We start from the raw sequence: 144179 nt of genomic DNA on the forward strand, positions 1-144179 counted from the left end.
TTTTAATTGGTTGATATACTCCTTATAGAAATTGTGGTTACCATCTATTTTCATTGATATCAACCTATTATTTTATATTATTTCTAATCAATAAATGAGTTGAAGACTTGTAATGATGTGTTCTATCTTAGCTTTTGAAGTAGATGATTGAATGTCAAAATATGTTGAACTAAAGTTTATAGTTGGATCTCAAAGGTGTTGATATAAAGTTTAGGGTTGGATGTCACAATATATTTCAATCTAAATTTCATGTTGGATGTCAAATGTATATATATTAAGATGTTATAAATTGGAAGATAAGGTTTGCAGGTATTTTTTAAGGTACGAAAGGTGTCACACATTTGTGGAAGAATGTATCATATTTATCTACATCTGAACATATAATTCATCATTTGGAGATAAGATGGAGGAAGGTGTGAAGTATGTAAGTGTCTCTCCTAATATCACAAGTGATAAGGGAAAATTTTCAAGGGTTGTCAGTGTAAAGTTGGTACTATCACATGATGGAATGGATCAGAAGGATTGGGATATTTGTGCACATTGTCTATATATTTTGTGTCAACATGTTTGTGTTGAGAGTCGTTGTCGTTGCACCAAAAGACCAACCTATCAATTCCCGATGCAATCACTAGACTTATAGTTACCATGGGAGGTGGTTAAGCAATGTCACAAACACACTGATTTTGCTGCATAAAGACCAAGGCCGCACACCTTGCAAAAATCCCCCCTCAACACAAGTAAATTTTGAACCCATGAACCAGCTCTGATACCATTTATTCGGAGTAGTATTCGTTGCACCAAAATATCAAGTTCTCAATACTTGATACAACCAATAGACTTATAGAATCCATTGAGGTGGTTAAGCCATGTTGCAAACACATCGCTTTTGTTGCACAAAGACTAAAGGCACACACCTTGCAAGAGATTGATGTTTCCATGTGCAACAAAAATATGGATTTACTTGTTATATCAAAAGGTTGTATTATCTGATTTTGACGTGATGTTGTTTCGTATATATTTTCTTTCTCTAGCTTAATTGAGTGTGGTTGTATGAAATGAGGGTATGGAAATATTTTTGAAATCCATATAATACTTGTATGTGGTCGATATATTGGTTTTAGGTCTTTCTAGTACCAATTTTTGTTTAGAGTGAATCTATGATAGCATATGTGTTTGCCTAGTTGATTTGAAATAATTGTGTCATTAGTTTGAATTTTTTTTCTAGCATGGAGATGTGTGGTAGGATAAAGTAGGTCCTATTTATATCAGATTTGGGGATGCAATTATTTTCCTTTCTCCATTGATATTTTTGGGAAACCTTTTGGATGTTATACATTTCATATCAATACATTCCATCTTGGTTGACTTCGACAAAGCACGTTGTTGCCTAGGGAGGATATAGTTGGAAGATCAAATAATTTGAAAGTAGTGTGATATTGTGTGGTGTGCTAATCAAATGATTAATCCATATGCAAGGTAGTTAATCAAAGGTAACTACATTCAAATAAGCCCAAAAGTGTGTTCAAGGTGGTGAGTCAAGAGTAGTTGATATTGACAAGTAAAGTTATTACATTGGATTATTATTAGCCATTCATTCTACTTTTAAATTGTAGACTCCTTTTGTAAATGTTGTAATTATTATGGTGTATTCAACTTGCTTTGGTTGTAGCCATAAAAATTTGTATGAAGTAGATGCAACTTCCTTTGGGTTGTAGCTCATTAAACCTTATGTAATCCTATATTTATTTGTGAGGATGGTGTAATTGGATACTATGTCACCCCACACCCTCTCGATATTCTGATGTGTCTAAATGCAATAGGATATTTGAAATATAAGAAGGGTCCATTATATTTAGGATCAATAAAATTCCTCCTCTATATAATTTCAATCTTCTTACATCTATGACTTCCAAGATAATTAACAACTATATCTTTGTAAATATTAAAGATCCCTTCACACTTAAGATATTAGTGTTCATAACATGAAACTAAAACCTATATTGTCACATTATGAATAAACCTTTTAGGCTTAAATTTTCTTTCATCACCTATTCCCTTGCCAAAATAATGCAATGTATTATGAAATTTATCATTAAAATTCATATCTCAAATATATCATCTTAGGGAATGCAACCTCCCTTTTTTTAGGTGAATTTGGTTCTAATTATGAGAGTACCATATTTCTTCTAGATATAAGATTTATCAAGTTGGTGGTAGTTTCTCAAGGGAAATTATAACTCTATAAACCTAGATAATAATATAATTGTCATATACAATCTAGTTCCCCTAGTTGTGGTCAATATCTAATGATTCTTTTAATTATTTGTTGTTTATGAATTTAGAAAACACCTTAGATGATATTGTCATTTTCTATGTTAATATATCTAAAATATAAGTAACGAATAAGTCCTCAAAACTATAATAGTTTTAAAAAGGGTATTTTTATCAAGCTTGATAGTGTACATTTGAGTAGACCTCACCAATCTTTGTCATTCCTCATTTGGTTTAATTCTTATCCCTACAACATATTAATTCTCTTAAAAAACATAAAATAAGATGTAACATGGTAAGGTGTACATCTAAATGTATGATTTTATAATAGCTAATTGTATGTATTATAATTTTTGGCTTTATTTTGGCCTTGAATTTATTGGGCTCTTTCCTACATCATTTTAAGCCTATTTAGGTTGCATTTTAATTTAAATATTTATTAATAATCTTTTAGTTTAACTATCATTAGGTATTTAAATTGGGTGTAAATATAAAATCAGACACCACCACACTCATGGCTTCATTTTAAAGGTCATATTTTGGTGGACCAAGGTGCCTTCCAATTGTGTCCTATGAAGATTATTTGAATATAGTTAATGTAAGTGCATTTCCTTTATACTTTGAATTTTAGTCTTAATTTTTGTACTTGACCATTTTGTGTTTATCTAAAAATAAAAATTTCATTACAAACCTTATATAATGAATAAGTTCTACCATTCATAATATTAAATTACAATATAATTACTTTAAAGATTATCCAAGCATTTAAAATTTCTGTTTCCAACACATTTAGTACTTAGCTACATAAAGTTACATGAATGTAAGGGTTGATTTCAATTATTTTTTTTGATCATGTTCTAATTAATATAAGTAGGATAGGCCCATACCATTACATATCCACAAAGGGAGACCAAAAGTGCTCCAGGGATGCACAACTAGCAAAAACCTAGAAAGGCAAACAAATAGCTAGCATCTACACTAAAAGACCATTAAACAGAGAAGAGACCAAACAAATAAAAGACATAGAACAACCACCCATCATACACACAGAGAGATAGTCTACTACATGGGTGTTTCCTACCCATCATGGCATAAGCTAAGAACTTTATTAAAAAAACACTTTTCTACCTGACCTAATTCTAGAACTTAAGGATACCAATGAGGAATTAGAGGTGGATTTAGCCAAAGATGTTGTGGGGCTAGAGCTCATTGCCACAGACTCCATGTATTTTATTTTATTCACCATTTTATTTTCCATCTCATCCTAGATCATTTATAGGGAGGCATTTTTCTTAATAAGAACTTTCCTACAAGCAAGGTTGACCTCAATTTTCTTTCTAAGGGCCTCCTAGGTTTTCTTGACTTCTTCCAACTTGAGCTTGGTCCATGTCATCTTGATATTGGAGTCCAAATCATTGATATTTTTTACCACCTTAGCCCACTACCACATGATGCTAATAAGATCATTGGCATTTCTCCAAATTCCATCTTCATCCAAGATGTGATCCCAAGTGTTATCCCTAGCCTCGACTACAAAAGCTACCTCCAACCAATTAATATTTTTGATGGCCATATTCATCTATACAATGAACCATTTTAATAAGTCATCCTATCTTTATATTTCCTCATGCAGGTCCTTCATAGGTTTAGGTAGAATCAAGATAGAGATCAGAGGTTTGGTATAACATAGGAGAGAGGGTTTATAGGGGAAGAGTCAGGGTGAGAAATAGTTTTAGCAAAATACTAATCCAAATCCGTTGTATTTGAGAAGTTCAAATCATCCAAGGATGGAGACTTGAAGATAGAATTTTCAATAATATCCACATCCTAGTCCTCTCTTGTGGTGGAAATGTTCTTAAATTTGGTCATTCTAGCATAGTTTTTTATAGTGGGCATTTTAAAATCCAAATGAGACACTTCTCCAAAATTAGAGAGAGTAACAATAAGATATGCATATATACATTAGGATCATAGGTGGACCCAATCTTAAATAAAGGGACCTCACTAGAAGGGGATAAATTCAAGCATAAATCATATAGTCTATGAATGATAATGGCTTTAGAAATAAACTGAGACAAAGAGGAAACAATGCAGAAGGGGAAATTCATTCTTACCTTGTGGAAAAGATGATTTAACATGCAGAAGATGATCTATAGATGGAACCTCCATTTCCTTCCATCCAGGGTGAATTAATTCATGAAGAATAGAGCTACCTCCTTCCAAATTCCTGGTAGTTCCTCATTATAACCACTTTGGAACATAGAAACCACTTCGCAAGGTTTAAAGAATCAATCAAATTACTCTTTATAATTCCCTTTGGGATTTTTGGGAAAGGAAATACCATCAAGGGCTAGCCCAATAACCTTCACAATGATGTTTGAAAAAAAAAACAAAGGTGACTTTGCCAATCTTCATAGTATTATTAAATAGGCATGAAGAAACATGCTAGAGAGCTTAGGATTATGGGTAGTCACCCCCTCCACATAACTTGATGGTATGATGAAAGAATAAGTATCCAGTAGAATATTGAGAAGGAGGGCGAATCAGTATACTGAAAAACTAATACAAAGTTCCCAAACTTATATTTAATCACACAAAGTAAACTTATCAAAGTTAAGATCAATATTCACAAGAATACTTGACATCAACTGGTTTGACTGTTAAGACAACTTTAATAGTAAACAACTTCAAACTTTATGAACATCAACAATTCTTAATCACATCTTCAACATATTCATCTCTCAAATACTTCTACTTATCATTCCTTATCAGAAATTAATCTAATCAACAAATAAGACCACAACCACAAAAGCATTCACCACTTGACATAAATGTTTATATGTGGAAAAACCGAATAGGTAAAAAACATGGTGAGATGGGACTCACAAAGATAGCTATTTGAACTATTCTAAAGTTTGCCCTGTTAGGAGCCAAGTTTGTTAAAGCTTTACAATAAGTCATGTTAAGAACTAATTCCTTTTTAGGAATCGCCCGGTTAAGGGATTTACAAATATGCCTTGATGAAAAGTACAATACCCTATTACGAGTAACCTCATTGGAGGATTTAAGAATGCAAGTTAATGGACCACCTTGTTATAGGATTTAATGAGTAACCAAGCTTGTTAGAGCTTACACAGTTAAGGGATTTTACTTTTGCTATAATTTCTAGAAAACAACAGGTTTTGTTGATCTGTCTGAATACCACTATATTTTCTTTATCAGATCCTTTTAAGCTGCAATCTGCCTTTACTCAAAGTCAAAATCCATTCATTGGCTAGGCAACTACACACTCACAGGTTTCTGCCAATCTTGCCAACATTGCCAACATCTTTTACAAACAACTTCATCGATCTTAAATACAAAAACAATTAGGTCGGTAACACAACAAAAACCTAATTCTCATCATCAAGATTACAAACAAGTCGATACAATCTTGACCATTGGAAATCACAACAATCTCTTCACATTCTTCAAGAAAATTCCAACTACTCCATGATCACCACTTCATCAGACTATGTAACTCATCAAGTGTTATGCATTAGATGCAATCCACTTTGCTCCTTTCCTAGAAATCAAAAAAATGTGCCAAATCAATTTGCTCTTATCCTCATACAATTATCACATGTGTCTCCATCATTTTCGCTCACCAGATAATAAACCAACAAACTTGATCGTTTAGGGTTTATCAACAGGTAGGGTTTACTGGTTACAATACATAGAAAGGTTTAACCCTTTACACCAGTTTATCGTTTCAACTCACAAACTTAACATACCGATTTACAACATCTTCCACAAAGTTTAACACATCTGTTACAAGACAAAAGCAATAACAATAATAACATCAACAATATCATGAATGCCAGTATACTAGTACAATTAACATTGATGACAACATATCATTAATGCAATCTATATGCAAAATGCCAACAAACTAAAAATGCCAACATAAGTATCCAAATTTCCCTAAAGTGTTTTATTCTACAAATCCCCACTATTATTAAATTATGAGAATTCATTAAGTTTGTTTTGAATTAAACCACAAATCATATCCTTAAAAAAGGAAACAAGGTTAAGAAAGGGACAAGCTTGGGGAATATAGTGGTAGGCGGTACAAACAAATTTTAAATCCCATGGCCTTAACCAAAAAGTAGATGAAAAGGTGAGAAAAGTAATTACCAAAAAGGTAACATTGGTATTATTCATTATTAATAGAAAACTCCTTCAAAATCATGGCATAAACCTCTATCAAGATTTCATGCAAGTGAAACCAAATTTAAAAAATTATTGACATACATGCCTAACCCAACCAACTTATCTGCCACACAGTTGACTTCCCATTGCATGTGGAAAAAATTAACATCTCCAAGGGTAGGAAGAAAAGAATGAAACTTGAAGATGATTGAATTATATTTCTATTCTATTTTAGCCACCCCTTTAAGCATCACGATTGTAATGTGAGAATCACCTTTAATAATGATGCTTCTAAGACCCTTTTCCCTATCCACAATTACCTCGTGATACATTGTTTCCTTATTAACGATGCTTGAAGTTTGAAATCCTAAATTTTCCACATATGGAAGGATGAGGCATCCACACAAGTTTCCGATTACTCTGCCCCCTCTTGCCTGAATCAAGTTTCTATGAGAAGACTCATTGAAATTCATCTCTAGCCAATCAGTGTCCAAGGGGTCCCTTTTTTATGATAATGATATTACATTAAAATTTGAGGACTTGTCTAAGGAGCATTGTTAATTCAGTATTCAATTGATGATCTGGTCTCTAAACTTCTACGGATAAGATCTTTTTCATTAATCATATATATTGTTGAGCTTAAAACACCAATTGAGGGGTTAAATTAGGTAATCTTCTAACTAAAAAATGTATTTTCTTGAATTTTCATTTCTTGATATTTAAATATAACAATAGAGGAGGTTGTAGAAATTTAAAGTATAGAGTCATGGTCAATTCCAAATTTTGAACAAACAAATACACTAGGACTAGAGTGCTTAACACTCATGTTCAACACTTTTTGGAGTAGATTTTAATCACGCAACCCAATAGAATTTCCTAATTATAGATTTCCTTCATTTTCTCAATTTTAATACCCTCATGAGTATGGTGGCCAACACCCATGTTTGACACTTTAAGCCTGAATTTGTAGGTTTTTATTTCATTTTGTGCCCTATTTTTAGATATGTCCTATTTCATTTATTTAAACTCTATAATTTATTATTATTTTTATTATTTCATTTTGTTTAACCTAATTTGTTCATGCACACATCACAATGCTGATTTCATTCTAAAAATTGAACATAATTCAAGTTCTTAGCTCTTTGTTAATGACTATAATCAAGCATATTCATGTTCCAATTCTATACTAGATATATTTCTAATATTAATTTACATCAACGGGCCTATGATGTCATTTCCATACACATTAGTGACTTTACCTATACTTTCTAAAACAAAACATTACATCATGTATTCTCCATGTAGATTTCAACGACCATGGTTCCACACTCTCTTTTCTCTTCACTCGAAATGTATTTTCTCTTCACTCGAAATGTATCACCAATAATATTCTGACTTACATAAAGATCCAAAATCTCCCCATAAAATTTTCCCACACCCTCAAAGATTCATCAATTAAGGAAAACAAGTAGTGAAACACTACATATGGATACTTCACATGAAATCAAAGCAAGGAACAAAAATGTTCGCTCGAATGTTCCACCAGTGTGCCACATGTTTCCTTCTTATTTTAAGAGATGCTTCATCTTTCTCTAAACATTTGTGTCAAAAAAAGACTCATCGATATTTCATGGTAATTTAAGCCAAGTCAAAGTGGATTTCCTAAGAATAACCACCAAGATGGGGCATGTTTAAAACACATGTGGACACAACTATCTTACATAAAACTTGTTGGAATTGGTAGAAGGTGGCACTTGTCAATCAGATGGGGAATTAAAACAGCCTTGAGCACAAAAGGAAATGTAGGGATACCATTGGTCAGTGAAAGTAAAAATAAATCTGGACAAACCATGCAACCAAAGAAAGAACTAGGCACCAAAAATAGAAAAATAATCTCTAAGCCTAGACTATTTGGTTTTGAAATCACAAATCAATTTAGGTGGTTCTCATGTCATATGTTTGAAGAAAGGAGATAGTGCTAAGATAATTCATGTGGAAGTAGTTGCAACATCCATCAAGATGAGATTGACACATAATAGATATGCAGGAAAAACTTGAGCTATCAAAGATTTTCAGGTAAGTAAAAATAACTCTATGGAAGCCTATGGGATTTATGTACAAAAGGATCTAATTCTTCATATAAATTATTCAACACTTTGAATCCTTTGAACAATAATAAATGCATCTCTAAGAGTTTACTAATTTGCATATGTGATCATACCTTAACTTTTTTGTTCTTGATTAAGGCATGGCACTATGCCTTTTCTATTATTTTTCTTATTTTATGTAAGTTGGCTTTCTCTATATCATTGTGAAAAAGTAGTCACTATATTCTCAATTCAAATTTTTTATTTCTAGATGAATCTGTGAATTGTGTATCATGAGAAATTTCCCACTCTTCCATTTTTGTTAGGCCTATAATTATGCTATACTTTATACAAAAAAATTTAAGAATGGTTAGTTATTGTAAAAATCTTCAAGGATTTATTTGTTTCTACCAAGAATTGGTAGGTACTTCCCATAGGAGGATTTGCATTTTATGTCCAATGTCTATGTAACTTTGTGCATTTTGTTCTCCTCTCAATAATGAAGGGTTCTAGTGCAATGCGCTCATTCTATGGAATCAATATTTCCTTATGATTTTCAAACAAATATATTATAAATTACTGTAAAGGCTTTGCATTAAAACATGACCTCAGTCTAGTTGCTTTTCATGTTTTACCTCCTTCACTTTCCATTCCTTATAAATGAAGAACCAACTTCTAAAATCCTAGAGGTCATTTTGTATATTGTAAGCTAAGTCCTAGTCCCATGTATGTAAAACTTCCAAACTACCATTACTAAGGTATATTGTTTTAGGGATCAACACTCTTTTATAAAACACCCAGTGGGACCTATTGGGCTCTTCTCATTGAAGATTTTTTACATTTCTCAATTTTCTTCATAAAAATGTGTGTGATAAAAATTTGATGCTTCTAGATGGATGAAGATGATGATTATGACTCGAATAGCATGTATCTTATCTATAACATTAGATTGATCAGTTGTACCCATGGGGGGTATCCGTAACTTTATTATGAAAATTTATATTGAGCAAGAGTTTTTCTTCCTCTTTTCATGAAAATATAGAAATCTCATCCACATATGCACAATGATCTCATCATCCAAGCCATCATAACACCCAATATAATATTGAAGTAAACCTCATTGATGTTGATATCAAAGAGATAATTGTAGATTTCAAAGACCAAATGAGGTTAGTGCAAGTAGAAAAACAAAGATATAAATATATACTTTCTTATCACACGCATTTTTGGTGAATGGATCCAACATAATTGTAGAGTCATAAAATTGTGATCCTAGAAAATTTTGACCACATTAGGGACCTCACGCATGTGAGTTTGAATCCTCTAGCCTAATCAGAGAGCAAATATTGCTCAACCTTCAAAAACAACTTCTTCCTTGCCCTTTGCATCACCCCATCCACACTCTACCCTGGAGAAAGAGGTAAGATAGGGGCATGGAACCATTTTACCCCTTTGGACAGGGGCATGGCACACTTGTTATTCTAGGATAGGGGCATGACAACCCTACCCTTGCCCTATTTTGGGGCAGGACCCTTCCTAGGGTTGCATTGTTGATTGTGCATTAGGCAGTAAACTCCCTTGATGTCGGCCCATGATGAAAATAAAATCCACTAACATGTATTTAAGGGGAATTTGTCCTCTCATTTGCAGATGTGGGGATAGAGGTTCAATAAGGTGAAAACTTGGTGATCAAGAATTCAAGAACATTCAAGCATTCCAACATTCTTTTCGAGCATTGATCATTGTCAAGTCTCCCTTAAAGGCTAGGTGTTGCATTCAAGTCAGGGATTCAACCATTGGAGAGGATATTTATTCCAAGATACAATTCCACACAAATATTTCTATCACCATTTCTACTAAAACCTCCCTTGAGGTGATTTAAAATTCATCCTTTCATTTACATCTACTTGCAAGTACTTTCTTTCATTACTTGTTTAATTCCAAAACTAGGGTTTGACCTAAAGGCAAACCCCCGATGCCAACTAAAGGCAATTTAGGTTAATTTTCATGGAGATGGCAACCCCATATTGTGCCACCACTAGTTCGTCATCCATCCCAACAATATATTCATTTCAAATTAATCTTTGAGTCATCCTTGAAATTTCATCTTTTGATGTGCCTAGGTGAATGAAGGAGCCCATGAAGCAAGATATAATGTCAATATTTACCTACGATCAATCCTCATTGACTCAAAAATCCTCTCCTAATATCCACTTAATAACATTAAGAACTAGGTCATTTCCAATATTAATCAAGCATTCTAACCACAAGCTTGTGTTTATTCCTAGGAATGTTTGTTCTCCCTTACTTAAAATTAGCCTTATTTGGGTGTTCATCTCTACCTAGGCTTGTAAATTATGCAAATACTCTCTTCTAACTAGGATTGTTCTCTAACTTTGGAATAATTTAATTAATGGGGTGATTGCATTTTAATGGAAATTCCTACCCTTGCTGAACATGTGAACAACTACGTGTCTACACTTTAAGGTGATTGATCATGCCATAGAAAAACTTTTGAGGTACTAGAGTGGTATGGTTATACATTTCGTATTGAATAATTATTTAATTTTAAATGCCCCTCTATATGACAGTGAGGATTTATAAAGGTAACTTGGAATTTCAAGTTAAGTAAAATATTAATGTATTTATTTCTCCCATTTATTACCTAAGATTTCACTCAAGTTTATTAGATTTCTAATTTTCATGTCGATAATTATCACATTTCTTTGTTGTTGGTTGGTGCTGATTTTCATTAGGTCACTCATAATGACACATTTAACATTTTATTTATGTGAAATATTGTAGGGACATGCATCCTCTTTAAGTGAAAAATATAAAAGTTACCCTTGCTACCACTTTGGTTTCCAACCTGGTAGCATGGTTTTATTATTGGAAACATTAAGATAACAAAATAAGTGAGCAAAAGATCCAAGTACGCAAAGTACAAGTTAAATTATTATATACCCAAGTGATGAGGATAACCCTATTGGGGATATGGATTCATGGCTGATAACAGAGCTGTATTTATGAAAACCAAAGTGATATCCTTCTTGGAGCTATCGAAACCTCTCTAGCAGTAAAGCTCTATTTGGTTGTCTTTGACAAATAGCCCAATTTTGTAGCTTAATTTGGATGTGTCTTTTTCTCTATTTCACTTTACACAAAAGGGGTAAATAATGAAATAATGCACACATGAATGATTGGGCCCTACATTTGGTGGCTTGATTCTTTGTGGAATAGATTCCTAATGTAAAGAATCTTTACTTTTGGTAGATTACTTTGAATATTTTCTATATGTTAAATATTTTAATACATTATTTTTTAATTTATCTCCTAAAGGCAAGAATCTGTTGTATTAGTGCTTAATTAATTTTGAGTCACTCTATGAGAATTTGAGTATTATAGTATTCCTTATTGAGAATTTTTGACATTAGTTGTCAAATGTATGTCTTCTTATCTTAAGTCAGCTACCATTCATTCTATTGGCTTTTACAATACTAGTTTTTTCTACTTTAGTCATCCAATTCTAATCTTTAGGCATTCTTACATGAAGGTTTTTGAAGCATGCCACAATGAAGCATATGGTGGAACAAAATATATTGAATGCTTGAATATTGAATAGTTGAATGCCTGGAATGCTTGAATTTAATTGATTTTCCTCTAATTATCTTGGTTTCTAAAAATGAGGGAAGATATCTTTCTTATATACCTCTCCCAAGCATTTTGGGGTGTTAAACTTGAAGGAAGGCAATATAGGATTGCAACTCCTAGTCAAATAATCTAAACATTAGGTTGTTTGAATTTGGAACCAAACATTATTGAGTGGGATGCCTTGATTGTCCCTCTCCTAGGAGCCGGCCACCCAAGGTAACTTTCTCCTTCCAATGTAGTCCCAAAATGGGAGCTAAGGTCTAAAATGGAAAGGAGAAGCAAAAATTGAATGCAAATTTAGGCTACAATGAATGGGCATGAATGAAAGAGGCTATATATGCTAAAACTAGGCCTAACTAAGAGTTAAATTACATGGGGATATAACTTATGATGCTATACAATTAGCCCCAACTTCAGAGGGAGTATGATCCTACACACGTACTCATGATAAATTAGAAGAAAGAGAGATAGAGAGATAGGTATAGAAAATTCCACAAAGAGACCCCTAATGAATGATCTTAAATCATATAAGCATGTGCAAGGGCACACAAAAACTAAAAATTAATGGTAAAAAAAAGAAAAAGACACAAATGGGTTACTAAAGCAAAGTCTTCAAGTCAACTAGTCAAAGAGATATCAATAATAAAAATGCCTTAGCCACTAATACCACCATTATAATTCTATTGCAAGAGCACAAATGGTCACATGAAAAGAGAGAGTACAAACATCAAAGATGAGACAAGTGTCCATGGTTCAACCAACTAGCAAATTATGCTATGGGATTATGGAGGAGACACAAAGGAAACATTGATTCTATGGGGTGCCAAGATATGTTATGCTAGGTGATCCATGAAAGAGGAGGATGAGTGGAAACCCGTCTAGCAAGTAGTCTAAAATATTATGTTATGCTAGTCAACCCATCCAAATGATAACCAAGGAAAGAATTGTATCTAAAGAAATCTGCTAAAAATAGTGAAAAAGGATGACCAATGAAATTTATTATTATATGATCTTTGATTTTTTTGAAAATGATAAAAAAGAAAATTTATTTTGGTATCATACTTAATTCTCCAAAATATTCTCTTAGCCAAAGTCATACATTCATCATTAGGAGGTGAAACATACACTTGTCAGATTGGTAAAAGGGTATGTAAAGAAGGTAGAGGATTAGATCTTGAAGTTGAAGGAGCGTAACTTATGTTAGGTTAATTTTGAGTTGTACATCCTCAAACATCTCTACTGACTTGTGTAGGAGAATCAATGGACACTTTAATTCCTAGTTCTATTTTTCCAAGACCTTATCCATGATGTCCTAGACTCCTAGCTTAGAAGAAACATGGCATATGCTACTATTGTGAAACAAGGTGAAGAAAGCTTGAAATATGAACTGTAAATGAATATTATTGTGAACCTAAAACTTAGATGAACCCTTATAAAAGTTATTTGATAATTGAAACAAGAAAAAGAAAAATATTACATGTGAAACACTATATTTTTATGGAGAAACCCTTTCAGGAAAAGAATCAAATAAATATTGTAACATTAATACACTTCTCTTCTAGACCTCTATAAAATTTGGCAGCATTTTGTTATCCTCGAGAGTGAGAAATAATTGAATGAGTAACACTAGTTTAAGGCCCTCATTATAGAAATTTGTGATGAGAAATACAACCATGGTATAATCAAACAAAAGGATACAAAACCACCTAGAACGATTAACATGTATCTCCTTGAAATGATTCAGAAACACTCAAAATAGCTTTATATAGATGCTCCTATAGCTTCTATAAGGCATCTCTCACACATGGGAAACTATGTAAGGGTTCTATCATGAATATTATTATAGAATCAATAATGACTATCATAAATATCATATATGCTTTTACAAACCCTTACAAGTGTTCAACCACCTTAAAATAGAAGCTTCCAAAAGGACTCACCTAGCTATTTTGTCCTTTCCCCAAGGACAAATGGTAAAAGTAAATTTTTTTTTACATGGTCTCTTTCACAACCATTATTAAATGGTTTAACCTCTTATGTATAAATTATAAAATATATTAGGAAAATATTAAATTAATGGATTTACAAGGATGATCTCACCTAAATGCTAACATTCTCCCACTTGACATAATAAATTATAAATTATTCCATAGATATACAATATACAAATAAAGTACAATGATCAAGGCCCATGGGCTTCTTGAATCAAGAGAGATTATATATGGTCATTGGCCTTCTGGGAAAATCTGCAACATTATCCAAAGTGATAACTTTTTCAATCAAGAACTATCCACTCCTAACCATATCTCATACAAAGTTGTATTGAACATCAACATGTTTTGTATGAGCATGATACATGGGATTTTTGGCAAAACATATTGTACTCTAACTATCACATCCAATCCTCACTGGCCTACAATCAGAACCATTGCCATAACCAAGTATCTATAACCAAACTACCTACTTAGAGGAATGTATAGTATTCATATAATCTACTTCAGTGGTGGACAATAAAGTTATCATTTGTCATTTAATCATTTAGTTCATTGTACCTCCAAATAAAGTAAACACCTGGCGACTAGTTTACCTTTAATTGTGGAAGTCACTTGCCCAATATGCATCAATAAAATGTTGTATGTTTAATGACTTATCCATACCATTAGTTCCATGATAAACCAAATAGTATTTATAATTACCTCGCAAGTATCTCAACACCCTTTTAACAAAAGTACAATGTTATTTTCTAGCTTATAGATTTGCAGTTTAAATTTTTGCAAAAAAGTGTCACATATTTAATCTAACTTAACAAAATCTTTCTATGAAACCAATCACTACTGATTTCCACCCCAAGAATATATCTAGTAATGACCCAAACCTTCATATCAAGATTTTTAGAAACTTGTTTTTTTAACTCTTTAATCATTGTCTTACAAAATCAACTCCCTCTTTGGGAGTAGCCCTTAGTCACCAGTCTAGCCTTGTACCTTTCTAACCAGCTGTCTGCTCAAAATTTCTTCTTAAATACACACTTGCATCCAATGGGATTTTTTCCTTTAGAAAAAAAAATGGGATCTCAAGTGTCACAACTATCCAAATCTATCATCTCCTTTCGCATGGCCTACATCCAAGATTCAAGTTCCACAGAAGAGAGTGCTTCCCTATAAGATCTAGGTTCATCATCAGTACTTAATAAATAAAAATAACAATAAAATTTTGGTGAGCTATACTTGTCAAGCGGATTTTGTTTTCTTGTGGAAATTTTCAAAGGTTGGGTATGAGTTTCTTACTTATGTCCTTCGTCATTGTTTTTAACTTCTCCTCTTATTAAAAGTTATCCATAAATTTCACTTAAACTCTCTTCTTCTTCTTCTTCATCTCTTGTCCATATCTTTTTTCTTCCACACATGCATCTTCCTACTTAGTTTCATCATTTACTATCTCTAACTTTTCATTTGGTTGCTCTTAACTCGAGTCGGCTCTAAATTTCTTTAAAATCACATCCCTAGAAGATATCAGTGTATTGGTTAGAGTATTTCAAAGCTTGTAACCTTTTACATTCTCACCATATCCTAAAAATATGCATTTATGATTTTTTGGATCCAACTTAAATTGTTTCTCTTGAGGCACATGAACAAAATCATCACAACCAAAGACCCTTGAATGTAAAATTAAAGGCTTTTTACCGAACCATATATCATTAAGAGTTTATGAATGAGATTTTTAAAAGGAGATATATGAATTTAATAACAAGTAGGACCAATATATTCTACCCAAAAAGAATTATCTATCTTAGTACTACTTAACATGCTCCTAGTTCTTTCTATTAATATATGGTTCGTTCTTTTTGCTACCCCATTTTGTTGGGGAGTGTATAGTGTAGTCTTCTCCCTAATAATTCATGCATGTTTTCAAAAGTCATCAAACTATTTAGATAAATATTTACAACCATTGTCAGATCTTAATACTTTTATCTTATAATTATATTTATTTTTAACCAATGCCTTAAATTCCTTAAGCTTTATGAAAACTTCAGATTTGGAATGCATAGAATAAATATAAGTATATCTCAAGACATCACCAATTAAAGAAACATAATGTTGAGATCTATTCAAAGAGTCAAAATCCACTAGACCACATACATGTAAATAAATAATCTTTAAAAATGTATTATTTTTATCAACTCCTTTAGGAAATGAAGATCTATATTTTTTACTAGACTTATCAAATGTCACATGCATTCCATAATGACTAAACTTAGAAACTGAAAGTAAACTTCTTAGAAGATTTGGAATATAAAAAATATTATGAATAAAAATAATCCTCCCATGACTAAAACACAGTTTTGCCTTTCCTTTACCAATAATCTTCACTAAGGTATCATGCAAAAAAAAAAATATCCTTCAATATGTCCTTTATACTAAAAAATCTACTCCTTATAAGGAGTCATATGATAGGAATTACCTAAAGCAACAAGTCAAGTATCATTACTAATAGAGTTAGTTGAAATAAAAAAAGTATAGAAATGACCATCATCTGAGGACTTATTGATAGAAGTATTGGTGCCCCTTTCTCTTCTTTATACACTCCTTGTTCCCTCCTTTACCACAATTTCAACACTTGACTCTTCTCTTTCTAGAGGTCTTAGAATGGCCTTTGGACTTATCCTCCTATTATCCCATTTAGGAACTTTATACTCGGTCCTTCCTCAAACATGTAAGACATATTGAGAGCCAACATTCATGGTCCTTCTCCTCAAAACAAGGTTTTAGAGGACAAGGACTTCAAAATTTTGAACAAGGAATTTGAGTCCCTATAAGCCTCCTACATAAATTACTACAAAAAGTCTAGGAAATTATCATGATTCTCCTATGGATGATCTCCTTAGAATTTAAGACTATAAGGATCATCTCGCAAGATAAAAGTCTTTTTTTTCATATAAGGTTGCTTCTTCTTTAAACACTACTTTTTTGTCATATCATAAAATTAATCATCACACTACCAATGATTGTCTTGATTTTTAAAATGGAAAGAAAGGACTCATTGGTAGGGGTGTAGTCAAAATCATGGATGAAAATCCTTCCTCTTCTAACAACCCTTGTCCTATATCCCCAAATACCAAATCTACACCTATTGATGATAGAGAACAATTACCAATTATAATATTTTAGAGATTGAATTATGACAAGAGTATTGTTTTCCCTTCCTTTAAATCTACCAATAATCATACCGAAGGTAGTGAACACTACCTTTTTGAACATGGTGGTTCTCATTCTATTGGTATGTGTAAATTATTTAAAAAAATTATTCAAGAACAATATGATAGGGCCTCATATCTCTAACAACTTATCTTTCTCTCTTTCATGGTGAAATGGTAGCACCCTAATAATCCTTTCATCCTCCATGCTGCTCCTCACCCTATGACACAAGTAGTTAACTTTATTGGGGGTTGTTTTTCATAAGTGGTGATGCTTTTTCAATATAAAAAATCATGGGGCAGAAACATGGTTCATTCTTGCCTCTATCCGTGGGGGGAAAGAATCTTTTCTCATTTCTTTTCTTTATCTAAAGCTTCACTACTCCCTTTAGGGGTTACATTTTTCATGTTTTGGATATCATTTCTTGCATGGAATGGTATGTTCCTTACATGACTAATCTCTTCTTAGTGGAGTATGTCAAATTTCTTCTTAATTTCTCTCTTTCTTTCTTTGAAGATTACCTCGTTATCGGAGCTGCATTATATATATATATTAATGTCTTTTCTTGAATATAATATTCCTTCATGTGAATAAAATATGCATTTTCTTATGTCTAATCTCTGCTTAGAGGTTTGTCCTTACAATTAGGGAGCAATTACCTCTCTTTTATATCTTTCCTAAGAATCAACTTTTTCTTTTGTTGAGTGGTTTTTTTTTATGATTTGATGTTATTCCTTGTGTGAAATTGTTTGTTTTATCAAGGATGATCTATTATGTATGAGGTGTATGTCCTTGGCTACAACCTCTTTTTCACATTGAGTCAAAAGTGTGTCACCCTTCATCAAGAATCTCTTTTCACCTAGAAATTAGTGAAATATATGTATTATTGTTCTCCTTCCTTTCTTTTGGTAGAAGATGTTTTGTTTTTTTAAGAAAATCCTCTTGGAGGTAGATATCTTATTGGAAAATATCTCTTCACCTCAAAGAATCTCTTTACACCCATTGCAAAATATCTCTTTTCTAACTACCTTATCCTTTCTTATAAGAATATATCTCCTTGGTGTTTAAGCTAGGAACCCTTGTTTCTAGCTTCCTTAAGACATGAACATAGGATTATTTTGACATCCTAATGAGGGGGCACCCATATCACCCTCTGTGTACCATATTGTTCCATATCTTTGCATGTATTAAATAGGGTGTTCAAACTCATAAAAAAAGAAGACAAACTCTTATACGAGATGATTTGTGCTTGGAACTAGATGTAGCATTGATATATTCTTATATGGGGTGCACATATCTGAAACCTAATAAAACAAGCTCTTACATGGGATATCCTAAAAACCAAACATATTTGTGCCTTAAATGAGATTACACATTCTTGAAACCATAGAAAAAACACTCTTAAACGAGATGTTATCAAAGCCATATATTCACCCCTTGGCATTTCCATTTTTATTATATGTCTTAAATAGGTTGATGCATGCTCGAAAGAAGAGAAAAAAAACTCTTATATGGGGTTCTATATAGTTGAAACCAGACATAACTTGCACACACATACGAGGATGAGTGGAACTAGAAAAACATAACTAGACTATTCCTACTCTCCTCCCTAACATGGATCACCTAGAAAAACACATCTAGAGTGTGTATCCATGTCCTTTCTCATACTTCTCATGAATCACCTAGAAAAATACATATAGAGTGTGTATCCTTGCTTTCTCCCTCTTCTTCTCACGAGATCATAGCCTGGATATTTATAGTTTATGGATGATGTATAGTTTTTTTCTTTTACATGATCACTTGTGTTCTTAATATGGTATTTTTTGAGAATGATATTAGTAGTTCAAAAATTTTAATATCGGGGTCTCTTTGGCTACTTGACTTGAGGTCGTATTTTTAGCCTTTAGCTTTTGTGTTGTCAGTCTTTTGCATTTTGTCTTTGTTTTCCTTTGTTTGTCTTTGTTTTCACTTTTCCTTTTTTGTCTTGTTTTGTGTGCCCTTGCATGTATTTGAGTGAGTTAAGATCCTAAGATTATGGTCTTAGTTCTTCAAAATTAGTGGAATCTTATACTCCTTGTGATTATGCTACTTTCTTCAATCTCCTTCATCTCTCATTCATCTTATTTACTACAAGAATTTCCATAGGCTCGTTCTCTCATTAAAGTGGGGGATAAATGTACCATATTAAAATGGTACTGAGTCAATTTACACCTCATATTTGTGCCCCTACTTTAGCGTTTCTCATCCTCATCTCTTATCTGGGTCTGTTCAGTGCCTTAACTCTAGTTTTGATGCCTTATAAACCAACCAAATTACTCGCGAGAGGTCTATCCTCCTCTTTGGGCATTAGATTTAATCATTGATTAAGGAAAACCAGGGTGGTGTCACTCTGGTCCTAGGCCAAAGCATTGAACACCCTGGTCCCCCTTAATGGGGCCCAATTTTCAAGGAAGGGATGAGACCTATCTCACCAATGTAAAATGAATTTGGTCGCTCTATATGACCATTGGAGGTTATGTTAATTGGTAAATTGACCTAGGATGTCACATATAAATATATTTTTCAATTTAATTCAAACTTAACACAAATTCATTCAACCAATCAAGCATTGAAGCATCCATCATCAAACATTTTTAGATATCTTCAAGGTTGCATATTCATCATTTATTCATTATGGAGAATCATTACATTAATCATATACAAGAATGTGTGTGATTAGGGTTTTTCCATATTCATTATATTCCATACAACAAATGTGATTACATTCAAGAGGCAAAGCAACATTATTAATTATTGTAGATCTAAGGTATATCCATCCATTGTTTATTTCAGTATTTGCAATATTTCGTTCAAGGTTAATTCCTAAATCATGGTTTGACTTAGGCAAACCCCTATTCCCAACCTATTTACCCTTCTTTATACATGTAGGAAGAAGATACAGAGTTGTGATCTTCAAAAATAAATTTAGTTATAGTTACTAAGGGATCCCTCAATGGAGTGTCAAAAGTGTGGAGGATCAGAGCAACCACCATCCCAGTCCCAAAAAATCAAGTCTGCTTCTAGGAACAGGTCTGAATACTGTCATAACCCTTAGATCCAAGTTCATGGTTTGATTCAATGACTATAGCTCATTGTTTCTACTTATTTATCTTCATTTCAATGCATTTACACTGATTCCAACATATTCAATGATTCAATTCTACTCAAGGGAAAGATGAGGCAAATTCAAGACACCTAGAAAATTTGATTAGAATTTTGATGTACACGGTTTAGATCTATCAAATTTCTATATTTACGTAATGTAATGATTTATAAGATAAATTATTGGTTTTACTATATGTAGCAATAGAAACCCTAATTTTCTCCATCAAACAAATATATAAATGAACTAAGCCCTACAAAATTTTGGATAGTTATGAAAAAAATTATCATTAAGAAATTGAAACATTAAACACCATCCCTTAACTTCTACAACATTAGATATCAGAAATAAAGCCCACATTTATATAATGGATACCTTATATTAAAATACATTGTTAGACATCTAGGCATGTAAAAAAGTGTAATATTTACTTGCAGAACGATGACATAAAAATCCTTGATTATATCTTAATATGTTGTATTTATATCTCAAATATTATCCCATACATTCAAGGGTATAAGAGTAGTTGAATACCTTTTTAGATAATTTTTTAGTACAAAGTAAAAAGGGATAAATATTTATAAACTCATACTTGTGTGGAATTTTAAGTGAAATTCCTATACTTTTTTTTTCAATGACTCTCGCATGTCATGTATTATGTCCAAACTATTATATGCAATATCCCCATTCAAGTAACATTAACATAATTAGGCACTTATGTTACATCAATGAAAAAAACAAATATAATGTACATATGATTATTGTGGGCATGCATGTTAACATAATTTTATACTAAAAAATTTTATTTGTCCACCAAATAAAAACTAATATTACAGCAGATTTATTGATTGATCAAATAATATTTTTGTATTACTACAAAAAGATAAAATTTTGTACAACATCAAATGTACATATTGGTCAAATCGCCGTAGTCAATAAACTTTCGATATTATTCTTATCATAGAAATTGAACCTTTTACTATTCTTTTCTTCTATCTTCATTTTATAAATCACCATATTCATCTTCAGAGTAGTAGGTCTCCATTAAATAATATCTATTTTTAGACTATTATTTGTCATCTACTCTTTTGTTTCTATCATCTCTCCTATAATTATATATTCTCTTGTTATCATCATTTAGTATTTTATAGTTATCCTCCTTGAGACTGGATATAGAATTATAACTAGTTCTTTCACAATTAAAATATTTAAATGACTCATTCTTCTTGCAAAGTTTTCTTCTACCCCAATCATGTCATTGTCAATTCTTATTTCTTGTACATCTTCAATCTTCTTAGTAACTTTGAATGCTTCTTCCTTATTCTCATTGCACTACCCATAAAGTTGTGCAATTTCAAAAGCAAAGATAGATCCATAGTACCGATCTAAACTATATTGATACATATCATGACTCTCTTCAATGGAAACCTTTTTAGGCTTGTATCTTTTAGGCAATGTTCTCATCACTTTTTGAACAACTTTACTTTCTTCCATTTTTACACCAAAGCCTTTGATTGCATTGAGTATCTCATTCACTCAGTGCATGTAACTTTAAATGTTCTCATTCTCAAACATCCTTAGTGTCTCAAATTTGTACTATAGCTTTTAAAATTTTACTCAATTGGTCTTCTCATCTCATAAATATTGCTCAATTTTTGCCAAAATTTCTTTTCACTTTTGCATCCATTTATTTTTAAAAAATTTGAGTCACTCAAACTACTAAAAAGTATATTTCTTTCCTTTGAATTATTTTTATGATTCTTGACCTTATCCGAAGTAGTAGGACTACCATTCGGAATAGTATTATAACTAGACTAGATAATGTCTCATATTCCAAGCAGTAGAGAATTCAAATTATATTCTATCAGTGAGTTCTAAGCAGATTAGTTTGTATTATCAAACCTTGGCACCTTCAAATAGATGTGTTCCATCTTGGACCTATTTCAATAGGTTAATCTTATCTCATAGGAACCTTTCTTTAATACCAATTATTAAAGATACTACATGACTAAAGGGGGAGGTGAATCAATCCAGACCTTAAAACAACATAACCTTTTCAACTTAAAATAACAATTAACTTATCTCTACAATTATAAAACATAAAAGCACAAAGTAAAACACTCTAAAGAACAACATATTTTCATGGAAAACCCATGCAAGGAAAAAAAAATTGTGAGAAGCACACTCACAATATCAATAAATAATTACAAATTTCTAGGCTCAAGGATATGGAGTTCATTGCACTTGATTGGACTTGCAAAACTAAGGCATACAATCTCAAGAAAAAATACAAAGATGTACACAAGCTGCCTAAGGACTCACTATCTTTTCCCATGTATAGAGAATAATGAATTATAATGAATAAGATGTCATCATCATGAAATTATTCTTGAACCACTGTGTTAAGAAACCAATATCATGGGAAATACCTCTAACTTAATTGAATGTATTAGCATACTATCGAACTGAAGATACGATCATCAAATCTCATTATCAACTAAAATTTGCATTTCTACTACTTCCACATAATTTAAATCCAATTAAAAATAATCAACACTCTAAATCACACATATACACTTTCATTCACACAAGTGTTGGGAAAATGGTGTTGTACACCTTGCATAATAATGTTTCATTGTTGTATTATTTTATTATTGTGGTGGACATGATATTATTTTGTAATATCATATTGTATTATTTTACCCAGGAGCACCTAGATGGATGTGCAACATGTAGAGATTCACTTTGAATATTAATGTAACCAATTGATTAGTTTTATTGATACAATGCTATTATTATATTATATTTATTTGAAATTAGGGAGTTCAATTGTGATGAAGTACCCAATATTAAATGTGGCTCAAGGGTAGGTAGGAAAAATATTATATTTTTTATCACATGGTTTTGATGTAATAACACTTGGTGGTTTTGTGGGAGCTTATGTTTATTAAACCACCACAAGGGAAGTTGTATGGGTTATCTAGGTTAGCATCTATGAATGAGGTAGCATGGAATTGGATGTGTGGATTCATGCTTGGTCACATGGAGTGCTTGGTTATGGCTGTGTTTTTTAAGGCTTGCCATACTTGTATTGTAATGAATTCATTGTTGATAATACATTGTGGATGCTGCTTTTGCAGGTTGGGTTTTTCCCTCATGGGGGTTTTCCCAAGATATATCTTGTGTCATATTTTCATGGGTATGTTGTCTATTCTTTGCATGTGGATTCTATGTGTTTTTTTGGTTAAAATATAAATTGCGTTGTATGGAAATTTTCATAAAGTTGGCTGCAAGTTTCCTTACAAGTGGTATCAGAGCTCAGGTTTTTATGGTTGTTATTACCCTAGGTTGAATCTATGAATCCATGAAAGAATGAAAAAGATAAGGCAAGATATATGGTTTTGTAGGTTGTTATTGTTAATCTATGTTATTTGGGTTTGTTGTTATGATATCTTGTTTGTAGATTTGGGGTTGGAAGAATTTTAGTCAATCTAAGGCATCATTAAAAAATGATTTGAATTAGGCTTTTGTGTGTGAGCTTTCATAAATAACCGCGAGAGACAAAACAAACCTCATGGATGGATTTATCTTGGTCGAGAGAAGAAAAATGATATATAATTTATCCTATTTCGATGTCAAAGGCCTATGTTTAAATTTTTTTTAGGTGGTACAGTCATATCACATGCAATTTGGTCTCACAAAATAAAATTAATTTAGAAATCCCATCGAAATTTTTTTTAAAAAATCCTATCAAAAATCCAAAAATAAAAAATTGTAGAGTAGGGGATTTTTTTTGGAAAGGTTTGAATGGAAAATAATAATTCAAATATGGTTACTAAGGGCCAGAAACCACCACCCCCCAGGCCACCTTATGCCTTCGAACTGTACCACTCCATCGATATTGGCAGGCTGCACAGTGCCATAGAAGTTGTCAGCTCTGCCGATTGACATGCGGTCTTCGCTGGTGGTACCGGCCCAGCAAGGCTTGGCCCAGCAGTGACCGGGACTGACCGAGGGTCTCCTTCTCCCACTTAGTGCTTTAAATTCTTTAAAAATTAAAACAAAAAAAATTACTTTACTTCCACCATTATTTTTTAAATGAAAATTAGAAAAATCTGCCAAAGTTTTTTGATATTATTTTGAAAATTTTTGACATATAAAATGATTTATTATATGTCATATTTTATATGTCATGTGATGGAGATTGGAGGGGATCAAGTAAGAGGATGACCCTATTTGAAAAAAAAATAAATTATTTTGGCATATTGGGAGAATTTGTAAATTGATTTTTATGCAATATTGCTAAATTTATTTTGGAATCCATGCTTGCAAATATAGCCTAATTGGTTATTTTTTTCTACGAAGCATATCATGGCCATATAGTGTTGGTTTTTCGACTTCTTATAGTCGTTGAAAATGTCGTTCAATGTACTTCATAATTATGTGATTATTTTTTTTAGAGTTTACTATTTGGGTAATGAAATGTCAGCTAGAAGTGGTATTTACCTTTATGGTTTTGAGAGGTCATAACTTAAGCATATGGAGTCAGATTTTGGACTTGGAATAGTCAACAGAAAGCTCATGGAGAGCACTACACTTTGGTCTAGATTTAGAGAAATTTTGTGATGTTTTATTTGCTGATATTTTGATCTAAGTTGATTATGGGTTGTTTTAACTATGGTGACATTTTGAGTTTATGACATGCTACACATTGAAGATTTGGATTTGATGTCATTGTACACTCGATGTTATATCTTGATTTCTCTCATGATGACATGGTTATTAGTTTTTGTTTGAGTACGTATGTTGTATTGTTTGGTCTACAAGTTGTGCAGTGTTGTAGGCAATCTATACTTATAGGATTGCATTTATAATTTGGATATAGGTTGTCTATGCCAATAGACCTTTCATTATTGATGCATATTTAGATTTCTAGATTCGTTTAGTCATGTGGTTTGCTAATTTTGTTGTCATTTTTAGGAGGAGACATATGGTTACAAGGTACAGTCATGGTGGAGGACCTATGGTGTTAACTATATGATAATGACATGTTAGACACATTGTAAGTTAGATGCTTGTTTTGTCGAGGTGATCATGATGCCATGGTTGTTCCTTGTGTTTACGGACTTTAACATGACATGGTTGGATTTATTGGTGCTTTGATTGATGATGACTTGATTTGGATTCTTGATTGGCTATGGTGGTTTATCTACTTGTTTAAGGACTATGGTTTCTTTGAATTTTGGGGAGCTCATGATGTTCACTTTAAGTTATTTGATTCTTAGATGGCTTTGGTTGATTCTCATGCTAGAGGATAGTTTTATCATTATTTCATGGATATCTTGGATACACTTTTAGTGTGAGCTTTTGACTGTGATGATGTGGCAGTGTAGGAGTGGTTCCTGATTGTTTGTTGGTGGCTTTGCATCTTCTTGACTTAGATTCCTTTGTTTACTTCATGATTATTGAGACTTTCAATTGTATGTGTGTAGACCTGGATGATCTTCATTTAGAAGATGGTTATCATGATGCTATGGAGAGCTTGGTATCATGGTTCAATGGGAACTTGTAGAAGTGATGTGTATTCACCATTGGATGGTGGATGATCTTCTTAGTGTGCAAAAGTTTGGAGGATGCCTTAGATCCTATTACTATAGAAGGGTCTTTGACATTTGTGGGTACAGTAGTAGGAGATGGTCATCTTCATTATATTTGAGATTTTTTACATCTTAAGGGATCAAGTAGTCCTTGGTTGAGGTGTGGTTTATATTATTTCATTTGACATGTTATCCTTATTTGATACGATGTTTGATATTATGTCAGTGTACACTCTTGATTATAGATTAGAGTTTTTGCATGATATGTTTATTTGATATATTCATATGAAGCATGTCATATCTTTAGAGGATATGGTTAGATAATGTTGTCATGTGATGTTCCTAATTTTACAGTTGGAGCTTTGACATTGATCTTGGTAGTTCTTTTTGTTTTGGGTACATGATCATTTGTCTGATTACTTCATTATGGTGCTATGTTGCTTTTGGTGTTTGATATGGATTGATTGGTTATACATACTCATGGATACATGGAGACATAGGTGATTTTGGTATTCTCCTACTATTAGAGACATGTGTTGGGATTGTTGATGATTTAAGAAGAAGTTTGAGGAGCATTCACCTAGTATGGACTTGAGAGGAGATTGTTCTTAGATGAGTCATGATGACTTGGATGTCTTGGATGAGCATTTTTATTCCCACTCTTGGTCTAATCAGTGGTTTATTACTTGAGAGGTATTGCCCATTGTTATTTTTAGGTGCATTATATTTATTCTTATCTTTCATTGATATGGATCTTGAGATACATGGAGTTTGTTAGTTTTGGAGGGTCCATTTGAGAGATGTATGGCATTGGTTACCTCCTTGTGCATATGGTTTGATGTTATGATATCATTATGAGGATGTTAGAAGATGGTTTATTGGGCATATTCCCTTGGCATTGGGAATGGTATTAGTTTGATATTCTTGGTTATGAGAAGCTTACATCCAAGTTGATTACATGTTATATATGTTTGTTTGGTCCAAGGGACCGAATAATGTTTGGGTGTTATTATTCTTTTCATGTGGGGTTTTATGGAGGAGATCATACTTGACACAATTAGTATTTAGAGGTGTGTGTAAGAAATACTATGAGATTTGATTTGTGATGTTTCTCTCTTTGTTTTGATTATGTGCCTATATGTTTGTATTCACATTACATTGAGTGGACGTAGTTTGGAGCTATGTGTTCAATAGTTTCATGTTCATATGTTTTCATGTGGGGGATGACATAGAGATTCCTTTATCTTTTTCTTTTGTTGGTGTGGAGAACATAAGAGAATATTGGAGACATGGTGTGAGAGTAGTACTTGCAATTTATCGATTTACATGAGATTCCTATTGAGGTGGATGTTCTTGTTACTACATGGATACACTTATACGATATGTTGCTAGTTGATTGATTTCTTATATTGAAATAACCTATATAGTGACAGTTCCTTGATGTACATAAGTGGTAGGTATGGCACATGGGGCTTATGGTTGCATGTTATAGGTTGATGAGATGCTATTCACTTAGTTTGTATGCCTTGGAGGAATGTGTAGTTGATGTGTTAGCACTTTCTATGGGTGTTATTTAAGCTATGTAAACAAATAACTTTGCATTAGATACCTTTGGATTAGTGTTTGTGTTTTGGTATCAGTTGGTATAGGACTTATCATTTATTGTGACAGATTGTGTGACTTTCTCTTTGGATGGTCTTTTCATGTCCAGTGGCAGTGGCATGATGGAGGGTGTGGTCATTCATCTATGAGATGGTGATCACATTACTTTATGAAGCACATGGACCATTTATAATCCATGATAGTATATGTGCATGGAGAGATGACTCTCTCGTTCATGTGACATATTACTTCTTGGCCCTTATGGAATGTATATAAGTGGGTGAATGTTATGAAAATTTTGTTATACACCTTGCATAATAATGTTTGATTTTTGTATTATTTTATTATTGTGTCAGGTGGACATGGAATTATTTTATAATATCATATTATATTGTTGCACCTACCATCACCTATATGGACATGCAACATGTAGAGATTCCCTTGAAATATTCTTGTAACCACTTGATGAGTTGTATTGACACATTGTTATTATTGTATTGTATTTATTTAATATTAGGGAATGTAATTGTGATGAAGTACCCAAAATTAAATGTGGGTGAATGGTAGGTAGGAAAAATTTAATATTTTATTATCACATGGTTTCGGGCACATGGTTATGATGTAATACCACTTGGTGGTTTTGTGGGAGCTTATGTCTATAAAAGAATGACAAGGGTAGTTGTTTGGGTTAGCTAGGTTAGCATTTGTGAAGGAGGTATCATGGCATGGAATGTGTGGATTCATGCTTGGTCACATGGAGTTCCTGGTTATGGTAGAGTTTTTGAAGACTTTTCATAGTTGTATTGTAATGGATGCATTGTTGATAATACATAGTGGATGATTCTTTTTGAGGTTGGGTTTTTCCCTCATGAGATTTTTCAAGGATATATATTGGGTCACATTTTCATGGGTATGTTGTCTATTCTTTGCATGTGGATTCTATGTGTTGTTTTGGTTAAAATCTAAATTGGGTTATATGGAAATTATCTTAAACTTGGCTGCAAGTTTCCTTACAACAAGGATATACATTAAAACCCTCAATTGGTTGGGCACAGATAGAATATACATGAATTATATAAGGTCATGCACCTGATAAAAAGGACCCAAAAATATCATAGCACATCTTTCTAAGTCATTTCCAATGAACTGCACATTCTACAACTTGCTCCTAAGTCAAATCTAATGTAATATATAAAAACACAATGAGGCATGTTAATGAGTTAATCCAAAAATATCACCCTATGTAGAATAGTCAATGTGCATCTACACACACCACTGTGAGACCCTTATCAATATTATAATTCAACCTCCAATACATATTCGAACCCAAAGAGATTAATCCAAATAAGATAAATCATGTGAGTTAACTATAGACCAACACAACTAACAATGCCAAATATAGAACAACATAAGCTCACTTGTCCAATAAACCAACACTAGAAATATAAATTGGAATACTGCACCAACTATATGAATATATCCACCAAGATGCAATGCTTGAATCAATATAGCAAATAAATGAAAGAATTCTTTGGACTAGTCTTGATAAACAACCTCAGTATCAACAAATTGCAACAATTTTCATCATCTAAGCAATTGAGAACCTAGAATGCGATAGTTTAAACATCCATAGAATTTAGAAATTATATCCAAAACCATGGGCCAACAACATCAAGAATGTTTAAATACATCTACATAACCACATTCTTCCATAAAGACATTTAAATTGTCTTTCTTCAATATTGTAACTTTCACTACAAAAGGCTTTTGGAAACACTTGCTAGTTACACAATATCTCCATCAGATAATATAACAACATCTAAACACTTAGTTTTGGAGCATCTACAACATCGACACAACTAAACAACTACAACATTTTCATAGTGAAATTAATGACAAAATCAAATAGGTTGACATCAATGACAACAAGTTTGACATTGATGAGAATACAACCCAATTTTCCAATGCCTCGGTAAAATACACATTTTCACAGTTATGGTTGATAAGTATTAAGTTTTTGAAGCACATTTTTTCCAACTTAAATTGTGTCCAAGAAGTCCCATCTCCTCAAACAAGTTAAGTGAGATGAATGGCTGATTTGATCTAGAAGCAGCCAAGACAATGGAATGAAACTCATGATTTATTACAAACTACATATTTGACACAAATATTTTGTCCAACCTTTCTGCAATCTGGGAGAACCCATTTCTTTTGTTGTTTCAAGTAAACTTACCATTCATAGGAATACAATCATATACACCATTTTGGTTTAGGGATATTCTAATGTCTCCCATAAATATAGGAGGTATAATGCCTCTCAACATCTCAGATTCATACAGGACAAGATTGAAATCCCCCTAGGAGAGTTCGAACACTATTCAAGTGGTGAATACAAGGGCTTATGAAGTCCCATGGTTGATTTTTAAAAATGCTGCAATAGGGCCCATTCATGATTTTCATCTCCATCTTCTAGTGTGAACCCAAAGTATTTATGAATATCTCAAAGGTCAAAACCTCTCTATTCTCCTACAATAAGATAGGAAACCCAATCTATAATGGACACACAAGATATGGTTCTAAACCACACACAAGATTCGGTGACCAGGGTGAAATTGTAAAGAGTGAATCCTCAAGGAAGAAGAACCCTATTGAAGATATTTGTTTATAGCCATTTTGTTATCAAATATAAGAACTGATGCATTCAACGAAATGATATAAACCTCTAAAATTTCATCCTATTCTTGTATCATATTTTCTTAAAAATAGGAGATATCAACATTAGATTACCACACCTGAATGATGGTCACCCTCTGCTGCAATTCCATTTTTCTTGAGGGCATTTGAGAGTTGGAATGAGCCAAAAATAGGAGAGGTTAGGATTTATTTCTCCATACTATTTGACCACAAGGATCTCCATTAAGGTTTTTGTACTGAGCACCAAGATTGTTCCCACCACTCTCATTCTTTACGTGCTTGATACCTTTTTTTGTCATTATCAATAGATTCCATTTAGGAGATTGATTACCACATTGACCTCCTAGGGATATATGGTTGGGGGATGACTGCCAGCATGGTCTTGATGTAGAGCCAACAGCTCCTAGGGCCAGCGATTCATACCTCCACATGGGTTTTTTTTAATCAAACCTTTTTTGATGTCCTCGCTGATACCAAAGGTCCAGGACCAGTCCATGATTAGGTTGCCTATGTCTACCAGCAAATTTTCTTGGAGATAATGACATCATTTGAAAATTATTGATTGATCCTATGTTCTTATATCTTTCTTGTTAGACCACTAGAGCCATACTTCTCATTTAAAGTCATTTATTTATTTTAACTTGCTATTTGTGTAGGGAAAAAATGAGACTAAGTATGGAAACCCTAATCCCACTCTCATACACACTCATGGAATAAGAAAGAGGCTAGGTAGGTAATACATGTCGACTACCTCTTATGAGAAAGAGAGAGTCGTGGATTACCTCTTAGTTTTTTTATTCATTTTTTTATAAATGAGAGAGAGGAATAAAGAAAAATATGATCTAAACTAGAAAGCAAGTAGGAAAGAAAATTCTAATATGAGAATACAAATCAAAGAACAAATAATATATTACTAAAAAGTATAGGTCAAAAGGAAAAACTAGAGGTGCACCTATGTCTAAAATCTGAGCAGAAATGTCCAAGACCAGGGTGCCATGCCACTCTCTCGATTCTACAATTTTGGAGCTGCAACTGAGAGGAAGGATTATGAGATCTATGAGTTGCTGATTTGTCAAGTCCCGCTGACATGAGGTAGGACCAACATGTCATGCCCCTATCCTGGGTAGGACCGGGGTGCCATGCCCCTATTCCTGATAGGTTTCTACACTTTCTAAGGTTTGTGAGTGATGTAGATGCTTGTTTTAGACCTGTACACACTTCTAGATTCCTATTTTTGTACCTGCAATTGATAAGGAAGGTTCCAGGTGGCTATATAGGGTTTTGATGTAGTAAAACTTCCATTTTGGTGATTTCCACCTCCATGGATAGTCAATAATATACTGAAAATATTTGTATAAGAACCTTGTGTATATGTAAGATCGTAACAATGAAAGTAAAGAACCTAAAGAAACCCAAAAAAGTAATGCATAATTGCTTATAATTGACACAATAAATGTTGTAAATCCACAATGCAAAGTGATCTAAATCATCAAGATGAATCAAAATGAAGCTTATGCATAGATATGAAAACAACATGAAATCATACCCAACCCCAAGGGAGAGGTACAAGCCAATCGTCAGTTAGTGATCTCTTATTGTTCTTCTACATCTTCAAAATCCCCTAATAGATAAAATGATGCTTGATAAATGTATGATGGATAAATGTTGCATTTTGTTGAAGACTTCTAAGATCTACTCTTTTGCTGCAAAGAAGGATCAAATGCTCCCAAAAATACGTTCTTTGATCCGTATAAGAGTTCCCCTTCAAATAAATACAGAGATCTCTTATGTATGAAACCCTAGATCTTAATTTCATGTTTACACCGACTTAGGATTTGAATTTCCTACTGATCATTTGGGGTTAAGCATTATCACATCATAGGATTGCACTTCCAAAATTTTGTGTTAAAAACCACAGACTAATAATATGAAAAGGGGCACACTTAGGGTAAAGGTCTCAACTTTACAATGTGTGAAGTGATGAGACAAGACCTTAGATTTAATAAAAATTAATTAATTAAATTCTGAAAGGGGAATGAGAAATGCAAGATGAAAAAGACACTAAGGTGGGTTCTAACCTAAGTGTGAAATTGTACTGCCCTAGAAAGGGTGTACAATTTACGCTACTACATTTATCCCCCACTTTAGTGGTCATATGACACTACGTGCATATGCAAGCTAAACTACAAAAAAAGTAAACATCCTTTAAAAAAGGATATATCTATAAGTTGTTGTACGAAGACTCCAACGATACCTGCAATAAACAATTAGGAACCACACCCTAAAAAACCACATTTAAATTACAAAATCACCTAATTCTTACTAAGGAAGGTGATGAAATTCATGGGTAGCTATATGGCCCAGTGTTTTGACTTGCTTATTTGTGAGGTGAAAGAGGGTATCATGTTTTCCATGGCGAATTGTGATAAGATCATGATGATGCAAGTTCACAACAAGGCTTGATTACTCATCTAAGCATATTGTGGAACTAACATGGAGTGAGAAGGTGAACTCACAATTCCAATTCCATTGATGATATCAGAGTTAGATAATCCTAGCTCAAGATATGATAGATTGAAGAAAAATTGAAGAAATTAGGGATTTAACTTAAAAGCATAAATTCAAAAAGTGCATAATAGATAAATATGAAAGTGACACCTTCATTTTTCATTTTATAACTTTTTGTCACTATTCACTATAGAGGAGCCCACACACAAGGTATCATGCCTCGACGCTGACCTCCTACGTGGATGGAGATCATGCACCAATATGTACTTACTGACAAACCACTCAACAAGGTGTTTACTTTCCATTGACTGTATTTGACTTTGTCATGTTTTCATAGTTTTTATAAGTGATGATGTCATTTCCTAGTCTGGGTTGGGGCCCACCCTTTTGACACCTAGAGTTCCTAGGATTCCCTGGTCCTCCTAGGGTGCAATGGTCACAAGGGGTTGCCATGGTCCCAATAGGGCACCCTGGTCCATACATGGCACCTTGGTCCCTGTTCGAGGTGACCAATGACAACACTAGATTAGGCAATGAATGCTAGAATGATAGAATGATTAATTTTATTAGATGATGATAGATGATGGATTGATTACTGATGATAGATTTCTTTGTGCTTTGCACACTCGACTATACATCTGCGAGCATACTGCAGGTCTCACCTTTCGGAGCCTTTGGGAGAAAATCTTGGGACTAATAGCAAGGGAGAGGGATTTGCTACAAGAAGCAGGTTTGTGGGATGTGATGACCATGTCAACCATCTGATTCCATTCTCCTATGTTTATGGCACTGATGGAGTGGTGGGGTGCACATACCTCGACATTATCACTACCAATGGGGGAGATGACGATCACCCTAGAGGATGTATACCCATTAGAGGAGAGACTATTAGATATCGACCTGACCGCACAAAGGAGAATTGCAGGAGACAATAGGTATATACTATGGGGAGAGTGATACACAACAAGACGAGGGGTCACATTGCAATTAGCTGGCTCCTACACCCTACAAGCGAGGTTCCATTTGTGAGGTGACTCATGATAGCGACCCTTGCACTAGTTGTGTGCCCCGATGGGTGTTACAAACATATGCACAAAGGACTCATCTACACCATACGAGCCATGGAGAGACACATGAGGGTATACTCTTAGGGTTGGAGCATGCTTGCGCATCTCTATCATGACCATGGAGAGTATGTATTTCGATAGGGATGTAGCCTTATGATACTCACACTACTATGGGTGTGGATGTTTGAGCATATCACATGCACTAAACCTGGTGGAGCCCCCATAGAGATAGTCTTAGAGAAGCCTAGTGTATATGATTATCCTCTTACACGTGAGTGGTGATTCAATGATCTCTTATATTATAGATTGAGAATGGATAGATTGACAATTGTCAAGATCATATGGAGACCCTACCTGAAGCTATCCATGTGGGAAGGGTTACGCAGATAGATGTTTAGCATGCAAATAAATCATCTACTAGAGGGACGGTATAGCCACATAATCATTCCTTTCAACATCAATTGAGTTTGACAATAGTTTGGGTTTGAGTCATTCCTTGGCCCACATGTGATGATATTGACATCACAAATTCAGATGGGTTAGATCAAGGCATAGTGACATATTAAAGAGATAATTTCGGTGTGCACCAATGGTACATCACCTCATGATGAAGGACATACCCTGGAGCCATTTTACCAGTAGGATTCCCTAGAAGGAACCCCAAACAATGGAGATAGTCAGGTGACAAAGAGGGATCTAATGCATCCAAGGAGGATTCAGATGATTAGGGTGATAACACTAAGGAGCAGAAGGAAGGTAGAGATGGCGGCGATCTTGATACCAGAGAGGGAGATTAGGATGGAGATGATGTGTAGGATGAGGAGGAGGAGGAGGAAGAGGAGGAGGAGGAGGAGGAGGATAAAAATTTAGGTACAGTTCATCACTATGAAAAGGATACCAGAACCCGAGATCCACTGAGTCTCCCATGGTGGGTAGGGAGGGGTCCCATAAGCGGTCTTGATCTTGATTCTCATCGATCAACACTGATTTTACAAAGACTAGTACAAGTGAGGAGAGCCTAACAGGTCCCAGTCTCAAGCAATCATTGTCTATGATCATCATTGGCAAGAGGGAGATCCAAGTAATGTGCCTTGTTATTGATTAACAAATACCACCTACCTATTTCAAATTTGATGATATAGAATGCTACTGATGAAAAATTTATCTTGCAGCTAGCATTCAAGAGTATTGTTTTTTAATTTAGAATGCAGTGACAACCCTTATTGTGACTACAAATGTTCCAAGTTTCACACAGATACCGCACAGATCCTCAAGGAGTACAGGACAACACAAGGACCCTTTCTCCCATATTCGGACGGAGGTGGAGGTCCTATGAGATAGATTACGATAGACAAAGCATGACCTAGTGGTAGTACAGATAGAGACAGATTCATACCAATGGATCATGATGGAGGGAGACCATAGCAGCTCCTCGCGAAGTCGCGGTTTGTATCATGATACACCCTCATGAGGCCTGCTGCATGACTGGACCAAGAGGGGGCATCTAGCCACCATCCTCTTGGTACTAGTCCTAGCAATTGTAGATTATTTTGATGTATTTAATGTATATATGATGACACTCATGATTATGTTATTTGTAATTCTTTAAACAATGTACACATTTCTTATATTAGAAGTAACATACTGAGTAATGAGCATGTATATCTGTTCTAATTTCCATGTGATTGATTTCTCCATACTTCATGATTAAACTAATACATGTGTGATATCATTAATTAACTAAGTATTTAATCAAATGCTACTATGATGATGTAAAAGAGGAATGTATTAAGCATGAGAGCTATATGACTAATGTGATTAAACTAACTCTAATTAAACACCCATAATTCTACTTAACAAATAAGAAATTGTTTAACATGGTAGCACATATCAAAATGTAAATCCATTACAATTTACATAAAAAGAATCCAAGATAAAAAATATAGTAATGAAACATGCTTGTTAAGAATGAAGTAACGTAGACCAAACAATATAACATTATTTAATCTTACACACTTTAATGAAAACATGCTAACATATTACTCAATTTTGAATAAAAAGGCATAAAGAGAGAATGAAAAGAAGACTAGAAAGAGAGAGAAAGAGAGAGAGAGAGAGAGAGAGAGAGAGAGAGAGAGAGAGAGAGAGAAATAGAACCAGGCATAGTATCTATGAAGGTGCATGGCATTTATGAGATCCTTGAGAAGTGTACCTTCGACATTTACTATCATGTAAGCACCTGATCCATAGACCTCCATAACAATGTATGGTCCAATCCAATTGGGACTAAACTCTTTCCTTTCTCCTTAGGTAAGACATTCATATTGTGTCGATTCTCATAAGTTGAAAACCCTTATCATTGTAGCTTCGTTGAAAATTTTTATGATATAATTAAATATGCTCAAGGGCATTGATACAACATTCATTGAGCATCTCAAGTTGTTGAAATTTTGTTCTCTACAAGAATCATCATCCACTATACCCCTAAGAGAAAGCGTCAAAGAACAAATTTTTTACTCCAAAGGAATAATGGCATTAGCTCCATAAACATGATTATAAAGGATACAACCCATCACAACATATACACTCGTGTGATAAGCCCACAAAAAATAAGTTAATTGAGCATGTCAATCCTTACCATGCTTGTTGTAAGCACATAAATCTGTCCATTTTAATTAAATAAATATTTTCTATTTATTTGATTAAAAATCCACTAGGCATCAGTTAATTAAATTATTATTTAATTAAGTCCTCTTCAAACATTCTCCTATTAATAAAATAAATTATTCAATTTATTTTAATCAATTCATTAAACCAAATTCACAATCAATTAAATGAATAAATCCTATTTATTTAATTTAATCCCCTTTCCTCTTTTAAATAAATTAAATAAAACACTTATTTAAATCATTTAATCCCCCCACTTGCATTCTCCTAAAAATGCAACTTGCACCTATTTGTTGAAATAAATGAATTTTATTTTAATAAAAATCCTATTTTCCCTCACCCACCAAACTCACTTGCAATGCTAACCCCCTTTTAGATTCTTCTAACCCCTTCCTAATTAGCCTAATCCATCCCCTAATTATTGTCACATTCCTAAGAAACTTGGAGTCACTTCTCAAAGCCCTCAAAGTCTTTGAAAGGCATTTGAGGCTTTATGTGTTCAACAATTTAACCTCTAAAGTCTTCCAAACCACTAAAGGCTCTTACATGACCATTTATGGTTAAATCCACTTGCACCCATGGTTAGGGACTTTGACCCCTAACTCAATCCTCATGTAACTCATGTGTCTCCTCAAGCATTTATTGTTTTGACCATGGTTATCCTCACTAACTCTTGCACAAGAGTTTATCCATTGGATAAAAGAATTATTCTTTGAATAATGAATTGATTCACTCAACTCAACATTAACCTTACCTCCCAAGTTAACCCTTAGGTCATGTCAAGCATTTAATGCTTCTTCCTTCCCCTCTCAACCCATCTCATGTTGACATTTGTCATCCTGGGATTGTGTTTAAAGTCCTCACATGGATCATAAGCCATTCAATCTTGACCCCTATTGAGATTACTTAATCTCAACCCTCCATTGCTCCATTTTACCTATAAATAGAGCTCACTTTCCTCATTTTCAAATCCTCAAGCACTCTCAAGCATTTAGCATTCTTAGCCATAATCCTGAAAACTTGTATGCATTTACATTATAGTCATTTTTAGAGAGCATTTATTATAAATTAATCATATTCACTCTTTTGGTTTAAAATCAACACTAGCTAATTAGATAATTTCTTATTTTAGCTTTTGTTCACACTTGCATAGCATTAGATCAATCATTTTCAATCTTGAATCTCCATAAGGCATCCATAGTGCAAAAAGATGATGAGAGCTACACTAATTTGGATCTTGGAGAGGAGAGGAACAAGGGAGGAGGAGCTACAAGCATAGTAGAAGGAATTTGGAGATGTCTTATTGTATTTTCTTTTATTGTCAAATGCTTTATTATGTTTTTAGAAGTTCAGTGCAAAAGCATAGAAGGTTTTTCTCCCAAGATACTCACCATACATATTTCCTTGAGTAGAAACATAGCTTTTTGAAAGGTTACTTGTAGCTTGATAAAAGTGGTGACTCCCCCATCATAGTGATCATCTATTTGTTATGCTCATGCAAGACTTAGTATATCACATCCTTACCCACTAGGGTAGGATTCAGAAGGTATGTAGTACCAAAGTTGAAGAAATATCAAGATGTGGGCTGAAATTATCACAACTGGCCATTTGACCTTAGGGATAGAAAGTGTTTGAAGTGTCTTCATTTTGTGTCAAGACTAGTGATACCTACCTCACTATATTTTAAATGTCAGAGCATAGTGTAGTTAATGATTGTCTACCAATTTGACTATATGAGCACTAAACCACTTGAAGATGGAGTTATTGCAAATGCTAGTGTGGGAGAGAAGGGAAACAAAACATGCAAAAAAATAGTGTTTGAGCTGTAATGATAATAGAAAGGGGCAAGATTTGTCACGAAGAAGATGCTAGGTTTGTTATTATGAGGATCTGGTTATTACTAAGAAAGGTGGTAATATTACTGAGAAAGGGGGCTTATTACGACATGAACACTAGTATTTTTAACATGGAAACCCAACTGGGACAACTACGGTGGGAATAAGCACCCACAATATGTATTTTCACTCTTTTGAAATGCACCTAGTTAAAGGCCTAGACCAATTAAGAGCTTACAATATGCCCGATTAAGAGCAGACCATGTTAGGAGTCACCTGTTCAAGACATTTTTCCTCAGCCCTATTAGGAGCTCTACCCTATTAAGAGTAACCTTGTTAGAGGATTTCAAACTAAGTTAATGAGCCTCATGGTGAAGGGATTTACAATAATAGACCTGTTAGGATCTTCCTGGTTAAGGGATTTCAAACTACTATAACTGTTAGGGAACAATAGTGCAAATAATCTGATTACAAGACTTCCATTCTTGCTAGTATAGATCCTTTTCAGCACAACTATTCTACACACATGCAAACATTTCAAACTAGTTCAACAATACGTTCTTCTCAAACCACTGACAAAAAATCTCTTCTACAACTAGCCCTATATACACTTTCAAGTGAGGGTGGCTACAAACTCTAATTACATCAACACGATACAATGAATTTATATTTAGCATGACAAAACATTTCCAAAATATATTACATATCATTACAACAAATTTATAGATGATTTCCGCCATTGAATGATCACTGTACATCGATTTGAAAAGAAATTAAACCCTTGTTTCATTCTTCTAAGTACTTTGTTGTTTCCTAGGAAATTTGATCCTTGTGCATGCTCAAATACAATCTTTTCATTACACATGGATTATAACACATCATCACTAGGTTATGATAATGATAAGATCTACCACCAAACCTGAAGTCATTACTGGATAAAGATTTGATACCATAATTAATTCTTTTTCAAACAGTTCATAAAAATCAATTATAAATATGCTTTTCAGTTTACCAAACTTGATGTGATTTCAATCAAAGACTCATGCCAATGTTATGAACATATATTTTGAATCACAACCATCAATTCTAACTGCAATGTGTGATTCAACTTCTCTTTCTCTCTTCTGCTAGTTTACCAATTATTGATCTATACTCAATTTCATCCATTGGATCTGAATCATCTTCCTTGGATAATCTGGAACTAGTAACCATAGGGTTTCCAATTAGTTTAGAGTCTTCCATTCCAAAGGTTTTCAATACCTCCTTCACATATTTGGACTGGCTGATAAAGATTCCTCCTTTCATCTGTTAGACCTACAAACCAATGAAAAATTTGACTTCACGTATCAAAGAAATTTCAATTTTATTTTTTATTTCTTTTGCAAAAGTTACACTCATGTCATCATCTCCTCCAAATATTATATCATCCACAAATATTTCTGCAATCAATAACTTGTCTTCTTTTGTCTTCAAGTAAATGTTGCTATCCTCACTAGTTCTTTGAAATCCAATCTTTATCAGGTGTGAATGGAGTCTCTCATACCATGCCCTTAGAGATTTCTTTAATCTATATAAATATTTATGAAGTTTGCACACCATGTCCTTGTCTTCAGTCAATGCAAACCCATCTAGTTGTTTAATGTACACCTCTTCTTCTAGAATTATATTAAAAAATGCAGCCTTAACATCCATTTGGTATACCTTGAATCCTTTGAATGTTGTAAATAGAATTAGCATTTTGTTGGCAATTTGGCATTACGTTGTCATTAATGTCAACCAGTTTGGCAAGGTGACTAATATGATGGTAATAGACATGCGAGTGTGTAGGTGGAAGAAAGGCTACCGATAAGTGCAACTTGTGTCATCTATCTGTAAAGAAGGCTTACCGGTAAGGCATAAACAAGGATGAAGGTTGTTTGGGTGTTATAAAGTTACAACAATCAATGATTAGAATAGGAAGAATGGTTGATGGTCATACCCGTAATATACGCTAAACCGGTAGTCAACGTTGGACGACAAAGTATGTCAAACCGACATAAGAATCTAAGAAAACGTGGATGTCAACAAGCATGAGAGCTGTATTCCAGGTGGAGGTATTACATAGGTTAGTGGAGTGTGCATCGACACAATAATCTGTGAGCACGTCGGCTTTAGTGAGGAACCCACAAGTTACAAAGGATACCAGAATATTGTGGGTCGAGGAAGGCAAGCTGGAGAAGAAATCACACTGATCTTGAAAGAATATTTGTTCTTCGTGCCTGTTAGGTGAAGGAAACAATAAAGCCATTAATGGCGAGTGACAGAGAAAAGAAGAAAAGCGTGGTGCAAACTTCCAGATTTAGAAAATGTATGTTGAAATGTGAAGATTGGTTGGTGATTGATCATTGTCATAAAGATCATATCCTTGAAAAGAAGATCGAATCAAATGGGATTCAGATTGAGTTGGAAATGGAAAACCTAACATGGCAGTGTTTCAATGCATTCTTGGCTGGAATCCATGATTATATATACATTAGTTCAAAATAGAAGATGATGATGCTTAAGGAGAGGAATAAGAGAAAAGAGAGTTGGGGTGGGGATAAGGATTATTTTCCTTAGAATTTAATCTAAGAGAGTTGCAGAGTGAGTAAGCAAGTAAACCGGTGAGAGGGTTTAACCAGCAGTGATAGAGTACCGGTATAGCTGTAGAAGGTCTAACAGTTGAGAAAATCACTCAGGTGTGGTTGAGCAAGGCAACATCCAAGTGTGACATATTTAGTTGTGAGACTATAAAAGAGAGAGAGAATAGAGGCCAAGAATCAAAGAGATTCATCTCATAAACGGTAGTGTGATATCCTCCTGAGAAGAAGCCTATCAACCAACAATATCCTATTTTATGAAGAGTTGTAGAACTCATTTTAAACAAGAAGCTATAACTGTATCAAATTGTATTTCAATATACATCACCAAGTTGGAGCTTGGTGCAGGGGTTGGTGCTCCTTGGGTTGGTGTCCTAAATGTTTCTAATTTAGTGTTTTACTTGTGAGGCTGGATTGGAGTAGTAGTATCCACTAGCATTTATCACCGACGTTTTTCCCATATTGGGTTTTCCTTGTACATCTGGTGTTGTTGGTTGTATTTATGTGATTGTCCTTTTTGGTTTCCTCATTTTCTTTACTGGTTTAATTATTTAGTGCTTTAGATAATAACTGGTAGTCTGAAGTTCCCTTAAAAGTGGAAAAAGATTAGGAACCACTTATTCACCCCCTCTGAGTGGTACCTTGTGCTCAACACATTCTTACTCCTTCAAGTATAGAAACTGGTGCAAATGTTTCTCCATTATCCTCACCTTCTTCTTGTGCATATCCTTTGCAAACTATTCTAGCCTTGTTCCTAACCACTTCGGCATCTTCATTCAATTTGTTCCTGAATACCCACTTAGTACCAATCACATTTTTATCAACTGGTTTGGGAACAAGTGACCAAGTGTTGTTCTTCTCTATTTGACCAAGCTCTTGCTTCATAGTCTTTATCCAATCATTATCCTTGAGATCTTCAGTCACTATCTTAGGTTCAATTGTGAAAATCAGACAAACACTTTCTTTTATCTTTCTTCTTGTTTGTACTCCAACATTCATGTCTCCAATTATCTGATCAGCAGAGTGATTGAACCATACATATCTAGGTATAACTGATTTCAGTGTAGAAGCCTCTTCTTCTTCTTCTTCATCTTCTTCTTCTTATTCTTCCACTGGTTGAGCAACATCCTCCACATTGTTTTGCTCAACATCATTTTGAACTTCCAGTTCACTGATCACTAGCTTTTGTTCATCTACTGCATTAGACTTGTTGGTATCATCATATTTTTTAGAACACTCATATTTTATATCAACACGTTCCACAATGTTCTTGGTTCTTTTGTTAAAGCACTTGAATGCTTTCCTCTTACTTGAGTAACCAAGGAAAGTTCCTTCATCACTTTTGGGATCAAACTTTCCGGTATACCCATCTCTCTTTATGTAACACCTATTGCCAAAGACTTTGAAATGACTAACATTAGGAGTATGACCATACCATAATTTATAGGGAGTTTTGTCACTACCTTTCTTGACCAATATCAGATTCATTGTGCATAATGTAGTGTTGAATTCTTCTCTCCAAAATATTTTAGCTACATCCCCTTGTATCAACATTATTCTTTCTACTTCAACTATGGTCTAGTTCCTCCTTTATGCAATCCCGTTCTGTTGTGGTGTCCTTGGTGCAGATAGTTGTCTCTTGATTCCATTCTCATCATAGTATTTCACAAATTCAGTTGATGTGAATTCTCCACCCTGATTAGATCTTAGGCACTTTAGGCTCTTACTGATTTATTTCTCTACTAACGCTTTGAATGCCTTAAACTTTCTAAAATCATTAGACTTCTCCTCCAAGAATGTAACTGTTGTCACAAAGGATTGCACTCGTGATGCTAAGTGTGAAATGAAGTAATCCTGTGAAACATGGAAACACCTTTGAGCTTGTCGGTTGCTCAAAGTGAAGGCAAATCTCTGGGTTATGGCCTAGAGTCCCTTGAATCCCTCCTAAAAAACTAAATTATTGATGTGGAAAAGAGTGAAAAAGTAATCTAAAAATACTAAAATTTGCAACTAAACTACTAGGAGGTGATACACCAAAATTGTAATGGTAATCGCCTATAAAATCACAAAAATACGACATAACTTCGCCCTCACAAAATAATTATACTCTTCAACCACATAAACATTTCCCAAGAAGGCTAAGAAAATCATAATCCTGGAAGGAAAACCAGTTTCACTAAAAAATTAATAATTATCTCTTCTACACAACCAAAAACTTGTGATTATATGAAAAGTAGATACATGCAACATGAAAGAAACTGAAATTCAAAGGTTTATGGATCAAAACATAGTAAATTCCTATAAAATTTACAAAATGAACATGCATAATTACCAAGGGGAACTCATAAAATTATGTGATATCAAAGGAAATTTGTTATGTATAACTGAAAATAAACTAAAGTGCCGAGATACAATGCCTTTTTGCAAAAATATGTATGCAAAAAAAAAGAAACAGAGAGAAAAAAGGAGAGAGAAAATATATAGAACCAATTATGTACATCTCTTTCAAAAACCTTAATAATGAAAATCTGCATGAGAAAAAGCCTTGGGCGAATCTTCCCAAAATATCCTAAAAAACTCATGTGCAACCCTGCCAAAAATAGCCTCCAATGCTCAAAATAGAATCCCAACTGATGTTGCATGAAAAATACGACTTCTTCCTATAAATAGAATTGTTGCCACTGCTAAAAATAGCCCTGAGAAGCAAAGAACTCATCCTTTAAAAATCTGCATGCCAATCTCGCCAGATATAGACCATGAACTGAAAAACAAACCCCGTCAAATTCAAAGCTATATGATATGCAAAGTCAAAAATAGCTCATGAAAGCAAAAAGTAGTCCCTCTCTAAAAATAGAACTCACCGATGCCAAAAATAGTTGATAAACTGAAAACAACTCTTTCTCTGAAAACTGCATGATCATGTTGCCAAGAATAGCATCCCAGAGAAAAGCCAACTACCTATGAAAAAATTGCATGCTCTCTGCCAAATATAGTTTGAGAAAAGAAAACAAACCATGTTCTTAGTATTACTTTGCATGTATATGATAAGGTTGCTTTTTCTTTGTGTTTTCAATAATTTAATTTATCACTTATTAAAATAATTAATTGAATTGTTTTAATAAATATTAAATTAAATTACTAATTTCATGAAGATTAATTCCTTTTAATAATTTACCATAACTTTACTAAGATTTTTTAATAAAATAAATCTTAATAGGGTTATTTTAAAAATAAATAAGAAATTACAAAGAAAACATAAAAAGATTCTATCAAATATTGTCCCTTTCCATGAGGGTTCTAAACCTAGGACTTAGGTTTAATGACTTTATAGGTAGTTACCACAAATTAATTAAATACATGCATTTTATTTGTTCTTAAAAAAATAAAAATAAAAGAAAGACCATTAAAATAAATCTAGGGCATGGAGATAAGAAAAGTTCTTGAACCCTAAATTCAAAACATCCATTCTCATTTTGCTTTCTCTGCCACATCTCCGTCGGTGGCTACATGCATCAAGGGTTTGGAGCTAGGGTTTGAAGAGGAACTAAATTTTTGGAAGGTTCTTCTCAGCATCTGTTCGAACTGGGCTTATTAGCTGGCTGCATGGTATGTTTGGCTTTAACCTTTTCTCTCACGCAGATTTATTTTTTGGAAGAAGGCGCAGAGATATTGTTTTTTCTGTGGGTATACTCATGGTTTTCATACAAATCTGCTATCATTTCTTTTCAGCATAAATTTGATTACAGTTTTTTTTTAATGAAAAATATTTTCCAATTTTTGTATATATTTACAATTTTTGACTGAGATTAGTTGTCTTTGTATTTGCTTTGAAACTGCTATGTTGACCTTTGAAACGTTCTATTGCCTCCTTCAATAGATTGTTAGGATGGTGGATGTTGTAATAAATATTTATAAATGTTCTTATTTGCATTTGGTTACTAAAATAAGAACTTTCATTTTGAAGTTCAAAATTTTTATTGTCTTGGTCATTAGGCAGTGTATTTGGTGACTACATTAATATCCAGACTACAATCTAACCTTTAATCTTTACTACAAATAAGCTTTTAGTGAATGCATCTTTGACTGGAACTTTCATTTTGTTATGATTGTCATACTTGTAGGCTTCCTGATTAAGATGGTTGCCATCTAAACTTACTCTATTTTGATTCTTCACTATCATTCTTTGTATCAATGATGATTTCTTTCGAGGTGTTTGTAAATGTGGATGTTTGATGTACTGCTCATGAAAACTTTGTGACTGCATTTTTCTTGAATTGTTCTTTCATCCTAATACTATGAATGTGATTTTGATTACACTTCATAATATTTCAATGATGCAAACATGATCTTTTATTCTATGGGCAGCTTGGTATGGGGCATTGTTATGTTACAGAAATCCCCACATGCATTTTGTTACACTACTAGTGCTTTATACACTAATTTTGTTCTTGAAGTCTTATGTCTTCCCTAGATCTGCCAATTATGGTGCCATCATTATGCCTTCAATTTCTATAGTGGGTGTCATCTCTTATTATTGTACTAGTTGTATCGAGTAGAAAATTCGCTAATGAGAAGTATCAAACCCGTTAAAAGCTTTTAGATGACTATGTAGCTATGTCTTTGTGAGGAGTGTGCTTAGTTCATATAATTACTGCTTAATAGTTTGGTGACCTTTAGTCTGATATTTCTTTGACTGTAGACTTCTTGATATGTGCCCATTGTTAGTTCATATCACTGTCAAAATATAATATGTAAATGCCTAATTGAGCTCTATTTCTATTACTGCACTACAACCTCTATCCTAAAAATATGAGTGATATTTCTCATGTCCCAAAACTATCCTAAATCATGACAGTTATAAAGACTTATATCCTTACACAATGGCTTCTAGACAAATTATAGTTCTTGCCAAAATATTTTCACATATCCAATTGAAGACCGTCTTTCCAATGTAGTGCTTATGAAATGTCTGAGATCTAAGGTTAACTTCTTATTCTTAGTGACTATGTTTTCTGCAACTGTACATATGCCCTATCCCTTGCTGAAAACTGATCATGGTATTTTTGCTGCTCTCCTTACTATCATTGTTAAGTACTTATATCAGATTTTTTATTCTTTGTTGTGATTTATCTAGATACTGTAACCAACTACCTTGAGGATTCGCAAATACTATTTGATAGTGATTTGATCAAAATATATGTTGTACTTGCATGGTCCGTGTTGTGACTGAGAATTTTTCCTTATAGTTGCATGTATATACTTCATAGTTATTCTCTCACATAAGTATCATTGACTACTTTGAGTATGCAACCTTGAATATTACCATGTGATCTGATATTTTTCTTGACTATGAAGATGCTTTGCCAGTCTTTGAAAAGGGCTATAAAATGACTATCATATTACCATGATAAATATTGGGTTTCCTATAGGTCTGCAAACAATGACATTGATACTTTATACACTTTCCTATATTTATGATCTACCTGTGTCTAACCTACCTATACATTGTGAACTCATGTGCTTTTTTGAAGAGATGTACTATGTATACTCCTATGTCTTTGGAGAATAGATGATTATTCCTCAAATCTTACTATCTACATACATTCATTGCTATATGATGGTAACTTGGCAATATATTGTATCTCTGCCCTAGATGACCTAATTGTAATGCAATATTCTTTTGACTATAATCTTATAATAGGAAGACTATCTTTGTTAGTTTTCTCTGTTGTTGTTGAGCAAGACACTACTATATGTTGCATTGTGTGACCTGTGGAGGAATTTCTCATTGTCATGAACTATCAAAAATCTTAAGGCTACCACCATATACTATTACTGTCAATTTGATTCAAGGTGTCTATATTAAAGATAGTTTCTCTTATGGATGTTATCTTTCTCAGTGAGATGGAAGGTATTTGTACGAATCAAAAGAGGCGGGGGTTTTGTGTTTTTACATGATTGGTTATCCCAACTGGAGTATTCAGATTCAAAGATAACTTTCCTCAGTGTCCTACTTTATGAAACTGATATCTTTTGTTGTTTTGTGATAGTTGCTTGTGCTAAAGACCAAAAATTATCCCTCCTCATTGATTTGCATAGTCACCTTTTCCTTTTTTATTCATATGATGGCTCTAGTTAACTATTTTTATTGAAGGCAATAATGTTCATTGTATATGTCGCCACTGAATGGTAGTTTTATAATGTCATTGAGAGAGAGTATATAAGACTGTGAATATGATTGTACTTGATATTTGGTAGTTGATTAGTGTCACCTTGTGAATGATGACTTGTATGTTGAGCTCTACCGCTTCGGGAGCCCATTTTAACCCACATACAAAATATTTCTAAAATGAAAACCTACATCTGCACATGAAAAAAATAAGTTAGATAAAAACATGGTTCTCATTGATAACTCATGGCATCTTGTTTGCATTGATCTTCTTTGTTCTGAATCTAATATAGTAGTGTATGCATAGTAGGAGTACCTTTATGTATGCAAGAGTGAAAGGAATAACCCAGAGCTCTAACCAAATTGTTTTCCTCTTTGTTTTAGGTCATCTCATTGGGTGGATAGCGAGATGCTTGGATCAATGAAGATGACCTTAAGACCTTATGCAGAACTCATCACCCTATTAGGCAATGATGGGTTCTTTCTTTCCCTTCTTCCTACATTATCCTGTTCCTTTTGTATTTGTATTTCTATGATCAGTGTGATCTTTTCTCAGCTATTCCTACAGATTGTGTGGGATCTTGTAGATATTTTTTTCTTTATAAATAAAGATGTATTACATACAAATGTTTTATTCTTGTATATCTTTCTTAATTAAAACATTGCACATTGTAATGAGATACTTGTATGACATACATATTTATCTAACAAAGATGGCAAAAATTTTGGAAAAATTTTGTGTACCTTTTTTCTACAATACTTAAGACCTATAATAGGTCACCAAAATGTTAGGTGTGATAAAAAAATTTTAACATTTTTGGCAACGCCTCCAGGGTGTTTTCTTGCTAAACAGTAGTATGCATTAGCCTAGCATATCCTTTGGGCATTGAGTCAAATATGCCCTCTTCAAAATCTAAAACTGCATCTCAAAACATTAAACAAAACTAAAAATGAAACTTCAAAGGCTCTACATACAACTAAGCTGCACATTGTGCAACCTACTCTTATGGAAATGTAAAACAAAACTGAACTGAACTAAAAACTAAAAATGGCAATGTGCTGGAAGCACTTACTAAGCTAAGAACTTGATGAAAACTGAAAATAAACACTCAAAGCTAGAAAGCTAAAACTACAAAGTGCTGAACAACACTTATTCAAATCAAGCTACTATAACTCAACTTATGGTTTTGCCTGGCAAATTGCTGAAAACAAAACTGCAACTATCCTACTACGTACATATGCAAGTTGTTAGTACTCAATACCACAACTTGAGGTGAATACCATTGATAGGGATTGGCAACACCTCTCCATCCAACTTTGCAAGATGGAAAGCATTATTCTGTTTGCATTCTGGGATAAATACTGGTCATCCCACATGGAATCAAACTTAGAATGCCTACCAGGTGTGTTCTTTAACTCATCCCACTTGAAAACAAGATCACCTTAATTAAATATCCATGGTACAACTTTTCTATCAAAGGTTCTCTTCATTTTGGCATGATCAACCTCTAATTTCCTGTATGCTTCCTTCCAAGTTTCTTCTAACTCCATAAGATGAGCAAGCCTAATTTGCATTAGCATCTCTTCAAGTAATTCAAGCTATCTTAAATAATTTAAAGTTGGCAATTCAATTGAAATAGGTAACTTGACTTCTTTGTTATAAGTTAAAACATAAGGAGTTACATGTTGATATTTTTGGTGTAATCCTATCAGTCCAAAGGGTTAACTTTATCTTTTCTTGCTCAGTTCTCTGATTCTCAACAATAGTCTTCTTAATGATATTGATCAAGTTTTTCTTAGTTAATTCAACTTGTCCATTTCCCTAAGGGTAATAATTGGATGAAGTATTTAAATAGATATTATGCTTAACTAACCAATATGAAACTCTAAGACTAATAAAAGCTAAAGCATTATCAGAAATGATTGATTCTAGGGTACCAAGCCTAGAAACTAAATCTTGATAGAAATTTAGGATAGAATTTTCATTAGCTTCTTTCAATGGAATTGCTTCTATCCACTTTGTGAAATAATCGGTTGCTATAAGAATCCACTTGTGACCTGCACTAGAAGGTGGATTAATAGGTCCAATAAAATTAAGCCCCCACTTTGCAAAGGGTTACTCAACTTCAATTTGTTGCAAAGGCAAGGCCGCAAGCCTTTGTTTGCCTGGAAATAATGAACATTTTTCACATTTTCTCACCCATGAGTGAGCATCCTTAAATAAATCAGGCCAATAATAACCATCTCTCATAATCTTTAGAGCTATTATTCTTACTGTAAAGTGACCTCCTGTAGGTCCTTCATCAAATTCTTTCAGAACTCTTTCAACCTGATCTGGCTAAATGCATCTTAATAGAATATTACTATAGTTTTTTTTAACAAAATACCATCTATTAAAGCATAAGGAATAGCTTGTAGCCTGAAATACCTCCATTTAGACCTATCCAAACCTTCCAGACAGTCACCAGTTTGTAAATAATGGGCAATTTGTTGATTCCAAGTGGTTCGTACAGTTGGGGCAGTAGGTTTCTCTTCACTATTTAACATTGTTTCCACTTGTTGCTCCTCCTCTTTGTTGTTTTCAGAATTTCTAGCAAGCTTCTCACATAAACCTTTGCCTCTAACTATCTTGGTTACCTTGATTGAGATTTCATATTCCATTGCATTTGTCATTTAGGTCCTTGTTGAGCAAAAACTCCTTCACTATAGAATGAGAAACCATAAGCTGAATTTTATTGTTAGAGAGCATGTGCCTACATTTCATAAGGCTACTTATTACTTCTAACACATGCTTTTCTATAAATAAGTACCTAGTCTCATAATCATGCAAAATATGACTAAAGAAAACAATTGGCTGTTTTAAGCCTTCATTATTTTGTTGACATAACATTGTAGAAATAGTATCCCCACTCCAAAAAGCATATAGAATGTAATATTTCTTGAAAGTAGGATTAATAATAGTAGGAGCTACTACAATTTCCTCTTTAATTTCTTGAAAACTGCTCTTACCTTCCTTAGTCCACTCGAAAGGAATATTTTTCTTAAGCATGGTTGTAAATGGTTGCATCAATACTAAAATATTAGAAATAAAATTTTTGATAAAGATAATCCTACCTATGAAACTCTAGAGTCCCTTCTTATGTGTTGGTAATGGAAATGCAAGCATGGTTGCGATCGTCTCAAGGTCTATTGAAATCTCATACTTTGAAACAATATATCCTAGTAATTTGCCCTCATGAACAACAAATATGTTCTTCTTGGGATTCAATGAAACTCCATATTCCCTGCATCTCTCATATGCATGTCTGAGAAGGTCAAGATGTTCATTAGACTTTTTAGAAAAAAATGTTACATCATCTAGGTAAACTAAAACAAACTTGTTCATCAGGCCTTTAAATGCCATGTCCATTGCACGCTGAAGTGTTACCCCTACATTGGGCACTCCAAATGGCATTTTATTATAAGTCATTGTACCCCACTTGGTGGTAAATGTTGTTTTATACTAGTCTTCTTCTTTGAAAAAAAATTGGTTATATCTTGAATAACCATCAAGTTATGATAATCTCTCTGAACCTGATGCAACCTACAAAATTTACTCCATTAAGGGCAATGGGTAATGGTCTTTCAGGGATGCTTTGTTTAGGTCTCTAAAACCAGCACATAACCTAAGTTTACCACTCGTATTCCTAATAGGAACTAGGCTGGAAACCCAGGATGCATGTCTTATTGGAAATATGATATTTCCCTGAACGAGTTTATCTAATTCAATTTTCATAAGATGTTTTAGTTTTGGATTCAGAGGTCTTTGTTTCTGCCTTACTAGTTTTGAATTTTCAACCAACTCAATGGTATGCTGAGCTAAGTGAGGATCAAATCCTTTAAAATCTTCATAACTCCATGAAAAAATATCATTAAACTCTTGACAAAGAAGTACAAAAGCATGTTTTCCTTTAGGGGTACATACCTTGCCAATTTTCAGCAACTTGTCTTTGAAAATCTAAATTGATTCATAATGTTCTTCCATTAAGAACATGTTGCCTTGATCTTTTTTGACCTGATCATCAGTGTTAAAAATGTTCTCAAGGGTTACTAATCCTTTTGGTATCTTATTAGTCTTCAATTGAAGGAAGTGGTTATCATATTGCTGATTGAATTTATGTTGATTTCAAGCAAAAAACTTAGCCTCTTAAATAAAAAAATTTAAAATTTTCTCATGTGACTCAAAAAATTGCCAATTGACATTGTTATCTGGGACTGAAGGTCTGACAAAAATTTTCACATAATTATGTCTTTTAACATTTTGAAGATCTTTGGGGGTATCAAATTGAGCTCCTAAGGCAACAAGCCTATCTGTTTCTTTATTTTGACTTCTACGTATGGACAACAGATTAAATGCATCAAAATATTCAATTAAATCCAAAATTCTATGCTTGTACATCTTCAAAACCTCATATTTGGTGACATGGATATTTCTAACTTGGTTAACAACTAGTTCACTATCACCAAAAACTTGTAAATACTTAACGTTTTTATTCCTAGCGCATTGTAAGCCATATACTAATGATTCATACTCTATTGTATTATTTGTACAGCTAAAAGAAAATCTTAAAGAAGTGTAATATTTCATACCTTCAAGTGAAACAAGCATAACACCACCTCCAGAGCCATTTTTACCTCTTAAACCATCGAAATGGAGTTGCCAAACCTAATTTTTTGTTGTTTTGACTATTGGTCCAGTGAAATATCCTCTTTTTCAAGCTTAGGAATAAAAACATCCTCCTCATAAATCATATAAAAACCTAGACCTATTTAATCCATGCTGATGAAAGGATCTTCTTTAGTATTCTGGGCTGCCCACTCATCCATATTGACATCGGGTATGCCTTGAACAAGTGTATTTGGATCCTGAATGGGTGGTAACTCCTCATGGTCTCTCATATAAAGATATACATTTATAGGACTTGGGGTGTATGGTTCAATGTGGCAAGTGGCTTGATGTTCTGACTTAATGGTCACCTTAGTACCATATCGTGTTCTGAAAAACAAGAGTGACCAATTAGCAAAAAGGCATCCTCCTAATTTTTCTGTGAAATCTCTAGATAGGCAAATAGAAAAGTGTGGAGGTAAGTCAACTATGTATGTGTCCTAGGGTATTACAAAATTAGGACAAGCATGCAAGTTCAAACCAATATATTTGACCAATTCAACTGACTTAACTGATGTTCCATCTAACTATACAACTCCTCTAGAAATAGGCTCATAAATTTGACCAAGTTTATCTGCAAGGTCTTTGTGCATAATTGAACTATTGGCTCTTGAGTCTATTGGGTAGTTATGGACTAGATGGTTGTCAATTATCAATGTTACAAAAAATGGAGGAGGCTTTGGTGTTTGAATTGGCTAATTATTCTTAACTGGATATCATTAGATAATGCAACTCTGAGCTAATCTTTCTAAGGTTCATTAGTCAAGGAAAGATTATCTAATTCATCTCTCAGCAATTCCTTTTGTCCAGGAATTCACAATTCATCAATCATTATCATGGAAACAATGGTTTTATCCATAGATTCAACAATATTAAATGGAAACCACTAACCTTTTGTTGTACTTTTGGAACAACAGGGTCTGGCTGAGCTAGTTTTGACTAAAATTAAACTTTCTATTGTTCTTTAGGTGCTGCAGGCTATCCTCTTAGTAAAATCTGCACATTTTGGATAAGTAGAGGTATTGTAGTAACCTGGTGACCTAAAGAAGCTTGTTGTTTTCCTTTATCTGACTATTGTCAGGACTTATCTTGTTGTTGTCCATTATTTACAACTTATTATTGATGATTCGCATCTTGTTGTCTATTGTCAATAGCACTCTTTTTGGACCTTCTATTAGTTGCAATAGGTGAAGAAGGTGTATTTTGTTCTTGTGAGTGATTAACTCCACAAAATTCCTCACCCTGCCAATTCATCATAGCCACCTCAATACTTGCTTGTTCCTTAGTTGTACTTGTTTGCATTTTGAGATCTTTGGCATTTTGCATAGAGATTTCAGTAATGATATGTTGTCATTAATGTCAATTGAATTAGTAATGACATTCATGTTATTACTAATATTATTGTTTTTGATATTGGCTAGTAACTGGTAAGAAGAGCTTTGTGGAAGATGTTGTAAACTAGTATGTACAGTTTGTGATGTGAACAGGTGAACCAGTGTAAAGGGTTAAACCTTTCTATGAAATGTAACCGGTAAACCATATCCGTTGTTAAATCCTAACCGACCAAGTTTGATGGTTTAGTATCTGATAAGCAGTAATGATGGAGAAACGTTTGATCATTGTATAATGATATATTAAAAAAAAATTCGTGCATTTGTTTTTTGTCTAGGGAAGGAGCAAAGTGAATTGCATCAAATGCACAATATGTGATGAGTGACAAAGTCCGATGAGGCAGTGATCATGGAGCGAATGGAATTTTCTTGAAGAATTTGAAGAGATTGTCATGACTTCTAATAGTCAAGATTGTACTAACTTTCTTGTAATCTCGATGATGAGAATTAGGTTTTTGTTGTGTTACTGACCTAATTGATTTCTATTTAAGGTCGATGAAGTTGCTTGCAAAGTTTGCTGGCAAGATTGGTAGAGAACCTATTGACTATGTAGTTACCTAACTAGTGAATAGATTTGCACTTTGAGTGAAGGCAGATTGAACCTTAGAAGGATCTGATCAAGCAAATGTAGTGCTACTCATATAGATCAATAAAAGCTGTTGTTTTCTGACAATTACAATAGAAGTGAAATCCCTTAACTAGCTAAGCTCTAACAAGGTGGTCCATTAGCTTAGATTCTTAAATCCTCCGGTGAGGTTACTCCTAACAGGGTATTGTGCTTTTTATCAAGGCATATTTGTAAATCTATTAACCAGGTGATTCCTAACTGGAATTAGTTCTTAATAGGACTTATTGTAAATATTTAACAAGCTTGGCTCCTAACAGGGAAAACTTCAGAAGAGTTCAAGATAGTACAAGACAAAGGTAACTTTTGACTCTATTATTGGCAAACTTACTGCTTTTGAACTAAATGGCTATGATGGTAGTGTACATAAATCTAAATCACCATTTTAGAGCTTCTATCTCTAACCCATTTGTGAGAATAAGTAGAGATACTAGCCATAACTATGAATCTAGATCCAACAGAGATGCTAAAGATGAAGACAACTTAGTGGAACTTGAAGCATTGTTGGCAAAACAACTACCTAGAGGCACTGGTAAATATACAAGTAACCTACCTTTAAAATGTTTTGCATGCAACAGGATTGGTCATATAGAAGCAATTTTCCCTAATGGTGAAAATGAATACAAGAGAGACAAATTTGAGAAATACAAGGGTAAAGACAAGAGAGATTGTCTTGTAGCTATTGACAGTGGTATTATTAATGAAGAATTTGATGATGATGCTAGTGAAGGTATTGTGTTTGTAGATATTAAAGAAGAAATAATAGATCAGAATGTACTAGTATCCAGAATGATAACTCTAATGATTGGATCATTGATAGTGGTTGTTCAAATCACATGACCGGTGATTGTAGAAATTTTCTTTTCCTGAATGAATTTGATGGCGGTGTTATCAGATTTGGCAATGACTCACCCTGTATGGTTAAAGGTAAGGGAGTTATTTCTCTTAATGAGAAGAGCAATGTTGATGATGCCTATTGGGTTGAAGGCCTAAAGCATAATCTTTTAAGTGTGGTACAACTTAATGATAGAGGATACCCACTAGAGTTTAGAAATAGAATGTGCAAAATCTTTGACAACAAAGGTGAATTGATTGCAACGAGGAAACAGACTAGAGGTAATATATTCCATCTCAATCCTAAACTTAGCAACTGTTTGATTGCAAAAATAGATGATAAATGGCTTTGGCATAGGATATTTTTTCATATAAATTTTGACAATATTGTTAAAGTAAGCAAGTCTAAGATAGTAAGAGGTCTGCCTCAACTAGACAAACAGGTTAATGCTCTTTGTAAAGAATGTCAACTAGGAAAGATGACTTCTTCAACTTTTAAGAGCAAGTCATTCTCAGGAGAGCACTTGTTAGATTTTGTTCATACAAACCTATGTGGACCAATAAGAACAAGAAGCATTCAAGGTGATAGATACTTCATGATCTTCATTGATGATTGTTCAAGGATGATGTTGGTCATATTCTTGAAGGATAAGAATGAATCTTTTCATAAATTCAAGGAATTCAGAGCCTTAGTTGAGAAAGAAAGTGGCAAAAAGATAAAATGTCTAACAATAGATCAATGTGGTGCATTCACTTCTATAGAGCTCACTAAAAATTGTGATGATAATGGTATCAAGTAGCGGCTTTCTGCACCAAGGACACCACAACAGAATGGTATAGCAGAGATAAACAACTAGTCAATGGTTGAAGCTTCTAGGACTATGTTGATACAAGGAGGTGTATCAAAAACATTTTGGAAATAAGGCTGTAGGTACAACTGTGTACACAATGAACCGAGTTCTGGTGAAAAGAGGTAAGGACAAGACCCCATATGAGTACTGGTATGGGAGATCACCTAATGTTAGGTATTTTAAGATATTTGGGAGCAAATGTTTTATTAAAAGAGGTGATTACATAACAAGTTTGAAGCTAAGAGTGATGAAGGCATATTTCTTAGCTATTCCACCAAAATGAAGGCCTATAAATGCTTCAACAACCAGACACAAAAAATTGTTGAAAGTGTTGATGTTCATGTAGATGATTGTCCTAAAATTTCATAAGGAACTAGTTCTGAGAAGAAGGATGAAGATCCTTGCATTTTTGTTTTGTAACCTGAAACTGTTAAATTAGAAACCAATTAAGAAAATCGTGATGTACTTGTTCAACCGGAACAAATAAATTCAGAGGAAGATGATAATGAAGAAGTTGAACCTAAAGAAAATGATCATGTTTTTCCTAGGTATGTGAGACTGAATCACAACCCCGAACAGATAATTGGGGATAAGGATACCGGTGTACTAACTAGAAGGACAACAAGAGAGAACACTTGCATGATCTCCACCTTTGAACCTAGGAGTACTAAGGAGGCATCTGGTGATGATCATTGGGTGAACGCTATGGAGGAAGAGTTTGATCAAATTGAGAAGAACAACACTTGGACCTTGGTACCCTAACTAGTTAAAAAGAATGGTATAGGTACTAAATGGGTGTTCTGAAACAAATTAAATGAAGATGGTGTTGTAATTCACAATAAGGAAAGATTCATATGCAAAGGTTATGTGCAAGAAGAAGGAGAGGATTATGGAGAAAATTTTGCACTAGTAGCAAGACTGGAAGGTCTCAGAACATTGCTTGCATTTTCAGCTCATAAGAAGTTCAAGGTATACCAGATGGATGGTAAGTCTGCATTCTTGAATGGAATACTAGAAGAAAAGGTTTATATAGAGCAACCTGATGGTTATGCATTGATAGATAAGGAAGACATGGTATGCCAATTGTATAGAGTGTTGTATGGATTAAAGTAGGCACCCAGAGCATGGTATGAATTAATTCATACTCATCTGATGAAGATAGTCTTTTCTAGAACCAGTGATGAGAGAAACATTTATCTCAAGTCTGAAGGAGATGAAATACTGGTCAGTGAAGTATTTATAGATGACATTATATTTGGAGGTGATGATGACATGAGTAATTGTTTTCTAGATGAAATGAAGAATGAATTTGAGATGTCATTAGTAGGGGAAATAAAAAGTTTCATAGGCTTACAGATACAACAAATGAAGAATGGTATTTTCATTACTCAATCCAAGTATGTGAAAGAGGTTTTGAAGACTTTCGGTATGAGTGACTGTAAACTAGTTGGAACCCCAATGGTTATTGGTTGTAAATTATCCAAGGAAGATGCATCTAAGTCTGTAGATGAAAAGGAATACAAGTCAATGATTGGCAAATTACACTATGTTGTTCACAGTCAACTGGATATTGCCCATGTAGTTGGTATTTTTACTAGATCTTAGAAGAATCCAAAGGAGGCACATCTAATGGCAACCAAGAGAATTTTTAAATATCTAAAAGGTACTATTGACTATGGGTTTGGGTATCCATATGGTGGAAATTTTGATTTAAAAACATACACAGATGCTAATTGGGTAGAAAATATTGATGATTGGAAGAGTACTACCGGTGGATCATTCTTTCTAGGAGGAAGGCTAGTTTCATGGAGTAGTAAAAAGAAGAGTTGCACTTCATAATCTACTGCTGGAGCTGAATATGTAGCAGCTTATATGAATTGCACACAATCTATGTGGATGAGGCACATTTTGGAAGGTTTGAAGATGGAAATCTCAGAACAAATAAAGATTTTATATGATAATACAAGCGCAATAAACATTTCTAAAAATATTGTTTTGCATGCAAGGACTAAGTACATTGAATTGAAATATCACTTCTTGAGGGAAAATTTTCAAAGTAAAGATGTTATCCTGGAGCATGTTTCTACCAAGGAGCAGCTTGCAGATATCTTTACCAAACCTCTTGCTAAGACCAATTTTGAGTATCTTAGAAGTCAATTGGGGGTTGTCCCTCTTCATGAAGTTAGTTGAGCATGATGCAGATGCATTAGTCCCTGAATCATTTGCAGAATTATACATGGATTGATAAAGAAGTGGATGTATTCCACAAGGGGAGCATCAAGTTGTAGAATGATGTTGATGCACAGTGAGAGAAGAATTACATGTTTTACTTTCACATTGACATTTCTATCAAAGGGGGAGAAGAATTATGTGATTGAGGAGAAGGATTATGTGTCTGATTAGGTGAACTAGTGGTAGGTTGAAGATAGATAGAGCAAGGTGAATACTTGGTAATGTAAACTAGGATTCCTATTCACCAATTTTAGCAACAATCAGAGGCATTGATATTTGTATTTCCATCAATTCCAAAGGGGGAGATTGTTGGAATTTTGAGTTTGTTGGCATTTTGCATAGAGATTGTATTAATAATATGTTGTCATTGATGTCAATGAAACCGGTAATGGTATTCATGTTATTGCTGAATTGTTGGTTTTGATATTGGCTAGTAATCAGTAAGAAGAGTTTTGTGGAAGATGTTGAAAACTGGTATGTACATTTTGTGAGTTGAACCGGTGAACCGGTATAAAGGGTTAAACATTTCTATGTAATGTAACCGGTGAACCCTATTAGTTGTTAAACCCTAACCGATCAAGTTTGATGGTTTATTTTTTGATAAGCGATAATGATCAAGACACGTGTGATCATTATATAAGGATATGTTCAAATTGTTTTCACTTGTTTGTTTTTTTTCTATGGAAGGAGCAAAGTGGATTGCATCTAATGCATAGTGCATGATGAGTTGCAAAGTTTGATGAAGTAGTGATCATGGAGTGATTGAAATTTTCTTGAAGAATGTGAAGAGATTTTCATGACTTCTAACAGTCAAGATTTTACCAACTTGTTTGTAATCTCGATGATGAGAATTAGTTTTTTGTTGTGTTACTGACCTAATTGATTTCTATTTAAGGTCGATGAAGTTGTTTGTAAAGTTTCTTGGAAAGATTAGTAGAAAACTTGTTGAGTGTGTAGTTGCCTAACCATTGAATGGATTTGCACTTTGAGTGAAGGCAAATTGAAGCTTAGAAGGATCTGATCATGCAAATGTAGTGTTACTCAGACAAATCAAGAAAAGTTGTAGTTTTCTAACAATTATAGCAAAATTGAAATCCCTTAACCGGGTAAGCTCTAAAGAGTTTGGTTACTCATTGAATCTTCTAACAAGGTGGTCCATTAGCTTGGATTCTTAAATTCTCTAGCAAGGTTACTCCTAACAGGGTATTGTGCTTTTCATAAAGGCATATTTGCAAACCCCTTAACCAGATGATTCCTACCTAGAATGAGTTCTTAATAGGACTTATAATAAAGCTTTAACAGGCTTGGCTCCTAATAGGGTGAACTTTAGAAGAGTTCAGATAGCTATCCTTGTGAGTCCCATCTCATCATGGTTTTTACCTATTTGGGTTTTCCACGTATAAAAATTTGTGTCAAGTGGTGAATTCTTTTATGGTTGTGATCTTATTTGCTGATGTGGTTAATTTCCAATAAGGCATGTTATGTAGAAGCATTGAGAGATGAATATGCTGAGTTAAGATTAAGCATTGAGAGATGAATATGCTGAGTTAAGATTAAGCATTGTTGATGTTTAAAAGATTGAAGTTATTTACTGTTAAAGTTGTCATAACAGTTAAACCAGTTGATGTCAAGTATTCCTATTAATATTGATCTTGATTGAGATATGTTTACATTGTTTGACTAATTTTGTGTTTGCGAACTTTGTATCAGTTTTTCAATTTACTCATTCACCCCCCTATCAGTATTCTACCAGATACTTATCCTTTCATCATACCATGAGTATTTGTATCCTAATAAGACATGTTGTTCTGTACAATCAAGGCTTGTGATTGAGCATTCATTTCATTTTGGCATCATGCTTGATTATGAGGTTGTTGGCATGAAAAACACCAATCTTGTGCCATGTTGTTCTGAACAGATACAATCTCTTTTGAATTGTTGTTAGTATTCTAATTATACTGCTAGTTCTGGTTGTTTTTGTATTTCCTCCTTTGATTTTGAGCATCAACTTGATAGTGAGGTCTATTAGGCTAATAAGGAGCATGATGTGGGGCTTGATACCTTTGATTTTGGGTTTGGTTTTTCTTGAGGCAAACCAGTTCATTACCAAAGTTCTACATAGTCTGCTGGATTTGGTGAATTTATTTAATATTGTTAATAAACATCTCCTTTAACTCTTGAATTTGAAATCAGTCATTTGCTCTTGTAGAGGCAACTTACATACAGAACACCAACTCAAAACTGTAGAGGCTCTAACCCCAATGTAGAGCACCAACTAATCAAAAACAATTTTCAAAAAATTTAAAAATGGTACAAGAATTAGCTATTGAAAGACTGTTGTAGGTCACAACTTTTACACATCTTTCAACTATACATTTTGCTTTGAATGACTTTTCATTTTTCTATTAAAGCTAGTCACAACCCTTTAGCACTTCAAATCACTTCAGCAAGCACTTTTAAATCTTTCAAGTATATCCAAACTCATAATACTAAAATTATATGTAAAGAATGTTCAAAACTCACGAACTCATCATTATGGAACAAAATATTTCCAAATCCATCCAAAGATTATCTTCACACATTAGTTCTGGCTACATACGATCTTTGATACATCTTCCACACACCACCCGAAACAACATGATATGATCTCAAATAATAATCTGAGCAATTAAAACTTCAACAAAATTTGTTTTAAAAAATAAATTGATAAATTGAATGGGTTATGTTTGCTCAAGGTTTTTTTTTTTTTTAAATATTGTATAATCAATTCTATAAACTTAAAATAGAAGTTGAGAGTTCTAGCTTTTAGTTACAAGTTATTTATTTAGATTGCCTGATATCCTAAGTCTCAATTTAATTTCATTACTAATATAACATCAATGTCATCTTTACATTGATGTTACATTTACATAGAATATGCTTATGTCATCTTTTCAAACAAAAAAATAGTTTTGTTTTTATTGTCTAGTTGGCCTTGTTTTAAGTGGACAAATCATTTACTATGTTAAGTATGTTAGGTGTTGTATAATTTCTTTTAAAGAAAATTTGTTGGTTGCATTTTTACGAGTGTAATTTTTTAAGCATGATAGTAACTTGTTAGGGATTGTGATATGTATAGAATTTGCAAGAAACCAAAAACTATTTAGCACATTTTTTTTAGTTCTTTATTTTTAAAGAAATTTAGAAACTTTTATGTTTTAAACTAATTCGTTGAGACAACAACACCATCAATCCTAAAGTGGTTGTTAGTTTTGTTGGTATTTGATTGAAGATTGCATTGATGAACTATTGTGTTGTCATTCATGTCAATTGTAACTGGTAATCCTAAAGTGGTTGTTAGTTTTTTTGGTATTTGATTGAAGATTGCATTGATGAACTATTGTGTTGTCATTCAGGTCAATTGTAACTAGTAATGATGTTGTTATGATGTTGTTTTGCAACTGGTAGGTGAGCTAGTGAAGGAAACTGGTATTACTCTAGAAGCAGTGAGATCAACTGGTAACCCTACTTATTGATGTACCAAACCTTAATCAATGGATATTTGTGAATTGGCTGTATTGGTTTATGAATAAATGGTGAATGGTAATGATTATGCCATGTATGCATGTTGTATGTGAAGAGTTTCAAAAGTTTTTGTCATGTAGAGATAATGGTTTTATCTTGGGAATGAGTGAGCACATTGTGTAGACGTATAAAAATGACCACATTCCTAAATGAATATTTAATGTTCATTTTATTCTCATTCCTCTATTTGATTAAATAAATTATTCAATTTATTTATTTAAATTCAACTAAGCCTTTCATGTCATCTAATTGAATAAATCATTTTATTTAATTAAATCCCTTCTCTCTCCTTTTAATTAAATTTACATTTAATTAAATTGTTCACTCCAAATGAATAAATCTAATTTATTTAAATCTCCCATTTGCAACCACAATTGAAATAAAGCAATTTATTTTAATTAAATTCTATTTTCCTCACCCACTTGCAAAATCCTACATCTCCCACTTGCCCCCTTTCTAAATTCTTCTAGAACTCATCTAATCCTAATCAATTAGCCTAAACCTTTAAATTATCCCCTTTCCCTAAATTTGAGGATGCCACTTCTCAAATTTGGAGTATATTCTTCCAAAGGCATTAAAGCCTTTAGGCCAAATTTGGAAGGACTCTTACAAATTTGTCCCCAAAGTCATCCAAACCATTAATGGTTAACTAACCCTTTTTGGCATGGTTAGATACTTTTTGCCTAACTCAACCCTCATCTAACCATAGGGTCTCATCAAGAATTCATTGCTTTGACCATGGTTATTCCTTTAACCCTTGCACAAGAGTTTAACTAATGGATAATCTTAACCTAACCTTAACCCTTACCTTCTAAGGTAACCATTAGGTCTTCTCAAGCATTTAATGCTTCTTACATCTCCTCTCAAGCAGTCTTATGTTGAAAATTGTCACTATTTCATTGGTGAGAATTATAAACATGGATTGATAACTTTCAATCCTGACTCTTGATAAGATCATCCAATCTTGACTATCCATTGCCCTATTTTCCCTATAAATAGAGCCCTCATTTTCTCATTCTCATCATCCAAGTCTTTAGCATCACACATACTCATTTTTAGCAATCATTTAATCTCTCTTTGAAATAGAAATAGTCTAATAAACATTTTAGAAGCATTTCTATCATCATAATTAATCATATAAGCTAGTATGTCATGTTAGGATAGTCTTTTACTAATCTTTTCATCTTATCATCACTAGTTTAGTTTATATTGGTTAAAATCATGCATAGATAGGATTGCATTCATATTAGGATTGATCAAAAGCATCCCTCATTTTCATGATTGGCATCCCTAAGTCACTTTGCTCAGTGATCTGAGAGCAAAGGCATTGACCTGAGGGGTCTTGTAAGATAGAGAACAATGGAAAACCCCTTGGGAAGTCAAGCTATTCCATATAGTTCCATAACTTACACTAAGAGTCCCATTTGTGTGTGGGAAAGTCATTGATTTTTTTAATTTTCATTTCATTGCACTGTTTTTCCCGCATACACATTGCATTAAGAGGAAACCGTGTGATGAGTTTTAGGATTTGATGAAGTGGTGATCAAGGAGCGGTCAAGGTTATCTTGAAAAGTGTGCAATGATTACTATGTAATCCAATGGTCATACTTGAACCAATTTGTTTATAATGTCTATGAGATCTTAGGTTTGTGATGTGTTACTAACCTATTGTTTTTCTTATAAGGTCGATGAGTTGTTTTGTTCTAGTGTTGGCAATTTTGATTAAATGTTAGTGTCATTGATTGCCAAATCACAAGGAGTATCTGTAATATGTGTGAAGGCATATAGGAGCATGAAAAGGATCTGATCAAGCAGAATTGTGCTATTTACTAGATCAAAAAACCTCTCTAACAATTAAAATAGTCAAATCCCTTAACTGGGTAAGATTTAACATGCTTAGTGCTATCTAAATCCTCTAACTAGGTGATCCATTAGCTTGGATTTCAAATCCTCTATTGAGGTTACTCCTAAAAGGGTATTGCTTCTAACAGGGCATTATAGTACATCCCTTAACCGAGTGGTCCCTAAGAGGATCTGTTCCTAAGAGAACTTTTTGTAAATCTTTAATAGACTTGGCTGCTAACAAGACGAACTAGAGAAGAGTTCATAATACTAGTAGGTATTCATCCCCACTGTGGTTTTTCCCATTTGCGTTTCCACCTCAAAAATCATTATGTCAAGTGGTGAATGGTTTTTGTGGTTCTGTTCGCTATGGTAAATTTGCTTAACTATTAAATCCACTAAATTATGATAATATAACCGATAATAATCTGAAATGTGCTTTTCCTATTGTTAGTAAAGTATTTTAATTTTTTGTTAAATGGTTTGAGAGTTTCAGAGTTGTTACTCTAGTATGATAGTCAACCAGTATACTTGACAGTGATATTGTAGTTTATAGTTTAGAGATTGACTTGTGAGATCATTTTTGAGGTTTGTGAAAGTTTAGTCAGATTTCTATCTACTAATTCACCCCTCCCCTCTCTCAGTAATTGTTTGGATCCTTATTGATTTATCATATCATCAATTGGTATCGAATCATTTCAGGTCCTCTAGTGTGTCAGCATAACAGCTTGAGGTAAAGATCTAGAAGAACACGATGAAGAAAGAAGGTCCAAAGTTTAATAGGGAAAAATACAAAATATGGAGTGATAGGATAAAAATCAATATCAAGAGTCTAGGAAGTCAATTCTGGGACTATGGCTGATGATAAAAAAAAAGGAGCAACAAGAGAATAATCAAGCATTGGAGGCTATTATCACTTCTTTGTCTAATTCATAGTATGTTGATGTCCATGGTTTGGAGACTACTTATGGTATGTGGAATAAACTTGAGGAAATCTATAGCAGTGATGAGCATGTGAAGATTGCCAAAGAAGAGACTCTGAGAGGTAAATTTGATGACATGTGGATGGTTGAAGGTGAGAATATTCAACAATATGGTCAGAGGATCAAGGTGATAGTTGGTGAGATCAAGAGCACCGATAGTAAAGTGGAGGATGCCATAATGGTCAATAAGGTGTTGAGAACCCTTCTACCAATCTACGCTATCTGAGATGCATCCATTCAGGAGCTAAAGTCTATTAAAAAAACAAAGGTAACTCTTGGCTCCATCATTGGTAAACTTACTGCATTTGAATTAAATGGTTTTGAGGTAGTGCTCAGAAATCTGAATCTGCATTTAGAGATTCAGTCTCTGACCCACCTATGAGGAAAAACATAGATGTTAGTCACAATTATGAGTCTAGATCTAGCAACCCATCATCAATTATGGGCACCAGAAATGGACTTCTACATACACTAGCACTCAAGCTGACATGGAAAAAACTTTTGTTTATTGTTTTACATTGTAATTATCTCTTGTAAAAGCTGACATGGCATATTGTAAAAGACTCATATATATGTATGAGATCTTATAGTTCATTTGGATATGAGATGATATGATGAGAGTGAGAGAATATAGATAATATTTTGTATAAGGTGATATAGTTGATAGCAAAAGTTTTGGTTATAGACTGAGCTTAAACTGGTAATGAACCTGGCATAATTGATGTTGACCTGAAGCAGTACATTGTATTGGATTTTGATAATCCATTTTTAAGTCATTGAGACTTCTATTTTGTAGTTGAGCAGTGAGCTCTAGGCTTCTAGCCTTCCTGCATGTGCAGGCCCCTCATTCTAAGTAATATTTATTCATTGGCCCGTGAGTGAATATTGTGGGTCACAAAATCCACCAAGGTTTTTCCCACACTGGGTTTCCTTGTTAATATCTTGTGTTATGGTGTGTTCTCTATGTTGTCCTTGTTATTCTTATTTGCTGCATTAATTCTTATTTATTGGTACACTTTTTTTGGATACAAAGTTCTTAATAAGTTTAAATATTATGTTAATTGGTTAGACCGGCAGTTACAGTCACTGGCAACCCACCGGCAATTACGGGCATCGGGAATGGACTTCTACATATTGAAATATTAAGTTTAAATATTACCTAGGAACCCATCGGCAGTTACAGGCATCGGCAATGGATTTCTACATACACCGACAAACACTTCACGAATAGCAGCATTAATGCTTACTAGCACTCAAGATGACATGGAATAAACCTTTGTTTATTGCTTTATATTGTAATTATCTCTTGTAAAAGCTGACATGGCATATTGTAAAAGACTCATATATATGTATGAGATCTTATAGGTCATTTGGATATGAGAGGATATCATGAGAGTGAGAGAATATATATAATATTTTGTATAAGGTGATATAGTTGATAGTGAAGGTTTTGGTTATAGACTGAGCTTAAACTGGTACTGAACCTGGAATAGTTGATGATTAACTGAATCAATACATTGTATTGGATTTTCATAATCCATTTTTAAGTTAGTGAGACTTCTCTTTTATAGTTGAGCAGTGAGCTCTAGGCTGCTAGCCTTCCTGCATGTGCAGTCCCCTCATTGTAAGTAATATTTATTCATTGGCATGTGAGTGAATATTATAGGTCACAAATCCCACCGAGGTTTTTCCCACACTCGGTTTCCTCGTTAATATCTTGTGTTATGATGTGTTCTCTATGTTGTCTCTGTTATTCTTATTTGCTACACTAATTCTTATTTACCGGTATTTTTGGATACAAGTTCTTAATAAGTTTAAATATTATGCTAATTGGTTAGACACTGTTTTAGCCCCCCCTTTAAGTTTCTTTGGGACTATCATTGATTCTAACAATTAGTATTAGAGCTTGGTACTCTATTTTCAAAATCCTAACAGCTTGAGGAAGATTCTGACACTAGTACAGATGGAGAACTTAAGGAAACAATTGGAAGGAGCTCTTGTAGATTATGATGCAGAGAACTTGAAGAATATCAAACTTGAAGATTATCTAAGGACTACACAGGAATTCATTAAAGGACTTCAAGAGAATTTTACTATAGAAAAAAATAAAAGAAAAGAACTTCATGAGAAAATGCAGAAAGATGATGATGAAAAGGAAACTCTTAGAGAACTTGCAACCAAGTTGACTCAGGAAAACGGTAATATATATGAAGAATGAAATGCAAGATATGACTATGAGGTTATGTAAGGACATTGAAAACAAGAAGAAGAATGAAAAAGACTTGACTAGGAGACTCAATGATGTTGGAAATTAAAATTTAAGACTTAGTCATGAAAATGATATGCTGAAGACAGATTTGATTGAGAAGCAACATGATAAAACTAAGCTTATGAGACAAAAGGGAATTATGGAAAATGAGTTTGCTACTACAAATCAACACAAAGAGAAATTCAAAAAATGTTCAAAGGAGCTTGATGACATGCTGAAAAATTAGAAACCTAATGGAGATACTAATGGACTTGGATTTGAAGTTGGAGGAAGTTCCAGTACTATAAATAATCTAGATCAAAAAAAACTGTTAAGACAACCTAATGCTTATAAGTTTAATGGCAAATGTTTCATTTGCAACAAATATGGTCATAAAGAAAATCAGTGTAGATTTAGAAACAATCAGAATATTAATGCACCCATCGATCAATGTTCCAAATGCACCAAAGTTGGTCATAATTCAGAAAACTACAGAATGAATGTGAAATGCTATATTTGTGGAATATATGGACACTTATTTAATCAATGCAGAACACAAACTTGTGTAGGATATGGAAAGGCTATTCAAAGGAATAATGTGACTTGTTATGCTTGTAACAAGATTGGACACATTACTAAATTTTTTAGAAGAAAGACTTCACCGCCGAACAATAAAGGATCTAGTTTGAAAGGAAAAGAAAAGGTAGATGAGGTAAAGATATAATTTTTAAAACAATGGATTAGGAAGAGAGATCAAATAGCTAATGAAACTATCTCTATACTGGTAGAACAAAGTAATCCTCCACTGGTAGGAGATTCTTCTTCCAACTAAAATGTAACCCTTTGGGGGTACTGTAGCAAGCTAAAAATCATGCAGATTACCCTTGGTTGATGGTGAGAAGATAGATTTCTTCCTTACTAGAAGATGTGTTAAGTTTTCACTTAACTGATGAGCATTTAATGCGGTTGATGAGAGAAATGTTATTATAAATCAGCTGATTTCCCTCATTTTCAACTTACCGAGCATTCAAATTAGCACAGAGCATGAAAACTAAGTGAAGGCATTCAAGGCGAAGTTTCGAAGTGATTTTTTCAGGCATTCAAAATATTTTCAGGCAACTAAAGGTATTTTTCAATGGCTTCTTCTTCTACTCCTGATTTTATTTTGAACCCTACTATTGTCAAAAATGTGAAATGCCCTAGACTCGTATTTAAAATAACCCTTGAAGTTGCTAAGCAAGATGACTCTATATGGGCATTTTTGAAAATTCCTAAAGGTGTAGCATTTGTAGAAGACCCTAGGATTTATACATTGCAATATAGAAGAACTAGGTTCCAAAGAATTCATGAAAATGATTACTAAGATAATTTGTGATGAAAATTGTGTTGTCAAATCGAAGCACAAAATCATAGAAACTCTAGGTTTTGTGGAGATACTGAATATTCCCCAATTTTCAGAGGAAGTAGTAAGAATTGTCTTGAGTAGAGAACATGGAGAATTCTTATGGTTAGATTTTGTTTGCAAAATAACCAAGCAAGAAATTAGGGTAGTAACTGGTTTACCCTCAACCGACAACAGACCTGATAAGACTAAGAAGATTCCTAACAACAAAGTGATGACACTAACTAGAGCATCTAGCAGTAGATCACTAAGAGTGAATGATATCAAAGATATCAATGTGAGATTTGCAAGTATGGTGCTAGGTTACAAGACTACACATTCTAACTGGCTAAATTTAGTTTCTAGTCTTTGTATCAATAATGATTATGAGATGGTTAATAACAATGCAATGATAGATGTGTGTGAATGGCTAAAAGATGAACTCATTCACAATTAGAAAAAGATTAAAGGAGATAAGAAAGGGACATTTTGCTTTGGAAATCTTTTGGTATATTTAATGTTTTATTTCACTAAGGAGATCCTTGGTACTAGACCTAAAGACTTTGGATATGATATACCGGTAGGAAAACAACTTCAGGAAGCTTTTACAGGCATGGGAACTGCTAGAGATGACAACATAATTAAATACTTCAAAACTTTCCAAGCTAAAATGAGAACTAGAGAAAGGCTACCACAAAGTGTAGTGGACAAATATAACAAAGAAATTTGTTTTGTTATCAAGAGAGATGAGACATGGATGGAGGTTGCCCTCCCTAGGACTATCTGGGCGACCGAAATGGGATATGAGGTAGATCTTAACATTCTAGAGACATATGCAAAAGCTTTACTGGAAGCACCAAGGGAGCCATCAGAAAAGGTCTTTGGTAGTGCGAAGACTATTGAAGGAGATGTAAATTTGTTGAAGAAAAGGAAGAAAAGAGAAAAATTTGTTAGAGATGCTTCTAAGCAAGTTAAGGAAACCAAGAAAAATGTAATGAACATTAGTGGCATATCGGCTAGTGAGCTTGAAGGACTTCAACTAGAGGCACATATTTCATCGGTTGACACATCTTCTAGAACTGATAGTGAGAAATCAGCAAAGTTTAAAAGAGTTGAAAGGAGGAAGAGAAAACCTTCACCGGTACCTTCTCCTTCACCTAAGAGAGCAAGGACTCTGAGGAAGAAACAATAGGCAGTAAGGGGACCACCAAAGAAACTGACACCAAAGAAGAAACAACAACTTGTTACCCCTTCTTTGAATGATTTAATGAAAGAGATAATTGATGATAGGAATTTGGCCAATGTACACAAACTATATAACACATTTAATGATTCTGATAGGGAAAGCATTGAGAGTAGTATAATTTTATATTTGGACATATATAGTAAGGTTTTAATTGAGGTTATGGATGACTTACCCAATGATATGTATAGAAGATTGGGAGCAAAAAGGATTGCAATAATGGGATTAGATAAGAAACTAAAGGTTGAAAAAATTCTAGCTGTACATCCTCTAAATTCAAGAGAGGAAATTGATTAATTAATTTCTGAGGCTAACTGATCTATTTTTGCTAGTGGACACCGACAAGTAAGTTTAATGGCAGGAAAAGTAAAAGAGATTGTAGATGAAACTGCTAATAATTGGGATATTTTTTGTGGAGAAGGAAAAATAAGAGGAAATGAACTGATCGAAGAAGACATTTAAAGTGTATGAGAAGGATAAGGACAAGGGAAGGAAAAGTTGGTGGTATTCAAAACATCAAGATCACTGACAATTTACTGCCAACTTTGGATACTGCACTCGTACATATATAGTTGATCCACCGATTATTAACACTGAAGATGTTACACATGATTACACAAATCCTGCATCTGAGATACTCTTCACCATGAATGTGGATACTCAAGAAGTGAATATTGTTGTGGACAAGGATAGTTCAGAGGCTAAGGATGACAATGTTGATAGTGGCAACTTGGCAGAGAAACTGGTAGAGACTGTTGAAGTTGAGATCCCAACTCAACCTGAGAAACCATTAGAAATTGAGAAACCTACTAAAGGAATAGATGCTGGCATAGGGCCACCAAAGACTGAGATACCAGGAGTTGAACTTACTGAGAAACCTACTGAGGAAGAGGTACACACTGAGGCAAAGAAACTGACAATCACTGAGACATCAAAGAAGTCTGAGAAACCCTTGCAAGTTGAGATGCAAACCCAGAATGATCCATCAGAGGTAAACACAAATAAAATGGTTACAACTGATGGAAGCAAATAGGTAATAAAGGCAATTGGTCAAACATTCGACACATCAGAAAGAGAATTCAGACCTATCAATGTTACAAAGGTACTTTTGGATTCAATCAAAGAGATAATGTATTGCAATGCATTGGCCTAAAAGGCAATTGATAACACTACCAAGTCTTAAATTGATTGCACCAAATTGTAAGATAGATCATATTAAGGACTCTTTAGGAAAATTGGACACATTGTCCAATTTTATTGCTGACAATGTAATAACCATTGATAAAGTGAATGAAGACACAATAAAGGAGAGAGTTGAAAAAGAGAAGAACAAATTATTTGATGACACCATAAAGAAGTATACAAAACACCTGAATACATTATTACCGGCATTGAACTCTACAATTTTGGAGTACAAAGAGCTATATAGGGAAACATGTAAACTTCACATTTTGACAATGGACATAGATAAGGAGATCTGTAAAACACAAAAGGAAATCAATTACTTAGATAATAACATAATTGGTTCATCCAGTCACATATCAGTTTTTGAGCAAGATAGGGAAGGTTTTGAGGAAAAATTAGACAAACTTGAGAAAGAAAAGACAAGGATAAGGTCTAATGCTAGAGAGCTTAAAAATAAACTTGGTCCCAAGTAGGACAATCTTATTTCTCAGATAATAAAAATATCTAAGGCTTTACTTGAAGGAAAACCATCACCAAAAGGTCACATGCACTATCTCACAGGTACAATCCAATAGATTAGGGCAACCTTGAATGATAACAAAGGGTTTATACAGAGTCTAAATCTAGTTTTGACAGATATCTTTCATATTGTAACCAACTGATTACAGACTTTGACGTGAAATTTTTACACTCGTTTGACTATTTTTGAAAACCTTTGTCATTGATGTCAAAGAAGGAGTAGTGGAGAGAAAAATTTCTCACTCAGAGGAGATCATTTTCGCAGGGGGGCATATCTTTTTGGAAACTTTTTGGACTTCAATTTTTGGAATAGCTTCTGGATTTTTCTCATGAGTGTTGCCATCAATGTCAAAGGGGGAGATTGCTGGAATTTTACACTCTTATGAGAATAGTTGATGTTGTCATTGATGGCAACCAACTAGCAATCACATGGCAACCCACCGATAGTTACTGGCACTAGCAATGGACTTTGACATACACTGGCAAGCACTTCACTGACATCGGCAATAATGCTTACCAACACTCAAGCTGATATGGAATAAACTTTTGTTTATTGTTTTACATTATAATTATCTCTTGTAAAAGCTGACATTGCATATTGTAAAAGAATCATATATATATGAGATCTTATAGGTCATTTGGATATGAGAGGATATGATGAGAGTGAAAGAATATAGATAATATTTTTCATAAGGTGATATAGTTGATATCGAAGGTTTTGGTTATAGACTGAACTTAAACTGGTACTGAACCTGGCATATTTGATACTGATCTGAAGCAGTACATTGTATTGGATTTTGTTAATCCATTTTGTAAGTCAATGAGACTTCTATTTTCTAGTTGAGCAATGAGCTCTAGGCTACTAGCCTTCTTGCATGTGAGGCCCCTCACTGTAAGTAATATTTATTCATTGGCCAGTGAGTGAATATTGTGGGTCACAAATCCCAACGAGGTTTTTCCCACACCAGGTTTCCTTGTTAATATCTTGTGTTATTGTGTGTTATTGTGTGTTATTCTTATTTGCTGCATTAATTCTTATTTATTGGTACACTATTTTCGGATACAAAGTTCTTAATAAGTTTAAATATTCTGTTAACTAGTTAGACAATGATCCACCACCCTCTCAGTGTCTTTGGGATTATCATTGATTCTAACAGTCAAATGGGTTGAAGGATTAAAGCACAATAGGTTGAGTGTAGTTCAACTAAATGATAGAGGTTATTCATTGCAATTTAAGAATGTAATATATAAAATATATGGGAGCAAAGGTGAACTGATTGGAACTACAAAAAAGACAAAAGGTAACCTATTTCACCTAAATCCTAAATTCAACAACTATTTAATTGCTAAAGTAGATGATAGTTGGCTTTAGCATCAGAGATGTTTTCATACAAATTTTGATAATATTGTCAAATTTAGTAAGTCCAAGTCAGTAAGAGGTTTTCCTCAGTTGGACAAACTGGTGAATGCTCTGTGTAAGGAATGTCAGTTAGGGAAGATGACTTCCTCAACTTTTAAGAGAAAATATTTCTCAGCATAACATTTGTTAGATTTGTTTCATATAGATCTCTGTGGACCAAAAAGGACTTACAGTATTCAAGGTGATAGATATTTTATGATCTTCACTAATGATTTCTCAAGAATGATGTGGGTCACATTCTTGAAGGAAAAAATAGAAGCCTTTAGTAAGTTTCAAGCATTTAGGGCTTTAGCTGAAAAGGAAAGTGGTAAGAAGATAAAGTGTCCGAGGACTGATCAAGGAGGTGAATTTACTTTTGAGGAATTCACTAGATATTGTGAACATAATGGATTTAAGAGGCACCTTTCTATACCAAGGACACCACAGTAGAATGGTATTGTAGAGAGGAACTATCGATCAATTGTTGAAGCTGCTAGAATGATGCTAATACAAGGAGGAGTTACAAAAACTTTATGGAGAGAAGTTGTCAGCACAACTGTCTACACTATGAACCATATATTGGTAAAGAGAGGTAAGGATAAAACTCCTTATGAATAATGATATGGTAGACCACCTAATGTTAGTTATTTTATGATTTTTGGTAGTAAATGTTTTATCAAGAGAGGTGACTATGTTGGTAAGTTCGATGCTAAGAGTGATGAAGGCATATTCCTTGGTTAATCTACCAAGAGTAAGGCCTACAAATGTTACAAAATTTAGACAAAGAGAATCATTGAAAGTATTGATGTCAGATTAGATGATTATCTAGAAGTTCTGGGAGAAACCAGTGAGGAGAAGAAGGAAGACGAACCTTACATCCTAATTTTAGAACCAGAACTGATGAAGCCAGAAGCAAGTGAAGTGAATGTTGTAGTACCAGTTCAACTAGATCATGTAGATTCTGCAAAAGAAGATGATGATAGTGAGGAAGAAGAACCTAAAGATAATGATCATGTTATTCCAAGGTATGTGAGAATCAAACATAATCCTGACTTGATTGTTGGAGATAAAGATATTGGAGTGTTAACCAGTAGAAGAACTATAGAGAATTCTTCTTTGATCTTTACTATTGGGCCTAGTACTACTTAGGAAGCCTTTGGAGATGATCACTGGATCAACGCTATGGAAGAGGAGCTTGACTAGATTGAGAAGAATAATACATGGACCCTAGTACCCAGACCAGTGAATAAAAATGTGATAGGTACTAAGTGGGTATTGAGGAATAAACTGAATGATGATGGAGAAGTAGTCATAAACAAAGATAGATTTGTATGCAAAGGCTATGCACATGAAGAAGTAGAATACTATGGCAAGAGATTTGCACCAGTTGCTAGATTGGAAGGTGTCAAGACTCTACTTTCATTTGCAGCATATAGGGGATTCTAAGTATATTAGATGGATGCAAAGTCAACATTTCTAAATGGAATACTGGAAGAGGAAGTATACATTGAATAACCATATGGTTATTCTTTGACTAATGCAAAGGATATAGTGTGTAAACTACATAAGGCACTATATGGTTTGAATCAAGCACCAGGACAATGGTATGAAATACTACATTCACACATGATGAAGATAGGTTTTCAGAGAACCAGTGAAGACAATAGTATATATCTCAAGAATGATGGAGATAAGATACTGGTTAGTGAAGTTCTTGTAGATGATATCATATTTGGAGGCAATGATGATATAAGTGATGACTTTGCAAATGAGATAAAAAGTTAATTTGAAATTTCTCTAGTAGGAGAGATAAAATTCTTCATAGGTTTGGAAATTCAGCAGATGAAGTGTGCTATTTTTATCACACAATCCAAATATGTGAAACAGGTATTGAAAATATTTGGAATGAGTGACTGTAAACTAGCTGGGACACCAATAGTTATAGGTTGTAAAATGCCTAAGGAGGATGATGTCAAATATGTTGATGAAAAGGATTACAAATCAATGATAGGGAAATTGCATTATGTTGTTCACAACAAACCAAATATTGTTCATGTAGTTGGATTAGTTGCCAGATTTCAGAACAACACAAAGGAGACACACTTGATTGCAAATAAAAGGATATTCAGATATTTGAAAGGTACTATTGATTATGGATTGTGCTTTCCATATGCTGGTAACTTTTATTTGAAGGTTTATACAAATGCAGACTAGGAAGGACATGTTGATGACAGGAAGAGTACAACTGGTGGTGCATTCTTTCTTGGAGGAAGGCTTGTATCTGAGAGCAACAAGAAGCAAAATTATATATCATACTCCACTAAAGAAGTTGAATATTTTGCGATGTATATAAATTATATCCAGAAAAGGTGGATGAAACATATTCTGGAAGGTTTCAAGTTGAAGATTACAGAACTGGTAAATATTTAATGTGATAACACTAGTGCAATAAATATTTCAAAGAATCTAGTGTTGCATTGCTAGAATGAAGTATATTGATCTAAAATATCATTTCTTGAGGGTGAAATTATAGAGTAAAGATGTGTTATGTGAGCATGTATCTACTAAGGAGTAGCTAGCAGATATCTTTACTAAACCTCTTCCTCAGACTACTTTTGAGTATCTTAGAGGTCACCTAGGGGCTGTGCCCCTACATGAGGTCAATTGAGGAGATGTGAATTACATCAGTCCCGGAGCTAATTGAATAATATTGAAGCAAGATTGGTGTAGAGTGGAGTTACTCCACAAGGGGAGCATCAAGTTGCAGATTGTTGATGCAGAACAGTCAAGTATGAAACTGCATGTTTTACTTTCACTTTGGCATTGTTGTCAAAGTGGGAGAAGAACTGTATGATTAATAGAGAGAAGAATTGTAGCCAATTACTCTTAAGACATGGTGAATCAGTTGAAGGAGAGTACATGGTAGAATATAAACAAGGATTCCTATACTTCTGTATGTGCATTACTCTCAATCATCACAATGAAGGGTTTTGATATTTTTATTGCCATCAATGACAAAGGGGAAGATTGTTGGTATTTGATTGATGATTGTGTTGATGAACTATTGTGTTGTCATTGATATCAATTGTAACTAGTAATGATGCATTTTTGCAACCGGTAGGTGAGCGAGTGAAGAAAATGGGTATTACTTTATAAGTAGTGAGGTCAACTAGTAACCCTACTTGTTAATGTGCCAAACCCTAACTGATAGAGCTTGGTGAATCATTTGTATTGGTTTATGATTAAATGGTGAAAGGTAATGATTATGCCAAGTATGCATGTTGTATGTGAAGAGTTTAGAATGGATTTTGGCATATACAGATAATGGTTTTATTTTAGGAATGAGTGAGTACATTACATGAAGAGGAAACTGTGTGATGAGTTGCAGGATTTGATGAAGCAATGATCAAGGAGCAGTCAAGTTTGTCTTGAATAGTGTGCAATGATTTCTATGTAATCCAATAGTCATACTTTAACCAATTTGTTTTTAATCTCTATGAGATCTTAGGTTTGTGATGTGTTTTTTATTAAGGGAAAATAAGTTTTGATGGGTTGCTAAAACCTAGTACATAAGGAAGATAAAAAGATAAGCATTAACACACACCTAACAAAAGACAATAGCTATAGAAAAGACAGTTGGCGAATAAAATTCCAACAAGAAAAAGATCATAACAAACTATAAACCAAGAATGGTTGAGAAAAGGCCCGACTTATGTCAAATTTTGAAGCATCTTCTCCGCTTCCAGCTCCAACTGATCCCATCTTTATTACCTTCCTTGACTTTTATGCCCTTCATTTCCTTTTGAATCTAGTTGAGTGCTTGTTTGAAGTTCTCTCTCCCGTTATTTATACAAATCCCTATGTCCACTTGATGCTCTCCCTGGTTCATGGAATCCATGGTATTAAGATTGACCTCCAAACTAACCTCTCTATCCTCTGTGTTTTGATAATCTTTCATTGTCGTGTCCTCCTCCATGATGGTCTTCTGCTTCAAATCAGACCTCAGAGTAAACCTTTCTTCCACTTCCCTACCTTTTGAATTCTTCTTTTTCTATTTCAAGCTCACTTGGGTTTGAGCCTCCTCGCTACCAATGTTCGTGTCATTGTCAGTCCCTTCCTCCTCCTCATCCCAACTAAGCTCACTTGGGTTTGAGCCTCCTCACTACCAATGTCCGTGTCATTGTCAGTCCCTTCCTCCTCCTCATCCTAACTATCATCTTCCCCTCTCTATTTATTCTTAGCAAACCCTCTATTTTGTCTCCCTTGTTCTGATTTTTTTCGTCTGCTTGTTCCGACCATTTGGTGGTCATCATCATTCTCTGCTTTCGTATCATAGCCATCACCTTCTTCCTCTTCCAACTTGTCAAAGTCTTCATTCAAGTCATAAATCTCTGCAATATTCATCTAGATGGTCATGTTCTTGATGTGATTATAAAGAATCACCATCAAGACTTAATGCATTGTTGGGTTAATGTGGGGATTGGAAATGACATCCTTAATCCCCACATTAAGGGAGCAAAAAAGATAGTAGGGAAGAGAAATCTTATCCTTGTGCCTAAAATGATTTAGTAGAACAAAATGATAGCTATAGACCCTAGTATATCTATGATCAAGAGTTATAAACTCCATAATAGCAAGTAAGACCTTCCATCAAATTAATTTGATTACCTTAGGCGAAAAGTAGGTGTGGCTCCCCTTCACCAGCTTAGCCCTTTCCTCCTCAGTCATCGGTTACTTCTTCATAGCAGCATCAAAGATTTTTTTGTCCCTGTAAAACTTGATGCCCTGCATTGGAATGTCAGTGGCCTCCACTATCATTGTTGCGGTCACTTTAATCTTCCTATTTTTGATGTGAGAGTCTATTCATTCCAACCCTTCTTGAAACTCTTGGTGATTTCAAGTCGTTTCTCCTTCATTTTTTCCATAAATTTTGTCATCTTGGCAGCACAAAGGATGCTCTAGACCTGGGGATGACTCTTCCATTGCTCAATGGTAGTTTCCTTCACTCTCTTCCTTTTACCTCCCATGGTTTTATTAATTTCAATCCGGAGCTTCAAACTGATAACTTTCTTCTTGCTTGAGTCTTTGTGAAAGCCACTTCGATTACTACAGAACTTTCTAGTGTAGTTGTTGGGGAGTGTTAACATTCCTCATAAAGCATGCAAGATTAAAATACAATGATGACTGTGCTTCCTCCTCGGTAACCTGCACTGCCAATGCCTATTGCCATGATATTATTTTTTAATACAAGAAATGATACTAAATATGTCCCTTCTTTCTATGTAATCTTTCATAAATAACTATATCATGTGCCACACATGGTAGATCCCTTTCACCATACTAAGTATTTATAGTTTTTCTCTGTAGTACTACATTAGTTGCCTAGTCTACACTTCGATTAGCCTCTCTGAAGACATTTGTGATGTGGCATTTCTTAAACCCCTTTAGCAGATCTCTCGCAGAGTCTATGATGTTATTGATGGTCCACGATGGTTGATGATTGCCAATAAGGCAGTTAATCATGTTTTTAGAGTCACCTTCCAACCAAAGAAAATTAACCCCTAACTTGGAGGCTAATTTAATAGCTTGAAGTGCCCCCATAACTTCTGCTAAATGATTGGTTTCAATGCCTAAAGGATAGGGAACTACTCTAGTACAAAAGCCAGCCCCATTACAAATTATGCCACCACAACCAACCGGGCCTAGGTTTCCTTTAGCCACCCCATCAAAGTTGGCCTTGAACCACTAATTGGAGATGAAACACTAGAAACATAGGCTTCTTTTGATTTGGTTAATATTAGTGCCCAAAGAGGTAGGGATATTCCATCTTTTGAGAACATCAAGATCCTCCTTGTTGCTACAACACTGCATTGCCCTAATCATGACATTCTCAACACAAATGTTTTTAATTTTGAGCCAAACCACTTTCGGGGTGTTAGTTTCATTCTTGAAAAGTCTATTTTTCTCTATTTCCATATCTCCTAGAGGATATGGGCAAAGGAGAACTTCCAAAGATTTCTATTGGTAATGTTATTGGTCGAGAAATGTCAGCTTCAAAAGCTATCCTGCATCTCCTCTTGGAACACACAATTCAGTCTCCACATCTGAAAAATATCCCCTAAATAGAAGTGGAATAAGGATAGTGTAAGAAGATATGGTTCACTCATTCCTCATAATCTAGACAAAGGTAATAGATAGTTGGAAGACATAAGCACCTCTTTCTCAGGTTGTTAGTAGTCAGAATTTTGTTCTACAAGAGGATCCGCAGAAAGATATTAATTTTGGGAGTCAACCCATGATGCCAAGCCTTGGCCCAGTAGGAAGTAGGAACTTGGGAATGAGCCAGTAAAAGGAAAACAAAAGAGACCGAGTAGGTCCTTGATGAAGTCCCATGCCACACCATCTGGTCTTTCCTTCCCAAATTTAGGACTGCATGGTTGATCATTAAGTTAATCTGCTTGAGTTTGGGATCACTGTGAGTGAGGTCCACCCAAGAATGGTCTCTCCAATAGTCCTCAACTTTGGTGCCTATCTTCTCTTTGCAATTTTGGATGAGTGTATGAGTGGTCATCTTGTTAAGAGGGGCTTCTCCTATCCAGGCATCATCCCAAAAGTTCACCTTCCTTCCATCACAAATGGTCCAAATGGTGTCGAGAAGAGAAAAATCTTTATCTTGGGTTATGCTATTCCAAATGAACGAAGCCATTGGAATCTATTCTAAAGCCAAGAACTCCTCTATAGTGAGAGAATTCCTTAGGTATTTAGGCTTCCAAATTTCATTCCATTCCCCTTTTCCTTGATAAGTCCTACATATTTATTTGGCCAGGAGAGTTTTGTTTAGAGTTCTGACATTCCTGAGTCCCAATCCTCTCATCTTTTTAGGTTTAAAAACATTTTCCTAGGCAATGAGGGCCAGTCTCTTCTTCTCCTCCACTCCTGACCACGGGAAAGATTTTTGGATTTTCTCGATGGCATCAACAAATTTACCAGGGATTTTAAAAATGCTTAAGGAATAAACTGGAAGGCTCTGGATGGAAGATTTTAAAAGTTGGATTTTCCTTGCTTAACTAAGAAGGGTTCCTTTCCATCCTACCATCTTTCTACTTAATGTATCAACCAGAGAATTCAAAAACAACTCCAAAGGTTTTAAACCTAAGGGCGGGCCAAGATAAACATCAGGAGACTTACCCAATTGACAACCAAGGATCTGAGCCAATCTCTTCATTCTAACTTCAAGGGTATTAAAGAAGAAAACAAAAATTTTCTCCCAATTAATGGTTTGACCCATAGCCATGTTGTAGGTATTAAGAAGGTGTTTAAAATTGGAGGCTTCTTTGATGGTGGAGGTACCCATAAGAATGGTGTCATCTGCAAACTATTGGTGGGTACAAGCTCTAAATCTTGAAGAAGGCGAAAGGCCACAGAGGAGCCCTTCAGAAATAGAGTTGCTGATAAATCTGCCCAAACATTCTACTAGAATAATGAAGAGAATGGGGGATATAGGATCTCCCTGTTGAATGCCTCTTGAGGATTTAAACAAGGTGGAAGACACTTTATTGACAATGATTGAAAAAGAAGAGGTAGAGATGAGTTGGTTGATCAAATTAATGACTTTCCTATCAAAACCAAAAGAAAACAACACCTTGCACAAAAAACTACAGTCTACCCAGTCATAGGCTTTAGATAGGTCCAGCTTCATCAGGAATCCTTATTTTTTTTAGTCCAACACCAAATGAATACTGTCATGGATAGAAATGATGGAATCAAGGATTTGTCTTCCAGGAACAAATCCACTCTACTAGGGTGAAATGATTAGGAAGAATTCTTAACAACCTACAGGTAAAATCCTTTGAGATGATTTTGTAGAAGGAATTGCAAAGAATTATTTGTCAGAACTTATCCTTAGAGTCTACACCCGAGCATTTGGCAATGAGAACCAGGAAAGTAGCATTAAGTTCCTTTAAGATTATTCTGGCTCCAAAGAACTCCTACACACCTTTGACCACATCAGCTTTGAGGATGTCCCAGAAAATTTCAAAAGAAGAAAAGCGGAAAGCCATCTGGGCCTGGGGCCTTGTTCCCATCAAAAGAAAAGACAACTTTCCTAACTTCATCCTCAAAGGGGATAGCCACAAAATCTATTTTCTACTCCTTGATAATGATAGGAGGGATGAAGTCAGTGATAGTGTTCTTGAATTGACCATTTAGACCATGGTCTGCTAAGAGCATAGAGGTAAAGAAATTCTTGGCTTCTTTCCCAATCTCCTCATCCTTCCTAATTTCATTTTCCACATTTTTTTACTTAGATATTCTGTTAGTTGCTTTGTGTTTCAACGCAATCATATGGAAGAATCTGTTGTTTCTATCCCCTGCTTTAAGCCATAGGGATATGGATCTTTGTTTCTATAATTCTTCCTCTCTTCTGATAATCCTATGGTAATTCATTAGAACTTCAGTTTCCTCATTGATTGAGACTTCCTTATATCCACTACTTTGTATTTTATCTTGTATTTCCTTGAGTTCCATCCGAGTTTTAGTTTTGGCAGCAAACAGGTCACTAAAAACCTCCTTATTCCAATTCTTGATGTTGTCCTTGTTGGGAATATGCCTCGAATTATCCTGACCTTGTTTGGTTTGATCGATGTAACTTACCCTGATGGAACAACTTGTGGGAAGGTATCGGGCTATGGAATTTTTCCTATCAGTGTAAGTCTAGTCCATGATCATGTTGCGGACAAGTATCGGGTTAGGTCTACGCGATATACTCCTCCTTGTTCAGATATCAGGAAGCAGTGTTTAGTTTGTGGTCATCGGATTAACATCACCTATTGGGTTAGCTAGATTGAAGTTATCCTGATGACCCGAAAAAGTTGACTTCGAACATCGGTGTAACTTTGGCTATCAGAAGAACTGCATGAGCGGTATGCTGATACCTGATGGTTCTATCTTAGGTGGTCTGGGTCATCACTGGTTATCGGGTTGATGAGATGAAAGCCTATGTTGAAGTTTGATGGAGTTGTCTACTGCTAATTAGGGATTAGGATAACTTGTAAGAGGTCTCACCGATGGCCCGATAGAGTCATCGGAGATGAGAATGACTAGTGAAGCGATATGCTGATACTCCAATAAAGTCTGCTCTCTCCTTTCTTGGAGTGCATTGCTCTTCGGGATAACCTCACATATCGGGAAAGATTATTTTGGTGTTGTGCAAAAGTCTAATGAGGTTTTCTACTGGTTGTTAGGGATCAGTGAAACATTTCAGATGTCTCACCAATGGCCCGATGCAGTCTCCTTCAATAATTGGGTATAATAGGGAGATTGGGTCTACCTATTGAATGTTATCCCAAAGACTTGATGGAGCCGACCGGTTTGGAGCCGAGTTGTTTTGTAGCGCATCAGTAAGTCATCTACGGTTCATCAGGAGATCAGAGTAACTTGTTTATGATCTGCTCAATGGCTGATGGAGTGAAGACCAGTCACAGATGTGCGATGGAAGCGAAGTCAAAAAAGATGAGCTCATGCTCACATTAGAAGTTTGTGTTGGTGTATTTGAATATAGGCTGACCCAACTTCTGGATGAATGTGGGATATTTGATTTCCACGATTTCATGAACCAACTGGTAGCCGATCAACGGTTAGACTTCCTGGTGGTTGGAGCGACTAACTATCATAGTGGCCAGTGCAAACCAAAATAGAGGTGGATGGATGGAAGGCCTTTGGATTCCATAATGGTTATTCTTAACCGATACATTGCAATCTTGGCTAATAAATATGTTGCCTAAAATGTAACCGATATTGTCAGGAGTAAGAAGCTTAGAGTTGCACAGAGTAGAAGGCATGGAGTGTCATTGAAGTATGATAGGAACTCTGTGATGCTTTATCTTGCTCAATATGTGGAAAAGAGGTTGAATGGTGGTTCAGCAAAGCAGAGTGAAACAATAGGTCTGAGCTGATTATAGCATAACTAAATGACTACGAAGGAATGCAGAGAGGCTACTTTTTTGTAGTCTTGCATGACTATAGTTTTGAGTGTTTTGTATGATGTTATAGCAGAGTTCCAAACTATGAGAATCTGAGAACGAATATCTTATTTTGTAGACTGTATCTTTATTGTAATTTGTTTGTTGTAAATAAAGTAGTCTTGCAGTTGGATGGTGGGTTTTTTCCTTAAGGGTTTTCCCACGTAAATCTTGGTGTCATTTCTCTGTGTGTTTGGATATGTGAATCATTTGTCTATGTCATCTTAATGTATTGCAAGAATTTTAAAGGCATACCTACTTTATTCCCCTATTTAATTAATGTTAGGAAGATGTTTCCGCACTATGTTTTCCTTACAAGTGGTATCAAAGCATGGCTTTATTTTGTTATCCTTGTTGGGTAGGGTTGTTGTTGTGTCAATTTTATTTTTAGTGGGAGTTTAGTAGACTGTCTATTTATTTTATTCATAGTTTAATATGGTGAATGCTTCTAGGCGAGTGGAGATTGAGAAATTCAATGGTGTGAGTTTTGAGTTGTGGAAACTCAAGATAGAAGACTTGTTGGTTGATAGAGATCTCTAGGGTGTTGTGATTGTAACCAGTAAGCTTTCAGGCATTAGGCAAGAAGAATGGGATCTTCCAGATAGAAAATCTAGAGGGTAATCAAACTCTATTTGGTAGACTCTATTATCTTGAATTTCCATGAGGAGAAGACTGCTAATCTTCTATGGAAGAAGCTTGGAGACATTTATCAGGGAAAATCTTTGGTAAACAAGTTGTTCCTGAGGAAGAAGTTATATTCCCTGAAGATGGATGAGGGTACAAATGTTGTAGATCATTTGAATGCTTTCAACATGACCATTGCTCGGTTAACCCCTTAAGGAGTCTATATTGATGATGAGGATCAGTGTATGCTTATGTTATGTTCTTTCCCTAACTCATGGGATCATCTGGTAGTGGCCATTGGGAGTACAACAACCAAACTCACTATGGAAGGTGTGGTTGCTTTGTTGCTGTTTAAAGAAACTTGAAGGAAATCTTCTGAGATGGTCAAGGATCCACTTGTTGTTAAAGGTAAGCTAGAGGACAAGAAGTCAAACTCCAAGTCAAAGGAAAGACCCAAAAGTCCTAAAAATAAGTCCAAAGTGAATTGCTGGAACTGTGGGAAGACAAGTCACATCTGGAAGGATTGCAGAGAGAAGAAAGAAAGTAAGGGTTCTTCTGATTCTAGGTCCTCTCAGAATGAGGATAAAGATGTCGTCTGAGCTACTTTGGCAAGTCAGACATCTATCAGTGTCTCGTTCAATCACGATGCCATTAAGACTAGGTACCTTGGGTGTTTGGCAGTGATGGACATTCATCATGTATTGGTGAATGTTTTTCATGTAACTAGAGATGTTAACATCTTGAAGATTCATAAGGGGTCTTTGGTAGAGATGTTGTAATCCTTAGTTAGGATGTTCTATGTCAGGATATACTCTTCAGATGTATTTAGAGTTTTGACATAATGTGTTTATGTTCATATAGAGCATGTGATCTCTTTGGGTGAGATGTTTTAGATCATGGCTGTCATGTTTGAGTTCCTGATTCTGCAGTTGGAATTTTGACAATGATGTTGGTTTTGTTTTTGGGTTTTGAGTACATTGATCATTTGTTTGGTACTTCATGATAATGTGGTTTTGCATTTGAAGTTTTGGTATGGGTTGATCAGCGATAGGTGCTATTGGAAACATGGAAACATAGATGGTGCTAAGTTGGAATGGGTAAAAGGTTCAACTGAGAGGAATTCATCTGTGATAACATAGTTAGCATTTAGAAGTGAAGAAAGGGTATGATACAGGGTGTTGTGAAGACTTCCTTGCAGGTTCTTTGTATACAGTTAGTATTGTGAGTGCTCTTGATACAAAGGTTTTATTTACTTCTATGAAATGTTGACAAAAGGGTCTTTTTCAAATCTGACATTACCTATGCAGTGAGAGCTTCAGGGTGTGTATATGACTATCATTACACTTGAAGTTTGAAACTACAAGTAACAAGTTGTATAAATTGATGATTTGAAATTCATTTTGTTATATCTTGGAGGTATGTATAGCTAGATGTACTAGCACTTGTTGCGGGTGCTATTCTAGCTATGTTTGTGACTAATGCTGGCATATTTGAGTAGCCTTGGGAATGTGAGTTTTTTGTGTTCCGGAAGTCAGAGTTGTGTTTTTCTCAGTAGATAGATTTTATTTGTCTGGTGGCAGTGGCATGATAGAAGGTGGGAGTATCTATGGATGAGATTATACTTCTCTGTGTGTGTCTCAGTGGTATAGAAAGTAAACTGTATTTCTTGGTGGTTTGTGATTGAATAGTATATCAATATTTATGGACTTTAGAAGTCCATGGTTCTAAGTGAAATTTGTAGGTGTTTGGCATGGTAGACAAGTCCAGTGGATTCCTCAACAAGTGGGATATTGTTGGGAATATGCCTTGAATAATCTTGACCTTGTTCAGTTTGATCGGTGTAACTTAACCTGATGGAACAACTTGTGGGAAGGTATCAAGCTATGGAATTTTTCCTATCAGTGTAACTCTGGCTGATGATCATTTTTTAGACAAGTATCATGTTAGGTCTACCCGATGTACTCCTCCTCATTTGGCTATCAAGAAGCAGTGTTCAGTTTGTGGTCATTAGGTTAACATTGCCTATCGGGCTAGCTGGATTGAAGTTATCCCGATGACCCGACGAAGTTGACTTTGGACATCGAGGTAACTTTGGTTATCAGAAGGACTACATGAGCGATATTCTGATACCCGATGGTTCTATCTTAGGTGGTTTGGGTCATCATCGGTTATCAGGTTGATGAGATAGAAGTGAGGAATTGTAAGTCCATTCCAACACTTTGTAAGGTTGTCATCCGTTGTAGTAAAGGGAAAATTATTGCTATGACAATTTTTCAATCTGTTGTTGGATACTTCTATGATAGCTTCTTCTATTTTATTCCATAGTCATTCATGGGGCAAGGCCTTGTCTTTAAAACTCCTGCTATTCCTTTCCTTCCATATTTCCCATAAGAGGATCGATGGGGCAATAATCCAGAGTAGACCATAAAGAATAGAGTTTAAATGGGGTGGCCAACACAACATATGATCCATCAAATGGTTTGGAAGAGTAGTGACCTGGTTTAATTTCTTAATTAACTATCTCCAACATATATTAGAATAATTGGAACTTAGGAGAAGATGGTCCACAGTTTCTTTATTGCTAAGGCACATAGGGCATCTACTAGGTCCTGCATAACCTAGCTTCTTAAACCAGTCTGATGTCAGAATCCTCTTCTATATTGCTGACCATAAAAGAAGACCTTCTTTTGGGACACACAATTTGTCCCAACATAGAGTAATAGGTACATCTATTTTAGAGGGGTAAAGCTTATTGCAGATTGAATTATATCCTTCCTTAACTCTATAATCTCCAGTAGGAGAGTTGGACCATATAAGACAATCATCTTTATTGGTAATTGTTAATTTTATTTGTGCAAGAATCTCTGGAAGTTTTTTACCCTCCTTAGGAGATAAGCCCAAGTCCTCGGATGATTTCCACCTCCAACCCAAGGCTGGGTCAATTGGATGACTAACAATGTAATCAGCTGTGTAGTATTACCAATTTTGTCTGCCAACCTATCTTTTCAAATTTGATCATTAAGGATTGCATTAATTGGTGGGTATCCTCCCCATGAATCATCCCAAAATAGTTCTTTATGCCCATACCTACATTCCAGGATAGATCATGAGTGAGAACATCCCTACAGTTAAGCAAGAAGCTCCAAATTCTAGAACCATGTGGGGGATTCATTGTTGTAAAGATGCTAGTTGGATCAGAAGAATCTAAGTATTTACTAGCTAAAACTATCAGCCATCTTCTATCTAGTTCTTGGTAGATTTTTCATGCTAGCCTGGCCCCTAGAGCCTTATTTTGTAGCTCTTGATCTATTAGTCTTATACCATCCCGATCTTTTGGTATGCAGAGCTTCTCCCAGACTATTAGTGCGATTTGTTTCTTGTCTACTAATCCTTGCCAGAAGAAGGTTCTAAGTATTTGACCCAGATTCTTTTTTACTCCTTTTGGAAAAGGAAAATAGGTCATTTGGTATTGGAGAAGGGTAGAGAGAACATAATCCAACAATATTACTCTACCTATTGCTAACAATCATTTACTTTTCCAGCTTTGAATTTTTTGGTCTATCTTGGTCAGAATATGCTCACACAAATTAGATGATCTAAGTCCTTTATCCATAGGTAGGCCTAGATATTTACAAGAGAGTGTCCTAATCTGGAAGCCTAAAATGTTGACAATGTCTCTGGATAGCTTCTCCTCGTATTAAAAAATATAAGTTTGATTTATCTTTATTAACCATATGACCCGAGGCTCTAGAAAACCAATCTAGGATAGTGTTAAAGTTTCTATCTTTTTTTAGGATACTCTTCCCAAAGAGGAGGGTATCGTCAATAAATTGTTGATGAGTGATAGGAGGAATACTACTAGAAATTTTGATTTGATCAATATTTCTCAATTCATGAGCTTTCTAGATGGTCCTACCTAAAGCTTTAGCCATTATGATGTAGAGGAAGGGAGATAATGGATCTCCTTGTCTCAATCCTCTTGACATATCAAAGAAAGCTTTTGGCTACCGATTGACTAGGATGGAGATCTTGGGTGTTGATATGCATTCAAAGATTAAATTGATCCAGACTTTGCTAAAGCCAAAAGCTTCTAAGCATTTGTAAAGAAACCTCCAATTTACCATATCGTATGCTTTCTTAATTTTCAATTTGATGAACATGCTAGCTTGATGGTTATTTTGAATAGAGTGCATTGCTTCTTGTGCAATGATGAATCCATAGAAAATAGACCTACCTAGTACAAAACTCATTTTTTCTTTAGAGAGGATGCTCAAAAGTAATGATTTTAGTCGGTTGGCTACAAATTTTGAAAATATTTTGTAGGTGGTGTTACACAGTGAAATAGGTCTAAAATCACTCATACTAATCATTGACACCTTTTTGGGGATAAGGGCTAAAAAAGTGTGGTTTATCTCTTTAATAAATTTGACAGACTGCCTTGCAATTTCTAAAGCATCCACTAACTCATCACCTATAATATTCCAACACATTTGGAACAAACAAGCAAGGCAACTATCTGGACCAGGTACCTTATCAGGGTAAAGTTGGAACAAGGCCTCTTTTAGCTTTGACAAGGTAAATTTTTGGTTAAGAAGTAAATTTTGAATGTCATTAATGATTTTGGGTATGTTGTTGATCAAACTAGTCCAAGCTGTTAAATCCAAGATAGGTTCTTTGCTTAGTAAGTTCTAGAAGAAAGAGACCACCTCAACTGCTATACTTTCAAGGTCATCTAATACAACCCCAACCTCACTTCTAATATTGGTTAATCTATTCATTTTATTTCTACTTTTTGTGGTACCATGAAGAAACTTGGTTTTTTGATCTCCTTCCGAGATCCAATTCACCCTAGACTTTTCTCTCCGATAGCTTTTTTCCTTTGACAAAATTTATTCCTGTCTATGGAGAAGGTCTTTTTCTAGCAAAAAACTACTTTGTTCCATGCCTTCTCTGATAACTTTGTCATTAAGATGTGCTAGAGCTATTTCTATATCCCTTTTAATGACAAAGATATCTTCGAACTTGTCCATATTCCAATTAATAATTTTTCTCTTAACATATTTCATTTTGGTTAAAAAATAGTATAATTTCAATCTCGTTACTTCAACTTCTTATCACCATGATCCAATGTTTTCCAACAGAGACTAATCCTTCATCCATATTTTTTCAAATTTGAAGGGGCACCTCTCAGGCTTAACATTTTCCTCAATGGTTAGTTGTACTAGAAAGTTATCAGAGCCCTAGAAGGGGAGAATTGAGGCTTTAAAAATATAGTTGAAGGTTAAAATAATTGACTATGATCTGCCTAGGATCCCATATAATTCCCAAGCCCCCAGAGTCTCCCGACGCAGGTATCATATCTAGTTTGAAAAGACCCAATTTCTTTCTGAATATACTTATTTCCAATTGAATAAGTTTCATTTTCTTGATTAAAGATAGATCTATTTTTTAAGCAAAAATGCAATGCTTTAAAATGTGTTGCTTGTTAGGGGCATTTAGACCCCTAACATTCCATGTGAGGATCTTCATGGTTGTGTGGGAAGGAACTTGCCCTTCCTTGCATTCATGATCGATGTAATTTTTGCCTGTGCGGAGGCCTCTCCTACCATGTTTCTAATCTTAGCAAGGGATTTCCTTCCTTTCTTTTTTGGAATTAGACCACAATCAGATTTGGTTTTCTTTCCCAAACAAGGACCTACCCCAACTTGACCTCACTTAAGAATTTTCCCTCATCTCCAGGGTACTTACTACCCAAGGGAGTTACCCCATCTTCATTTATGTCAGTGAATTGATCGAAAGGGAAACCCATCCCAAATGTAGGGTCCATGTCATTCATCACTTGGTCCTTGTCGGCAATCTTATTGAGTTCCAGCTATTGTTCAAGAAAGTTTAGCTGCTCTTGAACATCCACTTTGAATTCTTCTACACCTATTAACAAACTATGAAGTTTTTCTTTACTACTGAATAGATCATCCTTAATGCCAATAACTATATTAGAATTATGATCTCCTTCAGCTGGGAGGCCTAGAAGGTTATCTTGATTGATGCCATCTACTAGATAATTTACTTGAGTCTCAAAAACATCCAACCTTAGTTAAGTAGAAGGCAAGGGAATAACTCTATCCAAAATAGGTTTATCCAGTTCTTGACTCATCTCCAACCCGAACACAATAGTTTTATTTGAAGGATTTCCCTTGAATACCCTGTCGTCAAAATGAGGAGGGAGACTCTTTTCCAGATTTTTGGGAAAAGGATGGTAAGGGAACCGAAAGGAAATCATCATGGGCTTCCAGATAAAAATCACCTTTATTTTCCATGAAATTAATAGTGATTCCAAGGAATGTTTGTAGTCCCGTTTTGATCTGGTTGGACTCTCCAATCCCAAAGTCTTTAATTAACATATCTAAAATATCAATGACCTCATAATAAAGGGATGGATTAATCATCCAAGATCCTCGACCTGATAGAATTTCTATCAGATTGAAAGATTTAACATCTGATTTTAATTCTATGAGTAGTTTGATATGTTTAAACTGGTCTTCCCTATCAAGACCTTCACAACCAATCTACGTGCCCAATTTTTGCCCTATAATTTCTAAAATTTGGGGGAGATGATATTCTACAAGGAGAGGGCCTAGATCAACCCATCTACAAATCTTACTAGGTGTAAATGTATATGGGTCAAAATTCGGATACCATTCCACAAAATAAAAGCAATGCCCCTAAAATAATCTAACTTTGCTCAAAATAATCTCTTTCCTAATGTCTAAATTCCTACACAAAATGAACAAAACATCATTCTCAAGATGATAAATACTTACCTCTCAGGGAAACCATGAATACCACCAATCAATTGCTTCCCGATATAGGAAGTCCATACCATTCCATTTAACTAGAAGCCCTTGCTTGTAATACAAATTCTACATTGGATTAAGCATTGTTGAGGTAATTCAACTGTATTATTTCCTTTAGGTTGAGAAATCAGTTCCTTGATAGCAATTTTGGATGAAAAAACCCTATGTTTCCCTAGAGGAATTGCATTTGAGCCTAAAACCAGAGGAAACCCTAGATTTAGACCTTCATTTGGCCCAAGTTTCCTTTGAATTTTGCCAGCATTGTTATTAAAGGATTTGATAACCTCAGCATTGGATTTTAGACGGGTAATCTGACAGGATGAGGCACATTTATCCACCTAAATCCCATTTTCAAAAACCCATTGAGGCCAGTGAAAGTTATTTGGGCTAGGTTTTGGGAGATTCACAACAAAAGATTTTTTAAGCTTGCTTTGTTTTGATACTGAATCATGCCATGAATTTTTAGTGTAGAAAAGATGCCCATCAATTGAGACAATTCCCACAGGGATCAGAATGGCCTTGTAGAACCTGAGTGATGTTCCTTCTTTTCTGTTTCTTGCTAACCACAGTCTACCAATCTCCACACATGTCACTCTAGGAGGGAACCTCTTTGTGAATATGATGCTAGGTAATTCACATATTTTCACATAGAGCAGAGTGACTTCATAACTAGATACCTCTTTTTTAATCTTATTGGAGAATCCCAATTTTCTAATGTTTTGGTAACTTATGTGTTAGAAGAATAAATGTAAATTTGATGACAAATTTTTTTTATTAAATAATTGGCCTCTTATTATTGTTGTAAAATTTTGATGTGATACATAGTTTAGGAGGCAATTCTTAAATTTAAAATTTAAAGTTGTCATTCAAGGCATAATTTTCTTAGAGTTTTTTATTAATTACCAGGGAAGACTAGTTTTACATGGACTAGAAACCCATAGTATACTGAGCAAAAGAAATGAGAAACAACCAAGACTTAGACACCAACAAGATGCAAAACAACCCAATGAAACAAGGCACAACAGCCCAAACAAAAAAAAAAGAGACAACCTAACAAACTTACAAAAGCTTTTTTAATTCATCTTTCTTCCTAATGACCTCTTTATTGATCAACAAAACTTTGTTACTAACACTATCAATAGGGGTCATACCCTTATATTTTCTATGAAGCCTAGTCGCAAGACCCAACTGGGGAACCTCGATATCCTCCATCGCATCCTCCACACAATCTGAAGGATTTCAAGGAATCTTTCTTGTCCTTACATTAGTAGCCTTAGTAATCTTACCGATCTTCATATTTGCCAAAGGGGAAATGTCCTGGGAAGTGACATGCAACACTTCACCCTACTCATTTAGCTTGTAGAGACCTTCATTAATCATAGCCACCTTACTAACCGCCACCACCATAGTCAAACTCTATTTGAGCTTGTGACTATCCTCCTCTGAAGCTTCGATTTGGCTCTCATGGTCCTTCTCAAGGTGATCTGGATCACCCTTTGGCTTACCAGCCCTTCCCCTCAGGTAATTGAGCTCCTGAATAATCCAAGAAAATAGAGAGTTTTGATGCTCTTGAAATTTATGTAGACAAATGTTGGAGACCATGGCATCAGGGACATAGGAACATACTTCTTTCGACATATCCCTATCCCATCACCAGGCATGTTGAAATTGACATCTTGTTCCATCACTTTCCCATCAAAATTCATATGGCTCACCTTTGTCTTTTTCACCAACATTTTAGAAGCATTAACCGTTGGGGACCCAAAAATCTTTGATTTTCTTTTGGTGCTAGAAAAAGAGGCCCTAGTTGCCTTATTCCCCTTCACATGACTACTAGGGTCCATAGAATTATGAATAAAATTAAGGTCATCTTAGAGTTACTACCTTTTGACAACTCATTTAATGATCCTTAAATGAAGTTTTCAAAAATATAGTCACCCAAGTTATGTTGACTATCTCTTTCTAATTTGAGCCCCTATTTGTGTGGAGTGGGAACTCAAATGGAACACATTTTTGGTAGTTTAAACATGAAGAACAATAATACCATTTTAACATTAAATTCTTTTTATAAAAGAGGATTTATGGCTTTTACTATTTTTTGGCATAGCCCTTTGGGTTACTAGGAATCTTGGTTTAAGGTAATTTTGACAATGTCATTTTTTAGAAAGTGGTGGTTTTGAGCAAAATGGTATAGCTTTTTTAGAATAGGTTCAAATCTCATGTTATACTAGTCTTAGAAGAGGTATTGTAGATAAAAGTGGCTTTTTTGAATCCATTGTTGAATATTTACAAGTTTCTCTTAAAGATATTGTATATTAAAGGTAGAGAAGATTGTTTGCAACTCACTACTATAAGAGAAATTTGATTTCTTGAATGTGAGGACCGAGATACATTATAATAGGACGATTTCATACCTAAAGGTTTGAATAATTTCATGGTGATATTGTTCATAGGTTGCTGATTTTATTTTTGTGTTGTTGATTTAATTTATTTGTAGATTCGAGAATATTTTTGTAGTAAGGTGCATGAAATGTAAACTTGTTTTGGCTTGTAATTTCAAACTTATTTTAAGACTAAATTAATTCAATTTTGTATCTAATTTTTAGAATGTAATTGAACCCTATATGAATGAATATTAATGTAGTTTTATTTATGCATTGTTTTAATGAAATTTTAGTTATTGATTATTTTAATATAGCTTTTGGATATTCTGTGTATCTAATTTTTAGAGTCTAATTGAACCCCATATGAATGAATATCAATGAAGTTTTATTAATGTATTTTTTGAATGTAATTTTAGTTATTCATTATTTGAATATAGCTTTTGTAGATTTTGAGTGAAAAACAAGAGACTAGTCTTGATAGTTTTTGAGTTATTTTCAGAGTTGGTTTGTATTATGTTGCACATTTGAGATTAAAGGTATGTGATTATTTTTTGTATACATAAATTCTATCATAGGGAATGTTTGTAATTGTATAAATATATTAACTAAACTAGAGGCAATCTGCACTAGGCCCTGAGGGTTGGATTATATGATAGATTCTTACATGTGTATATGCAACATAGGATCTTAAGCCCCTAAGGTTGTAAATAGATCACCAAAGAAGGTAGTTAACAATAGTATTTGTCAATATTAAAATATGGTTTTCTAAATAGATCATTGAGTGTGAGGCACTTTATGTTAGGAAATTGGTATCTCACACTTGCATTTATATAATGTTACTATTTATAGTAAGTTGTTGTTTGAACATAAAGTGGTCTAAATTTTTCCTTGGCTAGATAAGCTTGCCTATATTTTGTGTTGGAAGATCATGTCTAGATTTAAAGATATTGAAGTTTCCCTTTTTTAAAGTATCTAGTTATAGATTGATAGAGCACATCATAAGATTTTTGGCACTTCTACATGTTTGTTAATTAGACGCCCAAATTAAAAGTTATGGCCTCCAAAAGACATGTCTCCTAAAATAGGAAATATCAAAATCTATCAAACACATAAATAAGTTGTAAAAGGGAGTTACATTTGTTGATGTGTGTTCTGACACATTCTGGGGCATCTAGAATTGAACCCAAGAATAATTATACTACTTTGGGTGGTTTTTTCCAATGTTTTTGTAATACTATTTGATGATTTTATGTATTCTATCTCGTATATATGAGGTGTGTGAGATGAATGTTGTGTGTAGGAGGCCTATAGCTAATGAGTTGCCTCTAAATATTATTGTGAAAATATTTCTTTGCAAGTATATTGTAATTTGTTATTGATCTTTGAATAATATATCAGGTGCCTTCTAAAGTGTGGGGTATTTTTATTGAAAGGGTTTTCCCAATGTAAATAAGTATGATATGGTATGCATTCTATTTATGTTTATTTATGTTAAGTTTTTATAACTCTTGTAAAGATCCATAAAAAAAAATTGTTACCATCCTCTAAAGATTAGTGTTGGATGTTGTTTTGTTACATAGATTCATTACAAGTGGTACTATAGCTAGATCACCATTGGTTTTAGTTGTGGATTCTTGGTGATTTTGAAATAATCTAATTTTTAGTGGGAGATTGTGAAAAAGATACATTTAGATTTTCTTGCAGGAATTTTTAGATGGCAAGTTGTTCATGCAGCATAGAGGTGGATAAAATTTTTTTAAAATTGATTTTGAGATGTAGAAGTTGAAGATGGGGGATTTGGTAATATATCAAATATGTGGGATGTTGTTGATGTTAATTTCTTAAGACCTAAAGATCCTCTTGTGGTTTCTTAGTATAATGTTATGAATTGTAACAATGAGTATCTAATAGGATTATTCTTGGGAGACTATGTTCTAATCAATGTTCATGAAGAGACCTCTAGAAAGAAGCTATGGAACAAGCTTGGTGACATGTTTCAAGCCAAATATTTATTAAATTAGATTCTCTTGATGAAGAAATTAAATTCCTTGAGAATGGAAGAGGGTGGGTGGATTACAGATCACTTGGAAGCATTCAATATATTGGTGGTAGCCCTTAGTTGGCATTTGACATTGTCAAGATGGATGAAGAGGATAAATGTTAGATAGTGCTTTGTTCTTTTACTAAGTCATGGGATTTTCTTCTTATGGCTATCATCATTACTTCTATTTTTTTGAATTATAAAGATTTGGTGGGTTCCTTTCTTGGTGAAGAGATGTAGAGGAGGGTATCCAATAGTTCAAAGGAAGCCCTAACTATTTATGGAAGACCTAAAGAAAAAGGCAAGAAGAATGAGAAGTGTGAAAATTAAAGTCTACAAGGAGATACAAATCTCCTGGAAATTTCAAAGTCATTTGTTGGAATTGGGGTAAATTTAGATATTATGTAAGGATTGCAAAGAAGAAATGAAGAAATGAAGAAGAAAAATAAATAGTTTGATTATAATTTTGATTCTAAGAAGGAAGTTTGTGATTCATTCATTTTATATTTGGCTACTCATGCATGATTAATTGATTCAAGTATATCTTTATATATGACTTCGAATAAAGTTTGGTATTTTGAATACGAAGAATTCAATGGAGGTATGGTGTACTTGGGTGATGATTCACATTTAGATATTTTTGGTTGTGATAAAGTTATAATCATGATTCCTAATGGTAGAGTAAAAAGGATCATTAGTGTTTTGTTTCATATCGATGGACTAAAATAAAATTTGTTATCAATGAAGAAACTAATAGATGTAGGTGTGAAGGTAGCCATTTTTTATGCAAGATGTAAAATGGTTAGAGGTTATATGGTGATTGTGAGAAGTTTTTGATTTGGAACATTATATAAGATAGAATCATACACTATTGAGTGTAATAGAACTTCTCTGAAAAGAAAATTTGTTGTTAATTCATTCAAAGATTTGAGGGTTTGAAATTCAGTAGATGTTCATGGATTTTGGGTACCTAAGAGCGCTCTTTCTTCTAAAGAAAATATACCTATGAAAAAGAATATGTTATAGCACTAGAGGATTTCCCACATTATAGAAAAGGGTCTAAGGACCTTGAAAAATAAACCTTGGTTAATGTTTGAATGTTTGTAATCTTGACAATGAATTCTAACCACTCTCATTTCTACTCAAATGGGTATTTTAAAACTGCACGCATTCTCATATGTTTGAATAATAGAATATCATCCCTTTCACATCTAATCATCAATTACAAAACAATAATAATATTTTCATATAATTATTACATTAAACAAAAACATCAATATTCTTTTATTGCACCGAAAACATATAACCATTCCTTAACAGATTCAACGTTGTATCATCATCATCATCATTGTCATCATCATCATTATCATCATCATCATCATCATCATCATCATCATCATCATCATCATCATCATCATCATCATCATCATCATCATCATCATCGTTATCGTCATCGTCATCGTCATCGTCATCGTCATCGTCATCATCATCATCATCGTCATCGTCATCGTCATTGTCATCGTCATCGTCATTGTCGTCATTTTTTTATTTTTTAGTTGCAACAACTCTTTACATTTGCCAATTATTTCACATGATTTGTTGTCATTGATTATTTAGGTCAAGAATAATCACAAGAAACACATATAGGATCTCTTAAGAATATCTTTAAAGAAAGTAGAACACACAACCCTCCCACAATAAGAGCAACCAATATAAGCACAAACACCTATCCTCATTAAATATAATGTTATTTAGAGATTTACATGAAAGATCATAACCAAGATAGCCCCTAATGAACTTTCCCACATGAGTCCCTTAATGTTTCTATCCATATCTTATACTCAAAGATAAATTACTTAATATTTGGAGAAAATCATAGTACTTCTTTATTCAAGATTTACTTTGCAAGTTAAAATAAATTTAGAGGACAAGTTTAAATTTGTCGAGTGGGTGTGAGAGGGGTTGTAAGGGACTCAAGTGGTAAAACTTTTTTTAGCCTACATGGCTAACCTTTAATTTCAAACCTCAATATTTTTGGGGATGGTTGTAGTCTATCATGGAGTTGTTGTGAAGGATAGAGGATATGAAAGAATGACCATTGAAGGTTATTCAAAAAATGCCATAATGATGCTAAAAAGGGAAGCTAAACTAAATTGGAAATCTAGACCCTTGATCTCCAAATATATTTATTTCCTCACTATGCTATGCCATGTTATAAGTAATCAAACATGGTAGGAACATAATAAGCTGACAGACAAGCTGGCTAATCTTGGCTCATTTTCCAACCATATTAAAATATGGACAAATTAGCATGAATTCCTCTTATGATTTGTGCCACTATCTTGGTTGAGATAAGTCCTAATGATGCAAAATAATCACAAGATCGGCTTTTTACCATCTTTGCTTGTTTTTTACATTCTTAAAGTTTATTTTTTAGATTTGTGATAATCTGATTTATTACTTCAATATCTTTCAGAAGTTTTTCCTTGTCTTTCAACTATTGGAATCTTTCCTTCTTCAATCTATTGATCTCATATAGAGCACAAACAAGTTCTTCTTCTATATCAACTTGACCCTCTATATCACTTATTGGATCAACATTACTCTAATTTGCAGAACATAGTCCTATTGCAATATATAAAGTTTCACAAATATCAGAATCAAAATTACTAGCATAAGAATTAGCATTATCGCCTTTAATGTATAAAATTTTCTTTTCCTTTGAAAACCCTTTTTGTTTATAGGAAAACGTTTTTGTATATTTCTTTTTAAATCTTTCTTCCTCATCATTATTAGCATAAGGAAATTTTGCAGCAAAATGCCCAACTTTCCTACAGTTAAAATATTTAAGAGTTAATTTTCCTTTAACTTTGCAAACTTTCTTAAATTTCTTTACTAAGTTAGCTACCTGTTCTTCTAAGTCCTTTTTTGATTCTTTACTTTCATATTGCATCTTTTCATTTTCTTTAAAAGTAGCCTCCTTCTTTATCTATTCTTCACCTGTCAATCTTATTTCATAGGCTGCTAAAATACCATGTAAATCATCTATTATAATTTTAGTGAGATCTCTTACCTATTCTATAGCATCTTTTTTTCAATTGTATTTAGAAGGTAAAGAGCATAAAACCTTTTCTACAATAACTAAATCATTTATCTTCTCACAAAGACCTTTGACAACATTGAATACCTCATCAAATCGAAGGAGATAATCTATAATGTGTTCTTCTTCTCTTAGTGTTACCTCTTCAAATATGGCTTTGTATGTTTAGAATTTTGCCCGATTCACCTTTTAATCTCCTCCATAGATTATTTTGAACTTGGTCCATAATAGCACACAATAAACATGGTACACAAAGAAATATGTGAAAACTCAAGTTGGGAAAACCATGGTGAGAAATGCTGCTAGGATCTACTATCCTACCTAATCCATCTTCAAAGTCGAACTTATTATAATAATTTTAGGGCACCAACCCAAGATGTCACCCAACACCTGCAAAGGCATCTACCTTTCTATTAACAATCTTTCCAAGGAGAGCCTCAACTCAATGAGAATTAACCCATCTCAAAGTATACATAACATTTCTTGAAAAATAGTATAAAGTTTTGAATGTTTTGTCAATTTGAATTGCCAAAAATTTTACTGCATACTCTGATAAATTGTGACACCAACCAATTTTTTAAAGTATGATGGCAGAAAAAAAAAAAATAAATTATTTTAAGATGAAAAATTTCACACCTAGTTTAGCACCCGCCTTGGCACTTGCTAGGGTGGTACAATTTCACACCTAGTTTAGCACCCGCCTTGGTGCATTTTGCATTTTGCATTGCATTTTCCCTTTAGCACTTAATTAATTAAATTAATTAGGTCTAAGGTTCTATTTTATCATCATCCACATCATAAAGGTGGGCCCTTTCATTAAAGTGTGCCCCTTATCATTTTATTCCTCCAATACATCATTTAATCAAAAACCCTAATTAGGTCCTATTTTGAACTTGGGGGCTTGATTTCGGGGGTCAAAACATCTCGAAATCACCTGTAACTTCGGGATTCTCTCTAAAATCATCATATCCGACGACCCTGAAAATTTGGTGAAAAGTTGTCAGGACTATGGCGCCCAGAGAGGACCATGGCGCCCGGAGTGCACATGGTCCCGGACATTTTTCCCAAAATTTTAGGAGCGCAATCCAATCATAAAATAAAGCTTAACCCCAAGAAATTGGTGGGAGATTCAATCTCTAGGTCGGCCAAAAGTTGAAATTAAGACCTAGGGTTTCATATATAAGAGCTCTCTTTCTTCATTTGAAAGGATCTAGATTTTTGGTTTCAAGGACCTTCTATGCAGCGAAAGAGCAGATCTTTGAAGACTTCAACAACATTCAACATCCATCCATCAAGTATTCATCAATTTCATTCATCCATTTAGGGCTTTGAAGACATTGAAGAGCAATAGGGGATCACCGACTGAAGATTGGCTTGTACCCCTCCCTTGGGGTTGGGTATGATTTCATGTTGTTTTCATGTCTTTGCATAAGCCTCATTATATCACTTGTATTCATGCTTTAGATCTCTTTACATCTTGATTTGGAGCATTTACATTATCATTTGCAAGCAATTAGGTTTACTTTCTAGGTTGCTCTAGTTTGCTTACTTGCATTTTAGGATCTTGCACACACAAGGTCTGCACACACATTACTTTTACAATACAACTTGGCTATTCGTGGAGGTGGAAATCACCAAAGCGGGGGTTTGACTAAGGCAAAACCCTATATAGCTGCCCAAAACACCTTTTCAGATATAAGTGCAGATTTCGGGATTCAGACGACACCACAAGTTGCAGATCCGAAAGAAGCAGACGGAGACCGAACCACACACCAAATTTCTAAGCAAAAGACCAGGACAGGGGCGTGGGGTGCCCTGGTCCTGCTAGGACAGGGGCGCTGGGCACCTTGGTCCCTGGGACAGGGGCGCTGGGCACCCTGGTCCTTTTGTCACACAACAAGTTTTAGCATTTTTGATAGCTTTTCAGGTTGCAAAACAGCAGTTTGAGGAGCAGTTTCAGGGGCAGAATCAGGACAGTGGCGCCCGCACCCCCATCCTGAACATTTTCACTCATATTTTGACTCTGGGTACGCATTTGCATTCTTGTCTTGTCCTTGTGTTTACAACTTTCCATAATTTAAGTTCAATTCTGCAATCTTGTTATTAGTTCATACTTACACTTTAGGGTTAGTAGTTGAACTTGCATCATTTTATCTATCATTTGCAACAAAGGAATAGAAATCCTAATAGGTAGCCCATGGCTCTCTCTTCCACAAAAAGAAGTAGCCAATTGTGTGATACCTCTAGGCTCTTTCGTATTCCACAAGTTTGTGATTGAAAGTGAGATTAGGGCATGCTTGCTTAGTTTCACTTTTTCCCCCACACAAGGCTTTTGCCCAAACTCTTACTGAGGAGGCAGCAGATTGGTTCAATCATCTGCGAGCAAGATCCATAACTTACTGGCAAACAATGAAAATCACTTTTGAGAAAAGGTTCAAAAGTGCTGATGATGAACATTTGCTACTGGCTCAACTCACACAAATGAAAAAGGAAATTCATGAGCCAATGAGGGACTATGTAGCCAGGTATAATAAGATTATCCACAAAATTCCTCAAGCCAAAAGACCAACTATGGATAATCAACAATGTTTCTTCATAAATTCCATGCCTCCTGACGTGGGTTTTCACCTTAGAAGAAGTAGGCTGGCTAATCTGGAGACTGCACAAAATGAAGCTATACAGCTTGAAGATGATCTTATAATAGCTGGGAAATGGAGGAAAGATGTACAAACCCCTCGAGGTCAACCTCAGGAATCTACCTCTTCTACTGACCTAGTTGTTCAGCGGCTTGTCAATGATATGATTACTTTGAAGAGGCAGATACCTAAGCCTGGAAGTTCTTATCCACAACCTTATCAAGATATAAGCAGGAAAACTCCAAATCAGTATAACTATGGACGATTGTTGCAATTACCTGCTGTTCCACAAAGATTATAAATAGAGGTACCTCCTGACAAAGGTGTCATGTGTTCATTCCATCTTACCATAGATCACAATGGGGGTTCTTGTACCGATATGATAAGACATGTTCAGATGCAAAACACAAAAGATGAATTAGGTGAGTTCATTGAAGGAGAAAAAATTCAAGAGGTACCTGGCGACTCTGGAACATTCTACCTTGAATATGAGTCAGATTCAGAAAGAGGTAGTAAAATTTTGGTGACCCTTGAAGGTCCTGCATGTGCGATTCTAACAAGGAATCATTGAAATTCCCAGTCTTCTTCATTTGTGAATCCTTCTGGAAGCAATTTCAAAGGTAAAGATCTCCCAAGTAATAGTTTTTCAAAGACCCCTAAAGTTAGGGTTTTGTAAAGGAACCATAAAGATAACAATAGCTCTTCCTCTTCCTCCTTTGAAATCATTCAGTTTTGTAAAGCTTCTACTGTTCAACTTCCCACTACTGAGTATTTGAAACTCAACCCAAAAGAACTATATAAGCTAGTCAAATATGTTAAGGGAGATTCTTCTTCGGAGTCCTTGGTACACAGATGTGTGGAGAATAGTTATTTAACTACTGCTGAAAAATATTCATCTATCCCATGCCCATTAGCTAACTTTGTTGATCCCTATTCTTTTCATGATGCTAAAAATGGGCTTGGGGTTGAGATTCTAAAACCTGAACCTTTCTACATATCCCTTCTCCTGAATGGTTAGAAGCTTAGCAATTGCATAATAGATTCAGGAGCATTAGACAACATAATGCCTTCACCTATGGATAAGTCTCTAGGTTTGACTCTCATGAAAACATTTGGGAGATTCTTTTCGATGGATGGGGAATAGGTTCCTCTTATTGGATAGGTAAAAGACATCTAGGCAGTGCTAGCAGCATGCCCCGATAAAAAGAGTAAAATTAACTATCCTGGTTGCTGATATTCCGACAAGTTATAGGATGCTTTTGAGTAGAACATTTTACAAGGATCTTGGAGGTGAAATCAAAATGGACAGGTCTAAAACCATTATTCCCCTTGGAAAATAGAGAATCAAGCTTGAACCCAAGCCAAAAAATAAGTACACTGTTTTTCCTTCAAACAACCCCAAAGCCCAGATTTTGTTTTAAGAATGCGAGTTTGGAAACTATCTCATTCTTGCACCTGGTGAAAGGGAATTGGAAGAAGTTGTTGACGAACTTGGTGGGTTGTGGTAGATGGAATTTGATGGAAGTTGTGCCAACTCCGACTCTGGAGCAGGGGTAGTTTTGCTGTCACCTACTGGTAATATTTTCTCATTTTCTTTCAAGTTGGATTTTAAGAATACTAATAATACTACAAAGTATGAGGCATTATTATTAGGATTAAATGAGACTAGATGTAAAGGTATCAAATTTCTCAAAGTTAAAGGTGATGCAGAGTTGATTATCAAACAAGTGAGAAATGTTTATATAGTTAAGAATGACAGATTGAGACATTATAGAAATAGGGTTTGGGATGAGTTAGAATTATTTGATGCTTTCTTGATTGAAGCCATTTCGAGGGAACAAAATAGTAGGGCAGATTCATTGGCCATTTCAGCTTCACTTTTATTACTACATCCAGACTTTAAGGATAATTCATATAGGATTGAAATGATTTATAGGCCTAGTGTCCCTAATAATATAAATCATTGGCAAGTGTTTGATGTGAATGCATAGATTAAAGATTTTCTAGAATGTGTTCAGTCATTCTCCCAATCATATTTTGAAGGTTCTGAAAATGACTGCAGGGAGTTTAGTCCAAACCCAAATGTTGATCCTACAAATAGTTTTATTCAGCTCAAGGAAACAAAATTTTGAAAGGGCTAGTGACTCTGGAGAGATTTTTCACCAAAGATGATGCATTCATAGGCAAGATAGTTCCCATGGATGATGGGAAAGGATGTTGCGAGATAATAAATTTGGGCGATGAGTCCAACCCAAAAGAGGTAACAATTGGCAAGTGTTGTTCTATGGAGGAGAAGCGAGCACTTGGCACACTACTGAAAAAATACTTTGATGTTTTCTCTTGGTCCAACAATGACCTGAAGGAGTTTAGAGATGGGAATTTTCAGAATCAGATTTCGTTGAAGCCAAGCATCTCTCCTTTTAGGCAAAAATTGAGGAATTTCAACCCCATAATGGCGGATGCAATTTTTAAAGAGGTTGATAAAATGCTTAAGGCCAAAATCATATATCCAATTCATCACTCTACCTTTGTAGCCAACATTGTGCCCGTAAGGAATAAGAATGGGGAGATTCGTATTTGTGTTGATTTTCATAATTTGAATCAGGTAAGTTTGAAGGACAACTATGCTTTACCCAATATGGACCACATTTTGCAGATGGTATCCGGGTCAGAGATGATGTCGATGTTAGATGGTTTTTCTGGTTACAATCAAATTAGTGTTACAGAGCATGAACAGCACAAGATGACATTCATCACTCCATGGGGAACATTTGCATATAACCGTATGCCTTTTGGTTTAATAAATGCCAGAGCCACCTTTCAAAGAGCTCTGGATTCCTCTTTTAAGGATTTTCAAGATAGAATTATTGTTGTTTACCTGGATGATCTGATGGTATTTTTGAAAGAGAGGAAGAACCATCTAAAGGATCTGAGTGCAATTCTGTAGCATTGTCGAGAGCATGGAATCTCCTTGAACCCAAAGAAATCAGTTTTCTATGTCACAGAGGGCAAATTGCTAGGACATATTGTCTCAAAGGAAGGAGTCAAGATTGATCCTAAGAGAGTTAATGCAATTCAAAATCTCTGTTTAACTTCCAACCAGACTGGAGTAAGGTCATTCTTTGGTCAAGTGAATTTCTAAAGGAGATTCATTTTGGAGCTTGCAGAAACTACAAAACACATCATCAGCTTGTTGAGCGAACAACATCCTTTCAAATTGATTGATGAGGCCAAAGAAGCTTTCGAAAGAACCAAGGGGTCAGTTGCAAATGCGCCTACTCTCATTAACCCAAATTTCATGAAGGACTTCATTTTGTATTGTTATGCATCAGAGCATACGATGTCTTGAATATTGTTGTAGTTGGATGAATCTGAGGCCGAAGCACCTATAGTGTTCATGAGTATTCCGCTCAAGAAGCATGAGCTTTAGTACTCACTCTTGGATAAACACACCTATGTCATAGTCAAAGCTGTGAAATAGTTTTGGTACTATATTCTGCACTCCCACTCTTTGGTTTTTGTCCCAGACTCCACAGTGAAAAGCATTTTAACTAAATAAAAGAGCAACTTGGGTAACAAAAATTCAAGAATATGATTTAGATATTTGCCCTAAGAAGATAGTCAAAGGACAAGGCTTATGCAGGTTAATAGCAGAAGATGAGATGGAAACAGAAGCCAAATTACCATTAACTCTTTTTGTTGGATTGCAAGATACCTGGTTCTCTGATGTGGCCTGTTATTTGACTTATGGTAGCTGCCCAAGTCATTTGTCAGCTAAAGAACAAAGGAATCTTAAGTTAAAGGTTGGTAAGTATGTAATTTGGTGAGATGTTTTGTACAAAAAAGGTTTAGATGGAACATACTTAAGGTGTGTAGAAAAACCTCAACAACAAAAACTTCTGGAGATTTACCATGGTGAAGCCTATGGGGGACACTTCTCATCGTCCATTACTGCTTTCAAAATTTTGAGGAATTGTTTTTATTGGCCAGGCATGTTTAGGGATGCATATATTTATGTTAAAGAGTGTGAGAAATGCCAACTCTTTTTCGAGAAGCCACATTCGGCGGCCCTGCCTTTAAGGCCTGTGGTAGTAGATGAACCTTTCAAATAGTGGGGCATTGATTTCATAGGGCCAATAAACCCTCATTCCAGTACTAGTCTTATGTACATTTTGATAGCAACTAACTACTTTACCAAGTGGGTAGAAGCCAGTCCCACTAAAAAGGCAAACTCAGAGGTTGTGTGTAGTTTTCTCAAGGATTACATCCTAGTCCATTTTGGGGTTCCCCAAAAGATTGTTGTAGATAATGCATCATATTTCTCTTCTGAGGAGTTAACTATGTTTTGCTATGAGCATCAGATTACCCTCTCGCATTCCTCTGATTACTTTCCACTGGGTAATGGACTAGTAGAGTCCAGCAACAAGAACCTGATAGTCATCATGAAAAAGTTGGTTGATGAAAGTGCTCGAAATTAGCATAAGGTATATGAGGCTTTGTGGGTAGATAGAACCACACCCAAGAGGGCCATTGGAATGGAACCTTTTGAGCTTTTGTATGGGGTCAACACAAAACTTTCTTTACCTTTGGAATTATCAGCAGCCAAGCTGCAGACAGCAGTGGAGGATTCTTTCTTTCAGAATGCTTTGGAGAAAAGAGTTATGTACCTGATGAAGTTGGAAGAAGAAAGGGAGTTGTTGGTGGATAGAATCTCGGAGCATCAGAGCTGAGTGAAGAGGATTTTTGACATGTGAGCTCAGCCTAGAGGTTTCCTAATAGGAGATGAAGTGCCATTATGGGATAAAAGGAAAGAACCAAAGGGTGCTCATGACAAGTTTGATTCATTATGGAAAGGCCCTATCAAGATCTGCGAAGTGGTGGGACAAAATGCTTTTAGACTTAGCTACGCCGATGGAGTGGTTATGCCCTATACCTACAACAAGCAAGATCTCAAGCTCTACAAATTGTAAGTCTTGTGGTCAAGAGTTTTGTATATAGTAGCTTAGGTGTTCTTAGTTGTGATTCACCTTATCCTTTCCCCTTTTTGTTTTTGGTCATGCGAAACTAGAGTTTGGGATTTCTTTGCATTTTCCTTTGTAAAATACAATCCCCAGTTAGAGCCAATGTTACTATGTCATTTATTCCTCATGATAAGAGTGAGTCATCCTATAAAATTTTCAATCAGAGTCCTAATATTTCTTGTGACACCTTGGTTCAAGTCCTTAGTACGTCTGTAAATCCTTTTTCAATCGTAAATGTCAAGTTTAGGTAATTGCTTGAACTCTGTGAACATGTTGAACCATTTTGAATCAGGTTCAACAAGTTCATTTAGGTTCCATAGGTTCCTAGGTGTTGAGGGAGATTTTTCATACTAATATTTTCTCTAAGTGTCTTGCACCGACTCTCTAAAAGTTTCTTGTTTGGTGATATGTTACTTTATTTCTCTCTAGGTTTTGAACTCATTGAACCAAGTTCAAGAGGTTCAAAAATGTTCAACATGTTCAATATAGCACAAGTGGTCAACAACTTGATATTATTAGTTTTCTCGGTAAAATTCTCCTTGAGCGTGGCGTACATCTTGAACTACTTGAATGCCCATGAAGTCTATTCAGGATGTTCATATGTGTTCGAGGTTGGTGGGTCCCACGCGTTTTAATGATTTGATGGTGCACTCATTGCCAAATATGAGGAAGCAGAACTATGTCTTAAGTGATGTCAATCCTTGGTTTTTCGAAGTAAGTAATCATTTTGGGAACTGGTGGTTACTTCAAAAATGCCGCCATGCATTCAATGCATGCGTGCGATATCTAATCCACAAAGTTAACACACTCAAACTAAAAATTGGAATTATTGCATTCAATGTTTCCATATCATTGCCTTCACTAATAAGGTATGAAGGATCGTTAATGCCCCACATTTGTTCCTCGCTGTTGCGTTTTTGTTTTTCCTAGATAGGAGTCTTGTTTGCTACTAGTCATCGTCTAGTTGTTCAACTGTGAAGCTGAGTCTTTTTCTTATTCTCTCTAGTGGTTTTTGCTTGCATTTTCTCTTTTACAGAAATTTTTGCTGCAACTGGTTGAGGCTTATTGTTTTAAATTATGAAGTCCACACTACATTTGTTTGGGAATGTTTTTAGCCTGGCATCCACTGAACCCATAGTTAGTGATATTGACCTAAAAGGGGAAAAACTTGTGGTGTTGAAAGAGAGGGTATTCAAGGGAATTGACAAGTCTTTTGGTGTAGAGATTTTGAGTAGCAGTCTCATAGAAGATGCAGCTTTTCTCCTGGCCATTCCTTTCCCAGAATTGATTCGGGAATGTATTGCTAGATACGACCCAGTGTCTGAAACCATTAGGAGAGACAATGGTGAAAAACTTCTTGTCATAAATCATGAAGTAATTTCCTCAGTCTTCAAGATACCTGATTACTAGTTCTCCAACTTTTCCCCTACTTAGTCAATCACCGAGTTCAACGCAGACAGAACCGAACACCGTAATAATAGAGAAAAATTCTGGTTTAAGGTTCCTCAAAGAGGTGGTTCCAGGTTACCCACGAATCCTAATAAGAATCACATGTTGCCTCACATTCATGATGTAATGCTTTTTTTGCACCCAGCTAGAGGATCCGCTAAAGCTTATAGCTTCGACGACTAGATTTATTCCTACGTGCATCTGGTTTTAGAAGGGACGCAATATTTGGATTGGGCTGAATTGATTGCTGATTCAATGAGAGAACAACTAAGTATGGCTAAACAATTCAAACAAAACTTATTCATGTTTTCATATCTCTTTTATTGTTTGGCCTACGTTAAGGAGTTGGTTGGAATACCGAAACAGCTCACTGAGGAGGATGTTTCTGTATATGAGTTCTATCCCATGCTACAAAAGGATAAGGCTTTATAGTATTTTAGAAGGGTGCACAATGCTTTTCTGGGTTATTTGTGTCATGAATTGGAGAATACGAAAGCCAAAATAATCTCCAAGGATGCACAAACTTTGATAAAGAGGTTTGGTAGCTTTTATATCTAGTTTCCATGCTTTTGTTACATAAGGGTAGGCGACTTTGAAGAGGAGCCCTTCAAGATCCCTCACTTTTGTTCAGATTGCTTTGTTCTGGCAAAAATATGCAGACAACTGACCTCCATAATAAAAAAGGCACAACCCAGGGATAAATGAGAGTGTCGCTTTCCCATCCAATTGGGTGTATTGTCCTGTAGTTCGATGTTTGACGCTCTGAGTAGTCGAGCAGATCTCGAGAATTTCAATTTTTTCCTATATCCTAAAAGGAAAGGTTTTGATAATAAGGGGTTTTCCCGAAGTCTTGTTCTAATGCCATATCTCCCAATGCCACAATTAGAGGATTTCTGGGAAGATTGTATAGATGAACTCAAGGTATTCAAAAGGGGAAACATGAGATTGGTGTTAGAACAAGTTGTTTCATTGCAGATAAAGTTGGATACTAAGGGGCTCGAAGAGGACTATCTAGAGCTATTCGAACTAGGATATTTAGACCGTACAGAAGTTGAAATGCCTCCAATTGACTGGGATGAGGAAGAGAAAGATGATATATAGTTAAGGACCAAAGGAGTTTTGGAAAGGACTACGGCGTGGGTGGCCAATAAGAAAGAAACAAAATTAGGCGTTAAGTCTAATTTTGCGAGAAGTAATAAGGATTCTCTACCTTCATGAAAGCATCTTTCTAACAATGCTTCTATGCCTGTTTGTGTAGGTAAGGATAACAAGCTGCCCCAGCTTAGACATAGATCTAATTTAGCTTTAGATATTTTTACTCCTTGGCATACCCGGTCCCAAAGTGCCACTCAAAGTAAGATGGATCAGGCAAAGGATATAGGGGTAAAAGATACCATTCTTGATGCCCAGATATTTGAAATTGAAGACTTGGATGGTGATGTTACTAGTGCCTTGGATTCTCATACAGTGACTGTGGCTATGATGCCACCTTCCAAAATGATCGAAGGAACCACTGGTTCCAGTGCAACTCCTAAGTGCTTGACCACCTCGGTGAACAAAAAGCAAAGTTTTCTTCCCATGACTATTCTGATTCAGGAAATGGTTGTTAAGTACACAGATAAGAATCCAAAGCCAAAAAGGTTCAAGACTACCGATCGCCTGGACAATGATGAGGGAACTGGAAAATGGGTTACTGAAATCGCCTCATACAAACCCAAGGATGAAAACAAGGAGGATAGCCCCGATGATTTCAAGATCACAAAGGTGGAATTGGGAAACATGAGTAGAGACACAACTAATCATTTCTTCCAGGTATCAGAAAAGAAAATGCTCACCAAGTTGGAGAAGGATGGGCAAGAAAAGAGAGAACTAAAGTGACACATAAACATTCTGGGCCAGTTCATCGATAGTATTGGTTGCCTTGGGGCACTCCCAATATATCATGCTACAGAGAACTTCGACCCAACTTCGCCAGAAAATAAAAAGCTAATGAGCCAAGTTCAACGGGCCAAGAGTATTGTTGAAGTCATGGAGAAATGGATTGAGGGAATAATGAAGGATGGAGAGAAGTATATTACCGACTCCTGGAGGCTATGCGATGAGATACAAGGTCTTATTGCCAAAGTTCAAAATCAACTTGTGTCGTGGCAGAAGGAGGAGCACAAATGGCAAAATATCTTGCCCTTGTTTGCCAAAATAGAAGAATATGGAGTTACTAGGTTTCTGATGGAACACTCAATCAAGCTAGTGGTGGATGAATGTCAGCTTTTTATGCTGAAGAAAACCATAATGTGGTGAGTGCTTACCTTCAATTCTATGATCACCGATGCTAAGACCTCTATTTATGAACTCTAGGTTCTCCAGTGCAACATAGTTAATGATAACAAGGTGGTTAACCCTGACCATGATTGGCAGTTGGGAATTTGTGGGTTGAACACACAGGATGCAATCAGGTCTTTCTGGATGAACATGGAGAAAATCAAGGCCAAGGGTAATTTCACTACGGAAGACATATCAAGGGTGGCTAGGATTGAGTCTATTACTTTCATTGGAAATGATCAGCTGCCAAAACATGTTGAAAAGATGGTGATGCACTGGTGGAATAAGGAGGTGGCGAAGGCAAAGCTCAACGCGATGAAAGTTCCAAACCAATCCATTGTTCAAGAACTCACAACCGCTCACAACGCCTGTGGAAGTGGAGAGGATGATGATGATTGAAAAGTGGTATAATGCATTGATTCAGGCTCGGTTCACTTGATTTTTGTAATTTCTCATCGTTATGCAAAGACTTCAGGACATCTGTCCCAAAATACATCTTGTTGTTTTCATAACTGTTTACGAGGGAGGTCGAGTTTTTAGGGAGACCTCCCCTATTCTAGAACTATAAATTAAGGAAAGATAGATAGAATGGGGGTTAGATTTTGTGACTAATATTTGGTTAGTTTTTGTTTTTCCCTCTATTTTGTGTATTTTCTGTTTTGTAGAAGGAAGAATCAGACTGCTAAATCTGGAATGGAAAAAGATTTATACATGTATTATTGTGCCTTTGTTGCAGAAGAATATATATATAGAATGATCATACTATTCTTGGGAGAAGGAAAATCTCTAGGTTTTGAATCTATGTAGATACATGTCTTTCCATATATTTATCTAATCAAATAACAGTAAGGATCTTTCCATTACTGAAAATTATTATTCTTCTGATATTCCTTCCTTTGAGTGTTTGTTTTCTTGTAGAGAAGATTCGTGTTTGAGGATAGTTTTGGTTTCTTAAATCTGTTCATTCTCTATTAAACCTATGGAAATGGTGTACTGAACATTGTTTCAGTTACTGTCATCTCTTATATTGAAAAGATGGGAAAAATTGCTTTGTCCTTTTTAGGAAACATGTGTGAAAAATCGGCCTCTCATCCAAGAATGAAGTAGGCAGCCTTACATGCTTTCGGGTTAAAAGCTACTATACAAATTAAAATAGTTAAAAACATTCCTTAAAAAATTGAGGTAGGGAGCTGTACCTATGAAAAATTCAAAGGGAAGTGGTTTATATAACACTTACCCAACTGTTTAGTGAAACATTTGTCCTTAAAATAAGGCGACAGAGTTCAAAATTGATCATTTTAAAAAGGGACAAATTTTTTCACTAACATTCTTCAACATTCTCTTTCAGAAAATTTAGTTTGATAGAAACATGTTTAGGTTTTGAGTGAAGTACCAGGTTCTTAGATATATCAATTGCTGCTATATTATCACAATAAATAGTTATAGGTTCCTTGCATTTTACCTTTATGTCTTTCAACATTTGTTTTATCCATAATACCTGTGTGTAATTAGTTGTTGCTGCAACATATTTTGATTTTGTTGTTGATAAAGATGTACAACTCTATTTCTTACTCAACCAAGAAATTAATTTGCTGCCAACAAAAAATGCTATGCCGATGGTGCTTTTTCTGTCATCTATGTATGCACATAAATCAAAGTTTTCATCTCTAGGATACCATGAGCCAAGATTTGTAGTTCCTTGTAGGTACCGGAAAATCCTTTTTATTGTTGTTTCATGATTTTCTCTAGGATTACTTTGAAATCTTGAAACAATACATACTGCATTCATAATATCAGGCCTTGTTTGTGTTAAATACAGTAAACCTCCTATCATAGACTTGTATCTAGTTGGATTAACAGGTGTTGATTCATCCCTTAATCATAATTTGTCAGTTGTAATCATAGGGGTGCTTACTAGTTTAGAGTTGTCCATGCAAAATTTCTTTAGTAATTCTTTCAAATACTTAGATTGACTCAAGAATACACCTTTATCAGTCTATGAAATCTGCAATGCTAAAAAGAATTTTATTTCTCCAATCATAGATATTTCAAATTCTTGTTGCATTTCATTAGAAATTTTTTTACATAATCCATCTTCTCCTCCAAAGATTATATCATCAACAAAAACTTCTATAACCAAGATGTCATCATTAGTTACTTTGTAGTATAAGTTGTTGTCTGCATTACCTTTAGTAAAACCAATCTGTAGAAGATATTTATCCAATCTAGCATACCAAGGTCTTGGAGCTTGTTTAAGCCCATACGAAGCTTTCTTTAACCTGCAAACCATATTTTTGTCATTTGTCAAGGAAAAACCATTAGGTTTCTCAATATAAACTTCTTCTTCAAGAGCTCCATTTAGAAATGCACATTTAATATTCATTTGATATACTTTATAGTTCTTGTGTGTTGCAAAAGCCAAAAGTAATCTAGCTGCCTCAATTCTAGCTACCAGTACAAAGGTTTCATTGTAATCAATTCCTTCCTTCTATGAATATCCCTTACACACTAGTCTTTTTTTATTTCTGATTACCTTACCATCTTCATTGAGTTTGTTTCTGAATACCCATTTAGTTCCAATTACATTCTTATCCATAAGTCAGGGAACTAATGTCCATGTGTTATTCCTTTCAATTTGTTCGAATTCATCTTCCACAGCATTAATCCAAAATTTATCTTCACATGCTTCATTAACTGATGCTAGTTCTATTTGAGAAATAAGACATACCTCTTCATTTGCCAATCTGCCTATAGTCATAACTCCTTGCTACTTATTCCCAATTATCTGATCTTCAGAGTGATTCAATCTTACATACCGGGGTGTCTTTGTTTGATGGTGTTCCTTAGTTATTGTGGAATTTTTCAGATGATGCCGGTGTAACTAGATGTTCATTCTGTACTGGGGTGTTTAATATAGGTTCATCTGATATTATCTCTATTGCTAGTTAAGAGTTCATGTACCTTGAATTTTCTCTAAATTATTCATCAATCTTCACATTTGTACTCTCAACAATTTTCTGCAATCTTTTGTAAAAACACCTATATGCCTTGCTCTTAGACGAATAACCAAGAAATATTCCTTCATCACTTCTAGGATCAAATTTGACAGTATACTCATCTCTTATAATGTTGCATTTACTTCCAAATATTCTGAAATATTTAAGAGTAGGAGTAATACCGAACCATAGTTCATGAGGGGTCTTATTGGTTTCACCTTTGATGTGAACTTTGTTGAATGTATAGGCCAATATACTTTCTGCCTCTCTCCAATATACATGTGGTAAATTTGCTTCTGATAACATACTTCTAACTGCCTCTAAGATAGTTATGGTTTTCCTTTCAACAACTCCATTCTGCTGGGGTGTCTGGGGTGCTGACAATTGTCTTCTGGTCCCATTCACTTCACAGAATGTATTAAATTCCTTAGATGTGAACTCACCTCCTTGATCTGATCTCAAACATTTGATTTTCTTACTAGTTTCATTGTCTACCATTACCTTGAATAGTTGGAATTTCCCAAGTGCTTCTGATTTCTCCCTGAGAAAAGTAACCCAACACATTCTAGAATAATCATCAATGATTAGCATAAAATATCTATCTCCTTGTAAGCTTCTAGTTCTAGTTGAACCACATAAATCAGCATGAATCAAGTCTAGAACATTATTGGATTTCTCTAGAATACTCTTAAAAGATGTTCTAACTTGTTTTCCAGATTGGCATTCCTTACATACCGGATTGTGAGGTTTCATAATTCTAGGCAAGTCCCTTACTGCCTTAATTGTTATGATTTTTGCAATGCAATCAAAATTTACATGACAGAGTCTCTTATGCCATAACCAACTTTCATCAAAGTGTGCAATCAAGAATGTATTTTCACTATTTATTAAATGAAAGATATTACCTCTAGTCTGATTACCGGTTGCAATTTCCAAACCAGTTTTGTTCATGATTTTGCATTTTCCATTCTAGAATTGTAATTGAAATCCTTTTTCAACTAATTTACCAACACTCAAAATATTATGCTTCAGACCTTCAACATACTAAACATCGTCAGTATTGTGCTTACCATCCAAACATATAGTGCCTTTTCCTTTGATTAAACAAGCTTTGTCATCTCCAAATCTCACTAGACCTCCATTGTAATCCTGAAATGTTAAGAATTTACTTTTATCACCAATCATATAATGTGAACATCCTAAATCAATGATCCATTCATCCTTATCTTCTATCTTAGCTGTCAATGCCTTCTCTACTGGTTGAATAGTAGGTGGTGGTTGATCTTCTTCCATAGCAACAAAAACCCATCCATTTTCTACTGGATCCTCATCAGAATCATCACTTACTCCTTCATCAACTAGATAACAAGATTTGTCTTTATTCTTCTTAAATTTGTATCTTTGATATTCAGGGTTAGGTTTATATCTTCTTTTAGCTTCTTCTCTTAACCTTGCATGTCTATCAGGACACCTTAATGCCATATGACCAATTTTATTATAGTTAAAACATTTAAAGGGTGCTTTACCTTCATACTTACTTCCAATTGGACCTTTAGTCATTTTCCTTGCAAATAGTTCTTCAAGTTCTTCAAGTTCTTCATTTTCTCTCCTGCTTTCTTCAAATTCTCTTGCATAAAAGGCTTTCCAATCAGATTTGTCAAATGATGATGATGCAGATGATGTTGATGGCTTAAAAGCTAAATCTGTCTTTATAGTAGCAACAGGACCAAATTCCTCAAGTTCAAAGTCTGAAAGTTCTCCAATCAAAGTATCTCTAGTTAGTGGTGTATTAGGCATTGTTCTCAATTCATTTATAGTAATAACTTTCATTTTATATGCCGGTGGCAATCCTCTTAAAACTTTTGAAATAGTTTCTTCTTCACTAAGGTTCCTCCACAACATTTAATACCCAAAACAATTTCATTTACTCTTTCCATAAAAGTAGAAATCCTTTCATCTTCTTCCATTTTAAAATTTTTATAGCTGACCCAGAAGCATTCAAGTTTTGCAATTTTGACTATGGAATCTCCTTCATTCAATGTTTCCAAGTGATCCCAAATAGCTTTAGTAGTAGACCTATCTGATAATCTCATAATTTGTTGATCTGATAATGCGCTCAAAAGTGCTTCTCTTGCTTTGCAATCATTTCCCTCATCTTTAGCTAGAATTGGTGGATTAGGCTGACCTTGAGTAGGAGCAGTATAAATATTCTTTATAACATCCCATATGTCTCTTCCAATGCAGTTTAAAGGTGTCTCCATCCTAATCTTCCATATGTCATAGTTAGTTCCATCAAGTTTAGGACTGTCCTTCCTAAAATAGTTTGTAGACATTGGATCTCCTCAAGTTGTTAAACTCCTACAAAAAGAGGACTAAGCTCTAATGCCAATTATTACATCCTGGGGATGATTGAGAAGGTGGGGGTGAATCAGTTGTCAAAAAAATTCAAATCAAATTAACTTAACCAAACCTTAATGCCTAATACCGGTAAACCAAACTATATGCCAATAGACAGTTTATCAGTTAACTATAGTACCTGTAAAGATAAATGCATGAAACAAAGAGACAATAAAATCCACAACACATAACACCAATGTTTGTATGTGGAAACCCTGTAAGCGGAAAACCCATGGTGAGAACCTTACCCACAATCAGATGATACTACTGTAGATGGTATGTGTATACAATAGGGGGTCTGCACATGCAAAAAGGCCAAGCACCTAGAGCTCACTGCTCAATCACAAATGGGAGTCACACTGACTACAATTGGATGATTAAATCTAATGATAATGTACTGCTTCAAAATAGCATCTTCATATGCTGGATTCAGTACCGGTTTACCTCTGATATGCCTTATTCATACCTTCCTTTAACCTTGAATGATGTCTGCATGTTTAGCTCTGCTAGTATTCACATATACCTTATTACAATCTCCTATTTATATCTATATCAATCCATACCATGATCATTCTAATCTCACAAATGAGATGTTACATTTATACCATAACCTAATACCAATTGAGTAGGTCGGCTAACTAAAAGCTATTACAATAAAATCATCTATACATGAAACAATATCCGATGTATGATGTCGGCTTAATACATTTACAATAGTAACAAATCATCTCCATGATGTGTCATGGTGATTTGGAATAGATAAGCATGTCAATGTATATCTTGGACCTATTTGCCAGTAAGAACAAATATACAAACTCGAATATACCAATGAACAAACCGCCAAGACAAAGTGTCCAAATGATGTCTTTGACATAACTGAGTATCCTCCAAGTGATTCCAAGTGTCGATGAACAATATATTTTGTTGGTGAACCAAATACCAGTGATTGTGCATAAGTCACTACATGCCGGTGAACATAACCAATTCTCCAAGTGCTGATAGAATGATAGGTGTTGACATAAATGACAAAACCATATCCAAAATACCAACACTTATGAATATATCAATTGATCTCAATGTGCATAAAAAAGTAAAGACACATATCAGTCATATAAGAAGATATATTATGCTAACTTATTTGGCATGTGCAGAAACAGGTATAATCATGTTCATTTTCAGCATGTGGGGTAAATGTGGCTCCCACAAGGGTTGATCCTAACATGCAAGTGAAATAGTTGCTGCATCTTCCCATAAGAATATTTAAGTCCAAAGTCTTGTCAAAGGAATAAGCAGGTTTAAAAGAAAATATTGGAGTTGATCTCTATAATTGTTATCAAAATATTCATTTGATAGAAACTCTAGACTTAAATAGTCTCAAAGTACTCATGCTAATCAAAGGAAATAAGCTATTAAAGGGACATGATATTATTTTTCATAAAAGCTTTTAGTTTAAACTCAGTCACATCATGTTAGGGGAAGAGCAACTAGCTAGTGGTATACACAGTGATAAGTTTAGGCATCAGTGAACAAACATACAACAATCTGAGCATAGAATGAAGCAAAATGATGATTTGTATCATTATGGTTTTGAAAAATATTTACTATTACTGTCAGAGCAGAGTAAACGAGCAGTCATATTGTATCAAGATCAACTATGGTTAATTTTAATTATGCAACTCATAGGCATGACAATAATAACATATCATAGTGAGTAATATACAATGAAAAGATAGTGATTTGAAAAGAGCCATCATAATTTATAGTGACCTGGTGGTTTAGGATAGTCACAGATGTAAATACACAAAGTATGCAATGAAAGGATATAATCATAAAGGTCATTGGTATACACCCAGAAAAGCAACAAGATTATAGTGACAATGCCTTCATAATCAATATAGTGACTTTCCAAGACTTTCCAAGTCAGAGTTGTTAAAAATCAAAGACATTATGTATTTTATACTCAGCAAAGGAATAAGTGCTTGATACACAGTTAGAACTTTTTGGATGGTAATATGGGTGCATCCCAAAACAAAGTCATAACAATAGCTTTGACCAAGTGTTAAATCCCAAAGATATAATATAGTGTGCCATTGAAATCAACCACAAAGTCAAATTCTCAGTCATCAAGAGCCAAGCAAAGAATGAGATATCAAACAATCATTAGCCCATCATAAAGGTACACTAATAACAATACTTACCAAAATGAAAAGTTTACTACTAAAAGAATTCATAGAGTGTGTAAACAAGTGCCAAAATAGCATATGGGAATCAAAATTCAGACTCAATAAGAGTGCATGTAGGTCAGGGTTTGACCTCAGGTTATGGAAAAGTAAATCTCATCAAATATGATATGTGTAGTCACAAATGCAATATTATAGTCACATCCAAGCTCCATGATCCCAGTCTAGGAGCATTCATAGCCAAGGTTAGATGTTGTGGAAAGAATAGATAACCCTAATCCAAAGAATATTTCAAGCCAAACCTATACAGATAAGCACAATATCAGAGCATTATTTTTTATACAAAGAAAATAATTCATTGAAAGCTACATCTTTAGAAGCAAACCAAAGCACAATTACTTCATTACTTGAACAAATCTTAGAACATAAAAGGTGTTGGAAAATGCACACTCCAATGAGAAATTGTAGGTTATTGAAGGTATTGTCATTAATGGCAACCTTAAAATCATATGATACCAACAGGCACCAGCATCGACAGACTCTACACCGGCATACAGTTCATCGACATCGAAAAGATTGATTATAGGCACCATGACTAATAGGAATTTGGTTTAATTGTATTTTGTATTTAATTTTAAAATCTTTTGTAAGGCAACATGGTGGATTGTAATATGACTCATATAAGTATGAGATGTTGTAGATCATTTAGAAAGTGCAAATTGTAAGGAAGATTTTGCAGACCTAATGTGCAAATTGTAAGGAAGATTTTGGATAAGGATTTATGATTATTGTAGAGCTTAAACTGGTACTAAACCTGGCATAGTAGATGTTGATCGAAGCAGTAAATGACATTGGATTTATATAATCCATTTTTGTAAGTTAGTGAGACTTCTTTTGTAACTGAGCAGTGAGCTCTGAGCACTTAGCCTTACTGCATGTGTAGGCCCCTATTGTAACAATAATATTCCCTTATTGGCCAGTAAGTGAATATTGTGGGTCACAAATCCCACCGAGGTTTTTCCCACACTGGGTTTCCTCATTAAAGTATTATGTTATGGTGTGTCTTTGATGTTGTGCTTATTGTTCTTATTTACTGTATTAATTTTTGTTTATCGGTACACAGTTTTGAAATGCTTTTCATATAGTAAATTCAGAAAATTCTTTAACCGGTCAGATATTGATTCACCCCCCCTCTCACTATCTTTGGTAATCCTAACAATTGGTATTAGAGCCTAGTCCTCTATTTTCAAAAGCCTAACAACTTGAGGAAGATCTTGACACCGGTAGAGATGGAAAACTTGAGAAAGCAATTGGAAACAACTCTTTTAGACTAGGATGCAGAAAAAGTGAAGAATAACAAACTTGAAAATGATCTGAAGGATGCACAAGATATCATTCAAGGACTTCAAGAAAATCTCACTATTGCAAGAAACAAGAGAAGAGAACTTTGTGAAAAGATGCAGATGATGATGATGAAAAGGAAACTCTTAATGATTTGGTAAACAAATTGAGACAAGAAAACAATACAATGATGAATGAGATATAGGATATGACTATGAGATTTTTTAACAACATTGAAGATAGAAAGAAGAATGAAGATGACTTGGTTAGAAGATTAAATGATGCTGGAAATAAAAACACAAGACTCAATCATGAAAATGATATGTTGAAGAAAAATTTGATGTATATACAAAATGACAGAACTAAACTCATGAGATAGAAAGGAATCTTGGAAAATGAATTGGCCACTGTAAATCAACACAAGGAGAAATTCAAGAAAATTTCAAAAGAAATTGATAATGTTGTGGGACCCCCAACAATTGATAGAACTGTTCAATAACATTCGTGAGAACAAGGCGAACTATATTCATGACTTTTTCCAAGCATTGAAAACCAAAATGAAGCAAAGAATAAGGTTATCTCAGAAAATAGTAGACAAATACAAAGATGACATATGCTTTGTTATTAAGAAAGATGAAATCTGGATGGAAACGGTCATGCCAAGGACAATTTGGGTAACCGAGATGGGCTATGAAACAGATGACCACATAGTTGAAACATATGCTAAAGCACTTTTGGAAACCCCAAATGAACCTAAGGAAGAAGTAGTTGGTAGTGCTGAGACCATAGAAAGCCAAATACAATCAAAGAAAAGAGTAAAGAAGGTTGAGGCATTTGTAAGGAAAGGATCTAGGAAAGCAAAGGCCATTAAGGAAGATGTATTGAAGAAAACCGGCATAACAGAGGATGAGTTGGTGGCTCCACAACCTGAAACTCGCCTATCACCGGTAGGTACTTCTTCGGAAGGTGACATGCTAGCAACTTTGAAAAGAGTTGTTAGAAAAAGAGAACCCTCACTGGTAACCACTCCTTCACCTAGAAGAACAAGGCAAAAGCAACAAACAGTGAGATCTCTAGTTAGAAAGGCACACCCAAGAAAAAGCTGACACCAAAGAAAAAGAAAAGGACAAATAGTGACTTGGCACCTCTTGATATATTGTTAAATGAAATCATAGAGGAAGTAAAACTGAAAAACATAGAGAAAATTTATGACACTCTATCTGCTGATGAGAAAGAACAAGTTGAGAATAGTGTTATACTGCATATGGACATGTACAAGAAATTGTTGATGGAAGTAGAAAATGAAATTCCTGATCATTTATTCAAAAAACTTGAGGCCAGAAGGCAAGCAGTGATAGAATTAGATAAGAAAATAAAAATTGAGAAGCTACTTGTTGTATATCCAGTAAACTCTCCCAAGGAAATTGATGATTTGATTGCTCAAGCAAACCGGTCAGTATTCTCTACTGTACACCGACATATTTCACTAATGGCAGGAAGAATTACTGAAATCACAGAGGAAACAGAAAATGGTTGGGATATATTCCTGGTTGACAAAGAAAAAAAAGAAGAGTACAGGAACCCTAAACCTATAAAGGTATATCAGAAAGATAGGGACAAGGGGAAAGGCAAAATTGGTGCACAACCAAGCATAAAAGTTAAAGACAACCTACCCCCACCAGTGAAAATAGCAACCACTAAAGATCAATCGGTAGAACAAAGTATGGATGTAGAGGATATCAATCCTAATTCTGAAGTTCTATATACAATAAATGTTGATACCCAGAAAATCAACATAATAGTAGACAAAGATACATCTAATAAGTCAGATATGGCTAATGAGCCTCCGGTGGCAGGGGAAACAGAGAAACCAGCACAAGGTATATAGAAAAAGGTAGAATCTGAGGCACAGATAGAGACAACACAACATACAGAGAAACCAACAGAGCTAAAGGCTCTAGAACAAGTACACAAGGAAACAGTGCGACTGGTAAGTAGTGAAGTAGGAAAACCACTGCTAAAAGAAATGTAGACACAAACTAACCTACTAGAGGTCAATACAAGCATGGTTACTTCCACCCGTACTCAGATTATTGGATCATCATCAACATTCAAGTCAACAAATGTGACTGAGGTATTACTAGATTGTATAAAGAAAATAACTGACTACAACTCACAGGCTTATAAGGAATTTGATGATTCTATACCAATTTTGAAGGTAATAGCTCCCAACTATAATATAGATAATAAAGATTCTTTAGGACAATTGGATACATTGTGTAAATATATTTCTGAAAACATTGAGAAAATAAAGGAATAATCAGTAAAGGATAAGGTAGAGATTGAGAAACAAAAATTCTTTGATGAGGAAATAAAGAAGTGTAACAGAGATTTTGACACACTTCTACCGGAACTATGGAGTTTGTTAAAAGAATACAAAAATCTGTATAAAGATACATGTAAAACAAATTTTTTGACTGTAGATATTGACAAGAAAATAAGCAAGGCACGGGATGAGATAAATAAGCTTGCAGACAATTTTGTAAACTCACCTGATTCATTATCAGTTTTTGAAGAGAAGATAGTAAATTTTGAGGAAGAACTACTCAAACTGGAAAGAGAGAAAGAGAGAATAATAAATAAGGCAAAACATTTGAGATCTAAACTGAGTCCAAGATTGGACTATTTAGCATCTCTGCAGAAGGAAATTTCAGAGGCACTAACATAGGGAAGCAAAACACCGGCAGAGCATTTGCAGCATCTCACTGGTATAGTAAAGAGGACTGAGACATCAATAAAGGACAGTAAGAATTTTATGGATAGTATAAACTTAATTTTGGGAGATCTTTTTTAGATAATAACTACCCGGCTACAAGGTTGAGGATATGGATAGCTCAACCTACAAACTCTACTGTCATCTTGACAACCTTTGTCATTGATGCCAAAGGGGGAGTAGTACAATGAGAAAGTTCAAAACACAGGAATCATACGCTCAAGGGGAGCTCTCACAGTTTTGGTAAACATTTTTGGTAACATTTTTGGATTACACATTTTTGGATACTTTTTGAAATTTCTCATGAGTGTTGCCATCAATGCAAAAGGGGGAGATTGTTGGCATATGGACACTCCAATGAGACACTATATATGATTGAAGGTTTTGTCATTGATGGCAACCTTGCAATCCTATGGCACCAGCAAGACATTATACTAGCAAAGCATTACACAGGCAACCTTGCAATCCTATGGCATCGGCAAGACATTATACTAGCAAAGTATAACATAGGCAAGACAGTGCACCAGCATCAACAGATCACTCAGGACACTGACACTGGCACAAAAGAAAAGATGTATACCGGCACAGAGGCTGACATGATTTTTGTTATGTAATATTTTGTTTATTATTGTAAGCCAACTTGACAAATTGTAAAATGACTCTTATATATAAAGGAGATCATTGTAGACATTTGTAGAAGTGATGGTAGGAGCATAAAAGAAAATATTAGGCATACCTAATGTGCGAAATATAGGTCAAGGGTATATGTAAAGAACAGAGTAGGAACCGGTACTAAATTTGGCATTGAAGATGCTATTGTAAAGCAGTACAAGTTATTGGATTAGTAAAATCCTTATTGTAAGTCAGTGTGACTTCCCATTGAGCAGTGAGCTCTAGGAAGTTGGCCTTCCTGCATGTGCAAGCCCCTATTGTAAGTAATATTCTCTTATTGGCCAGTGAGTGAATATTGTGGGTCACAAATCCCACCGAGGTTTTTCCCACACTGGGTTTCCTCATTAAACATCTTGTGTTATTGTGTACTTTTCATGTGGATGTACTTTTCACTTCTTCTCTACCGGTATGGTCACTAACAGTTCTGCACTCCTGTTGTCAGTTGAACACTTCAACCCTATTCTTTCTCACACTCAGTCTCTTCTCCTTCTTCTTGATGATCAATTGATTGATTTCTCCTTGCATGCAACAACACTCCCTCATCTAGTGCCACCCTTCAATTATTCTGGCTTGCATATTTATAACTTGGTTTTCCCACCAAAAGCCAATTCAAATTTCAGGCAATTAGATTTTTCTCATCAACCTTGAGACAAAACAAATCCAATCAGATCTCATCTAATCTGATCACCAAGATAGTTATCTGCACATCACCACCATTAAAATGCCTTACAATACATATTTTCTAAACATAGAAAACGTGACCCTATATATTGACCGACATATGTCAAAACTCCATAAATATCTTAGTTGTTTTCTTCTTGAGGTCATCCTATAATCTGATTTCCTTGCTTCAATTTAGGTGCCAACAACTCCTTGATCTTTCTTTGTTGTTCACTCTTCCTCGAGCCATATTTCTCTTATCCAATCCACAAATCACTAGCTTTATATTGAATTCACAATTGTAGAAATACCTATCCCTACATGACACTTCACCAACCTCTATGAGATGGCCACTTCAAATTCACATGCCATCCATGTCAATATCCACTTCAGAAAATATCTTTGTGTTGGCTAGACTCGGTAACTGACAATCAACACACAACTAGTCCTTCCTTTCTATCAGTTCACTAACCCTTTATGTCTACACTTTGTTGATTTGCCAGTGGACCACCTTAATTAGTCTCCAGACATGTCTATCCATAACATGTACATTCTCATTAGGTAGGAGCACAACTCTTAGCCTCTTTGCTTCCTTACCAATTCTCATGCTCACCATCAGCCATCTTGATGACACCATGTGATCATTCTTCAACTGTTTCCATCTAAAGCATCTGCATACTGGTTGCATACCCTCTGTATAGCTGCTTCACTTTGCCTTCTTCATCATCAGATTGGAAAATATCTCTGACAATTTGTGAAGGTGACAAACCCATCACTCTTCATCTGTCCCAGTAGTGCAAGAAGCCTTCTCTATCGGTCCAGTGTATATCCCTAATTTCATGCACTTGAGGAATTCCTTTGATTCACTGGTAGATCTTGTGTCAGCCTTCAAACATCTACCTTTACCTCTCTCTTACATAACTATGATGCATATTATGCATAATAGGAGATAAAATCCACTTACTGGTGGTAGTAAATCCTTGTCATCTGCATCTTGCAATGCACTCATGTGGCTTTCCTGTTTGTGCAACATATCTTCAAACAGGCACATGTGATCCAATTTGGGCACATTCATTGTCAATCATCTCTTCTCATGGTGACTACATCTTCATCTAGTGGGAGTCTTGTTGTTCTTCATCCACACAACATACCAATGACCTGTACATATTTATCCTTCTGTGTTGATGTGATTTGGGTAACATTCTGCCTCTTCATCATAAACAACAATTCAAGCACCTTTCTCATCCTTCTTGTGCACTGGTCATAAGCTTGCAATTTGGTAGCTACTGACTATCAATGCATCACTTACCAGTTGATATCCTCTCCTTACTGATGATATACTGTACCAGTAACCTATCCATTTCATCCACTCAAGTCAAACACTAACTTTTGTATTGGTGACTCTAGTGGTCATTCATTTTGAATGACATTCTCTCCCTTACCTTACCGATGTTTTGCAACACAAGGTGATATAAAAGATATCTCATCCTATACTCATCCATGAGAGTGTTGCACATACATCTCTTATATTGATAGTCATCCTATATCAGTTGATATCATTGACAACACAATGCCAACAATGATTTATTATTTAATGTAAATTCTACTGGAGCTCACCATCTTATGTTTCCAACAGAGTGAAGCAAGTTGGGTGCTAGTGGATTTGAGAAAATATTGTGATTCAAACTCCAATGATTTTGAATGCATTATTTAGGCATGGGATTATTTATCTAAATCATTTTTATATCTCTAATTATTTTTCCCGCTCTATATATTTATCTCATAGCTCTCCATTTCTCTGTCCCTCTCCTCGTTTATATATCCCTTGTATCTATGGTATTTTCTTCAAACTAGATTAGGATAATAAATGTATATTATATGGTTATGGCTATAAAATATTAGTTGAAGATTGTAACAAACCTTTGGTTACACCTTGGAGGGGGCATCTGATTAATATGGTATTATCTCTATCATTAGTGAAATTATTAATCCATCTTGTTGTATGTATGTCTATCATATACCTAATATATAGAGAGCGATATTTATTTGTGAAAATATATAAAAATATTATACATTAGAAATAAATATGAAATTATATTTATTGTAATGAGATAACATTTACATAATCAACATTTAATGGACCAGAATACCGAAATCAAGTATTGTTTGTCTATTTATTTAGAACAATAATGATAGGAGATAGAAAAAATATTAAATAGCGTATTAAAATTGTTTTTAAGGCTACCATAAATATCTAAATACAATGACAAAGACCCATAAAAATTATATACAAAATATAGATAATAATAAATGGAATACTATTTTCTGATCCTTAAATGACTTTAATAAATGTGATTTATGGCTTTCTATAGGTAACCAGAAGAAGAATCCACATGAATTGTAGGGTTTTGTACTAGAAAGCTCGAATAAAATTGCTTTTACATTTTGATTTCCATATATAGATATGATTGTAATAACTCTTTTAAAATATTTTGACACTTCTATTTTGGAATCTCCTAACTACTTAACATTTGTTGTTCTATCGCAAAGGTTAATGATTATTATAGTCTTTATTAATATATTATCTAAACACTGCGAATTTGTTAATCCCTTTTGTAAAAGATTATCCCATATGCATTTAGTTAATGAGAAAGAAAAATCATACAAAGCATTGAAATCTAGCATCGTCCCCTTCATTTGAAATGTCACACTAAATGTCCATCCACACTCAAAGGAAATGCTCATCAGTAAAAAAGATAGTATTTCAATTTTAATTTTATAAGGTTTTAGTAAATTATGCTATAGAGAATAAATGCAATATTTACACAAAAATATTTTATTCAATACTTGATATCAATTAATATTGTAAAATTTTAAAGTGGGAGATAGTTTGGAGGAATTTTTTCAATTTGAAATTCAAATTTTTCATTGAAGGCATGAGTTTTGAGTTTCTTCTTTATGAAAAATCAGAGAAAACTCACTATATGCTTCTTAAATGTAAAAATTAAGATTATGATCACCCGAGTTGTGTTGCCTCTCTTTTTCCAATTTGAGTCCCTTTCTATGAGGAGAGTGAATCTAATTGGCACTCATTTTTTGTAGTTTAGGAAGTGGAGCATGAAAATTCCATGTGAATACTAAATGCATTTTCTAAAAGGTGATTTATGGCTTTTTCTATGTTTTGGCATAGCCTTTTGGGTTACCCAGAGTTTGGTTTTAAGCTAATTTTTAAAAAGTTAGAGTTTTGTATATTAAAATTGGAAGAAAATGTTATTATAAAATTAAGAAAAGATCCAACCCTATAAAACCCTAGTTCTATAATGAAATCCACCACACACCTTTAAAAAACCTAAAAACATACAAAATAAAAAATATGAAAGATTATACTGTCACATGTTCATAAGGGTTTTATTTCCATTGTATTCTATCTCCATTGATCTTGCTTTGATATGTTTGTTTCTATCTAATATGTATGTGTTCTTAAGAGCTCAATAAAGAACGGATCCTACCCTATAAAACCCTAGTTCTACAATGAAATCCACCACACACCAATAAAAAACATACAAAACAAAAAATATGAGTGATTATACCGTCACATGCTCATAAGGGTTTTATTTCCATTGTTTCCTATCTCCATTGATCTTGCTTTGATATGTTTGTTTCTATCAGATATGTATGTGTGCACAAGAGCTCAATAAAGAACGGATTGTGCTTGTATAGTTTCTTGAATGATACATCACTTATAAAGGATTACCAAGGATGAAAGAGTCATATTATAGAGAGAGTACCCTAGAAATGGAGGGATGTGATTAAGAGGTGTAGGAACAAATTGTCTGCTAGGATTAAAGGGTAGGTATAGAAACTAGGAAAATATTATAGAGGTTGTTAAAGGTAAATTAATAAATGAATGACAAGTTTCATGGAGGAAAAAGTCTATTGAATTAATTAATTAAATAAAGATTTATTTAATTAATAGAAGAGGTGGGACCAATTAAATAAATAAAATATCTATTTAATTTAGGTAAAGGAAAATTTAAATAAATAAAAATATTTATTTAAATAGGGAAAGGCTACAAAATAATTAATAAATTAATTAAATAAACAAAATTCTATTTAACTAATTGAAGATTTAGGATAAAATATTTTAATAAAAAATTATCAAATTAGGCTAGGAGAATTTTAGTTGTCTACATTGTCATTTTCTAGAAAGTAGAACTTTGAGTTTGAGGAGAATGGTGTATCTTTTTTAGAGGAGTTTCAAACCACATCTTTTATAGTATTAGAAATGGTATTTTAGTAGTAAGTGGTTTACTAGAACCCATTGTTGAAGATTTATAATTTTCTTTTAATGATATTGCAAGTTGAAGATAGAGAAGGTTTTTGGTAGCTAAGTTTTTTTTTTTCTTAGTAAATGACTAAAGCCAAAGATTCTATTAAGTATTAAATGATTAATATAGAGATTTGAAATAAGAACTAGCATAGAGGGCCAAATGGATGAATCATCAAATTTCATAACATTTTACAAAATGAAGACTTATAACATCAAAATGACAATGACAAAAATAAAAGATATTGCCAATAGCAAGAAATCAAAGACATACTTGCCTCATCCTCTTGGCACTTGAGAAGATGTTGGTGAATTTTTTTGAGCATTTTCAATCTTCTCTGAGAGACGTTCCACATGATTGACGGTTAGCTCCTCCTCATCCTCCTCTCCATTAGAGGAATATGGACTCTAAAGGACATCCAAGAATTCTTTATTCTTCTATTTAAAAATGCATCCTTCATCTTCATTTACATCATTTCCTATAACTCTCTTTTCCCATCCCTTAACCGAAAAACCCATGACTCTCTTTAAAAATTCTAGACCCCTCCTAATTCTAAATTATCTAGCCTTGAAGCTCTTCTAATTCCAAACAGTAAGAATTGAAATCCTTCGCACCTTCGTTGTCCTAGTTTTGTTGACAAAATATTGTCCAAGATGAAATATTGTGAACCTATCATCCACCGCTAACATTACTCTATCTAATTCAATGATAAAAGTTGCTTTAAAATCAGGTAATACAATATTTTCACATCTCATTTCATTTCTCCCATATAGAGTGTTGTAGCCAAAAACATTACAACAATATCAAAGTTTACACAATATATATGACTAGCAAGGAGAAACTCTAGACCCAAAATAGATTTAGTTGCATACGCAATTATCCTATGTGTAAAATTAATTACCTTGCACAAACGTATTTAAGTAATCTTACCTAAGAATGTCAATTTCCTTTTTTAGGCTATGAGTCTAATTGGAGAGTCCATACTCTTGGGACACATAAAATTTGAGTATTTTGAGAGGCCCATTTCAAAATTTTGCATCTGCATTTTCAGAAAGGCACCTTTAAATTTGGTTTGAATGGCCTAGTTTAAAAGAGGGTTAAATGGAGCTAGTTAATTATCAAAGGGTAAGGCTTGAGAAATGTGTCCTACACCTTTAATTTGGCCTAAAAAGTGTTTTACAACTTTCAGATTTCAGTTTGGATCAGTTTATCAAGTACCCATTTCAAGGGGTGAGCTGAAAGTGCATCATAGGTGCAAATGCAGATTTCATTAAGTAGCCTACTTTGAGCGCCTATAACTTTTGACCAGTTGATATTCATGTTGAGATTAAAAGTGAATTGAATTCTATGCCTATAGGTGAGTCAAAACACCAGGTTTTAAGTCTTTATGAATCTATTTTCTTAGTTTGTTAAGCTTAATTCGTTTGCAGTTTATATTGTTTGCACAAGTCCCTGTTTCAATAGCTAGTCAGAGCCTTGATTTGCACATGTGTAAAAGATGCCCCGATGAATGTCATATCAGAATGCTTATTCTAGGCTATTGTTGGTATGAAAGACAAGCTATGTTTCCAGTTTGAAACTCTTGCCAATCCGTTTGATCAGTTTTCCACGATGATCTCTGGAGCCACTTTATTAAGTTTTTTGGACTTTCATTGTTGCATCAGTTTACGTGGCTACATTCATAAGCTCGCCATTTGCGCCCTATCAAATTTTCAATCAAACTGAGCATTCCAAGCTATTCTTTGTACTTCAATTTATCTATGCCTCAGATTTGGGGGTCTACGAAGATCATTTGATATTTTAAAGAAAGGCACTTTGGGGTCCCTGCACATTGATTTTATCAGGTTCATAGTTATGACAGAGCCATTCGGTCGTCTTTGATACTTAATATTTCTTCACTCTAGATTCGTCTTGAGAAATGGTTTGGTAGAGTGAATTCTTATATATTAGACAATACGTCTATCAGTTTGTCAAGTCCAGAAAGGTGTTTTGACTAGTTTTAAAATTGCATCTTTGGGTTTAAATGCGAAAATATGGCGTAAGCACCTGAAAGTTACAAAACTCAATTTGATGATCAGAAAACCATGTCAATCAACTCCATAGGCATGTTCAAGGTGCCTGAGGCATGTCAATGGTCAGTTCGATGAAAACATAATTTTTTTAGCCAGACCCACTTTGGGGCCCAACCTGATTTGTAGCTTCATGGACCTTTTCAAGTAAAGTTTAAATTGTTATTTTATATCATATGTTTTATGATTTAAGAGATATAGAAGAAGCTAGAGAATATTATAAGAGCAATATGGACAGTAATGTTACATTGAAGCAGATGTCTAGCTATTTTATAGCTGAAAGGGCGTAAACCCACAGTTTTCAAATTTTGGTAGTATTCTCCCTAGTAGATGGCATGGTATGTTTGTGAGGGAAAAGAAGCTTAAAATGCTTTCTAGAAAATACAAAATGGTAGGTGAAGTGAATTCTTGTATGGCGTGAAGGCCATAAAAATCTCAAGCAAATTGCAAGTTACAGGTATGAGCCAAATTCGATAACTCTGCCAACATCCTCCCTGCACTATGGCGTGATAGGAGCATGATAAACTTTCAGGAAAATGCTATTGGTAGGTGTTTGGGACAACTATTATCCTCTATGTGGTACATGGAATTGAGAAAGCATTAAAAGTCCGAAAGCAAATGTATTGGTAATAGGAAAGCCATTAAAACTTCTAGGTGAGTGAACAAACTGGTTAAATGTGCAAATGTATTAATCCCAAATTAGTGGTGAGCGGGAACATTTTGGTATTTAAGTAAAAAAATACACATATCCATAGTGTCAAAGCCTTGAGGATTTTGACACAAGTGCTAGCTCAGCACCCAATGGACCACCCGTGTGTGTCCATGATTCTTGAAGCACCCAGGTTTTGCATTAAGAAGGAGAATTAACCACCAAGCAAGTTTGAGATGATCAGACGGTTGTCGCAGATCCGCAAAGCGAAGGTGCTCGAGCGTTACCCTTCATGAACAAGTGACAAGGCACGTGCAGAAAAGGGCAGATTAAAGATTGAGTAGGTTGTAGATGATCGGACAATTATTGTTGATCTTCAAGGTGAAGATGCTTGACCATTACCCTTCGTGAACCAGTGACCGATTAGCAGGCAGGTCCGGGTGGCAAGTGAGCTAGCGGGTCTCAGTGAGATGGAGCTGAGGTGGCAGTGTAGTGGCAGACATGTAGTAGTCTGCAAGGCAAGTCTAGAGGCAGACAAGTGGTAGACAGATGAGGTGTCATCCCAGTGGACTCATGAGTGAATCACAAAGTGCCACGTGGCGAGGCACAGATGGAAAATTGGCAAAAGTCAAAGTTAATTCATATAGTTCAGACTATAGGTTGAAATTCAAAAATTTAATGTATGGATCCATCTGAGAGATTAATTTGCCCAAGGGGTATTTTTTAACCCAACTATAGACATATTATATACCGTCAGAAAGCTCTAGGGACAAAGAATCGAGTCATGTAGTTAGTTGCAACAAAAATCAAATGTTTTGAGAGTAGTTTCCATGGGAAGGAGAAAGGAAATATTTTTTAGTTGGGGAAAGAGGACACTTAGCAAGTTCTTATGCATTATGTCCTTTTCCCCCTTCTTCATATTCCCATTTCTTCTCATTTGTAAGTGTTCTTGATTTTTAGGAGAAATGCTCCAGATTTCTTGGTTTCCAGTTCTGGAATTTGTTTTCAGTTTTTGCAAATGACAATGTTTTTCTTCTGGGTTTTCAGTGTTGTCTTTGCTAGAGGTTTTGTTTCAATTTGCAGGTTTACGCATATGTAAGGCATGTGTGAGTTTCCACAAAATTATCTCCAAGATACCATTCAAATTTATGCAATTTTATTTTATCAAGGGTAATTTTGATTTGTCTTTTTCACTCTTCTCTCAGAGTGTAATGTTTGTCTTTCGGGTATTCTTCAAGGAAGGATTTAAATCTTGAAACCCAACATTAATTATTTTGAGTGTGTATATTGGATATATATAAGTATGATTTTGTGATAGAGTGGAGGATTGTAGTAATGTAAGGCATTAATACATGAGAATTTAATGTGGAAAGTAACTTGTAATTGAGATCTCTCTTCTAGTTTTATGCATGAATGACTCTGTGGCTAGGAATAGGCACTAGTCTTTTATAATGTCAAAGGATTGTCAGAACATTATTTTAAAATCAAATCAGAATATCTTTCTTTATTTCCTGTTCTATGGAAATATTCCACCTATGTCATGCTTCAACTTAGTTTAGATGTCAATGTAGATCTAGCCCATTTACAGTAGCCTCCCAGTTGTTAAGCCTTGTGAGATCTATCTTCTTTTATTGATGTTGTCATATGTGGGTAAATGAGTCTAATTTAATGCATCAAAGGGTGTCCCCCGCTAGGTCTAGTAGAACCTAAAGTGTAGGAGGATCATTAGGATCGTATGTTATGTTGTCCAAGCCCTGAAGTATTTCATAGATCAATTGCAGGTTAACTTGGGTTAACCAGTTTTGGTGAACAACAAAAATCGTGACTCTACTCGGGAAATGATGTAAAAAAAATTGTCATGTCAAGCCCATTAGTCTGCCAAAGTCATTTGGACAATTTTTTTTTTAAGTTTACAAATTTGAAACTTATTTTCAGATTTGAAAGTGTATCTTGGAAATTTTTGTTGCTATGAAATTTGAAAATATTATGTGATTTTGTTTGTGGTATGACCTAGAAATCTAAAAGTGTTTCAGAGTGAAGATCAGTGGTAAAATTTTATTCCTCTTCACGGAGGTGGTGACTCTGTAAGAATGAACCTGAGATTTGGAGGAGTTCTTCAGATTTTCAGTCAGAAGTGAAGTGAACAGCGGCAAAAAATTTACTCTAGGTATTCCTCAAAGTATTAATGAGACAATAACTGTGTTGCTTATAAGGTGACACAGTCACCATAAAAAGGAAAAGAAATCTGCACTTTACATACTTCATATTTTGAAAAAAATTCAATCATAAGTGATGGGAGAAGTGTTTGTGATTCTGAAAAAGTTGTGACTGCATGTGTTTTGAAGAGAGTTTGTAAAGCAATAAAGATGTATCATCATAGTAATGGTTCAGTAGATGTTATAAACTTTATGGATCTAGATGTAGTTCCTAGATCTAAAAATCCTTTGTCAAATCTGAAATAAATTGATAAAGAGATTGAAATATGTCTTCAAGAGGTCCAAGATAAAAGTTTTTGGTTTTTAAGAAAGAAAGTAGGGAAAAGAAATGAACAGTCATCATATGTTTTTTATGAAAGATTTATAGCTGCATTAAATAAGCTTTCAGTTGATGCTAGATCCCATGAGTCTATTTGGATTGAGTTATTTTTAGAGCTTGATGACCCTGACTCAATTAATTTGTCTACAATCTTGAGAGAAGAAAGTGTTGCATGTATTAAAGAATGGATAGATGATATTGAAAGGATTAAATCTAAAAATCTATAGAGAATTTAGTATAGTGATGGAGATGAGTCTATGAGTGGATATACCTCTTATGATGCTAAAGGTGTCTCTTATTCTCAGTATTGCAGTTTAGATGTGTATCTAGAGCCAAAAGAAAATTGTGAGAATAGTAATTGTTCAAATAATCATGAGCCCATTGACATTTCAGATCTTAATGATATGGATCACCTTGTTGTTAAGTTTAATCCACAAAATGTTTACAACCAAAGTTATGAAACTATGTTGCAACATATAGCAACACTTTATGAGCAGTATAACAAAGGTTATGATGTAAATGCAAGTTGTTACAATGATAAAGACATAAGCATGAAATAATTAATGTCCACATCAGATTGGGACAATGTTTACAACACAAAAGATGAAGCCAAGAAAAATGAAAATAAGGGAGAAGGGAGAAGGTTTACTAAGTAGGGAACAAATCTCAAAACTCTTAGCTGCTCATCTTCAGAGGTATACATCCAAAAATGTGCTCAATCTCTCATATCTAATCGGTATATGTTTTGATACTGATGATGTTTTTGAGGGTGTGAAGTATGATATATATGATGCTGATTCTTTCCCTACATTTGATTTGAGTGATGGACAAGATGAAAATGCATATATGGTTGGTAGGTGTGATGTAGATTCATATGTTGATATGAACTCAGAATTTACATGCATTGTGTGGATCTTGCTATTAAAAGGAATGACAAATTTGAAGTAATTTAACCAGATTGACAATTGTCAAATGAACCATTAAGAAGTGATGATCATGTGTTTCTACTTGTGCAAAGTGCTGATAGAAATTGTGATCAGCAAGATGAAGTGCAGTCATTTTATTTGGAAATGTTTCTCTCTAGTTTGCAAGCCAAGGTTGCAAATGAATTTTTTATTCTTGTGCAAACTAATGATTTAGATATGCTTGATGTTCCCAGTGTTCAGAAGGAGTTGGGTTACTTCTCTTTTCAGCTAGGGAGTAATGGTAAAGAGTATGGCACTCTTATATCATATAGTGACCAGCACTTTCAGCATTTGTTTGGTTTTCAAAGATTGAATAATTATGAACATGTTGATTATGTTTTATGTGATCAGCTGATTAGAGGTGGAAGTGTGATTGATCAGGTAGATAACAATGAAACTTCTAGCTTACCCTTGATCTGTGGAAATGAAAATCATGTGTTTGATAGAGCTAAAAATATTTTATGTGATCAGTTGATTAGAGGTGGAAGTGTGATTGATCAAGTCGATAACAATGAAACTTTTAGCTTACCCTTGATCTATGGAAATGAAAATCATGTGTTTGACAAAGGTATGAACTGATTTTAGTTTTGATGGTCCATGGCCATTTATAAGTTGTATGTTTTGTACAATTGCTTTCCTTCAGTTGTGTTGTTTTAAATAAGGAGCCCTTTGTTTTTAAGAGGAGAAGAGAAGTGATCCATTTTTGGGTGGTGTGCTCTACCATAGATTTTGAATTCTTGTGTTGATCTTGCAATCAACCATCCCTAGTCAGAGCCACTATTGGGACTCATAAAATTTGAGTATTTTGAGAGGCTGATTTCAAAATTTTGCATCTGCATTTTCAGAAAGGCACCTGATCTCGGTTTGAATGGACGAGTTTGAAAGAGGATAAAATGGAGCCAGTTAATTATCAAAGGTTAAGGCTTGGGAAATGTGTCCTAAACATTTCATTTGGCCTATGAAGTGTTCTAAAACTTTCATATTTCAATTTGGATCAGTTTATCAAGTACCCATTTCAAGGGGTGAGCTGAAAGTGCATCTTACGTGCAAATGCAAATTTGATTAAGTGGCCTACTTTGAGCGCCTATAACTTTTGACTAGTTCATCTTCATGTTAAAATTCAAATTGCATTGAATTCTATGCATATAGCTGAGTCAACACACCAAGTTTCAAGTCTTTATGAATCCGTTTGCTTAGTTTGGTAAGCTCAATCTGTTTGTAGTTTGTATTGTTTGCACAAGTGCCTGTTTCAACAGCTAGCCAGAGCCTCAATTTGCATGTGTAAAAGATGCCCCGGTGAGTGTCATATCAGAATGTTTATTCTAGGCTATTTCTCATATGAAAGACAAGCTATGTTTCTGGTTTGAATCTCCTACCAATTCGTTTGATCAGTTTTCCAAGATGTTCTCTTGAGCCACTTTATTCAGTTTTCTACACTTTCATTGTTGCATTAGTTTAAGTGCCTACTTTCATGAACTCACCATTTGCACCCTATCAGCTTTCCGATCGAACTAATGATTCCAATGTCTTATTTGTACTTCAAGGTATCTATGCTTCAGATTTGGGGGTCTATAGAGATCGTTTGATATTCAAAAAAAAGGCACTTCGAGGTCCCTACACATTGATTTCATCAGGTTCATAGTGTTGACAGAGCCATTTGGTCATCTTTGACCGTTAATATTTCTTCACTCTGGATTCGTCTTCAGAATTGGTTTGGAAGAGTGAATTATTATATATCAGACAATACACCTATCAGTGTACGAAGTCCAAAAAGGTGTTTTGACCAGTTTTAAAATTGCATCTTTGGGTTTAAATGTGAAAATGTGGCGCAAACAACTGAAAGTTGCAAAACTTAGTTTGATGATCATAAAATTGTGGTGATTAACTCTAGAAGCATGTTCAAGGTTCCTAAGGCATGTCAACGGTCAGTTGCATGAAAATGAATTTTTTTTAGCTGGACCCACTTTGGGGCCTGAGCTGACTTGTAGCTTCAGGCATCTTTTTAGGCAAAGTTTAAATTGTTATTTTAAATCATGTGTTTTATGATTTAAGAGATATATAAGAAGCTAGAGAATATTATAAGATCAATATGGACATTAATGGTAAATTGAAGCAAATGCCTGGCTATTTGAAAGCTGAAAGGGCGTAAAACTGAAGTTTTCAAATTTTGGTAGTATTCTCCCTGGCAGATGGTGTGGTATGTTTTTGAGGGAAAAGAAGCTTAAAAGCTTTCTATAAAATACAAATTGGTAGGTGAATCCAAGTCTTATATGGCGTTAAGGCCATGAAACTCTCAAGAAAATTGTGAGTAGCAGGTGTGAGACAAATTCCATGACTCTGCCAACATCCTCCTTGCACTATGGCGTGATAGGAGCATCATAAACTTTCAGGCAAATTATATTGGTAGGTATTTGTAAAAACCGTTATCTTCTGCATGGTACAATGTGTTGATAAAGAATTAAAAGTCTAAAAGAAAATGCATTAGCTATAGGAAAGCCATTAAAACTTCTAGGTGAGTGAACAAACCAGTGAAATGTGCAAATGTATTAATTCCACATTGGTGGTGAGTAGGAATGTTTTGGTATTAAAGTACAAAACACACATACCATAGTGTCAAAGCCTTGAGGCTTTTGACACAAGTGATATCTCAGCACCCAGTGGACCCCCCGCGTGTGTGAATGAATCTTGAAGCGGTGAAGAGATAGTTGGCCACCAGGTGGACCCCATGCATGCACGATTCCCGAGGAGCCTAGGTTTTGCAGTAAGAAGGTGAATTAATGAAAAAACAAGTTTGAGATGATCAAACGGTTGTCACTGATCTACAAAGCAAAGGTGCTCGACTGTTACACTTCGCGAACGAGTGACAAGGCATGTGCAGAAAAAGGTAGATTAAAGATTGAGCTGGTTGGAGATGATCGGATTCTCATCATTGATCTGCAAGGTGAGGATTCTTGACTATTACCCATTCGCAAACTAGCGACCGATGAGCTGGCAAGTTTGGGTGCAAGGTGAGCTGGCGGGTCCTAGTGAGATGGAGCTGGGGTGGCAGAGAAGTGCTATATAGGTAGCGGTCCACAAGGGAAGTCCACTTGAGGACAAGTGATAGACAGATGAGGTGTCATCCCGGTGGATTCATGAGTGAATAACAAGGTACCACGTGGCGAGGCATAGATGGAAAATTGGCAAAAAATGATCGATCCATCTGAGAGATTAATTCGCCTGAGGTGTAATTTTTACCCAAATATAGACATATTATATAACGATGAAAATCTCTCGGGACAAGGAATCTAGTCATGTAGTTAGTTTCAACAAATATCAGATATTTTGGGAGTAGTTTCTATAGGTTGGAGAAAGGAAATATTTTTCAGTTGGGGAAAGAGGATACTTGGCAACTTCTGATGCATTATGGTCTTTTCCCCTTTCTTCATATTCCCATTTCTTCTCATTCGTAAGGGTTCCATATTTTTTGGAGAAATGCTCCAGATTTCTTGGTTTCCAGTTCTCACATTTGTTTTCAGTTTTTGCAAATGACAATGTTTTCTTCTGGGTTTTTCAGTGTTGTCTTTGTTGAAGGTTTTATTTCAATTTGCAGGTTTACATATATGTAAGGCATGTGTGAGTTTCCACGAAATTGTCTCCAAGATACTATTCAAAATTATGCAATTTTATTTATCATGGGTAATTTGTATTTGTCTGTTTCAGTCTTCTCTAAGAGTGTAATGTTTGTCTTTTGGGTATTCTTCAAGGAAGGATTTAAATCCTAAAACCCAACACTAATGATTTTTAGTGTGTATATTGGATATATATAAGTATGATGTTGTGATAGAGAAGATAATTGTATTAACGTAAGCCATTAATACATAAGAGTTTAATGTGGAAAGTAACTTGTAATTAAGATCTCTCTTCCAGTTGTATGCATAACTCTATGGCCAGGATTAGGCACTAGTCTTTTATAATGTTGAAGGATTGTCAAAATATTATTTTAAAATCAAATCAAAATATCTTTCTTTATTTTATGTTATGTGGAAATGTTCCACCAATCTCATTCTTCAACTTAGTTGAGATGTCAATATAGATGTAGCCCATCTGCAGTAACCTCCCAGTTGTTAAGCCTTGTGAGATCTATCTGCTTTTATTGATGTTCTCATATGTGGGTAAATGAGTCTGATTTAATGAATCAAAGGGTGTCCCCCCCTACGACTAGTAGAACCTGAAGTGCAGGAGGATCATTAAGATCCTATGTTATGTTGTCCAAGCCCTAAACTATTTCATAGATTGAAATTGGTTATTTCATAGATCAATTGCAGGTGAACTTGGGTTAACCAATTTTGGTGAACAACACATACCGATAAAGATGAGAAACAAGGAAAAAACAAAGGAAAGAACTTTCCCAGGTGGAGAAATAAATGAGATACTTTAACTAAACTAATTGTATAAATCTCAAATTTGGCAACCATCTTGAGAAATCTACCACAAACTTAATCATTAAAACCATCCCTCCAATGTCCTTTCACATACCCTAATAGATCTACTATATCTAGCTTTCCCATTGATACAAGTCTTGTAACAAACACTGTCATTAAAGGATGAGAGAGAACAATCACTAGATACTTAGAATTAATGAAGGTGTAAGAGATATTGAAATCCAATAAATTTATCATCTTGAATAAAAAAGAATTTATGATCTGTGACTATCACATGCTATTGCTTCACCTTCACTACATCCCTTTCGTAGAATGAAGGACCATAAATCCAGGAGAATATCATGTGATGGATACAACAAGATAAAATAACTCTAAGCTTCACTAAATTCCTTCCCTTCATACCCAACAAAGGATAAGATTTGTGCCTCAAGTTAGGTCACCCCAAATAAATGATATTTCCTCAAGAGACTTATTGCCAAGTTCAAAATCAAAATATATTTTCTTGATAGCCATTGGCCATCCTCTCCTTGAAATATTTGAAACATTTAAGACTTACATTACATACTTCTTTCAATCTATTAACCACTTTGTTAGCCAAGGTTTCCACTTCATTATTACCCTCTCGATAAATGTGGTTGATCGTATATACCTCATAAGGACATAGCAGAGTTAAAATTATGTGTAATAGAGAATTCAATTTCCAATTGAATATGGAACCTAACCTCACATCATTAACCGCCAATTATGAGTCCCCTTCAATTTTCACTTTCTTGATATCCATTTCTTTACATAAAATAACCCCAAGCTTTAGACCTTTGAATTCTACAATGCTATTAGTATTTTTCTTTATAGGATAATATATCCATCCTATAATCTCTCCATTTTAACCCCTAATAATACAACCTACTACCAATTAGCATGGATTTCTGAGAGAGGCCCCATCAAAATTGATTTTATACCACCCTTCAACTTTACTTCCAATTTGAGGAGGAATCCTTCTGCCTAGCCATGAGAATCTCATTTTGACATCCTATTTAGTAAATTTTAATTGAGAAGTTGGATTTAAAACCATCCTATTGTTGATAGTTTCAAAAATTACTACTTCAATCTTATTTTAAAAGGAAAGAAGAGACATTTCTCTTTCCTGAAAGATTCACCTATTTCTTTCCTTCTATATTTCCCAAATCAAAAGATAGGGACACAACCCCAAATATTACTAAGAAAAACTACCATTTGCTTGATTGGCCATATTTGGAAAAGAACTTTAATGTCATTTAGAAGAATTAACACCCATCCCAACTTGGCACACATCCATCTCCAGCATTCATATCAAAAGGGACATCCTAAAAGGATATGATTTATATTTTCTTCATTATTCCTACATAAAAACACATCTTGAAGGACCCTCATAACTCATCCTTCTAATTTCTTTTACTATAAGGATTCCTTTTTGAATTGCAACCCATGCAAAAACCTCTACTTTGGGCACACAATGCCCACCTTAGTATAATTGAACAATGATATGAGATCTTTCCATTTCCTACAAATTAGTGATGATTTTATACCCCTCTAGAGCATTATATTTCCTATATTTAAATGTTGCCCATATTAATTTGTCCCCACCATTACTAGAAGAAATCTCTCACTACCTAATAACTTTAGTTAAAAGAGAGATTTCTATGACAATTAGAGGGAGCTGAGCAAAATATTTCCATTCCCATCCCAAAGCTGGATCACCATAAGGAAAAATTACATAATCTTTCACTTTATCTCCCTAATGTTGTTTTATAAATATTTAAACATTTAGTACTAAAATCAAACTATCTATACTTGGGTATCCCACCTAGGTATCTTCCCAAAACAAATTACACTTTCCATTATAAATATCCAGAGAGATAAAGTCCACAATCACTATCTTATATCTTAACAAGAAATTTTAGACCCTGGGTCATTTAGGAGGATTCTTCACCTCAAGTATTTATGTTGGATCCTAACGATTCAAGTATTCAAGTTGGAGCATTCTGACACATTTTAAATTTTACTCTTTTATCATCATCCACACTATTTTATCCTCAAGAGAAATATTCTACCAATTCCAATTTCTCAACCCCACCCCCCCATACTCTTTCAATTTGCAAATTTTATCCCAAGAAATAAGAGAAATCTTATGTGTTTCCACCAATCCTTGTTAGAAAAACTTTATCATTTTCTAAATTAAGGATATCGTAACTATAGATATAAAGGAAATTTATGATAGAGAATAGATTGGGAGTGAAAAAATTATTGATTTCAACATAGCTAACATGCACACTCACAAGAGCCATTTTACTTTCCAATAATTTAATCTCTTGTCTATCTTATCTTTTGAAGGGTCATATAATTTTTTATTCCTAATTCCCTTGTCAATTTGGAGGCCCAAATACAAACAAGGTAGTTCCCCTCTCTTTAAATTTAAAATCTCCAAGATCTCCATCTCGATTTTCCAAGACGTCATGAAGAAGAAAACCTCTTATTTTTCCCTGTTAATTTTCTTTCTTGAAGCATTTTCACAAGACATTAATTTTGTTTGGAATTATCTTGCTTCGTTTCTTTTATCTTTTCCTAAGTGTATGGTATCATTTGTAAATTGTTGATTAGTGGCCACAATATTCTTGCTAATTATAATTCGCTTTATTAGGCCCAAGGAATGTTCATACTTATTGGATCTCCCTAAAGCCTCTACCAAGAGAATAAAAGGGAAGGGAAAAATAGGATCCTCTTGCACTAAACATTTGGATACTTCAAAGAAACCTTCTAGGGACCCATTTAGAAAACTAGATAATCTACGGGTTGAAATACATTCAAAAATCCAATTTATCCATTTCTTATTAAAACCAAAAACATATAAAATTTTACATAGGAACCTCCATTCTACCTTATCATATGCTTTCCTTATATCAAGCTTTATGAGCATCCCTAACTCTCTTATATTATAAAGAGTATTAAATGATTCCTAAGCTATAATAACTCCATCTAATATTGATCTGCCTTGGGATAAAATATGTTTGTTCTTCTGTGACAATATCTTGGAATAAATATTTAAGCGTATTCATAATTATTTTAGTCACGACTTTATATAATGTATTACAAAGTGAAATTGGCCTAAAATATTCTAATTTCAATGCTTTCTAATTTTTGGAAATGAGAACTATGAATGAGTTATAAACGTCTCTAAGAAACTTTCCTCGATTCCTTATCGCTTCTAAAGCCTCAGTCATATCTTCCCTTAGAATATTTCAACACTTTTGAAAGAACCCTGCTAGAAAGTCATCTGGTTTTGAAGCCTTATTTATATGTAATTGATTCAAAGAAGTCTCTACTTCTTAGATGGAAATCTTGGCATTTAAGCCCCTATTTTGCTTGTCAAAAATAATCTTGCAGATAAATTGTAAAAAAATCTCTTGATCATGTAACCTTGAGCCCTCTCTATTGTTTTATATAAAAAAAAAACTACCCGTTGGCATTATAACAGACAAGGAGAGATTGTTGGCATTTCAATAAGGCTATTGAGAAGGTTGTTGATGATTATGGATATAACTAATTAAGGATGTTTACTATCTTAATATTATTATTTTGTCATTGATGTCAATAAATTGATTTTCTAATTCAGTATGATGTTGCCATACCTTGAGAAGTATGATTTGATGAGTATAAATATTACGGTAAAAGACACAGAAAGAATATGATGAATAAGGGGAGAAATAAGTTATTAAGTCGGCAACTATTACCGAGTTAGACAATAATGAGATCATTATGTTTAGATTGTTCTGATATCATGCATATGTTATTGATTGTAAGGTTAATACTATACTATGTTACCAAGCAACGAACCTAGTCGGTAAACCCTAAGGTTATCGCTATTGGTTAATGAAGGCAGTATGTCTACCAAGTGAAGTTCAGTATTTACCGAGTTGCAACTAAGTAATAACAGAATGCATTGAATGAATAAAAGCATTATTTAATGAAGGAACCTGATGAGCTGGCTATGATTAAATGATTGGTATGTCGTGAATGAAGTTTGTTAAATAATCTATGGTAAATGAAAATCGACAGGAAGATCTACAGCTTAGATTGAACCGCAATACCCTAGCACAAGTTCCAAGAAATGTATGCAAGTTCCAAGGTGGCGTAAAACATTTTCAGATCAAAGGATACATTGAACTTGGTCAAAGATGAAGATCTGATGGCTATGATTGATTATGGGAAATGTGGTCAAGGAGATTAAGCAGTTGGCGAATTGTTTATAAATAAGGAACTGATTGATAAACAATGTATGTGGGCAACTGTATGCATAGGGATGCTACATAGTGATTATCGAGCACAGATGCTTGAAGACCTATGTGAATAACAGAGTATAGAGCACAACAGATGGACAAGATTAGTTCTATGTCTATATTGTATTGAGCAAATAAGAATTTGCTTTAGCATTTTAGATGTGAAGTTGCAGATAGATTTTTATTATTGTTATTTTGTAAAGTGATAGAAAATCTCTTAACCGAGTGGACTTAACAGTCTTATTTGTAAAACCCTCTAGCAAGGTGACATTTTGATTGAGTGTTTGAAATCCTTTAATAAGGTCACTTCTAACAAGGTGAAGATCCTAACAGATCTGAGGGAAATCCCTTAACCAGGTCACATCTAGCAATGTGTTTGTAATCTTTAACTAGATTTTCTTTTAACCGAGCATACTCTAGAAGAGTATATTTCTTAGTTGGTCTGAAATCCCACATTGGTTTTTCCCTATTTGGGTTTCCATGTTAAATCTGGTGTTATGAGGATTATGATATTTATATGCTTTTGAGTTTGTATGTTTAGCAATTTTGGTTATATTACTGAAGTATATGTTACTGAGGTTGAATCTGATGTTTTTATGGAAGATTAAGTTTGTAAGATTCACCCCCCCCTCTCATCTTATTAGCTTGGCATCTATACTTAACATTAAGTATCAGAACTATTAATTGATATTAGAGCTTTGGACTCCGGGAGAAAAACTTTAAAGGCACTTGAGGCAAAGATCCAAAGATGTATAAGAGGGATGCACCGAAGCTGAACAAGTCAAGTTTCTCTACATGGCAGAAAAGGATGAAGCTGGACCTATCAGGAGTTGGAGAATATATTGTATATTATCTAGAGAATGATTTCATCACACCAAGAACCTATCCGTTGACAATGGAAGAGATAAAGGCAAAGCAAGAACATATTCAAGCAATGATTGAAATAATATCTGCATTGACCAATTCAGAGTTTAATGATCTAGAAGGCTGCAATGATGCAAAAGCAATGTGGGACAAGCTCATATCTATGTATGGTGGAGATGAACATGTTCAAAGAGAAAAAGTGGATAGTCTAAGAGGACAACTTGAATCTATGAGGATGAATGAAGGTGAGAACATAACCCAGTACAGTACAAGACTAAAGGAGATTGTCAATCAAATCAAAGGAGTAGGTGGAACTATTGAAGAAAAGGATATAACAAGTAAGCTATTAAGAAATGTTGGTGTAAATAATTATTCATCATGGATATTATTACACTTTACTTAAGTTTACTTAGGAAATGAATTTCATAATAGTCTGGGTATGAGACACTTGGGTGTTTGTGCCACATTGGGATAGTGTGTGTAGGAGAATTTCCACCTTTTATGGTGTTGATCTTGTTGTTACACTCCACATTCAGTGGGTGATCCACCTCATGTAGACTATTATATTGTTTCTCTTACCTACCCACACCTATTTCCTACCTACCTTTGTTTCTTATTAAGCCACATGTCATGTTTGTGTGCTCACATACCCATACAACCTTGCCTATATAAGCAAGCTCATATTCATTGTATGTAATGCTTAATGATCTAGTTGATCATATTTTTCATCTTGATAGACTACAGTTTATTTTTATCATCTATTTTGTTCTCTCTTATTTGTGCTTTCCATTGCCTCTTGATCTTGGCAAAATCTCACATGGTATCAGAGTTGGTCCATGTCTCACATCGTATCAGAGCCATTAGAGTGTCATTGGTTTGCCAATTGAGAGAAATTTGATGCTATTTGGGGTTTGCATTTTGGAATTTTCTATTTTAGGTTATTATTGAAGATTGATAGATCAAATCTGAGGTTACCATTGGATTAAGGAGGTCCAAGAAAGTCAATTTTGCCTTTTGTTTCATCCAAATCAGACTTCGGAGGCCAAATCTAGAGGCATTTGAAGTTTGAAGCCACGACGGAAATTTTCCAGAAATTATAATTTTGCAGGCGATTTTCAAATAGCGATATCTCATTCATCCGAACTCATTTTGTCTAGCAATTTTTTTTTGTTTTGGGGTAGAATTTTAGGATCTGTACAGTGGTGTAGAATTTTTTTAATTTTCGGATACAGGTTTTTCAGAAATCGCGAAATTCCAATTTTTACAACTTTGGAGGCTTCATTTGGGCTTATATGGACTCCTTTTCAGGTGCCATTTTTTTGGAAAGTGCATATTTTTTCATCTACTTTCATAATCTGCCATTTGTTTGCAGTAATTTTAAGTAGAAATTGTACTTTCAGTATTTGGCCTTTTTTGGCATATTTGGTACTTGCATTTTGCTTGGATCTCAGTTTAGATCACTAGCAGTATTTGTTGAAGTCTCTTAGATCTCATTTTGAGAAGTTGTAAATTGAAATCAGAAGTCCACTTAGCCCTATTTTGCAAGTGGCCTACTGTACACGCACTACATATAAAGTGCCAAAATCATCATTTTTGAGGGGTACTTTGATTGAGTTAATTTGGGGGGGTGTCTCTTGTGCTTTTGTGCTCTTGTGTTCCTTCCTTTTTTCTGCTATGGGTTCTTCTAAGTTTCCTCTATGAACTCCTCATAATTATGCTACTTGGAAAATTGATGCATGGAGTAAACTTATGGAAAAAGGACTAACTCATTACATTGATGGAACTATTGTTTCTCCCACTGATCCTAAGGTTGATCCAGTTGGTCACTTGGATTGGCTCACTAAAAATATCATGGCAATTGGTACCTTAAGAAAGTATGTATCAAAGGATCTCATTTTTCATATTGAGAAGTGTACTCTAATCAAGGATGCTTGGCAAAAGTTTCAATACTTGTATGGTCAAGTTGATGAGATTAGGGGATATAAAATTTATAGTGATCTCACCATGTTGGATCCCAAGAACTTTGATACTATACAAGATTATGTCACTAAGGCAAATGAGCTGAGGGCACAACTCAGAGATTGTGGCATTGATAAGAAGGATACTCAATTGATATTCAACTTGATAGGCAAGCTTCCACAAGAATATGCATCATTTGTTTCTAGTTTCCAAAACCATAGGATGACAATGGGTTCAAGCTACACAATGCCTACATTTGAAACTTTCAATGAAATGTTGATGATGGAACAAACTAAGTTGATAAGCATGGG

Source organism: Cryptomeria japonica, chromosome 7 (assembly GCF_030272615.1).
Source record: "Cryptomeria japonica chromosome 7, Sugi_1.0, whole genome shotgun sequence".
In the NCBI taxonomy this organism is placed as follows: Eukaryota; Viridiplantae; Streptophyta; class Pinopsida; order Cupressales; family Cupressaceae; genus Cryptomeria; species Cryptomeria japonica.